Source organism: Tenrec ecaudatus, chromosome 13, assembly GCF_050624435.1.
Source record: "Tenrec ecaudatus isolate mTenEca1 chromosome 13, mTenEca1.hap1, whole genome shotgun sequence".
Taxonomy (NCBI): domain Eukaryota; kingdom Metazoa; phylum Chordata; class Mammalia; order Afrosoricida; family Tenrecidae; genus Tenrec; species Tenrec ecaudatus.
This window is the reverse complement of record NC_134542.1, coordinates 19543081-19684505: the sequence shown is the minus strand read 5'-3', so window position 1 is coordinate 19684505 and position 141425 is coordinate 19543081. Positions and strand designations below refer to the sequence as shown.

Genomic DNA, 141425 nt, shown 5'->3' with positions numbered 1-141425 from the left:
GAACCGAAGCTGAATTGTTATAAAAACCCACCACTGTATAGAAACAACCCCAAACCCCAATGATAGAGGAATGGATAGACAAACTCTGGTGTCATAAAATGGAAAGTTATGCATCAATATAAAACAATACAACTCTCTTGAACACCACAAGACATGGACAAAACTAGAGAACATTATGCTTAGCAAACAGTCAATTTTACAGAGGTAAATATTTATTTATTTAAAATCATTTTATTGGGGGCTCTTACAGCTCTTATAACATTCCATACATCAATTGTATCAAGCACATTTGTACATATATTGCCATCATCATTTTCTAAACATTTATTTTCTATTTGAGCCTTTGGTATCAGCTCCTCTTTTTTCCCCTCCTTCCCCTTTCCCCCCTCGTGACCCCCTTGATAAATTATAATTTTTATATCTTATACTAACCGCTGTCTCCCTTCACCCACGTTTCTGTTTTTGTCCCAGAGGTGGTGGTGATGGTGGAAAGGTTATACCCTTCCTCTCCTCCTCCCTCCACCTTTCCTCTACCCTCCTGGCAGCGCTATTTCCATTTCTGTTCCTGAGGGGTTTCTTTGACCTGGATTCTGTGTGTTGTGAGCTCCTACCTGTACCAGTGTACATGCACCGGTCTAGTCTGTGGTGAGAGGCAGGACTGGGGTCATGATAGCGGGGGATGAGGAAGCCTCAAAGAACAGGGGAATATTGTGTGTTTCATCGGTGCTATACTGCAGAGGTAAATATTTAATCACCTTGTTATTGTAAGAAAAAACAAAGACAAAGAAACGTGGTCTAGACACCAAAAAGGTAAGACTTTGATGACTAGGAGGAGGCCAGGGATGAAGGCAGGAGCAGGGAGAGTGGAGGGATGGGATGTCAAGGAAGGATGGGAGGATGGAGAAGAGAACCATTTCTATGGAGGGAAAAGGAGATTGTTGTTGGTGTCATTTCTTGAGATGGGTTGGGTAAATATATACAGCGTGCTTCCTTAAAAACAAAAGACTCCCTCCAGATTCCTTATCCCTCAAACCTGAATATTGGATTGAGTGTCTAAAAAAAAAGAAAAAGAGGAAAAGTTAAACTGACATGGACTATGAGGCTCTAGTGACAAATTCATTTCCAACAAACAAACACACACAAGCCAGTGCTGTAGGATCAAATGCGATTCAGAGCGGCTCTTAGCAGAAAGCGTTCCTTACAAGGGTCTTTAAATCTATATGCATATTCGGTATTCTTTTTTAAAATTTGAAATATTTAATTTTTTTATTCAGCATTCTTTATGAACATAATAACTGATTTGCCAATATGTTGCATGTGTCTAAAGATGCTTCCATGATTAACAATATCAAAATTTATTTTAAAAATGTTTAACACGTGGAGGGAGAGTGGAGTGAAAAGGGGGAACCGATTACAGGGATCTTCATATAACCTCCTCCCTGGGGGACAGATAACAGAAAAGTGGGTTGAGGTAGTTTATTGTGCCAACCTGGCCGGTAAACACATGTGGGGTTAATTGAAGGGCAGAGGGATAAATGGCTCAGTGAGCCTCACCTTTCTAGCTCCCCGGTCTCTTGCTTTCTGATGGTTGGACCAGGGTGCAGCTGCCTTAGCCAGTTCTCTGCTTTAGCGGGCAAGGCTCACTTCCTGCAAGACATCCCTGAGAAGCCACATGGACCTACCCTGATGCAGCCCTGGGTGTCGGAGACCCCGTGTGGAGACCTCTGCCAGGGCTGACATGTTTACACATTCACTGATTTGGCTTTCCTCCCGAAGTTGACATCATTGGGTCTGTTTTGTGAGATGGAAGAGGACTTTGTGGATTGGTGTCAGACATATGGGTTAATGTTGGACTTGTGGGCTTGGGCAGCACTGGGTTGGGATGTTTTCTTGATGTGCACTTATTCTTTATATAAAACTCTCTCTTATACATGAGTTTCTGTGGATTTGTTTTTCTAAATTACCCAGACTAACACATGGGTGAAGGGAGATGTTGGACAGTGTAAGACATGACAAAATAATAATTATTTATAAATTATCATAGGTTCATGAGGGGGAGGGGAGCGGGGAGGGAGGGTGAAAATGAGGAGCTGATGCCAGGGGCTTAGGTGGAGAGCAAATGTTTTGAGGATGATGAGGGCAACGAATGATGAGGGTACAAATGTGCTTTACACCATTGATGTATGTATGGATTGTGATGAGTTGTATGAGCCCCTAATAAAATGATTTTTTTTAAAAAGAGAGATGTAAGAGCCCTCAATAAAATTATTTAGTAAAAGAAGAAGAAGAAATCAATAAAAAGTTTAACACAACCATCATCCTCTTTGATCTCTTTGTAACACTGCGCAGGCTAGGCTGCTCTGCAGATGAACCGCGTATTCTGCTGGGGTACATTGCTGATGTGCTGTCTGGTCCTCCTCTCTTGCTCCACTGCCTCAAGGATTTCATTCACTTTCCTTGTCTTTGTCCAGTAATGCAGGGGAACAGAAACATTGCAAAGACAGTTTGGAGACCTTCCACCCTCTCTCATTTCCGAGTAACTTGTCGACAGGATGGCCCAGCACCCCTGGTCTTTGGTGCATGCTGCCTACAAAGAAAGACATTCTCTACCTGATCCAATAGGCGACCAAACTCAGGAGAGTAACATCGGGCATTGGTAGTATCTAACTCTTAGGCCCCTGTGACTTTCATTCATTGGCCCTACACAATCCTTGATAACAAAAGGGTCGAATCCAGAATTAATCATTGTATTTACAAATGTCCTTAATTGCACTGAGGAATTTCCCTTGCTTCTGGTTTGTCGAGAACTGTTATCACAGCGAGGAGCTTGATTTTGTCAAATGCCTTTTCTTCATTGCATTTGGTGACCTTGCCCTTCTGTCTGAGAAAGCTCCAAGTCCCTTTCCTGACTGTGGCAGTTTGGACCACAGACCAGCTATCTATCTTGTGGATGGTCCCTTACGTCCAGCTTACCTGCGGTCTCCTCGTGGTTTAGACTGAGGTCTAATCTTTGGCAGCAACATTCCAGATATGAGCGTTTGACTTACTGCCTCGTTTTTTATTTTGATGCTCACAATATCCCCGGTTTGGCTAACTCCTAAACTGGTTTCTGTCACCATCGTCCGTCCTTGCTGGCACAAGATAGTCCAGGCTCCTGGGGTACCTTCTCTGGCCCAGCTCTGAAACCAGCTATGCCTCCAGGGACCCTTGTATCTTTTAAGGAGAAAGAGTTAGAAGTCACGACCTGGAAGATAGGTGTGCTCACTGCTCTGGGGGTGTCACCGTTCCCAGGGCTCTCAGTGGATAGCATTAGGCAATTGTGTCTGTCTATACACACATTTATGTAGCTGTTAGTCCATCTACCTAGAAAACCAACCGTCCACACTGATACGTTCATTTCCAATTCAACACTGCATCTTCCTTCTCCCTTCTTACTGGATGAATCCTTTGGGAAGTAATGAATCTGCCATTAGGGTCCCCTGATGGCACAATAGTTAAATGCTCAGCAGCTAACCAGAAGGGCAGGGGCTTTACCCACCAGCGACTCTGCTGGAGAAACATCTGGCTGTCTGGTCCCACCAAGTTTGCAGCTTGGGAAGCACTGTGGGCCACTTCTGTTGTCATATACAGTCCCGATGAGCTGAAGTTGACTCAGTGCTACCTAGCAACCAGCTGCCAATCTCCCTGCTGCTCCACAGCGGTTCCGTGGCAGCCAGTGTCTTCTCCCCTCTTGGCCCCTGATCTCCTATGGTGGGTCCCCCTCAGCCCTGCATGGATACCTAATCTTGCCTGGGCCCGCTGCTTTATGGTATTTGAGATGAATTATTCAGGAAGGCAGGCAGACAGAATGGCTGAAAACCATTTCACTCACTCTGGAAGCTTTGCCTGTACCTCTCAAGCCGCTGCATCTCAGATGGCGACAGCTACTCTTCTAGCCATTCCGGTCCAAATCCCTGCAGCCATCCAACGATGTCACTTCTCTCACCCTCACACCAGTCCATCGGATCTGACCGAGTCCCCTTCTGTTTCTATCCAGAGTGTGAGGCCACGTTTCCCCACCTCCGCCGCTATCATCCTGGCCCCAGACCGGTTCCAAGCCACGTGCTACTCCTTAACTTGAGTGACTGCAATGGCCTCCTGGTGGGTCTCGCTGCTTCTCCCTCACACTGCCCCCTCCCCACCCACCGTGCTTCTATACCCAGCAGCCAGAGCGACCTTTCAAAGTGTATGTCAGTCTTAGAGTGTGCCTTCGACGCTCAAAAGCGCCCCACTGTCTCCAGGGCGCTGGGATCAACAGCTGCAGCATGTCCAGTGGCTGACAAGCCCTAAGAGACCGGCAGCCCAGCTCCTCCTCCACTTTGCTTCAGCCACTCTGGCATCCTTGCAGTTCTCCTAACCTACCCAACACAGGGCCTTTGTACCACCTACTCCCTCTACGTGACATAGGTTTCCCCAGGTAACCCGCCAGATGTTGTCTTTTGTCACCTGGGACTTTCATCAAGTATCACCCTTAAAGGAGGGGCCTCTGCAGCGAACCTAGAACAGCGGACCTCCTGTGGCCCTTACCTTGCTTCATCTGCGCATCCACATGCTGTATTTCAGCCACCTGCGTGTCTGTTCACTGTCTGCTGGTTCATACTACCTTCATGGACACTCCAAGTGGGCTGGGACTCTCGTTTGTTCTCTGCTTTGCCAATGCCAGGCCTAGTGCGGCATGCACAGGAAGTGGCAGTGATGCAGCGAGGGAATGACATGACGGCCGCTGGCAGTGACAGCTGTGCATCTTCAGACCGTGCCTCCCGCCCTCTAGTCTTTCTTGAAATTCTAGTTGCCAGTTCGACACGTTTTATAACGCAAACTCAAGCGAATAAAGCAGAACCTTTGTCTTAAGATTACTTAATTTGAAAACCAGAACTTTTATTCTCAGTGCCTACCACTTAAGACTTGTGGAATAAATGAATGGATAATTTCCCCTTCAACCAATTCCCCGACTTGCCTGTTTCTCCTGCGAACACCGTTGTCTTCTTCGTTGCTAAGGCTCCTCTCTTTTCTCATGCTCATATTCAATCAGTGGCTACAATCCGTCCATTTCCTCCACTCCATTCCCACGGATCCTACCTCACCACGCATGTCACCTTTTGCAATGGCCTTTCCACGGGCCTCTCCTTCCTGCTTCTCCCTCTTCAACCCGCCCCTGTCACATTTTCCTTTCGCTCCCATGAAATGCTCTAATCGTGTAATTCCTTCTGACCTCTGGCAGAAGCTTTCAATAGGTCTTTGTACCACTTAGGGTTCTTAATTGCAAGCAATGGAAATGGACGGACGCTGGTTCACTTAAGGAGAAGGGGAATTTACTGGAACCATACTGGGCAGCTCACTGAACTGACAGGAAGCCTCCAGAATCAGGCTCAGGAAATGGACAGGGACCAGGGAAAGTGGGCACCTGGAGCCTCACCCAAACCCTGCCCTAGGAGCAGACATCGCCACTGCCTGAGCACGGGTCATATGCTGAAGCTTCAGAGTCCTCAGTGAGTGAGAGCATCCATTTGGCTGAGTTGAGCTCACGGTTCCATGGCCTTCCTGCCAGGAGTCAGGGGAACAAGTATAAGTTTCCACTGAGATTCCCACTACAGGAGATTCTCCAACTCAGGAATGGGGCTCTGACACTGGGCTAGAGGCCTCAGGATGGGCCCACATATGGGTTCCTGAGTAAATCAGGACTCCACCACCCGGGGCAAGCTAGCAACTGCAGTTTTCCTGCCTGCACACATGTCTCTGCACATGCGTTAGGACTGCAGGCAGTTCCTGAGCTGGCCTTTGAGGTGACTGGTCTCCAAAGATGGCCCCTACTGAGCTATGCCCAGGTCCCCTTGGAGCTGCCTGCTAACAGCAGGCTGTGGAAGGGACCCTGTCTGACTCCAAGGCAAGGCCATGAGCACTCCTGGAGCTTCTGCCTTGTTCCCTGACATGTCCGTTCAGGGGAGACCCCGTATGCAGGCGGTCTACCTGCACCATGGTGCTGTGAGGAGAGCAGGGCCAGGCACAGGTAAGGTGGGAGTCGTTTGGCATTTCCACAGCCTCCCAACCAATTCAGCTACAGTGCCAGCGATGTGATCCATAGGCGCCATCTTGAATGTCCGGTCCCGTTGGACCTCCATCTGGCTTCATGGACGCCCACAGGAGGTGTGGGCCCCAGAGACCTGGGAAGTTACTGAAGGGTACACACGCTATTACTCTAGTAGTATATGGTTTCAAAGTATGCAAAACCAATGTATCATTAGAGGGCCTGTGGTCACAGATGCTGTCAATGCCAGCTTGTGACAAACAACCCTATGTGCTCCTGAGCACAGTTGACTTTTTTTTAAAGTGTAATCCTAATGAACTATACCACCAGGTCTTACTTCTGTGTGCCGCTGGTAGGTTCGACCTAGCAGACTTTAGTTCAACGCAAGCAGTCTGTGCCACTTAGGGACCTTGGTAGAAGGTAGGCTAGTGGGTACCCCCGCCAGTGTAGTGGCTGGAAGGAAAAGAGGAATTCTTGGGGGACAGGTCTTTGTTCACTTAGGGTTCTTAATGACAAACAACAGAAATGGACTCTGGTTCGCTTCAGAAAAAGCGGGATTTACTGGAACAATCCCCATTTCTTCAAACACACACACGTTTGGGGGCACGGAAGGCAAACGGCCATTTCCCACCTCAAGCCCCTTAGGCAGCACCTCATCAGGGAAGAGGGGCTCAAAACTGGTGGGCTGGAAGCAAGGACTGACTGGCACCTGGTCAGCTTATTTCATTTTCAGCTCCCTTTATTGATTTGTGGCTTATGAAACCTGTACACATGACTGAACACTGTACAGGTAAGGGAAGAGAAGGATTCTCCGCAGCACCTCTGGTGATGCTGTGGGTTACATGTGGGGCTGCTAACTGCACACTCAGCAGTTTCACTCCACCAGCTACACCGTGGGAGAAAGATGAGGCTGTCAGCTCCCGGAAACCCAGAGGGGCAAAATGACTCTGTCCTATAGGGTCACGATGACGGCAGTGGATGGCACTTTGGAGACCTCATACACATCTGACCCTCACAATAGAGAGCGATTGTTATCATCATTCACTGCCATTTAATTGATGCCAGCCCAAAGCAACTCTATAAGATTGGTTAGAATTGTCCCTGTGACTCTGAGGATGTCACTCTTTACAAGATTAGAAGCTATATCACCCCCTTCCCCGCAATCTTTCTCCTGTTAAAGCAGTTGGTGGTTTCAAACTGCTGACCTTGCAGATCATGGCCCAATGCATCATCACTATGCTACCATCTATCTGTTAAAGATGAGGAGTCTCAGGGCTGTCCAAGGTCACACAGTAAAGAAAGTATCCAGTTTTTCCTGGGACCGACTGTAAACCCCAAGCCTGGCACTTCTGTGAGGCACAGTCACGTCCAGGGACTGAAGGGCCTGTGGATAAACTGCTCGATCACCGTCGAGGTCTTGGACCTAGAAGAGTCAACCTGTCTGAGTGTGAGTTCTAGCCGCATCCTTTTCGGGACCGCTAGCAGGTTCCCCACCTGCCTAACCAGGGTACAAGCCTCCCTTTTCCCTTGAGGCTGCTGTGGGAATTAGCGTCTTCTGTGGAACCTGGTGTGCAGCACCCGGGGAGAGCCAGAGCAAGCCGATCGTTCGTATTTCTGAGCCCCTTTCACCTGGCACGTGCCCTAGTGGCGTGGTGGGTTACACCCAGGGCAGCTAACCCCCAGGTCCGCAGTTCGAAATGAGCAGCAGCTTTGCAGGAGACCGACGAGCGGTTTCTACTCCTGTAGGATGAACAGTCTCGGAAGCCCACGGGGGCAGTTCTGCCCTGCCCCGCAGGGTGGCTACGCGTGGGCCTCGTGCACTGAGTGAGTTTGGTTTGGTGATCACTCGGATCCACCGTCCGGGGCCGCGATGGGCGTGGTCACCGAGTGGAAGGCGGTTCCCCGCCCCTCGACGTCCGAGCTGAACGGCTGGGACCAAGTGGGCTTCAGTGAGCCTTCCGTGCTCCGCTGGTGCAGCGGGAAGCGGGTTGGGTGAGAGTCCGAGTCCCAGAAGCCCCTTACCAGGAGCCCGCCGGCTCCGCCCCCCGGGGCAGCTGCGGGGAACGAGAAGACGCAGATCTCGCGAGATCTTGAAGAACCAACGGGATTGCAGGCCGGAAGTGAGGGCGGGTCAAGGGAGCGCGCCTCTTTGGAACCCGCGATAGGCCTGCGGAGGCGCCCGGCTGGCTGGAGGTCGTTCGCTTCCTGGGGATTGATCGCGGGTCCCTGGAGGGGTGGCTTGGTCACGTTTGCGAGGCCAGGCCCTCGCTTCATTCATGAGCTAGCCTCCGAGTGCCCTCCATGCGCTGCAAACAAAATCGATCAAGGCTTCTTTCTCTCTGCCTCTGGGAAGCGCAATCTTAATGGCCGCACCTCTCACCAAACGTGAATTAATAATACCCACGTAAGGATTATCCTTCGGGCAAGGTCAGCAGTTTGAAACCACCAGCCACTCTGATGGAGAATGATGAGGCTTTCTACTCCCTGTTAACAGTTGTAGTCTCGGAAATGGGGACTGTCTTCTAGGGTCGCTGTTCTTAAAGGGTCACTTGCGCCACATGGATTTGGTGGCAGTGAGGTTGTAGTTTTAGTTTCGACCCTTTAAAGAGCCTTTTGGCCACATCGTTGATTTATTCCTATGATAGTCAACTTTCCACCCAAGTGCCCTCATTTGCCAAGCCTCTTCCATGGCCCTGGATGGGGTCTTAGCAACGTGCTTACATGATCAGGCTTTTGTGAAATTGGAAAACTAAGATACTGCTGGTACCAGAGGAAGAAGTCTAAATTGTACTGAAGGCATTGATGAAAATCAAGGCTCCAGGAATGGACAGAATACCATCTGACATGTTTTTCCATTTGATGGATGCAAGCCTGAAAGTGGCCACTCATCTACGCCCAGAAATTTGGAGGGCAGCTCCCTGGTCAACCAACTGGCCACATAGGTGCCTATTCCAAAGAAAGATCATCCAACGGCATGTGGAAACGGAGCGATATCATCCACATGACATGCAAATAAAAAGCATGCTGAAGGTAATTTATAAAATGGTTTCTAAAATCAGTATAGTATCAGGGAACAGCCAGAAGTTTTAAGCCAGATTTAGAAGAGGATATGGGACAATGTCAGACAATGACATTGAAGATTTAGAAGAGGATATGGGGCAAAGGATATGCTTGCTGATGTCAGATGGAGCTTGGCTGAAAGCAGAGAACCACAAGGATGTTTAACTGTCAACAAAGCTATTAACTCTGCAAAGACATTTGTATGCTTCAGAGCAAACTGATATTGTTGAAGAATGGAAATCCCGGAACTTTTGCTTTTGAGGAATTTGCACATAGATCAAGAGGCAATTGTTCCAATAAAATATAATTTACAATCAGGAAAGGTGTGTGTCAGAGTTATATCCTCTTACCATACTTATTTAATCTGTATGCAGAGCAAATAAGCCAAGAAACTGGGCCGTTTGAAGATTTCGATATGGTGGGTGAAATCTTGCTGAAAATGAAGTGGACTTGAAGCACTTGATGATTGAAGATCAAAGATAATAAACCAGTATAAACTCCGCCTCAGCATAAAGGACACAAAACGTCTCACAACTAGACCAATAAGCAATCTAATGATAAACAGACCCAATATTGAAGTTGCTAGGATTTCATTGTACATGGGTCCATAATCAATTCCCAGGGAAACAGCAGTCAAGAAATCAAAGCATCAAGCAAAGCTGCAAAAATACCCCCAAACCACACCCATTGCCACAGGCCATTCTGACTCATAGGGACTCTAGAAAAGTTTTCTGAGGCTGTAAATCTTTATGGGAGCAGACAGCCTCATCTCTCTCCTGAGGAGCAGGTGGTGGGATTGAACTGCTGACCTTGCAGTTAGTGCAATGTTTACTGAACAGAGCCACCAGCGCTCATTAAATGTGCAAATGTTTTTTTTTTCCCCAATTGTTAAAAAGCAAAAATGTCACTTTCAGGACTAAAGTGTCCCTGACTCAAACCATAGTATTTTCAATCGCCTCTGTAAGTGTGAAAGTCAATCAGAGAATAAGGAAAACCAAAAAGGCTGGACGCCTTAGAATTATGACATTGATGGAGAATACTGAATATACTTATCATGGACTGCCTGAAAAATGAACAAGTCTGCCTTGCAAGAAGTGCAGCTAGAATAAAAGCAAATGACCTGTGGTCACTGGGTGAAGGAGGAAGAGTATTTGCTGAGGGGCATTGAGTCTGTGTTAGTGCAGGGGGAATAATTTGGAAAAGGATATCAATGATCGTGCAACATGGAGTATAGTCAATGGTACTGAATGATACATGTAGAAGCTAGTGAATTGGAAAATGTTTTGTTGTGTATATTTTTGCCACAGTTAAAATAATAGCACAAATGATGAGTACAAGGAAGAAGAAAATATTCTAAAATTGATTGTGGTAATGATTGTACAACTCTTCCCGGTACGATTGAACTTTTGAATTGTATGACATGGATGAAGTGCCAATCAAGCTGTTCAAGAAAAAAAAAAAGAAATGAGGCTAGTGAGTGTGTTAGTCTGGGTGGACTAGAGAAATAAATCCAGGGAGACTCGTGTGTATAAGAAAGAGCTTTATGTACAAGAGCAATTGAATATTGAGACAACATCCCAGTCCAGATCAAGTCCATAAGTTCAATATTAGCCCATATGTCCAATACTAGTCTATAAATTCCTCTTCAGACTCATGCAACAAATGCAATGCTGCCGAATGCAGGGAGATCACAGGCCAGTGCGTGGAAAGTTTTGTGGATCCAGTAGTGGTAGAGGCATCTCAGCTCTGGCAGGGGTCTCCACGTGGCTCCTTCAGCTCCAGGGCTCTAGTTTAGCTCTGTGTGTCTTGTCAGCAAGCATGTCTCGCAGGGAGTGTGTGTGTGTCCCACATCCAGTGAGCTATTTCTATCTCCTTAGTGCCTCCAAATGAGGTCCTCAAACTGACCTGATTGACAGGCTAACTCCAGCCCTTCACTCTTAAATCTCAAATTGACAACATTATGTAACGACCACAGTGAGACTTTGGGCCCGTTATCAGAAGGGTCTAGTCCTGAGAGGAGATCATGCTGGATCAAGGAGCAGGCCGGTGAGAAAGAGGCAGACCCTCAATGAGACAGAGCGACTGATGCAGTGACAGCGGCAATGGGCTGTAAGGGCTGTGGGGGTGGTGCAGGACTGGGCAGTGTTTGGTTCTACTGTACAGAAAGTCCCTAAGAACTGAAACTGACTAGATGATACTTAGCAATAAGAAAGATACTTTAGCTAAAATCTGTTTGACCACTCTTTCTGTGAATTCCTCTCTCTGGTGGCACTGGAGTTGTGGGTATTTTATAGTAGGGAAGTCTTTTAAAAAAAATCATTTTATTGGGAGCTCTTACAGTTATTATAACAATCCATGATTCAGTTAGATCAAGCGTGTTTGTACAATTGCTGCCACCGTCAGTTTCTAAATATTTTTCTTCTTGAACTCTGATATCAGCTCCCCAGGAATGCTTATAATGAAGTTTGTTAAAAAGAACGAGAAAAGCCCAAGAAGTTTGTTAAAAAGAACGAGAAAAGCCGAAGCCAGTTACCACCGAGGGGATTGGGGGCCAAGTGTCTTGTCATCGAAGCAGATTGCCAGGCCTTTCTTCCCACAAGCACCTGGGTGGGCTCTAACCGGCACCTGCCGGTTAGTGGTGCCAGTTTAACAGTTTGGGCCACCTAGGGGAGAGGAAACGTTTGATGAGCACTTGTCATTTGGTGCCATTGCGTGGGTTCCGATTCGCAGCACCCCTGTGTACAGCAGGCAGCGTGGAATGCCGCCCCGTCCTGCGCCACCCTCACTGTGTCGTTATGGTGCAGCCCATGGTCGCAGCCACTGTGTCTGTCCGTCGTGTTGGGAGTCTTTCTTTCCCTGACCCTCCAGTTTACCAAGCATGATGGCCCTTTCCAGGGACTGTCCCTCCTGACAACGTGTCCAAGGGATATACATGAGATGCCATCCTCACGTCTAAGGAGCATCCTGGCTGCACCTCTTCCAAGACAGATTTACTTTGGCTTCTGCAAGCCCGTGGGTCAATCTTCTTCAATACCCGAATTCAAATGCATTGATTCTTCTCTGGCCTTCCTTGTTCATTGGCCAGTTTTCACCCCCATGGGAGACTTTACAGCAATAGCTTTCATGTACTGAGAGCGTACTTTGGAGTGAGCATTGCATGGACACCCAGCCCTCACAATCAACTCTGACATATTATTATCCCTATCTACCAGCCAAAGTATATGAGTCTCAAAAGGTTGAACAAGTTGCTCAAAGGCCACTTTGGACTGTTTGGGTTTTGCAAATGGTTTGATCCTGTACTATTAACGCAAAGGTTGGTGGTTCAAACCCAACCAGAGGCATCTCAGAAGTAAGATCTGAGAGTCTGTTTCTGGGAGGGCGCCGCCCTGAAAGCCCTGTGGGGTTCTACCCTGCCCCCATGGATCACCAGGGATCAGAATTCACTCGTCGGTCACTGTCAACAACAAGGACTCGTTTCAAGATTTTAGCGAGACCTGAGTAAATCTAGGTATTCCATATCTACTGGAGCCCTGGCGGCAGAGTGATTAGGAGTTGGGCTACATTTAAATGATTGTATAAGGAATGGCTTCTAGGAACACCCCAACTCCATTGTGCTAACTCATCAATGTGTTCAGCTGAAGATGCCCGAGAACCCTCGGCTCTAGGAGCTTCAGCACCAGAAGTGTACAGAAGTACAATAGATGAGCCACTGCACCAGAAAACAGGAAACTCCTTAAGGTCCTTCAGCTCATCAAGAACATACACTTGATAGAGCCGTCTCCAAATTGCATACCCCTCTTGAAATGGCGAGTCTTTCCTAAAACGACCACAATAAAGAACACATTTGATCATCACCCCTGAGAGAGCAAAGATGGGATGATCTTTCCAGTCTCTCTCTGGAAAATATTACAAACTTGGTATCATGCGAGGCAACGAAAGGATCTGCAGTCACAAAACAGTGCAAAACTGTGTAGCAGAATGCCAGGCAGTTAATTGTTTCTTTGTTTTTTAATTGTGAGAAATCTATATGTAGCCAAACAGGCAGCTAATTTTTTCACACGTGCCTTTTAAACGATTCCCTAATGCTGTGTTATCAGCTTTTAAAAATTTGTAATTTGCTATAGTTTTACTCATAAATGTGCTTTCACCTCTGGAACCCGTTTTGTACCTAGAATTTTAGATTCCCCGAAGAGTCCTCTGCAATCATCCACGTTTCAGTCCCAATCAAACCCTACACGGGCACTGTGCGGGGGTGACTTCTGACCACTCTGCTCCGGAAAGGCATTTATTCCCCACCCCCCACTTCACTTTAGAGATGAGCGACTGGAAACCCAGAGGAGGGAAGCTCTTCCCCAGAGCTTTGCTACTGCGACCGGCAGAACTAGAACCGAGCTCTGAGCTCCTCATTCGGGCAAACAGTTAACACCAGGCGGCTAGCGCCAGCGCCCCCACACAGCTTACCATCGTTAGTGAGTCGGTCTTGAGGCTGTCTACTTGACCTGTCTGGGCGTTCTGGATTCTGCACGGCCTGGATGAGAGCCCTGGTGAAGGGAACAGTGATGCTTCTCACGTGTCTCCAGATCTCAGGGGTGGGAGCTTTCTCTGTGTCCCCCCACAGATCCCTCCCCCAGAGACGCAGGAAGGCCAGCACGGCCCTCCCTCGGTGTCCGGATAAGGACTGTAGATTCCTTGAACAGAAGCTTTCTCAACTGGTGAACATGTTGTGTGAATATGCATGGAAACATGTCTTTTGTTATTTCTCAACTCAAGTGTATTTCTGGTCTGTTACCCTGGAGACTTGGAATAGTGAGAGGCTTTACCAAATATAGTATAATTTTGCCAGCTCTACTTCCTTTCCAATTCCCAAAATCTGTCACCTCATCTCTCCACCTGGACTGATTTTACCCCAGGTCACTAGCAAAATTATTTTTTGCTGCTAAATTCCATTTTTTCCAGGCAGTATCTTAATTAGCTCTCTTTGTTCTGCCGGTGAACTTTACAAATGTAAGTTTGATCTGCTCCCACTGAAAACTCTTCCAGGCTCCTTACTGCTCCAAATCTCTGCTCCTCTCCGGCAGCATCCCTGTCACTCTGACCTTCCCGCTGTCCAATGGGGTGTGCTTGGCGCTGCCACAGGGCTATTGCACATGTTCTTCAGGGTCTTTATAGCACTGACAACATGCCAGACATTGTTCTCGGGGCTGGGGATACAGCGCTGAACAAAACAGGAGTCTTGCCAGCATGCAGCTCTCATTCTGGTCATATCCCCCCCCTGCCCCCACCCTGCCGTTTATATTGCTGGAATGTTCTCCTTTCTCTCTCTCTCTCTTTAATGGTAATGAGATTGGATTTGTTTACTTATTTAAAAATTTTTTTTAAATAAAAGCTTTACTGATCTGTAATTTCCATGCCATGACATCTACCGATCCAAAGTGGTTCCTTTTGGGGTTTCCGTATTCAGCATTGTGCAAACACCACCACAATAGGTCTAGAACATTTTTGTCACCTCCTACAGAGACTCTATTCTCATAAGCAGTCACCTCCCCTTTTCTTCCCCACCCCCTAGCCTTAGGCACCCAATTGGTTTCTATCTCTATAGATTTTCCAGGTCTGTGCCTTTCATATAAATGGAATCATGCAGCTGGGCCCTGACTTTGGGGGTCTGGTTTCTTTCATGTAGCACCGTGCCAGTAAGGCCCACTCAGTCCTGTAGTGGCATGCACCCATCTCTCTCTCTCTCTCTCTCTCTCTCTCTCTCTCTCTCTCTCTGTTTTCTCCAACAGATTTATTATTTTGGGGGAAAGGACTGGATTGTGAGGAAAGAACAAAAACACAAGGCAGGGCAAAGTATGGAACAGAAAACAAATACAAACGTAAGCAGTTTTGCTAATTGCCTTATAACCACAACAAAGGAGTCCAGAAGAGGTCCGGTACCAAACAGCACAACCAAGGTTCAAAGATGGAGGTGTTCCTAGCAAGGCTGGAGTCCAGTCTCTGGTATTTGGAAGTTAGGCGGGAGCCCTTGGTTTGGATGGTTCGCTGCGTGTGTGGGCACAATCTAAGCTTTACCCAGAGTTGAATAGAAGGATGGCCACCTGGCCCAGGTAGACGTAGAGGGAGTGCTTAGTTTCATGTGTCACATAACTACCAACGTTTCTGCCCACCACGCAGCGCCAAGTGCGATTGTACGTCTCAAACTCCTCCTTGATGTGGGCGCAATGTCCTCCTCTGTTGAACTTCTCCAGCGCCTGAGTCGCGCACTCCACCGAGTCCTGTTGCATCTCCTCCGACAGGTCGGCATTTTGGATCACAGCCTTTTCGTCACACATGGTTACCATGAAGTGTGCTCCAGGTGACTGCGACGGTCCCCGGGGAGGGAGGGGGCTAGAGCGGCTCAAACAGCGAGAGGAGCCAAGTCACTCCAGAAGCTGTGGCACCTCGCGCTTCTGTTTTTAAATGAAATGAAATTTATTATTTTTTTGTTGTTGAGAACCTTCCCAGCGAAACACACATCAGCTCAACAGTTTCTACGTGTACAGTTTAGTGACACTGAGCCCTGGTGGGGGAGCGGTTATGCATGGGGCTGCGATCCCCAAGAGCAGCAGTTCAAGACCACCAGCTGCTCCATGGAAGAAAGACAGCGCTTTCTACTCCCATCCAGAGTGAGTCTTGGACACACACCTTACCTCTAGTTCTTTAATGTTCCTCCCACCCCGCTATCATGATCCCAATTCTACCTTACAAATCCAGCTAGACCAGAGCATGTACACTGGTACAGATCAGAGCTGGAAACACAGGAATCCAGGACAGATGAACCCCTCAGGATCAATAATGATCTACATATAACCCGCTTCCTGGGGAACGGGCAACAGAAAAGTGGGTGAAGGGAGACATCGGACAGTGTAAGAGATGAAAAAAATTTTTATAAATTATCAAGGGCTAGAGATAGGGTGGTGGAGGGAGAGGAAAATGAGAACCTGATACCAAGGGCTCACGTAGAAAGAAAGTGTTTTGAGAATGATGGTGGCAACAAATGTACAAGTGTGGTTGACACATGGATGGATGTATGGATTGTGATAGGAGTTGTATGAACCCCCAATAAAATGATTTTAAATAAACGAGTTAGTCTTGGAAACTCACAGGGGCAGTTCTGCCCTGTCCTGTGTGGTCACTGTGAGTCATCATCGCCTCGAAGGCAGTGAGTCCGGGTGCTCGATTCCATTCCATGAGGTGTGCAAGCCTCCTCACCTCCTCCTCCTTCTGGTATCTTTCAGTTGTTCTTCACTTGTGAACATAAACTCATGGTCCCCTAGAAGGTCTGTCTATTCTTCTAAAGTGCTGTTGTTAACTCGATCCCATGTAGACAGTTCTTAAAAGAAGATAACGCTCAAGGTAGACCTTTGTTACTAGTTAAGCTAAAATATTATTTTTTTTTAGAAGACTGCAGGGGAGATTTTAGCTTAAGGTGTGGAGAGGCTTTGAGGGCCACAGTGCCGGGAGTTCACCCACATTGCCTTGCTCCAGGAAGGCTGCAGAAGAATGGATGTTTTCAGATGAGGGTGTTGGCCAAGCACACGGAATGGCTCTTAGACTGCCCCAACGCTCAGACCTTGTCTGTCCTTGAGATGTTAGCCCAAGGGGCTTTCTCTCTTTCCCTCACCCCCTACCAAACAGATGGGACTGGTCCCTCCTGGTAAAGACCTTCAATGAGATACATTAACCCTGTGGTCCTCCAGGTTCATGGTCCTTTCTTTTTTTTTTCCCCTTCCCTCCTTCCTTCCCTTCCTATTCCCTGTCTTCTACAGTCTTCAAAATCTGTTTCTTTTGGTGTGAAAGACATTTTTCTTAGCTTTATTTTTTCTTCGCTTTTCTTTTTTAACAGTGGTGTCATGGAGTATTTTGTGGGATACTAGCACCAAGGGAAATAAAACTGGGACTTATTCCCTGACTTGAACGGAGGGAATCTGGAAGACTAGTATTCCACGGCTGGAAGACGGCCACTCTGGTAGTTGGAGATAGAGTCCAGGTACATGTTCCTGCAGTTGTCTAAGTTTTCCACAGTTTCTCCCTTAAAGTGTTATCACCTAATTCATACTCATTCTCAGACACTTTAGCTTGCTTTTCTAAATTTAAGTAGCTCGCACTAGACTGATAATCCTCATTCTCTTCCTCCTGCAAAAGTTTTAAAACCATCTTAACTTGAACCCACAGAGACCACGTCTCCATAGGGATACTCTCCCCAGCATCTGACCTCCTCCCACACTATTTGTCTTTATGAAGCAGGCTAACTTTGGCTGTGTCTAATGTCTTCCAGATTCATCTGTGTCATGAAGTGTTTGACAGCCACGTTATCGGGATTGAGAGATGCATGCTATTCTGTTGTATGTATGTACCAGAGTTTATTGATTCATTCCTCTACAGACAGGCTTTGGGCTGTTTCGGTCTTTTTGTTATTAGGAAATAATGAACCACCACCACAGCAACAAACAAACTCACTACCATCAAGTCAATGCTGATTTATAGGGACCCTCTAGGACAGGGTAGGATCGCCCTGGTGGGTTTCTGAGACTAAAACTCTTTATGGGAGTTGAGAGCCATGTCTTTCTCCCTTGGGGTGGTTGATGGTTTGGAGCGGCTGATCTTGCAGTTAGCAGCCCCATGCGTAACCCCTGTGCCACCAGGACTCTCTGGAGATAGCGATGTGATAAACATGGGTGTGCACAGCCATGTGCAAATTTCACACGAACGTATATGTTCATTGTCTAGTGCACCTCCCTAGGAGTGGAGTTTCTGGGTCATATGGTACTTGCATGTTTAACTTTCTGAGAAACTGCTTAACTGTTGTGACAGCAGTGGTACCATTTTCTATTCCCCAAGCCATGCCCTTCATCTTCAGGCCTGAGGATTCCAGTTTCTCTGACTCTTCAGCAACATTTGTTATTATGTATTTATATACTCATTCGCTTGTTTGCTTTGGGCATTCTGTGCACCCCCCTGGTAATACAGTGGGCTCTGCACTGGGGCGCCCATCGCAAGCTCAGCAGAAAGAAACCACCAGCTGCTCTGTGGGGAAAAGACGGGCTTTCTACTCCCGTAAAGAGTCAGTCTCAGGAACCCACACAGGCAGTTCCACCCTGTCCTACGGGGCCCCTCTGAGTTGGAATTGGCTCAGTGGCAGTCATGCTGGTAAAGGGGAAGTGGAATCTCATGGTGGTTTCGATTCGAATTTCCCTAACGACTTCTGAGGGTGACATCTCTCCATTTGTGTAGTGGCTGTCTGCCCATCTAGCTCCCTTTGCTAAATGTCTGTTCCAGTTCCCCTCCCGTTTTTAAAATTGGCTTATTTGTTGCTCTTTTGCGAATCACTAAGTTATAGTTCTTTACTCTCTGAGATACCAGCCTCTCCGCAGATCCACGATGCGTGAGCATTTCCCCCCAGCCTTCCTGGTGTCTCCATGATGCCCTTTGAGCCACAGTCACGTTCACCTGAGACCATGTCCAGTCTCGCTCGCTCCTTTTCTTTTGTCGCTGTGGTGTCGGCCCTTTCCCTCTTGATTTCGCTTGAATGTCATGTCCTCCGTGATGCTGGCGGTCCTTTGTTATGTGCCCTCCCCCAGCCGTCTTGGTAGTTATGAGTTCCTTGGTAAGATTTCATTGGTTGCCTTTTCCTCTGGACAGTACATTTCTAGGAGACCAAGGCTCCAGTTTACCTTTTCTTTCCCCGAGCCCTTAGCAGCGTCTGTCACGTGACTACATGCCAGTCTGACTGTGAGACTGAGCATGATCTCCTCTTAGTAGAGCCTGCCCGCCCTGCACTCTCCTAGCCCCGACCCCCCCCCCCCCATGTCCAATGCCCGCCTGCTGGGTTAGTTCCTCTTCTTTGTGCTGGTTGGCCCAGGGCCTTCTCTCTTCCCTCTCCGCCTCCATTCCATACTCTTCCCTCTTTCCTACCTCAATGACTCGCATAAGTGGTCCACTGCATACTCAATGGCCTACAGAGCATCCAGTAGAATGTGCTACCCAATGGAGGCGGGCTGTCATTGAGTAGATTCTGACTCACAGAGACCTGGCATCAGGTTTCAGGGGCTGTAACTCTGTGGGAACACATAGCCTCCTTTCTCCTGTAAAGCCACTGATGGGTTCGAACCACCGACCTTGCTGCTCCCAGTCCAATGCTTACCTGACAGTACCACTTGACACCTAAAATGCAGCATGGCCGGAGCTAGCCTCATTTTACCCCATCCTTTACCCTTCTCCGCCTCAAGCCATTGGCCCACACTTGAAACCCGATCACTGCCTGTCTGAACCGGTGCTCCCCTAAAGCAGACTCTGAGAGGAAGACTGGTGTGCAAGTGACAGATGAAGAAAGTACTCCTAGGGGTCAGGAAGAGAGGGGGGGGAATCAGGGTGGTGCGGGTGGGTTGGAGCAGGAAGATAAGGGTGCAGTTTTAGGTAAAGTCCCCTGGAGGTACTGCTGCCTGATCCCTCAGAGGAATTCCTGGGCTTACTTATCCTGACTGGTTCTCAAGCCTGACCTGCTGCGGCACCAATCAAACGAAAGCCCACCCTTTGGGTGGTATCCTCCCAGGCACTTCACTGGGCCTCGTGGCCAACAGGCGACTCGAGGGTGTAGGCCTTTGGAGGGCGTCACGGGTGCAGACCTTTGGAAGCCCCGATGCGGAGAAGTATCTGCTCACGGCACGCAGCAGGGGTAGAAAGAATCTGCGCAGAGCCGCCATCACCCCAGTGCTCACGGCTCTCCCCCACATTTCAAACCCAACAACCAACCGAGTTCCTGTGCCTGCTCCTTGGAGGTCCAACAACATCCCTTCTCTCTATCCTATCTGTGCCAGAAGCCCCACCGTCGGTCATCTACACTGAGGCTCTCAGTTCACTGCTGCCTGGCCTCCTGGGTGGCCCTCTGCTCTGCTCCGGGTGATGCTCCGCGCCATCAGCCAGTTCTGCCTCACCACGACCCTGCGTGCCGCACGGTGAAACCCTGCCCTGTCCTGTGCCATCCAAACCACGGTTGAGGCTCATTAGTTGTACAGTAGGCAGACTTGGAGTCTTTCATGGCAAACAAGTTCATCTAAAAATAAAAAAAAACTCACAGGGCAGCACTTGCTCCCGTGACGAGTGAGCGGATGCACTATCATGATAGGAGAAAAAACCAAAAAATTCTTGGAGCAAATTTCCTGCCCTTTTCCTCACCAGTGCATTCTTAAGACTTCCTAATAATCTCCCATTATTGTCCGACAAGAAAAAAATGTCAGGATCACGCCTTTGGGAGGTTGCGGGGAAATGGGGAGTGAATATGATGAGTGAGTAGGAGGAAGAACATGGCTCTAAAATGACTGTACGACTCTTCTTGAGGCCGCCGACCCATTCGAGTGCACGCTAAGTGAATTTGATGCCAATAAAACGGTCGAAAGAAAGATTAGCCCTAGGGAGTCCCCCCAAACAGTCATCATAACTTTCCGAGCTCGAACTTCTTGTCCCAGCAGAGCCCCTCAGAAGCCATTGCTTTGATGGGGCCCTTTGTAAAATCACACAACCGAATGAGACTAAGACGAGGGTATTGTGGAGAGAAGATGTCTGCAGCCATCCGCCCGTTTAAACATGTTTTGTTTATAGTCGCAATACCTTTTTTTAACTTACTCTGGTACTTTATGATCATATGACTGTGTTAGACAGGGTTCTCTAGAGAGACAAAACCAAATTGCTAGTAATTATATATATAACACAAAAAAGGAACCATTAAATTATATACAGATAGATAGATAATACAAGAAATGAACAGTTAAATTATAAAGTAGTCAGACACTAGCAGTCCTTTAAGTCTTGGGGGCCGCCAGTTCCTCTTCTGTAGGAAGAGGAACTGTATATATCCAGGCAGCAAACAGCAAGGCAGGTCACCAACTGTCACCAACTGTCGGTCCCCAGCTCCAGACATGAACATTCCAATCGTGTGGGTTTAAAGGGACCTTACCTTACAGCAACACAGTCCACAGGCTAGGCGTCCCACAGGTAGAGTACCCTTTAAATTGAGGCACAGAACAAGCAAGGCAGCCGCACGCTGGTCCGATGATTAAAGACCGAGAGACAAGCAAGGCGAGGCTCACTGAGCCATTTATCTCTCCGCCCTTCAATTACTCCTACTTGTGTATATCGGCCAGGATGGCACAATAAACTATCGCATGATATAACTATGTGAACCAAGTGAGTAGAGGAATAATTATATTTGTGGCCGCCTCATAGTCACCTATCTATTTATGTATTTAACAAATATGCACAGGCCACTGGCCCTTCTTGATCTAGGAGACGGGTGCCCAGTCCCGGTTTCATAGCTGTGGGCAGGAAGTGGTGTGGTGGTTGGTATCTAGCGGTAACGTAGTGGAGATACACGTGTGCACTGAGGAAATGGCCAGAGGGAGTGGTTGCCAGGCCATGCACCCTCAGCCTTGGCTAAACCGGGAGAAAAGAGGCTTTGTTTCAACAAGGCATTTGGCAGGAATGGGTAGGAAATAACTGGAAATAGAGAGCCAGCCCTGGGGCAGAGGGAGTCAGACTTTGTGTTACCGGTCAACAGGAGTGTCTTTGGGCTGGCAGCATGAGTCTGGAAGGTGGTGGCGTGAATTTGAAGGCGAAGTTCGAAGAGTTGACTTGTGGACCAGATGACGTGTCGTTGCCTTGCTTCTGCTGCAGGAGCCTGACACGCAGGACCAAGAATCCCCAGGAAATTCTCTCCCCTGGAATTATTAGGTGGTTCACCTTGATCTGGAAGATCTTCTCAGGAGCGAAGCTTAGCATGTTCGGTGTTGACATGAAGTAAGTGTGCAGTTCATAAGTAAGCGGATTCCCTGAGGAGATGCTGACATTATTCCCTGGGCTGCTGAGTAAAGTCAGCCACAAATGGGGATCTGGCATTGATAAATCCTCTCTGGTCAGCAGGTTCCATTGTCTTTCTTGGTTTCTGTTGTTGTTTTGTGCGTTCTGCACATCTAAGTGTACTACATGTGTATGTGCGGTGTAAAGATCCTTGTTCAACAAACTTCCACGCACTCCTACTCACGTCGTGGCTTGCTGCAGCCAGCCAGGCTCTGCACACAACAGTAGGAAACACCACTTGGTCCTGCGCCACCCTCACGGTTTTTCTGATGGCTAAGCCCGTTGTTGTAGCCACCGTGTCGATCCACCTTGTCAAGGGCCTCTCCTTTTTTCACTGCCCCTCTACTTTACCAAGCACGACGCCCTTTTCCAGGGACTGGTCTCTTCTCATAACGTGTCCAAGGCACGTGAGATGTCTCTCCACTCTTGCGTTGCAGACGCATCCTGGCTGTGCTTTCTCCAAGACAGATTGGGTTGTCCTTTGGGCAACCCATGGTTCATTCCATCTTCTATGCCAGCACCGCGATTCAAACCCATCAATTCTTCCCCGGTCTTCCTTACTCAATGCCCAGTTTCACATGCATAGGAGGTGACTGAAGATACCATGGCGTGGGTTGGGCACACCTTAGTCCTCAAAGTGGCATCCTTGCTCGTCAACGTCTTGAAGAGGTCTTGTGCAGCAGGTGTACCCAATGCGATGCATGCCTGCTGCTTTCACGAGCATTGGCTTTGGACGCCAAGACAAAATCCTTGACCACTTCTCCCCTTCCTCCATTTATCATGCTGTGACCTATTGGTCCCCTTGTTAAGGATTTGGGTTTCCTTTACTGTGAGCCGCCATCCGTATCGAAGGGCGCAATCCTGGATCTTCATCAGCAAGGGCTTCAAGTCCTTCTTATTTCAACAAGCAAGGTTGTGTCATTTTGCATCTCAGGGTTGTGCGTAAGCCTTCCTCCAGTCCTGATGCTGCCTTCTCCTCATGCAGTCCAATCCCTCAGATGATTCGCTCAGCACCCAGATTGAGGACACAACCCTGACATGCCCCGCTAGTGATTCTAAACCACACAGTGTTCCCTTGTTCTGGTCACACAGCTGCCTCTTGATCCATGTCCAAGTTCTGCATGAGCACGACCAAGTGTTCAGGAATCCCCATTCTTCTCAAGGGTACCTGTAGTTTGTGATGGTCCACTCTCAGGTTAGGGAACAGGTGAGATGTAGTTAATTAATATGGTCCTTCCTGTCAGACTTCCTATGCGAGGTCTTATAATCCTAGACTCTGTGTCTGTGGCTCTGTTCCCATGTTAGAGGGGGTTTTCTGCGACGCTGGTGGACTGCCGTCGAGTCGATTCTCACTCAGAGCGACTCGGTAGGACAGGGTAGCACTGCCTCTGTGGGTTTCAGAGACTGGAACTCCTGCCAAGTGTGGGAGAGGCCTCCTCTTTCTCCCGAAGAGCAGCTGGGGGGTTTGAGCTGCTGAACCTTGTGCTCATCAGCCAAGTAACCCACTGCTCCATGACGGCTCATCTGAGGAGGGATTAGGCCTTCACTTTAGTCCTGGTTGTGAACCTAGTCCCACTCTTTGCTTCCTTGAGAGTGAGGTCCGCTGGAAGAAGACAAAGCCACACCTGAGAGCCAACCCTCCGTGTCTAAGAGCCATCTCAGAAGCAGAGAGCAACCCAAGGATTTTCAGAAGAGGGGTTTTCTGTCTGCCATGGTGGAGGCTGAGACTGGAGGCACCAGAGACGGTGGCAAAGGAGCCTTGTTATGACTAGAGGCAGCGGCACAGAAACCACGGGACAGAACAGAGAACATCACCGGGACCGGGCGATTGTGAGGCCAAGCCGTGGGCGGGCTCCCTGGCCCATGGAGGCACAGACAAGGGACCCTGTGGTTGAGAGGTTGAGGACAAGAGACACGTGGCTGCTGGCTGAGGAGAGGAGGTGCTGTGTCCTGTGACTGCATCCTGACTGTTGACTGAGCCTGACTGTGGAAACCGATCGGCTTCCCCAAGAAAGCGCCTAACTCTAAGTTTTGTTTGCAAGGCCTGTGTGGTCCCTGAAACCAATTATGGAACCCAGCAGAGAAGTCGAGTGTCCTGAGAGGAATGGTTGGTGTCAGAGCCGATAAAGAAGGATGGAGGCATGTCTGACCTCTGCCTCGTGACAACAGGGAAGTCGAAGAAGGTCAGATGGTATCCCCTCACCATACCGCCTCTCTCCTTCCCCAGGGGGACCCTCCAGCCTGTCTTCCTGTTAGTCCACCCTAGTCATCGGTGAAGCAGGGCGGCGGGGAGTAGAGCCGACTCAACGGCAGTGAGTTTGGAGTTTTGGCATTGAGTTAGTCTGGGTGGACTAAAGAAATAAATTCATAAGTGTGCAAAAGAGAACTTTATATCAAAGAGCAATTTTACATTAAGAAAACATCCCAGCCCAGTGCAGGTGAAGGCCATAAATCCAATGTTAGCCCATATGCCCGTTACAAGCCTATAAATTCTTCAGATGCAACAATCTCAATCTCTCTCTCTCTCTCTCTCTCTTTCCTCAGATCACCACGTGTGGAGGTGCAGTCCTTTGTTCACTTAATTGTAAAGTCTGAAACTTCTCTCTTTTATAAAAACTCATTTGGATCCCCCCCCACCAAAAAAAAACAAACAAAAAACCAGAACTTCAGACTCATGCAGCACATGCAATGACGCAGGAAGAAAGGTCACAGGCCAGCGGGTAGAAAGTCTTTGGATCCAGGGGCATTGTAAGCATCTCAGTGCTGGCAGGGGTCTCCACGTGGCTTCTCAGTTGCCAGGGCATGGGGTCTATCAGCATAGTGCCATGTGTCTTGCCAGTAGAGCGTCTCTCAGGGAGTGAGCCTTGTCTTATTAAAAAAATGTTTTATTAAGGGCTTATACAATCCATACATACATCAATTGTGTAAAGCACATTGGTACATTCATTGCCCTCATCATTTTCAAAGCATTTGCTCTCCACTTAAGCCCTTGGCATCAGGTCCTCTTTTTTCCCCCTCCCTCCCTGCTCCCTCCTCCCTCATGAGCCCTTGATAATTTATAAATTATTATTTTGTCATATCTTGCACTGTCCGACTTCTTCCTTCACCCACTTTTCTATTGTCCAGCCCCCAGGGAGGAGGTCACATGTAGATCCTTGTAATTAGTTCCCTTTTTCCAACTCACTCTTCCTCTACTCTCCCAGTATTGCCCCTCATAGCCCTGGTCCTGAAGGTATCATCCATCCTGGATTCCCTGTGCTTCCAGTTCCTATCTGTACTAGTGTACATCCTCTGCTCTATCCAGACTTGCAAGGTAGAATGCGGATCATGATGGGGGGTGGGGAGGTGTGGGGGAAGAAGCATTTAGGAACTACAGGAAAGCTGTATTCTTCATGGGTGCTACATCGCACCCTGACTGACTCATCTCTTCCCCTAGAACCCTCTGCAAGGGGATCTCCAGTGACCGACAAATGGGCTTTGGGTCTCCACGCTGCACTTCCCCCTTCATTCACTATGGTAAGAGTTTTTTTTTGTTCTTTGATGCCTGATACCTGATCCCTTCGAAACCTCATTATTGCACAGGCTGGTGTGCTTTTTTCCATGTGGGCTTTGTTGCTTCTGAACTAGATAACCTCTTGTTTACCTTCAAGCCTTTAAGATCCCAGACGCTATACCTTTTGATAGCCAAGCACCATCATCTTCCTTCACCACATTTTCTTATTCACCATATTTGTCTTCAGCAGTTGTGTCAGGAGGGTGAGCATCATAGAATGCCAATTTAATAGAAGAAAATATTCTTGCATTGAGGGAGTTCTTGAGTGGAGGCCCAATGTCCTTCTGCCACCTTAATTCTAAATCTATAAATATAGGCACATATATCTATTTCCCCATCCTCATATATATTTGCATATGTACATGTCTTTGTCTAGACCTCTAGAAATGCCCTTTGCCTCCCAGCTCTTTCCTCTATTTCCCTTGACTTTCCTCCTGTTCCACTATCATGCTCAGTCCCCACCCGGGTTTCAGCAATACCTCTTCATTACATTACCCTTGATCATGCCCTACCAGGCCTCCCACACCCATCTCACCACCAATTTGGATCACTTGTTGTTCCCTTGTCCCTGGGTTTGTTAACACCACTTCCTTAACCCCCACCTCCTCCCAGAACTGTCAGTCCTGTTGTTTTTCCTCCAAATTGTTCATCCAGCCTATCTTATTTAGACAGACCTGCGGAGATAATAACATGCACAAAAACAAGACAGAGCAAAACCAAGCAACAATATACAACAAAACAACAACAAACCACTGACAAAGAAAAAAACGAACTACAACAAGAAAGAAAAGCTTGTAGTTAGTTCAAGGATCTTTGTTGGCCTTTAAGAGTGTTTTCCAGTCCAGTCTGTTGGGGCACCATGCCCTTGCCCCAAAGTCCACCTTAAGCATTTCCTGGGGACCTTGCAGCTCCATTCCATTGCTGTTCCGTTGCACCCCCCCAGTGCTTTTCCTTGATGTGGTGAGATCAGGTCGGGCACAGTTCCCACACTGTGTCTCTGGTGCTGTCCCCCGCAGGGCCATGGGTCAGTGAGGGACATCATGTCATAGTGGGGCTGGCCACGTGGTCCTCTCTGTGGACTGGCTGCTCTTAATTGGGGTCATCGTCCTCGAACCTTGAGTCTTCTAAGGGAGTGAGCAGAGAGAGTCTGTCTCCTGCCTCCAAGCAGGAAATACAGGAGTTCCCAGAATTCTCAGGAGACCATGCCCACACAGAGGCCTCATTGGTTATATCTTGACTGATAGGCCAGACTCCAGTCCTTCACTCGTAATCCTCTCAAATTGACACCAGAGGATGTAACTACCACAGTGCTCAAAGTCTAGGAGGTGAAGTCTCACCATCCTTGCCTCTAAGGAGCATCCTGGGCGTGCTTCCTCCAAGACAAGATCTGTTTGCCTCTTAGGCATCCAAAAGCTAGACAGATCCAAGGTGTAGGGATGTCCCTGGTTTGGGTCCTAGAATAGTGCAGACGAGAGCGTGAAATCATTGACTTGCAAAATCTTCCCAGTTTCCCCCCGTTCTGACTCTAGTGGGCATTCCCAAGTGTTTCCCTTGGCAAGCGTCCTGCACTCTGGATGCCAGCCATCTCTGCCATGGAGCCGTGGGGTTTTCTGTGCAGAGCTGCCATCTGGCAGGATCTGACCTGCCTGACTTCTCTGTTTATGTCTCTAAATCCTCCTCAGAGCAACAAGCTGAAAGCCTGGCACCATCTATTTGCAATCAGGAAGTAAGAGGGCAATGTAACGGATGCTAGAATCGAGCCTTGGCTAATCCAGCATTGCTATCGTGATGCTAAAGCCGAGAGCCCTCTGGATTAAGGTCTGGGAAAGAATCCGCACGGCTGCAATTGTCAGTAGCAATGGGACCATTTTTAAGATTCACAGTGACTCACTTGCCCTTTCATCTAAAACAACAACAGTTTGTCCCTGGTACTCTGTTTTACTTAAACTGTCCCAGACCAAAAGAGGCTAGGAAGAAAGACCTGGTAATCTACTTCTTCTTTTAAAACTGGCCATCGAAGACCTTATGAATAGCCCAGACCACGCAGAGAGCACCTGATGGTAAGCCTGCCAGGCTGGAAGACACTCAAACAGAAGGAGAAGCGCTGCCTCCTGAGAGCCAACCTTCCTGAAGGAGATGGGGGAAAGCTTTCCGGATCTGCCTTTGCTGATGCGGCAGGACTCAAAACAAGCAGCAGCAGCAGCTGCCAGCATCCATTGAGAATCCAAACATGAACTGTACAAAGCACGAGTTCAGAAAGATGGGAAACTGTCAAAAGTGGAATGGAGCACATCAAGATCAGCATCCCAGGTGTTACCGAACTGAAATGGACCGACGGGCCGTTTTGAATTGAACGCTCATCTGTGTTATAATTTTCCAGCAGTGACCAATTGAAGAGGACTGGTATCACATTCATTGTCAGAAGGGGTACCTTAAGCTCTATCCTGAAGTCCGATGCTGGCATTGATAGGAGCATATCAAGATGCCTACAAGGACAACCAGCTAAGATGGCCATTTTTCAGCCCAAACAGCAATGGAGGTGGTCACGTCTGACTTTCTCTGATACACAAAGCTCCTCCGCGTCTTCGGCACTGGCTTCCATAATTCATCGCAATGACCACAGAGAACTCACAGACAACACTCCTAATTATAAGGCTTTATTAGGAAAGTCGAGGAGCCCTCGTGGCATCGTGGGCTGCAAACTGCAAGTTCCTGAGTTTGAAACCACCACTTGGGAGAAAGAAGGGGCTTTCTACTCCTGTAAAGAATCACGGTCAGGGGCACTTCTACCCTGTCCTATAGGGTCTCTATGAGTCAGAATCGATGAGGTGGCAGTGAGTTTGTGTTTTTGTTAGGAAGTCAACCGGTTCCGCTAGTCAGGATCAGTAAACAGGAAGGACAGGCATGGGTCAAGAGAAACAGTTCTTCTCTGGCAGCAGCCAGACTCTCTGGTCCTCACTTCTCAACCACCTGATCCCTTGCCTCTGCCACCATGGGGCAGGGAGCCTGCACGAAGCTTTGCCTCCCCGTCTGAGTGCTACTCCTCTGTTCCGTCTCACGGTTTCCTTACTTCTGCTGCTGGTGCCTTTGGTCCCGGCCTCCACCACTTCAGACAGCAGAGATCTTGAAGGTGCTCCACTTCCTGGGGTTTCTGTGTCGGAGATGGCTCTTACACACAGAGGAATGGCTTTCAGCAGACCACACCCCCATGGAAACACAGGGTGTGACGTGGTTCACACCTCTCCTGAGGTGGAGACCCACTCCCACCTTAATCCTCTTCCTTAGCGAAGCAGAGAGCACCCTCCACAGTGGGACGATGGTCACAGGCAGGTTGTTGTTGTTGTTAGGTGCCGTTGAGTGGGTTCCAATTCACAGCGACGCTTACGTACAACAATCGTTGTGATGTGGGAGCTCATGAAACATATTCTTCTTTTTCATTGTCCCTCTGCTTTATCAAGCATGATGCCCTTTTCCAGGGACTGGTTTCTCCCGATAACATGTCCAGAGTACAAGAGAAGTCTCCCCTATCCTTGCTTCTAAAGAACATTCTGACTATACTTAAAAAAAAAATCACTTTGTTAGGGGCTCATACAACTCTTATCACAATCCTTATACATCAATTGTATAATGCTCTTATACATCAATTGTGTAAATCACATTTGTACATTCATTGCCCTCATCATTCTCAAAACATTTGCTCTCCACTTAAGTTCCTGGCATCAGCTCCTCATTTCCTCCCTTCCCCGCTCCCCTCTCCCTCATGAACCCTAGATAATTTATAAGTTCTTGTTTTGTCATATATTGTATTGTCTGACGTCTACCTTCGCCCATTTTTATGTTGTCTGTCCCCCAGGGAGGAGGTCACATGTAGATCCTTGTAATTGGTCACCCCTTTCCACCCCACCCTCCCTCCATCCTTTTGGTAGCACCACTCTCACCACTGGTCCTCAAGGGATCATCTGCTCTGGATTCCCTGTGTTTCCAGTTCCTATCTGTACCAGTGTACATCCTCTGGTCTAGCCGGATTTGTAAGGTAGAATTGGGATCATGATAGTCGGGGGGGTGGGGTAGGGAGGGGAAGGAAGAATTTAGGAACTAGAGGAAAGTTGTATGTTTCATTGTTGCTGCACTGCACCCTGACTGGCTTGCCTCCTCCCCACAACCCTTCCGTGAGGGGATGTCCAATTGCCTACAGATGGGCTTTGGGTCTCCACTCCGCACTCCCCCTCATTCACAATGACATGAGTTTTTGTTCTGATGTTGCCTGATACCTGATCCCTTCAACAACTTGTGATCACACAGACTGGTGTGCTTCCTCCATCTGGCTACACTTCTTCTGAGACAGATTTGTTTGTCCTTTTGGCAGTCCACCATTCACTTAATATTATTTGCCAGCACCATAATTCAAATGCATTGATTCTCTTTAGGTCTTCCTTATTCAATGCCCAATTTCACGTGCATATGAGATGACTTAAAATATCACGGGTTGGTTGGTCAGACACACCTTAGTCCTCATAGTGACATCCAGCTCTTCAACACTTTAAAGAGATCTCGTGCAGCAGATTTACCCAGTGCAATGCATTGCTTGATCTCTTGACTGCTGCTTCCAGAAGCATTGATTGTGGATACTGATAAATTCCTTGACAATTTCAAGCTTCTCTCCGTTGATCATGATGTTACTTATGGTTCCATTGTGAGGATTTGGGTTGTCTTTACTTTGAGTGGTGTGTTAGACAGCATTCTCTAGATAAACAAGACCAGGACACTTATGATTTTAGCTAGATAGCTACATAGATACAATATAAAAAATAAACAGCTAATTAATCTATAGAGCAGTACAAATGGCTCAGTGTAACTCACTTCCCTGAGACAGGTAATACATTGGCAGTCCTTCAAGTCATGAGGGTCACCAGGCGCAAGTCAAGGAAGCAGACAGCTGAGTCCTCTGTAGGCCAATTCAGGCAATCGGGCCACAGACAGCAAACAGCAAGGCAGGTCACTACCAATCTACCAGATGACATGGTCTGACAGTCCCCAGATCACGTGATGTATACACAAGCAGTGTGGCAAAGCAGGTCTTGAAGGAACCTCAAACTACAGCAACACAGTCCACGGGTTGGGTGTCCCACAGATAGTGTAGCTAGAAAGTTGAGACCGAGAACCAGCTAAGGCAGCCGCACACTGGATCATCAAAGGGCAAGAGACAAGAAAGCAAGGCTCACCCTTTGATTAAATTGCCCTTCAATTAATCCCACATGTGGTCATTGGACAGGTTGGCACAATAAACCTACCTATCACAAGAGGCAATCCACATTGAAGGGTGCAATCCTGGATCTTCATCAGAAAATGTTGCAAGATCTCACTTTCAACAAGCAAAGTTGTGTCATCTGCATATCTATGGTTGTTAATAAACCTTCCAACCCTGATAGCATATTCTGCTTCATTAATTCAATTTCTCAGAATATTTGCTCAACATACAGGTTGAATAAATACACCTTTCTTGATTTTTAATCATGCCTTTGACTGCCTCTTGATACATGTCAGGTTCCAAATGAGCAAAGTGAAGTACTCTGGAATCCCCATTCTTCTCAATGCTATCAGTGGTTGGTTATGATCCATACAGAATACCTTTGCATTATCAGTAAACACAAGGAAATATTTTTCTTGTATTCCCTGCCTTGAGCCAAGACACATATTAACTCAGCAATGCCATTCCTTGTTCCATGTTCTCTTCTGAATCCAGGTTGAATTTCTGGAAGTTCCCTGTCAATGTACTGCTGCCACCATTGTTGAGTGATCTCCAGCAAAATTTTACTTGCATGTGATATTGATATTGTTAGATATTTTCTGCATTCTATGGAGTCACCTTTCTTTTGAATGAGTATAAATACAGATCTCTTCCTGACGAATGGCCAGGTAGCTGTCTTCCAAATTTCTTGGCATAGGCAAGTGAGTGCTTCCATTGATTCATCAGCTCATTGAAACATTTCCATAGGTGTGGTAGTTACATAATCTAGTGTCAATTTGGGACTTGAGAGGATTAAGAGTGAAGGGGGGGAGGCTAGTCTGTCAATTGGGTCATAGTCAATGAGGCCTCTGTGTGGGTGTGGCTTTATCCTGAGAATTCTGGGAAATCTGTTTTTTTTTTTTTACTTCTTGGAGACGGGAGACACTATCTGTCTATAACCTGACTCCCTGCAATGACGCTCTACTGACAAGACACATGGTTCCATGCTGATAGACCCTGTGCCCTGGGGACTGAAGGAGCCACATGGAGGCCCCTGCCAGTGCTGAGATGCTTACAATGCCACTGGATCCAAAGACTTTCTACCCACTGGCCTGTGATCATCCTGCATTCAGCATCATTGCATGTGTTTTGTGAGTCTGAAGAGGACTTTATAGATTGGTATCAGGCATATGGGCTAATATTGGACTTATGGGCTTGGACTGCACTGGGTTGGGAATCTTTCTTAATGTACAATTACCCTTTATATAAAACTCTGTCTTATACACGTAGGAGTTTCTATGGATTTGTTTCTCTAGTCTACCCAGACTAACAAAATAGGTATTCCATAGGGTCTTGGAGCCTTGTTTTCTTACTGATGCCTTCAGTGCAGCTTGGACTTCTTTCTTCAGAACTATCAGTTCTTGATCATAGAGGGGTTACCCCCCTGAAACAGAAAAAAGCTCCACTGGGTGGAGCTTTCATAGTGTGCATTTTTCCCGCTGGCGAGCATCCAGCAACTCACCCTGAGTTAGTGCACCCAGTGGTGTCCCCTGGGAAGGTTCTCTTTTTGTCACAGTACATTTTTTCATAAAAGCAATTTCGCTTGAACCTCGTTTTTTGGTGATGGCCACTTTAAGAGAACAGCATGCGGCTGCTTCATGCTCAGGAAACATGCCGGAGAAACTTGTGACGTTGAACACAGCTTACAAGGATAGCGCTATGGGAAAAACTCAAGTGTCCGAGTGGCTTCCTCATTTCCCAAAAGGTGAAATGTCGACTGATGACAAACCTTGTTCTGGATGTCCATCAACTTCCCGAACGGATGAAAATGTTGACAAATTTCATGCACTTGTGCTTGAAGACGGACGATGGAACATGGAAGAGACAGGGAAGTTATCTGGGCTATTTTGGAGCTCGGTAAAGTGGATTTTAGATTTGGGAATCAGAAGGCTCACTGAGAAATGTGTGCCTCGGTTCTGATTGACTAGGAAAAAGAGCCTCAAGTGGAAACATGCCATGCTTTGAAGGAACAGCTCTGAAGCCACTCAGACTTTTTCCCTAAGGTTACTACTGGTGATGAGACATAGTGCTATTCTTACGAACCTGAAAGCAAACGTCAATCAAGCCAATGGAAGATGCCATCATCACCTCGCCATCCCCCACACCCACCCAAAGCTCATCAAGTGAAATCAAAGTTCAAGATGATGCTCATTTGTATTTTTGATGTGTGGGGGGGTAGTCTATTTGAAGTCCATTCTACAAAGTCAGTCTGTTAATTAAACTTTCTATTTAGAGGTTCTGAAAAGATTGTGTAACAGTGTGTGACAAAAACGGCCTGACTTGTGGCAGATGAGGAACTGGCTTTGCCACTACGACAATGCACCTGCTCATGCAGCCATCTCAGGGAGCTAGTTTTTGGCAAAAAACAGCAAACCTCTCTTGCGCCACACACCTTTCTCACCTGACCTCACTGTGAGCAACTTCGTTTTGTTTCTGTGAATGAAGAGAGACTTGAAAAGACAGCCATTTGACAAGTAGAAGGGATGAAGAAAAAAAAACCAAGGGAGGTGCGGTCAGCCATCCAAATAGATGAGTTTGAAACTGTTTCCAAGAATGGAATTTCAGATTTAACAAATGTATTAGTGTAATGGAGAGTACTTTGAAGGTGATAAGGTTGTGAGGTAGTTAGTTTATTGTGCCAACCTGGCTGATAAACATATGTGAGGTTAATAGAATGTTGGAGGGATAAATGGCTCAGTGAGCCTCACCTTTCTAGTTCTCAGGTCTCTTGCTTTCTGATGGTTGCACCAGGTTGCAGCTGCCTTAGCCAGTTCCCTGCTTTAGCTGGCAAGGCTCACTCCTGCAAGACATCCCTGAGGAGAAGCCACATGGACCTATCCTGATGCAGCCCTGGGTGCTAGAGCACCTGTGTGGAGACCCCTGCCAGCGCTGAGATGTTTTACCTCTTCACTGACTCGGCTTTCCTCCTGCAGTCAGCGTCATTGGTTCTGTTTTGTGAGATGGAGGAGGACTTTGTGGATTGGTGTTGGACATATGGGTTAATGGATTAATGTTGAACTGTGGTCTTGGGCAGCACTAGGTTGGGATGTTTTCTTGATGTGCACTTAAACTTGATATAAAACTCTCTCTTACACATGTATTTCTGTGGATTTGTTTCTCTAAAGACTAACACAGGTTGCTTTGTTAAAAAAATTAAATACATAACTTTGAAAAAAAACACAACTCCAGTTTTTCCTTCTATTTTACCCATAGAATCTTTTGACATAACATTGCAACTTGAAGCTTGACATTTTTCTTCAGTTCTCTCAGATGGATATATGTTGAGTGTGTCCTTACTTTGTAGTTTTCTAACTCCATATCTTTGCACATTTCCTTATAATTCTTTATTTTATCTTCACGAGCTGTCTTTGATGTTTTCTTCTCTGCCCCCTTGTTTCATCATTACTTTGATTTGCCACAATTAAGAGTAAGTTTCAGAGTAGTTTCTGATATACACCTTAATTTTTTCTTTCTCTCTGTCTTAAAGCTCTTTCGCTTTCTTCATATATATGTTCTTGATGTCCCCCCACAGCTCATCAGGTCTTCCATCATTAGTACTCAATGGATCAAACCCATTCTTGAGATGTTCTCAGAATTCAGGTGAGATAGACTCAAGGTCATCTTTGGGCCTTCATGGACTTTTAATTTTCTTCAGTTTCAACCTGAACTTAACATGAATAAATGATTGTCTATTCCACATTCAGACCCTGCCCTCATTTTAGCTGCTGATCTTGAGCTTCTCCATTGTCTTGTCCCACGGCCATAGTCAATTTGATTTCTAGGTATTTCATCTGAAGAAGTCGCCTTTTGTGTTGTTGAAAAAAGGGGTGAAGGGAGATGTCGGACAGCGTAAGATATGACAAAATAGTAATTTATAAATTATCAAGGGTTCATGAGAGAGGGGGCAGCGGGGAGGGAAGAGAAAAATGAGGAACTGACGCCAGGGGCATGAGTGGAGAGCAAATGCTTTGAGAATGCTGAGCGTAATGAATGTACAGATGTGCTTGACACCATTGATGTATGTATGGATCGTGATAAGAGTTGTATGAGCCCCCAATAAAATGATTTAAAAAAGAAAAAAAAGATATTTGTGACGAATATTTGTCATGCCACCTCCAGTTTCGTTTCTGTTACCAAGGCCATATTTTCCAACCACCGTTACTCCCTCTTTGTTTCCAACTTTTGCATTCCAATAAACAATAATTATCAATGCATCTTGATTGTATGCTCAATCAATTTCAGACAGAAGATATTGGTAGAATTATTCAATTTCTTCATCACTAGTTTTGCTGGTTGATGCATAAATTTGAATGATGGATGTATTGAATGGATTTTCTTGTACGTGTAGAGGTATTGTCCTATCACAGCCAGCATTGTCCTTCAAGAAAGATCTTGAAATGTCCACTTCGATGATGAATATAAAGCCATTCCTTTAGATTTGTCATTCCTGCTATGGTCAACCATATGATTGTCTGATCTAGGCCACTGTAGTTCACAAATGCCCAGGGTATCGGTCTTTATGTGTCCCTAGCGTCGGCTCTAATTTGAGAAGGCAGTTCTTCCCTAGCCCTATTCAGTGTCTTCCAACCTGAGGGCTCACCTTTTGGCACTGTATCGTGGCAGTTATATAAAAATGCAGGGGTGGTGTTCAACCTGCCAGTCAGGTCACAGCCTGTTGGTGCCTCCTTGTGGGCGTGGAACCTCCCTCTCCTTCTCTGCCTTCTTCCTTCTGGCAGAGCCACTCTGGAAGCTGCCACAGCCACCACCATTGGATCCACGTGACTTGGCACCCACCGGCCTGTGATGTTCCTACATTCTGTTTTTTAAAATCATTTTATTAGGGGCTCATACAACTCTTTTCACAATCCATACATACATACATTGTGTAAAGCACATTTGTACATTCATTGCCCTTATCATTCTCAAAACATTTGCTCTCCACCTAAGCTCCTGGCATCAGCTCCTCATTTTCCCCCTCTCTCCCTACTCCCCTCACCTTCATGAACCCTAGATAATATATACATTATTATTTTGTCATATCTTGCACTGTCCGATGTCTCCCTTCACTCATTTTTCTGTTGTCCGTTCCCCAGAGAGGTCACATGTAGATCCTTGTAATCAGTTCCCCCTTTCCAACCCAGCCTCCCTCTACCCTCCCAGTATCACCACTCACACCCCTGGTCCTGAAGGGATCATCTGCCCTGGATTCCCTGCACTTCCAGTTCCTATTTGTACCAGTGTACATCCTCTGGTCTAGTCAGATTTGTAAGGTAGAATTGGGATGATGATAGTGGGGGAGGAGGAAGCATTTAGGAACTAGAGGAAAGTTGTATGTTTGATTGTTGCTACATTGCACCCTGACTGGCTCACCTCCTCCCCTTCTGTAAGGGGATATTCCTGAATCCTGCATCATTGCATGTGGCTGTGTGAGTCCAAAGAGGGACTTATGGACCAGTATTGGACTTGTGGACTTGAGGTGGACCGGGCTGGGATTATTCCTTGATATACAATTACTTCTTGATATAGAGCTCTTTCTTATACAAATATGAGTGTCTCTGGATTTGTGTCTCTAGTCAATCCAGCCTAACACCATATCTAAAGTATTCTTCTGCTTTTCTTGATGTTTTCGGTGCCTGACAATGTTCCACGGCTAGTCATAAGGTTTCCAGTGGTTACAACTTCTTCCTAGTCTGTTCTTCGTCCAAAAGTTCTGCTGAGACCTGTTAACCTTGGGTGACTAGGCTGGAATTGGACATAGCTTTCAGCATCACAGCAACATGACAGCCACCACAGGATGACACATGGTGGGGGAAGAGATGATAGGAAAGCTCAATATCATCAGTCTGAACATGGCCAGGGTCGGCCACAGAACAATCCATTGCTCATATGCTTCAAGTTCAAATTGAAGTTGAAGAAAATTACAACAGACCCACACAAGTGTAGCTTGAATAGAGAAGACCATAGGGCCAGTCCCACCACAAGACATGGCATTCCCTTACTGACCCATTGTGCTCTTGGGACAGCTCTGGAGATACTGTGTAGAAAGTGTGCCTGGTCTACCTAAGCACAGTGGGGTGAAATGCAAAGAGAGTGCATCAGGGCAGCAAGGGGAGCAAAGTAACCAAGTCCCCAGTGAACCCTGAAAATAGACTTCTGACTTGGGGGACAGGGTTTGGCACCTTATCAGAACCAATTGGAAAACACTCATAAGGGTCAGCAGACAGACCTGGAACTATCAATCGTTTTGTTTTTGGTTTTTACTTTCGCTCTATGTCTATCTATATAAGATAGGCAGGACAAGGAGAAAACAATGGGACTGGCAGTCCTGGGGGCACTTGGGAGAAGACAAGACAGGTAAGGGGAGAGGGGAGCCAACAAATCCAGGGATGAAGGAACAACAAGAGATCTAAAATCGATGGTGAGGAGGCCTGGTAGGCTTTGATCAAGTTCAATATATCCAAGAAGAATTACTGAGAGCTGAGTGGAGGGTGAGCATGACAATAGGACAGGAGGAAGGTGAAAGGAAATGAGGAAAGAAGTAGGAAGCAAAAACTATTTATAGAGGTATATCTACATGCAAGTATATATGTAAATATATGATTTTATAATGAAAGGGATAGAGTCCAATGTACATATATTTATAAGTTAAAGTATTAAAATAGCAGATGGACTCTGGGCCTCTACTCAAGCCCTGCCTAAACACAAGAACACTTTGTTTTAATAACCTGGCACTTTTTGATACTCAACTTCCTGACATGATCACTGAACACAAAATGGGCGCATAAGCAAATCTGAAGAAGAAAGTGGATGGAAGGGGGGCAGACTCCAGATAGGGCAAGATATGACAAAATAACGATGTATAAATTACCAAGGGCACATGAGGGAGGGGGGAGTGGGGAGGGAGGGGAAAAAAAAAGAGGACCTGATGCAAAGGGCTTAAGTGGAGAGCAAATGCTTTGAGAATGATTGGGGCAGGGAATGTATGGATGTGCTTTATACAATTGATGTATGTATATGTATGGATTGTGATAAGAGTTGTATGAGTCCCTAATAAAATGTAAAAAAAGAAAAAAAAGTGGATGGTGTCTGGCTATAAAAAGGTATAGTGTCTGGGGTCTTAAAGGCTTGAAGTTAAACAATCAGCAGGGAACTCCACATGGAAGAAGCGCACCAGCCTCTCTGATCATGAGGTGTTGATGGGATCTGGTATCAAGTATCAAGTTCTATCTGTACCAATGTGTGTACTCTACTCTAGCTGTAGAAGTGGGTTATGGTTGGAAGCATTCAGGAACTAGAGGAATGATGTGTGTTTCATCGGTGCTATACTGCACCCTGGTTTAATTGACCCTTCCTTGGAACCCTTCTGTGGGGGGGGGGTGTCCAATTGTCTACAGATGGGCTTTGGGTCTCCACTCCAACTCCCCTCATTCGCATCTATATAATTGTTTGTTTTGGATCTATGGATCTATGGACCAGGATCAACTCGATGGCAGTGAGTTTGTTTATTTATTGTTATTTGTGTAAGCCTGGAGGAACTGCCAAAACTCTGACCCCAAGGTAAACTTTACACCTTCAAACTATCCTCTGGAGTCATCTTTAAAGCAAACTACCGCTTCGTTCGATGAGTGAAGAATGTTTGCCTTGAGAAGTGCACTCTTTTCAAGAGTTATTCACAGGAGGTCACCTCAAAGCACAGAGGAGAATTTCTTGGGAGCTGTGAATCTAAGCTAACGATAGTGAAATGATTCAGCAGGAGAGAGCAAGGATGATGGTGTCACGTTATACAGCCAATGTCCATGCATCACACAGGTACACATTTTTGAATGGGTATGTTTTTTGGTTGTGTATATGTTCAATGAAATCATGGAAACCACTGTTAAACAAAAATATCAAAATATGCATCTACTGCTTCTTGACATAGCCTCTATTGAATCTGTACACTTCTGAAGGTGGCGTTTACACTCTCTAAGCCCTTCCTGAAGAATTGTACAGTCTGTGAACTATATCCCAATAAAAGTGGCTGCTTTGGCATCCTACAGGGACTCATATCATGCTCCTTTTAATAATTCTTTGAGTTTTAGCAACAAAAAGAAATCTGAAAGGGCAAGGCCAGGGTCGTATGGTAAATAGGGAAAGTTTGCTAATGACATTGCCATAGGACAGCCTTTGCTACCCTAGGAGAATGAGCAGGTACGTTGCTGTGAATGGGGGTGGGGGGATTCCTTGCTGCAACTTTCCCGGTCTTTCCTCACCAATGTAGTTTTGAATTGTCTTAGAACATCTTCCAAATAAACCAATGATCATTCTGTATTCTTTGAGAAAATCCACTGCGATTACCCTTTAGAATCCAATAACACAGATGCCAGAACCTTCTGGGCTGATGATCTCTCTGGCCTGAAGTCATTTATTTACGAATCACAATACATGAATGGTTGCCTTGTACAGATTAAACTCTTAAATGGCTGGACACTATTTATACAAACAGTGAGAGTTGGTAATAGGGCAGAATTTCCAATAATATTCATTGATGATGGCAGAACCATGCCTACCAGATTAATGCATGTCATAATAAAGGAAGGAGTCGGCCTTGAATGTAATGGGTCCAGCAGATCTCATTGGAAGCCACTGTTTTCATTGGGCCTCACTCTGCATTGTGTTGGTAAATCCAAGAGTCCTCCCATTATGGTTGATACTGTCGAACTGAGGTCGTTAGTTTGGAGCTTGTTTAGAAGACTGACGGAGAGAGAGTGTCCTTGAGCTAGCTCACCTTCCTGCACAACTTTGGCATGCATCTCACTGTAGAGTTGCTGAGGTCAAGATGTTTGCTTAAAACAGAGAATGGTGGCCCTTGTTTGAGCACAACTGTTGGTATCAATGGTAATTCCACAGTCTTCTTCCAGCAGAAAGCTTTTCCTGGCTTCTCACTGCACTAGAAGGCAGAGACGTTCCAAATGTGAAAAGGATTTGGCTTCGAGATGGAGGAGGCCACGTGGCAAAGAATGTGACCAGCCTCCAGGAGCTGAGTGAGGTCCCAGAGGAAAACTAAATCCTGCAACACAGGAGCGGAATTCTGCCAACCACCTGGATGAACCTCGACGGAGATTCTTCTTCAGAGGCTTGAGATAAGGGCCCAGTCCTTGACTGGGGCATTTAAAGATCCTGAACAAAGAATTTAGTCAAGCCCACCAGACTTTAGTTTACAAAACTAGGAGCAAGGGAATCCTGGACAGATGACTCCTCCAGGACCAGTGGTGAGAGTGGCGCTGCCTGGAGGGTGGAGAGTATGTGGGGTAGAAAGGGCGAACTGATTACAAGAATCTATGTATAGCCTCCTCCCTGGGGGAGGGGCAGCAGAGAAGAAGGCGGGGGGGGGGGGGCATCGGACAGTGTAATATATGACAAAATAATAACTTATGAATGATGAAGGGTTCATGAGGTAGGGGGAGTGGGGAGGGAGGGGGAAAATGAGCAGCAGATATTAAGGGCTCAAACAGAAGGCAAATGTTTTGAGAATGATGATGACAACAAATGTACATATGTTCTTGACACAGTAGATGTATGTATGGATTGTGATAAGAATGTATGAGCCCCCAATAAAATTATTTTAAAAAATAAAAGACATCTACACATAAAAAAAACCCTAGGAGCAAACAAGCAGGGTTGTTGTTTTTTACCACAAGTTTTGTAAGTTCGTGGGACAGTAATAAACATGCTGACATGTGTACATATAGGTTATTATTTAGACAGAATGTCTATATTCATGGTAAGAGAATAAATAAGTATGTGGAGAGGTAAACCCTCCATTTAGAATATTGGTGTGAGTGATAGTTTATGTCAACTTGCATTTGTGTAGGGTGGAGTCCAACCTGTCAATCAGGGTGATGCTTCCAGGGAAGTGTAACCTTTTTATAAGAGAGGCTGTAGGGACTCTCTCTCTCTCTCTCTCTCTCTCTCTCTCTCTCTCTCTCTCTCTCTCTCTCCACCTTCACCTTCCTGCTGGGACTCTGTACCTGCCTCCAGGTGCCTCTACTCCTTGAACGGTCACCATCCTGCTAGGTTTCCATTAATGCTGCACTCTTCCTGCATCCTGCCTCACCATTCTGCATCATCAGCCGATGGCCAGTGAGTCTGATGAGGACCCAGCGAGCGTCAGACTAATGGACTTGAATCAAACTGGGCTGGGATGCCTCTTTAATATAAAATTTACTTCTTTAATATAGTTACTTTTTAACATGAAGTTTTTATTATACATATACGAAACTCACTGATTTTGTTTCTCCAGACAACCGGGCCTAACACAATTAGGTATTCTGAGTTAGGGCTAAATTAGAGTTAGGGAGCTGGAGGTGGGGGGAGGAGTTAAGGAAGGAAATAGGGCTTTGAACTAGTTCATCCCAGTTTGACCCCCTGCTGATAATCATCCCCCCACCCCCCACCCCCGCCAACTCAGATGATGCCTGGCTCATAAAAGTCACTCAGAAGCTCGAATCATTCAGGAGAGGTGGCAGTAGTCCCTGGGCGGTGCCCAGTTAACAAGCTTGGCTGCTAGCAGAAAAGGTGGCAGTTTAAGTCCACCCAGAGGTGCCTCGGAAGAAAGACCTGATGATTTATTTTGAATAATCAGCTATCGCAAAGTCAATGGGGGCACAGTTTGATTGGGACACAGGTGGGTTGCTATGAGTTGTAATCAGCCCCGTGGTGAACCACAAGTGGTAATGGGACAAGAGCAGGTGATGCCGGTCATGGCATCCTGACTTCAGAATCAAGTTGAACAGCTCCTGAGGAGCGGTCAGAGAAACAGTGGCTGTCCCCAAGCTAAAAAGAAAGGACAATTTTAAATTTGGTTCTCGAAATTTACATGGAAAGAAATGGTAATGCCATCCTAGGCCCTTTAGTGAAGAACACTCTAATGAGGGGAGAAAAAAAAACCCCTGCTCATTGGGAAGTTAAGCAACTCTAGCTATTAAGCAAAAAAAAAAAAAAAAAAAAAGAATGACAATGTAATTTGCAACGAGTAACATTAATTTGCAACAAATAACAATAAACTGGATTATATGAAGAAGAATTAGGTTTGGTGACAGCATTTGATATTCAGATGACACAACCTTGCGTTCTGAAAGTGAGGAGGACTTGAAGTATTTGCTGGTGAAGAAGAGGATGGCAGCCTTCGTTAGAGAGCACAGCTCTATTAAAGCAGACCCAAACCCTCACAACTGGACCCAGAACTGGAGACAAGACTGAAGTCGTCAAGGATTTTGTCTTACTTGGATCCAGTCAGTGCTCATGGAAGCAGAAGTCACAAGGACTAGTGATGCAGTGCATTGGCTGAGTCTGCTACAAGACCTCTTTGACGTGTTAAAAAGTAAGGGTGTGACTTAGAAGCCTGGGACACGCCTGACCAAGCCATGGGATTTTCGACGTCTCATGTGCATGTGAAAGTTGGACACTGATTAAGGACGACTGATGAAGAATCGATGCATTTGAACTACGGTGCTGGCAATATGTATACATATATTGAAAAGTACCATGAACTGCTAAAAAGATACACAAATCTGCCTTGGAAGCTGTACGGCCAGAGCGCTCCTTAGAGGCAAGGCTAGAGAGGCTTCATCCCACACACTTTGGATGAGTTGTTAGGAGAGACCAGTCCCTGGAGAAGGACATCGCGCTTGGCAAAGCAGAAGGACGTGAAGGAGAAGAAGGCCTTCAATGAGCTGGATTGACTCCAGGGTCGCGACAACAGGCTCGGACATGGGAACGATGGTAGGATGGCACCAGACCAGCCAGTGCTCGACCTGTTGTACATGGGGTCGCCATGAGTCGGAACCGCCTTGATGGTACCTCACAACAACAACAACATTTTTGGACCGTAAACACCAGGTACAAGTAATACATGGAAATCGGTAGCGTTGTCAGATTAAAGACAATTTTGCAGCAGTCTCACAATGGTCCACTATTTTTGTTTTCAATCATTTTATTAGGGATCCTACAACTCTTATCACAATCTATACATACATCAATGGTGTAAAGCACATCTGTACACTCATTGCCCTCAGCATTCTCAAAACATTTGCTCTCCTCCTAAGCCCCTGGCCTCAGGTCCTCATTTTCCTCCTCCCTCCCCACTCCCCCCTCCTTCATGAACCCTTGATAATTTATAAATTATTATTTTGTCATATCTTGGCCTGTCTCCCTTCATCGACTTTTCTGTTGTCCATCCCCCAGGGAGGAGGTCATATGTAGATCCTTGTAATCAATTCCCCCTTTCCAACCCACCCTCCTTCTACCCTCTCAGTATCGCCACTCACATCACTGGTCCTGAAGGGATCATTCGCTCTGGCTTCCCTGTGTTTCCAGTTCCTATCTGTACCAGTGTCCATCCTCTGGTCTAGCCAGACTTTCAAGGGAGAATTGGGATCATGATAGTGGAGGGGGGAGGCAGGGGACGGGGAGGAAGCATTTAGGAACTAGAGGAAAGTTGTACTTTTCATCATTGCTACATCACACCCTGCGTGGTTCATCTCCTCCCATTATTATTGGACTTATGGACTTGATCTGGACTGGGCTGGGATGTCTTCTCAATATACATCTACTCTTTATATAAAGCTCCTTCTTATATACATATGAGATAGTTAAGGTTTATTGTGCCAACCTGGCCGATAAACACATGTGGGGTTAATCGAAGGGCAGAGAGATAAATGGCTCTGTGAGCCTCACCTTTCTAGTTCTTGGGTCTCTTGCTTTCTGATGGTCAGACCAGGGTGCAGCTGCCTTAGCCAGTTCTCTGCTTCAGCTGGCAAGGCTCACTTCCTGCAATACATCCCTGAGGAGAAGTCACATGGACCTACCCCGATGCAGTCATGGATGCTGGAGCAGCTGTGTGGAGACCCCTGTCAGCGCGGTGATGCTTACACGCTCACTGATTCAGCTTTCCTCCTCCAGTCGGCATCACTGGGTATGTTTTGTGTGATTGAGGTGTCAGACATATGGGCTAATGTTGGACTTATGGACTTGGACAGCACTGGGTTGGGATTCTTTCTTAATGTATACTTAATATATATATATATATATATATATATATATATATATATATATATATATATATATATATATATATATATATATATATGTATATGAGTTTCTGTGGATTTGTTTCCCTAGTTTACCCAGACAAATACAACATAAGAGTGTTTTTGGATTTGTTTCTCTAGTCAACCCGAACTAACACACTGGGCCCAAGGCCTCAGGTTTATAAGTGGCTCAAACTTGAACTCCAGAGCTCACATAGAAACCCCTATCAGATGACAAAATATTCTGTGCTATTTATGAGTGAGTCTGATTGTATCTTGGCCCTCCTTCTGCTAAAAGGACTCTGGGCCAGTGAGTCCTTAGCTTGGTCCCAAATGAGAGCTGGACCCCAGGGCTCAGCTTCTGCAGGAGGCCACTCCCAGGAGATCCCATAAATCAAATGGCTGTGGCGAGAGTCTAGTGACCCAATACCAGGTGTGGGCATGGCTCAGGGAGGAGCAGGGCCCATCTGGGCTACTGTTATCACAGGTCCTTTCTCTTCTAGAATCTTCCGGAGGGGGTTTCAGACCTCAAAGTGGCTTGACCAGGGGTAGAGGGGACCCCCAGCCCCAGGGCAGTGGGATGGGAAGGCAGGACTCACAGAGGGAGGGTCTGTGCTGGGAGTGTGCCGGAGACAGAGAGGAGGGCAGGATGGGCAAGGGCAGGGGGGAGATGGAAAGGCAGCCACTGCAGCAGCTTCTCTGCAGCCACCTGCCTGGTTGAGATGGAAACGCGATTCCAGCTCCAGCCCCCAGACAGGCTAAGAATAGTCCACAGAAGCAACAGCCACCACCCCCGCCCTTCTTGATCCGGGCCTGCATCTGGAGTGCTATGCTGGGCGCCTGTGGGGGCAAGGTGGAGAGGGGTGGGGCTGAGGGCAAGAGGGAGGAGGTACCCCAGGGGCTTGGTAAGGGCAGAAGCAGGTGACCCCCAATAAAAAAAGCTACTGGAGGGAGCCTAGAGGACTTGCCAGGGAGGACTGCTCTTAGGGAGCAACGCTGCGAAGTAGAGGCAGGAGTTGGGGGGCATGCAGGTGAGAAGACCCAGGGATGTGGATGAGCATCAGCAGAGCAGGTGGGGATGAGGGAAGCAGAGCTTAGTGCCAGGGAAAGGAACCCCCCTGCCCTCATCCTGGGTCTTCCCCTTCTCTCTTTCTGACCCAGAGGACCACCATGCCCCTCTGTGTCCTCAGCCCCATTCTCTGCTCCAAGGAACTTATCTGGGCCGCCTAGTGAAGCCCCTCCTAGCAAGGCACCTGCTGGGGGTGGGGGGGATGACATGAGAGTGCAGAGTGTCCCTTCACGCAGCCAGCAGCACCTCGTTCAGGTTCATCTCTTCTCTCTGCTCACCCCCCTCTTGCCCCACTCTGCCATTACTGCCTCCCTCAGGCCTCACCTCACTCCAGCCCCTTCATTTCCGGGAGTAATGCCTTCAGGAAAAGGAGAGAGGACTGGTCATGCCCCTCCCTCTTTGCATACCTCAGGAGTTGAGGCCCTGGGGAGGGGACTGGATGGCTGACGGCTCCTGGGGTAGGAGGACCCAGACATGTGAGGGCTGATGGAGACCCAGATGTTCAAGGATACCCATCAGGCACATGCATTATCTTCAGCCTCCTTGGGCCCATGGGATAACAAGGACCTTAGGCATGTGGGACCTCCAGCCCTGATGGCTGCTGGGGAGAGACCAGTCCGTGGAGGACTTTATGTTAGGGTGGGATGACTAGAGAAACAGATCCAAGGACACTCACATATGTGTAAGAAGGAACTTTATATCAAGAGGCCATTATATATCAAGAAAACATCCCAGCCCAGTTCAAATCAAGTCCATGAGGCTGATACTAGACCATAAGTCCCTCTTTAGACTCACAAAGCCACATGCAATGATGCAGAATGCAGGAAGATCACTGGCCAGTGGGTGTAAAGTCTTGTGGATCCAACTGCAGTGGACGCATCTATAGGGCTCACTCAGGTTTCCACGTGGCATCAGCTGGAAGGTGAAGGAAGAGAGAGAGAGATCCAAGGACCCTCCTTATGAGAGGGTCATGCCCACAAGAAGGAATCATCCCCTCAGAAGAATTTACTTCAGAGGACAGCACTGAAAGCTACCGCTCAGGGAGAGGGACATGCCTGATCAGAGCACACGGGAGCAAATGGAGGAGGAGGAAGAGAGAGTGAAGCACATCCTGGCCCACCAAGCCTTGAGGACAATATCCCTTCTCAGAGCAGCCAATGCATGAAGAGGACCATATGGCCAGCCCTACTATGAGACATGACATCCTTCACTGACCCATAGCCCTACGGGGGACAACACTGGAGACACAGTGTGGGAATTGCATCTAATCTGATCCTACCACACCAAGGCAAAACACTAAGGGTGTGCAACAGAACAGCAAGGGGAACATTGCTAGGAAGTCTCCAGGGAATACAAAAAAATAGACTTTGGGACCAGGGCATGGCATCCTATCAGACTCAACCAGAAAACACTCCTAAAGGTCAACGAACAGACCTTGAACTATTTACAGGCTTTGCTTTCTTTCTTTTTTTTTGTTGTCATTGATTTTGTTGTTGTTTTCTTTTCTTTTGTTGCTTTATTTTTGCTCTGTCTTGTTTTTGTGCATGTTATTATCTCCACGGGTCTATCTAGATAAGATAGGTGGGCAAGCAATCTGGAAGAGAAAACAACAGGACCCACAGTTCCTGGTGGGACATGGGAGAGGGGTGGGGTGGGCCTTTTAACAATGTTGATATTAAATATGTGTCATTTTAAGATTGACTGAGTTTGTCAGAACCAACTTGACAACTGGCTGTTTGTTTCTTTGTTTACTTTACCGTCTTTAAGGAAGCCAGTCACTGGGTCCTTTGCTCCTTGGAGACACTGGGTGGGCTTGAACCTCGGTCCCTCAGTTAGTAGTTGAATGGGAACAGTTTGCATCACCCAGGGACCTCCTAGACTCAGAGAGGGAGAGAGGGAGAACGTAAGCAGCATAGATTAGAGATGGCTCCCTTGGAGTTGGGTGCATCTCCCAGGTGGGTTCATAAGGGTCCATCTCTGAATCACTTCAGACATGTTACAACCTTGACTAGGTCCTCCAGTCCTTGGTCCAGCGCTACAACTCTTGCCTTAAAGATCTCTCAGGAAGAAGCATCTGCTTCCACAAAGCACTGCTCTGAGAACATGACAGATGACAGAGACAGACAAGGAGACATCTTTGACCTTAGGGAGCTCCCCATAGAAGGGAATCTAATTGAACCAGCCTCCTGAGCATGTGAAAATTGGATGCTGAATAAGGAAAACTGAAGACAAATCAATGCATTTGAATTATCGTGTTGGCAGAGAATCTTGAAAATACCATGGACTGCCAAAAACAAAACAAAAACCCAACAGATCTGTCTTGGAAGAAGTATGGCCAGAATGCTCCTTAGAGGCAAGGAGAGTGAGACTTTGTCTCACATACTTTGGATATATTGTCAGGTGAGACCAGTCTCTAGAGAAGGACATCATGTTTGGTAAAACAGCAGGGGTAGCGACAAAGAGGAAGATCCATGATGAGATGAACTGACACAGTGGCTGCAACAATGGGTTCAAACATAAGAACAATTGTGAGGATGACACAGGACCCTACAGTCTTTCGTTCTGTTGTACACAGGGTTGACATGACTCTAAATCAACTCAATGAGCCCAACAACAATAGAGCCAGCACTGTCCCAGTGAAGCATATGGAAAATGGACAGAGAAGCAGCAACATGCAGACAGGGACACAGATGAATCAGTCATGTCATACAGGCTCTAAGCATCCCCAACCAGAAGAGTAACTGCAAGATGCGGCCATCAAGTCCCTACCCTCTGTCAAGCCCACCTCCTTCAGACCATCTTTTTGGTATCACTGTGGTTGTCCCACTTGGCCTTCACCCTGAAGAAAACCTAGCATGCCTCTACCTCATTCTAATGTCTCTTCCATGTATTTACCAGAAATGCTGTCACTCTTGAAGGATGTTTGGATTATTTCGTCTAGCCTTGAAAATTCTATCCTTATCCATCTTGGCCGTCTTAGGCTGGGGCCCCAGAGGCCAGCATTAACCAAATTATGCAGCAGCCAAGGCTCAGAAACATCAATCCCCAAATCCTCTTGGAGGGGATAGATTTCAGAGGCCTTGACAAAAGACCTTGGTGGAGGTCTGAGGGATGGGAGTTAGAGATTTAGGGAGGATAACAGAGCAGCAGGGAGGGGTGCACTAGAAGGGTGGGGGAGTGAGGAGGGGATGTTCTTCATTCTGAATAAGAGGACCCCAGGCAGTCATCATTGGGCCTGGAGGGGGCACCGCACACAGAAGGAGGTGATGTCTGTGGGCGTGGCAAAGAAGATCCTGCCTTACATGACAGAAGCAATAGGCCTTACGTCAATGAGGGACTCCTGGGAGCAGAGCTGGGAGGGCCCACGTGCTACTCAGATTCACGTGCCTGGCGTTTCTGCCAGCACAACTCAGTCGCCTTGGGGCTTGTCCTTAACTACCGGTGAGCCAGCTGTTTCTTGGGTGTCAGATAAAGGCTGACTCAGAAGGCCTTGTAGGAGGAAGTGGGGCAATTACAGGAGTTGAAAAGAGGGAACATTTTCTGCAACTGTGGGAGAATGGGAGGCTGGCGGGGTCAGTTAGGATTGTGAAGAAATAAAGATCAGATGCCTGCTGGGCGACAGGAGAGACCCTGGTGAGGAAGGGTACATTAGGTGCTGAGCCAGGGTGGGGGTCTGAGTGCGTGGTGGGAAAGCACTAGGGAACCAAGACAAAGCCAGAAGGCTGGCCTTCAGGAGGTGGGCAGGGAGTGGGCTGCAAGGCAGCTAAGAAAAGCTTTTGTCTCCAGTGGCTAGAGCTGCAGCCCAAGGGGATTCTGGGATGCCTGTCTGGGATGAAAGCTAACATACCAGCTCTAGCCCTGGCCCTGGGGCCTCCTCCAAGGGTTGCCTATGGGTCTGAGGAGCCAGGAGAAGACTCCAGGGTGATTCTCAGTCTTATGCTAACTCAGTAGGCAGGGGTTTCCCTCCTCTTTAGAGCCATCCTGGCCTTCCAAGCTCCCGGTTAAGAAGCCAGAAGACCCCCTGCTCTGGAGGAGCCACAGAGAGCAGACCCTAAGGGGGTGCGGGGTTGAGGGGACACAGTTCTACATAGCAGATGGAACAGGCCCAAAGCAGGCAAGGCTGGGGATCTTTGGGTGGGGCTGAGTGGCCCAAATCCAGGGCAAAAGGCTGTAGAGGAAACAGAAGCACAGAGAAGAGGGCAGACCCAGGCTAAACGCTTGCAGCTGGGTGAGAGCACGTCTAGCTGCAGGTTAGGCCAAGCCGGTCTGACCCTGGGGAGATTGACCAATTGCACTCACAGTTTCCCCAAGGGACAGCCAGGCATCACTAAACCCAAGTATGGGAGCAGGGTGCTGGCTGCTGCTGACCAGAACCCAGGCACCTCAGCTGTGAGGAGTCAGGCCACCAAACGGGCGGGTTCGGGCACGTGTGAGGGTCTTGCTGCTCTCAGAGCCAGGGCCGGGGTGCTGAGAATGACCTGAAGGAAGGTCCTCCCCGTCCCGCCTACACAAGCAGGCGTCTGCCACACAGTGGCCTTGTGGGGAAGGCGAGGCCCGGCAGCTCAAGCAGTTCGGCCCCGGCGCCTGAGGGCAGTCGCTGTCCACGCTGCCCCTCACTCACCAACACACAGAAACGGGAGGGGGGGAGAGGGTGTCCCCAGAGCGTCTGGGTCTTCGTATCCCAGGGCATCAAAACAAGATGACCCAGTGCCTTACGAGCTTCATGAGGGGAAAGGGAACAGCCGTCCCTTCCCCGCGCTGACTTGAGGGGGCGCCCCTGCGACCACCGCCGCCTTCTCCCCCTTTCCTTAGGACCCGAAACCAAGGGTGGGAGCCGGGGCGGGACCTGAGTTGGCAGGAGGGATGCGATTGGTGGGAGGAGCTGCCCGTCGGGAGGGCAGCTCGGGCGCGGATTGGTTGCGCGCGGCGGGCGCGGCGCGGCGCGGCGAGGGCAGGGCCGCGGGGTGGGGCGGGCGCTGCAGCTGGCGCAGCTCAGACTCCGGCCGCCGCCGCCGCCGCCGCGCAGCCGAGCACCGCCTTCGCGCCAGTCCCCGCGCCCCGGCCGGGCCAGGCCCCCCACCGCCGGGTCCCCGCGGGCTGCAGCAGCGGCGGTTCCCGCCGGGGCCCGGGGCCGGCCCGCTCTGCACGATGGGCACGGTGCTGTCCCTGTCCCCCGCCTCCTCGGCCAAGGGCCGGAGGCCCGGCGGGCTGCCAGAGGAGAAGAAGAAGGCGCCGCCCGCGGGCGACGAGGCGCTGGGGGGCTACGGCGCGCCGCCCGCCGGCAAGGGCGGCAAAGGCGAGAGCCGGCTCAAGCGGCCGTCCGTGCTCATCTCGGCGCTCACCTGGAAGCGCCTGGTGGCCGCGTCCGCCAAGAAGAAAAAAGGCAGCAAAAAGGTGACGCCCAAGCCGGCGACCACGGGCCCCGACCCCCTGGTCCAGCAGCGCAACCGCGAGAACCTCCTGCGCAAGGGCCGGGAACTCCCCGACGGCGGCGCCGCCAAGCCTCTGGCCGTCCCCGTGCCCACGGTGCCCGCGGCCGCCGCAGCCGCCTGCGAGCCGTCGTCGGGCGGCAGTGCCGCCGCCGCGCCGCCGGGCTCGGGCTCGGGCTCGGGCCAGCCGCCGCCGCCCCCGCCGCCCCCAGCCCTGCAGGCCGCGCCGCCGGTGCCTGGGGGCTCGCCGCGGCGGATCGTGGTGCAGGCATCCACCGGCGAGCTGCTGCGCTGCCTGGGCGACTTCGTGTGCCGCCGCTGCTACCGCCTCAAGGAGCTGAGCCCGGGCGAGCTGGTGGGCTGGTTCCGCGGCGTGGACCGCTCGCTGCTGCTGCAGGGCTGGCAAGACCAGGCCTTCATTACGCCCGCCAACCTGGTGTTCGTGTACCTGCTGTGCCGCGAGTCGCTGCGCGGGGACGAGCTAGCGTCGGCCGCCGAGCTGCAGGCCGCCTTCCTCACCTGCCTCTACCTCGCCTACTCCTACATGGGCAACGAGATCTCCTACCCGCTCAAGCCCTTCCTGGTGGAGCCCGACAAGGAGCGCTTCTGGCAGCGCTGCCTGCGCCTCATCCAGCGGCTCAGCCCGCAGATGCTGCGGCTCAACGCCGACCCCCACTTCTTCACGCAGGTCTTCCAGGACCTCAAGAACGAGGGCGAGGCCGCTGCCGCCGGCGCCGGGGGCCCCCCGAGCGGGGCCGCCCCCTCCTCCGCCGCCAGGGACAGCTGTGCGGCCGGAGCCAAGCACTGGACTATGAACCTGGACCGCTAGGGACGCCCGGGGCCGCGCCCGTCCCCCGCCCCGGCCCCGACACACTCCCGAGCCCCCGGGACTGCCACGCCGCCGCTGTCGCTGCGCCCCGCGCGGGGCAGAGAACAGCCAGTCTGGACCTGCAAGGGAAGCTGGAGGCCTGGACGCCGGTGGGGAGAGGGGAGATGAGCGAGGGGATGGACCCTAGCCTCATCTTTTCTGTCTGTGTCCCCATCACCCCATCTTTGTCGAGGGGTGGGGGACTTCCTTGCTGTGCGTGTCTGTAGACCCTTCTCCCTGGGTTTTGTCCCCTTTCTCGCCTCCTCCAGTTCTTCCAGCTCCAGTCTCCCTCCCACTCCTTGCCTTTCTCCCTGTCCGCACCCTCCTCGCCCTCCCTGGGCCCCGTTTCTCCTCCTGCACCTTCCTGGGCATCTCCCCTTTGGGGTCGTTTCTCCTCCTCCCCTGTCCAGTGTCACCATTTTCTCTCCTGTCTGCCTCCCCACCCCACCGGTGTCCCTCTCCATTTCTTCCCCACCCCCCAAGACGAAAGGGGACCGTTAGTTTTACATTTGGATCCACTGAGGTGGGGCTGGGGGCGGGCAGACACCCACCAGGAGGGTCCCTTACCCCATCCCTACCGCGTCTATTTTCTACGTGTTGCATGCCGGGAGTTGGGGGGGAAGGCGGGTGCCGGCTTCCGAAGGCTAAGGTTTGGGGCTGAATCAACCTGGAAGAGCTCCTGGAGGCGGCGGCGGCGGCTCCCCTGCAGACGAGTGGGAGTAAGACATCTCTGGGGGAGGGGCGCCTCTCTTCCTTATCCCTAGTGTCCCCCGCCTTTTTAATTTATTTGATTGTTTCAGGGGGGAGGGGGGAGGGGTGGGGTTGAGAGCTGTTCGAGGTGCTGAGCCCGGGTCAGGCCGGATTCCTCTCGGGAGGGGACCAGGGTATGGGTTGGGCCTGGGGCCGTGTCCAAGGTGCCAATGATGCGGGCTGACGGCGTGGGCCGTACTGTCTGTCCGTCTGTCCCAGAGAGAACTATAAAGCGCTAGAAGCGCCTGCAGATGGTTCTGCACCGGCCTTTCTTTGGGTCCTGGGAGGGCAGGAGGGAGCAAGCGAGCGGGCATGAAAATTGGCATGGATTGGTCAGGAGTATGAGAGCTGGGGTGGGGGTGGAGGGCAAGTGGGGAAGGGCAGATCCCTGAGCACTGTTACACTCCCCGCTGCCCCGTGGGCTTCCATTTCTCAAAGTGAGGGCACCCAAGGTGGAGGCTTGACGATGAAGCGAAATCCCTCCCTTCCATTTTGTCTGACCCAGCCACTCATTAATGCCCAAGCCACTTAGTGGCGGAGGGATGAGGACAGCGGAGGTGGTTGCCCCCCCCCCCCCGCGATGGGCCTACTGAGGCAACACTAGCCAGTCATCATTGGTGCCTGTCACTTCCCTCCCTCCCTCCCCACAGCCCAGCCATCCGGTCAAGAGTCCACTCGGGTTTGACGAAGCCTGTGTATCACTCAGGTGGGGCTTGTCAGCCACATTCAGCCTCACGCCCCCACCCCCCCACCCCCGCTGAGCTTTGCAGGTGCTTGAGCTACACGTCCACCTCTGCCCCTGCTACCCCGCATCCCAGGGTCGAAAGAGAAACAGGCTGCCTAGCCTGAGATCCTTGCTCCGTCCCCACTGCCTTCGCCACATGCCTGAGCACCCCTTTTCACTGTCATTGGCCCAGGGTGGCGGCGTTTCCACCGCGGGCCGCTGCCAGGGCTCGGAGTAGCCGGGGAGAGCCGGGCGCGGCCGAGCCCGGGATCTCTGTCCGTGGTGCTGACGGGCGCGCTCCAGCAGGGTGGGGGGCTGCGGCCGCCACCGCCACAGCCACAGCCACCGCCACCGCCACGAGGGCTTCGGGATAATCTGGCAACGAGGACCCAAGAATGTCAGCTCCCACTTGCCCGCTTAAGAGGACAGGATCACCTCTCCCCATGCCAGGGTTCAGCGTCCTTGCACCCGGCACGACGCCGGAAATCCCTGTCCAGATTTGTGAATTGAGTTCCGGGGGGTGGGGGTGGGGGGGAGGTGGGGCGGGGGCAGAGGGGTGGCGGAAGGGAAGGCGGGAGCAACCGCCCATTGGCTGAAATTTGGCGCAGTCAGCGGTGCCGTCATCTCTAGGCTTGGGAGGGGGGAGGTAAGGAGCACTCAGGTCACTCCGCGGCTGTCGCCATAGTAACCAGACTGAGCTAAGGGGGCGGGGCCCCCTCTCCACTCTCCCACCTGGTCTGCCTTATGTAGAGTTAGTTAGCAAGACTACCTGATTAGGATTTCTGGGTTAGGGGAACCCAATGGGGATGGGAAAAAGCCTATAGAGACCCCTTCCAAATGTCCTGCCGCTTGGAGAACTCACCCCAGCCCATAGGCACAGCCTTCTCCGTTACACATACACACACACACACCCTCCAGCAGCCTGTGGCTAGCACTTAGAGACCTAGAATAAGACAAGTCTCAGTTAGTGGTGTCAAATGAAATCTCACTTTCCTTGCACGCCCCAAGGCAGGAGCCAGGGCCCTGATCCGATTAGCGTGAGCATTGGAGGAGGTTCTTCGAGAAGCATTAGCCTCTTGAGTCAAACTTGGTCCGATTCCGGGGGAGAGTGGGGTGAAGGAGAAAGGCTGTCGTCTGAGAAAGGAGGGGTGAAGGGAGAAACAGAATAAGGTGCCCAGCAGTGAATCCGGGAAAGTGAGTGGCGCTGAGGGCGGCGACCACTCAGGCCCAGAGTGCTGGAGGAAGCCCAGCTGAGGTGAAAGGTGCCCTGGGAAAAGGATGTCGCTGGGGGATGGGAGATAAAAACCCAGCAGGAGCCATGACTCAGCACTGCCCAGGAAAGGGGCTGGGGCGAATCTCCCTGCACAGGGCAGGGGTGAGGAAAACAAGTGGGTGGGCAGACAGATAGTAGGCACTCCGACACTCACACTGACACACAACCAAATGCACACGTATTAACCCAAATACAAGCACATACAGAGGCTGTTGGATAGATGAAGGTCTGATTAATCACAGCAGACACCCAATTCCACTTCTCGCTTCCCTGTTCCCTTTCCTGGAGCAGAGGACAAGCTGTCCTGAAAGCATGCTTGCCTGTCCCTGGAATACCTCAGTACCTACTGGGAAAGGAGAAATGGGAAAGGAAAAAAAAAAATCACGGACATGTGGGTTGAGGAGTTGTCATGGCAACTGCTTTGCCTGCCAGGCAGGATGCCCAGCAACCAGAGCATCTGGCAGGATCCAGGAGGATGTCCTATGGCCTCTCCCCACTGGGACCCTGTCTCTGGTGGCCCCAAGGGCATCTCCAGAAGGCTTCTACTCCAGAGACGTGGAAGTGGCCCCTCCAGCCACACTGCCAGCACATTGCCAGTCTGAGGACCTCACTTTCTTTCTGTGCCCCATTTTGTGTGGTATTCCTAAGCCCTTTATAAATTGTTACTGGGTGCTTTCTCCTGAAGAGCCGAAGGGTAGGCTTGAACTGCCAGTCTTTCAGGTAGCCAATATTATGTCCCCAAGGCTCCTTTTACACACCACCCCCGAGTCCCCCACCCTGCCCCCTGCTAAAGAAACCTCACTGCCATCTCGGGTTGATGATCCGCCATTGATTATACACCAGTTTTACAACGTTTTCTGCCAGTGGCCTCAAGACAGCAGGAACGGCCATTTTAAAGACCTATTTCAGACCGTTAAATTCCTGTTCAGCACTTGCCACCTGCCCTGCAAACAAGGTCATCTGTCCCGGCACAGAGTAGCTGGGTGGGTGAGATGTAGAACAATGGTTTGGGTTTAGCGTGGTGCATGGCTGGGTGCATGAGAGTAACTGCAGGATGGCCTCTGACTCAGCTCCCCCTTGACTTTGGTTCATTCCATTGGCCAGGCTGTTAGAGGTGAGAGTGAGAACTGCACGTGTAGGCTGGCCCTGGCTTCTCACCCCACTCCTTATTTCTCACTATTCAGATGGAATGATCTAAGTTTCTGATGTAACACTCCCCACACCCATCCAGTCTGAAGGCTTTATTTATTTATTTTCCCGGATTCTTCTGCCTCTAGCCATGAGCTGTTCCAAGAATCTGCCCACAGCAGTTCATTCCCTCTCTTAAGATGAGGTAGTTAGTTTATCATGCCAACCTGGCTGATAAATACATGTTGTATTAATTGAAGGGCAGAGAGATACGTGGCTTGGTGAGCTTCGTCTTTCTAGTTCTCGGGTCTCTTGCTTTCTGATAGTTGGACCAGTTCCCTGCTGGCAAGGCTCACTTCCTGCAAGACATCCCTGAGGAGAAGCCACATGAACCTACCCTGATGCAGCCCTGGGTGCTGGAGCAGCCGCCTGGAGAGCCCTGCCAGCGCTGAGATGCTTACACGCTCACTGACTCAGCTTTCCTCCTGAAATGGGCATCATTGTGTCTGTTTTGTGAGATGGAGGAGGACTTTGTGGATTGATGTTGAAGATATGGGTTAATGTTGGACTTGTGGGCTTGGGCAGCACTGGGTTGGGATGTTTTCTTGATGTGCACTTACCCTTTATATAAAACTCTCTCTTATCCATGAGTTTCTGTGGATTTGTTTCTCGAAAGCACCCAGACTAACATACGAGATGCCCCTCTTTTCTCCACACTCCCCTCAGCCGCAGCTTCCAGAAACCACAAAAGGCATGTCTCTGTGTGCGTTTTTATAGGTGCTCACCTAAAAGGAAGGGGAGGGACTAAGACACGATTAAACAGGAAATAAAACACGGAAGCACTTCCCTCTGGTGAAAGCCGACTCATAAAGCTAAGTAACCCACACTCACCACCGTCAGATTGGTTCCAACTTATAAGTCAAGCTATCAACTCACGGCCACCGAGTTGAGTCTGACCCACAGCAACCCTGTGGGACAGGGCAGAACTGCCTCTGTGAGTGTCATGATCGCAACTCTTTACGGTAGTGGAAAGCCCTGTCTTTCTCCCAAGGAGCAGCTAGTGGTTTTGAACTGTTGACTTTTCGGATCACAGCCTAATGCAGAACCACTATGCCACCAAAGCTCCTCTCCAATGTACAGCAACCCAATCAATAGAGAGCATATCAATAAAGAGGTCTTTCTTTCGATGACAACCTTTACACATGTTACTTCTTTAAGGATATATTTTACATATTATCCCAGAGAAACCAAACACGAAGAACAGCCTAGGAAAGAAGAGTAACGATGAAGGGCTTGTCGTGCCAGATATTAAAATGTTCTCGTAGTGCTAAAGTGGCTACCATCTACCACACCAATACAGGAACAGACACATCACTAAAATGGGATCGGTTCACACATGGGGGGGGCATTAATATATGATAAAGGCCCCATTACAAATGTACTGGGAAAAGACAAATTGACCAGTAAACGCTTAAGAGACAACTGAATAGACATTAATAAACAAAATGACAAAACAAATTAAAAAGCCCACTCCCCCATGGAGTTGATTTCCAGTGCTAGTGACCGGATAGGGTTTCTGAGACTGTAAATCTGCCGGCGCAGACAGACTCATCTTCTTCCGGAGCAGCTGGTGGGTCTGACCTGCCGATCTTTCGGTGAGCAGCCATATTTCTAGCCCGCTGCACCACCAGGGAACCTCAGTCATGCATAAACCAGAAGCTAACCCACTGCCCTCAGGCTGATTCCCACTCAGGGGCCCTGTAGGATACGATGGAACTGCCCCCTGTGGGTTTCTGAGGCTGTGACTCTGCGGGCATGGAAAGCCTCATCTTTCTCCCGAGGAGCCACTGGTGCTTTCGAACTGCTGAACTTGGCAGTTAGCAGATCAATGTGCAGCCCACTAGGCCACCAGGGCTCCTCCTAGTCATTCACAGGAAGAGAGAGAGAAAAAAAAAATCAATCCTCCCTCATTCTTTACTCCAGCATAAGTTCTAACTTAAATCAACGATTTAAACAAAACAAGGGAAAACAAGAACTCCAAGAGTCTTAGAAATGAGGACAATTTGAATGTATCTACTAAAAATTTAAATGATGTACCTGACTTTCTACTCATGAAGTTCAATCTCTGGTATTGACTCTAAATAAATGCCTGAACATATCCACAGATGTCAGACAGGGATTTCTTAATTGTCTCCTGCTTGAGAGAAAAAATTAGGAATCAACTAAATTACCCATGGTAGGTTAGGGGTTAAATAAATTTTGACTCATTCAAATTCCTTAGTACTGCGGTATTTGTATGTAGTCACAAAGAATGAGCTGGGTTATATGTACTGACAGTAAAAGCTCTCCAAAGCATGTGAATTAAAAGTTGAATAACAACAGATAAAGTACAATGTCGCTTATGCAAAAGCAAAACAAACCAAGCTAAACTATGTCTTCGTGTGTATGAAAAGCAGAAGACTGGCAAAGATACATGTTACTCTTTACAAGTAACTTCTAGAAACGTGGGATCCCAGGGCTGTTATCTAAGGGGATTTAATTTTATCTGTGGGGTTTCATCTTATACGATGTAAATGTATATGGTTTTTATAAATAAAAAACCATCACTAATAAACAAACTCAGAAAACTCACTGCCATTGCATCAGTGCCAATACACGCAACCCTAGAGGACAGGGTATGATTGCCCCTGTGAGTTTCTCAGACGGCAACTCTTTACTGAAGTAGAAAGCCCCATCTTTCTCCCCAGGAGCAGCTGGTGGTTTCGAGTTGCTGACCACGACGTTAGCAGCCCAACATATAACCAATACACCACCAGGGCTTCTCTGTTTAGTTAAAGTTTTTGACAGACTGTGTGTCATTTGCTAATATCATTTGCATCTTTGGGTGGGTAGAGAGCATGTTTTCAGGACAGAGCAACCTTTAAAGACAAAGGCTGACTTATCTGCTTCATAAATGTTGAAGTTTCTAAATGTCAGAGAAATAGAGAGGAAAGACTCTCCTACTTACGCTTGAAAGATACGTTAAAGAGAAAATATATTTGTCACACGATATATTTTTCAATGGAAAAATAGCTAAAAATATGATGAGGTAGTTGACAAAAAGAAATGCAAATGATCACTAAGCCCAGAGAAAAAGGTACTTAGTTTTACTACTGATCAATACTTTGAGCATGGGATCGGGAAGAACCAGTCCTTGGAGAAAGACACCATGCTTGGGAAAGCAGAGGGTCACCGGAAAAGAGGTAGACCCTCAGGGGCATGGACTGACAAGGTGGCCGCAGCAACACAGTGGCCATCGTGAAGATGGCGCGGGACCGGCCAGTGTTTCATCCCATTGAACTCAAGGACATTCTGCTTCGCACCAACTCAGCGGCGCTTAGCAGCAACATGAACCACGTAGCTAATTCAAAGCAACAGTGAGCTGTTGCATCGCTTCTGATGACAAAGAGGGTCCCACTGGCGGCTTCCAACCTTGGCGACAAGAAGCAAAGCACCTCTCTCACATAGTTCACAGAGAGGCACATCGGGGACTCCTCTTTGGAGCATTGTTTGGATCAAGATCAAAACATGCTCTTCGATCCAGTGTCCCAACTTCCAGAAATTTACCCTAAGGAGCTACTTGAGCAGACAACAAATGTAAGAAAGCTTATGACATTGTCTGTAATGATGGGAAGTTGGATACAGCTTAAACGAACACTAGTGTGGACGAAGTATAACAACTTAATACTCGTTGGGGCATTTTAGATCAACAAAAATGACACGTGGCTCTAGGTGTAGTGACATGAAGAAATGACCATGGCATTGGGAAGATAGGGAGTTAAAACAGTATCGTTTAGTCCCATCTTCATAAGAGGGAGAAAGAGAAATGGTTCCTATGGTAGTTACATGATTTCATGTCAACTTGAAGATATAGAAAAGTAGAGGGGTGGTATTCAACCTGTCAATCAGGTCACAGCCTGAGCGCGCCTCCTTATGGGTGTGGCCTTCTCAAAGGAGGGCCCTGGGAACCTCCCCTTCTCATTCTGCCTTCCCCTTCCTGCCGGCTGACCCCAGTTGCTGCCAGAGCCCTGGGGTGTACCACCGCTCTTGGATCCACATGACTTTGAACCTTCAGGCCTGTGAGCCTCCAGCATGCTGCACCATTGCATGTGACTGCGTGAGACTGAAGAGGGACTTGTGGGCCAGTATCAGACTTATGGTACTTGAGTTGGACTGGGCTGGGGCGTTTCCTTGATATGTACCTACTTCTTGGCATAAAGCGTTTTCTTAAACACACGTGAGTGTCCCTGGATTTGTTTCTCTAGTCAACTGGGCCTAACACCGTTACCTCTGAGCAACTGACCCCTTCTTGTCCTTCAGATCTTGGCTTAATATCCACCTCCTCCCTGACCACATCATCTCAGCCTGCCTTGCGGCCCCCCTCCACCACAAAGCCCTCGTTTCTTTTCTTCACAGCATTCATTTCTGTCTAACAAGGTGCTTGTTATTGACTTCGTGGCCTTTCAATCAAATGTCTGCTTTTTTTCATGCTCCATTTCCCAGTCTCAGGCACAGGGCTGGGTACGCAGTCCCTCCAAAATAAACAAGACCTGTTCCTGTCGATTCCATTCTGACTCAGAGTGGTCCCGGGTGTTGCAGAATAAAGCTGCTCCTTAGGCTTTTCTTGGCTACAATTGTTAAAGAAGGAAATCACCAGGCCTTTCTTTTGCTGCTCATGGGCTTACAACAGCCAACCTTGACATGAGGGGGTGAGCGCAAACCCTTTGTTCTACTCAGGGACCCGGCCACATAGGGAGCAGTCAGTAAATAGGAGTGTATACTAAATAAGTGTGTGTGTGTGTGTGCGTGTGTGCAAACCTGCATGCATGTACATGCATGTAAGAGTCAAGATTGCCAAAGAGCAGAAAGTGTGCATGGCTGCTCTAGTGGTGGGATTTCAATGATCACTTTCACTCTCCTCTTACAATATTTTCTAGCTGGTTATATAATGAATTCTATTTTTTTTCTTCCAAAACAAGAGAGAAAAAATGATCCAGGAAAGTAGGGAAGGACTGCAGGGGCAGGGGCAGTTTAAGACGTGAAAAAAGATATATATTGTCAAGGGCTCATGGGGAAGGGATGGAGGGGAAAAATGAGGAGCTGATACCAAGGGTTCAAGTAGAAAGAAAAGGTTTTGAGAATGATGAGGGCAACACATGTACAAATGTGCTTGACACAATGGATGGATGCATGGATTGTGCTAAGATCTGTACAAGCCCCCAATACAATGATTTAAAAAGAAAGAAAGGACGTAGGGAAGCAGGGAGGAAGGAAGGAGAGGCGAGGACAGAGGTGAGGCGGAGCTGTGTCTGTTCATCTGTCTGGAGTGAAGAGACTCAGGCCCGTCCTCTCCCCACTCATGCCTCTCCAACGACTCATTGCCCTTTCACCCTCCTCCACTGTTTCTAAGCCCCTGGGGAGCAGTCTGGGGGGAGGGAGGGGGTGGCTTCTCCCCTCCCTCCCCGGGCTCCTTCCTCACATGGGACACTTAAAGGCTGAATGATAGGAAGCACAGAGTCAGCGGTTTGCATCCTAGCTGTTGATCTCAGACACCCTCTCTGAACTTAGGTTTTCTCCCCTAGCAGATGAAAGCAGCGATCTCCATCTCACTCCGATCTCTGCTGTAACAACACGGAGACCGCGGTTGAGGTGACAATATGGCGATGGCAGCCACACTATTAATAAGTACTGACGGGGATTCAGAGATAGAGCTCAGAAGGGGGCCCTGGGTTGCTCTGGCCACCTCTCCTGGCCCTAGCGACAGCAGGAAGCCCTGGAGACCTGGGCTTCCCATGGGCTATTCTGTGACCTGGGTGACACGTGTTTACTCTTTGCTGCCAGATCTTGGCCCCAGCGAGGCCCACGTGTCTCTCTCTGGAATGCCAGCCAGGGGACTTGCTTCAGCATCGGGCATGTAGATACTGCGCCAGCCTGACCCAGCAGAGCAGCATTCCTGACTCCCTCTCGGGGGCTGAGCCCACCTCTAGGTCTTCCCCCTCTAGGGACAAGCCCCCCCCCCCCCACGCACACTCACATACAGCCAGCAGGGACAAATAAATGAACCCTGCCTCTACAGCTCATCTCCTCTGTGACAGGGGGTGGGGAGAGGTTAATCTTGGGCCTCTTGGGACACTAGGTCCTAAGAACCATCATGCCCAGCTTGTGAGGAAATATGCCAGCATATTCAAGTTGGCAGAAAATCCGGGCACAGCCGTTTCCTCACTGTGGGACCTTGGGCCTTTCCTCCCACGTCTTGGGCCTTTTCTACTGGAACCACCGTGACAGCCCCATGGTTAGAGCACATTGCAAAGATTCGGTGACACTGTCTAGGATGCGCTCAGGAAGGGCATGGCAGACATGTGAGGTGGCTCTGCGTCAGGCCCTTCTCTACACGACCGCAGAGATCAGGCTTACACAGATGTCTAGAACCCGTCTCTGCTCCTCTGCCTGTCAAAGGGAGGAATAGCCAAGGGGAAGGGCCGTGGGGAGCAGGAAGGTAGATGATCAAGGTGATCACAGGAAAAGGCGGTGTTGCCCAGCGTCCAGGATCTTCTCCACTTCCCCACCCACCTCTCCATTTAGAATCAGGTCTCTGCAATGCAGGATACAAAAGCTCCCTTACAACAGCCCCCCCCCCCCAGCTGTGTTGCTAAGTAACTTGGCCTCCTCCTCTGGAGAAAAAGCCCCATGGCCTTCCAGTCTCATTGAGCCCCCATCCCCTTGGCCCTGTCACCATCCCAGCAAGGAACTCCAGGAAGGTGCTTCTCTGACTCACGGAGGGAGAACTGGGGTGAGGAATGGGAGGACTAGACTGGCAGGAAATGGTGTGAATTTGCAGGCCAAGGCTCTGCTTCTGGGCTGGCCCATGTTGGGGGCAATCATGCTCATGGGACAGCCCTGCCCGGGCTCTTTGTGTACATGCTCTGTGCCCCCAGCACACGGAGGAGGTGGGTGTAGCCATGGGTACCATCTTGTAGAAGAGGTCACTCACTAATGCTCAGAGAAGTAGCCTCAAAGCCCTAGGAGTAGGCGGAGGTGAGGTATGAATGATGTCCCACTGAGCTCATTGTACTCTTATCATGCTGTTTGAGAAAAGTGTGTGTGTGTGTGTGTGTGTGCGCGCGCGTGCGTGTGTGCGTGTGTGTTGGGGGGTGAGGGGCACACTTGGCCACAAGATTTTTGAATTGCATTTCCTACTCGGTTGTTAGTGTAGTGATGAATGCATTTTGACATAATTCATACCTTGGGAGCCCCCAGAGAGGACTGGAAGTAGAAACCTGTGCTGGGATGGGGCTGGGAATCTCAGAACCTGCTCACTCCGCATGGGAGGTGCGCAAAGGACTAAAGGTGGGGACGAGCAGGGAAGCTGGGCTACCAGGGTGTGAACCACATTTCTACCATGTAGGGCCTCTGCGATCCTGGGAGAGTACTTTCGCATTTTTGTGCCTCTATGTTTTCATCTGTAGAATGAGCATAATCTTAGGACCAACCTTCAGGTTGAGGATTCAATAATTTTCATTCTCTGAAGAGTGGGGCCACAGAAGTGTCCTTCTTTGTTTTTACTTTTAGGAGGCTTTAGGAGTCTTGGTGGTCATGGTTACACGTTTGGTTACCCGCTCCACGGGAGCACAGGAGGATGGTGAGGTTTGGGGGAGGATGGTGAGGTTTTGGTGGAGGATGGTGAGGTTTGGTGGAAGATGGTGAGGTTTGGTGGAGGGTGGTGAGGTTTTGGTGGAGGATGGTGAGGTTTGGTGGAAGATGGTGAAGTTTTGGTGGAGGATGGTGAGGTTTTGGTGGAGGATGGTGAGGTTTGGTGGAGGGTGGTGAGGTTTGGGGGAGGGTGGTGAGGTTTGGGGGAGGATGGTGAGGTTTGGTGGAGGATGGTGAGGTTTGGTGGAAGATGGTGAGGTTTGGGGGAGGATGGTGAGGTTTGGGGAGGATGGTGAGGTTTGGGGGTGGATGGTGAGGTTTGGGGGAGGATGGTGAGGTTTGGTGGAGGATGGTGAGGTTTTGGTGGAAGATGGTGAGGTTTTGGTGGAGGATGGTGAGGTTTTGTACTCTGGTAAAGAGTTTCAGTCTCAGAAAACCCATAAGTGCAGTTCTTACACAGCCGGTATCAACTCAAATATAGAGTTTGGTTTTGGAGGAGGCTTTAGTGTGTAAGGCTCTGTTGCACTCTTAGTGGTTAAGAAAACTCACTACCTATGAAACCAGATGGCCTTGGTTCATATCCTGCTCTGCCCTTTCTCTCTGGATGACTTTGGGCAAGTTAATTGCCCTCTCTGTGCCCCAGGATTAGTTGTGATTCTATTAGTTGCTGAAACAAGGAAACACCCAGTTTCACCTAACAGCCCGAGTCATGTTGATGGGCAATGTCTTTGCTATATAGCAGTTTTTACCAACAGAAATGTACGTTCTCAGAGTTAGGGCAGCTAGAGGTCCCAATTCCGGATGCCAGCTCTAGGGCAGGCTTCTGTTCTCTGTTGCTCTGGAGGAAGGCCCTGGTCTCTTTTGGGCATCTAAGGGTCTGGTGTTCTTAGCACCAGTGTCTTAGCACCAGTCTTCCCGGGGGTCTAAGAGATACTTAGCACAGGGGCCCCAGAATGCACTCCACTTTCGGGTCTTCTTTCTTGGTGGCAGTTAGGTCCTTCCTTCTCTGCTAAGTTCTCTCTCCTTTTCTCTCTTGTAAGAAACACCCCTTCCATCAGATCAGGGCTGTGATCCAAGTAAGGCTGCTGCATCCCACCCTACTCCCTTTAAGGCCATTGGCTGATCACATCGGACCTCATCGTGGGGGAATGATCACATTGTTACATACACCAGACTCTTGGGAATCATGGCCCAGCCAAGTTGATACTTATTTGAGGTGGGGGTGGGGAGTTGGGGAGCGAGGGCACACACACCATCGAAAACATGACTTTCCGCCTTTTGCCCCACCAAAATTCCTGTCCTTGCCACATGCAAAAGACTGTCTCACCCCACCCTATCACCCTCGGACTCTTAAATCACCTCCAAGGTCAAATTCCATCCTAGGGCAGCACTCTTCACCTGTGGGCCTGTGATCCAGACTACAAATGATCTGCCTCCAATGTTCAGTGATGAAATCGGCACGGGAGACATTGCCATCGCGAATGGGACACACTGGCTGGGATGAAGGGGTGGCAGACTTCAACCCAGTCTGATGTGGCAGCAGAGCCATTGCCATCCCTCTGAGGACGTACAAAGAATCGCTGTTCTCTGAGGCCATCAAGGCAGGGGCCCTGCCCTCCACACTCTGGATGTTGGCCAAGCTCTTGAAATTCTAGGTTTACATCCCTCAGCCCCGGGCTTCCAACCTGCATTCGAGGGACGCTGGCCTGGCAACTCTACTCCCTCAGCTCTGGATATCCCCATTCTTCCAGTTGCTGTGAGTGAATGGCAGCCCTGTGCTCTGGAGCCACGCTGGTGAAGCCTTGATGCATTCAAACCCAGGAGGCCTTGCCCCCCCCACCTCCCCAAGATCTAGCAGCCGGTGCGCCTTTCCTGTGATTCTCAGAGGGGACGGCTTTACCCTGTGAGACCGAGCCAACGCTGCCCCTCTAGCTTGTTTCTCAGTTCCCTATCTTACAAAACTCTTTAGCTCTACCAATAAGTGCCCAGAGGGGCCACACTCTGCCAGGAAGCCTCTTGACTGAAGGCATTCCACTCTCTCAACCTGTGGGTTGGTTCCCATGCCACCTTGTGCCAGCCTCCGGATTCTGCTGCTGCAAGATTTCTGCCCCTGCTTCTTGTTATCAGTGTCATCTCTGGTGTTCCGGCTCTTCTCATTTCCTTCTGAACCCTCATCAGAGTTGCCTCTGACAGCCATCATCCCACAACAGGCTAAAAATAAAGAAATGCAACCATGCTGTCCAGTGGATTCCCATACACAGTGACCTTATAGGACAGAGGAGAGCTTCCAGTGGGGTTTCTAACACTGCAAGTCTTCATGGAAGCAGGCAGATTCACCTTTCCCCTGCGGAGTGGCTGATGGGCTGACCTTTAGATTAGCAGCCCAATCCTTAACCCACCAGGCTCCTCACTTTCACTAGTAACCACCTGCTGCCAAGTCCATTCTGACCACAAAGGCCTTGCAGGACAGATGAGATCTGCTCTTGCACATCTCTGAGACTGTCCATCTTTATGAGGCTACCTCGCTAGCCTCATTGCTCTCCCTCAGAGAAAGTGGCTGGTGGGTTCAAACTGCTGACCTTGTGGTTAGCTGAATATGTCATCTTAGAGTCTCCTTCCAGACTTCTGTCTATCTATTACCCGACCCCAGAGTTGTTTCCAAATGTTAGATATCTGCTGGAGCAGCACCCCACTCTCCTGGCTCTAAATTCTGTCATCATTCTCTAGTGCTGAAATGACAGAATTACCACAGGTGAACGGTCTGAACCATTCTCTCTCTGTGTAGATGGCTAGAACTTGGAATTTAGGGTGCTTGCTCTACAGGAAGGGTTTCTCTCACTGTTAACTCATTGTTCTCTCTCTTTCGATTAACTCTCGAGGAAGTCCCTTTCAACATTTCTGGGTCCAGCATTCCTTGGGGATCCTCCTGTGTCTTGGTGTCAGTCTTCTGGGTCCAGGAGTTTTCAGTGCAGGAACCCTGGGTCCAAAGGATGTGCTCTACTCCTGCCTCTTCTTTCCTGGTGATACTGCTTCCCTGCTCATCCCTCCCCTTTGATGTCTCTTGGCAGATTAGAGATGATGCAGGGAACCTCCCCTTGGGGCTGTGGCCTGAATAAGCATGTTGCATCCCACAACAAGCCCTTCCCAACTGATTGGCTGACCACATCACATCACATCACATCACATCTTGGGGGAATGATCTCGTCCCTGCACAACTGCCGAACCACTGAGAACATGACCCAGCCAAATTAGCATGACTGTTGAGGGAACACAGGTCAATCCAGGACAGGGGACTTCTTTCCTGCACCAAAGTGAAATTATTCAGAAGATGCTTCTATCCAAGTTCTTTGTAACTCCCAACAAATGGTGGGCGCATGCAAACAGGGTGTGTGAAACACTAATAGAGGAGATGGGCCATTCCCTTGGGAATATACGAGTGAATCATCTTAGAAACCGGGAGGGGAATCCCAAGGACTACCGAGAAAGAAGAGCCACCAGCACTGACCTGAGACAGCAAAGGAGCCCCAATGAGACCATGAAACAGCAGAGGGACCGCACCAAGAAGACCAAGAGGCAGAGCCATGGGCTTCAATGCCAAAGGAACATGGCAGAGGTCAAGGGATCACCGGGCTGAGAGGCCAAGGCCCAGCGCAAGACGTGCCTGCAAGCATGGCGGAGAAGAGGCATTGTGGACCCAAGAACTGTATCCTCAACAAATATTTTATAACCTGTTGACTTTCTTAATAAACTCCATCATCACAAGTTTTGTCTGTGAGTTCTACGTGGCCATTGCAATGAATTAACGAAGCCAGCAGGGAAGAATGTCCTGGGAGGGTTGGTGCCACGGTGGAGGGAAAAGAAAGATGGCGGGTGGGGACCTGTGTGGTCTCTGCTTTGTGGTGATTAGTCTTGGGTTGGTGTGGAGATGGCTGCTCCTCTCTACAGAAGCCATAGGCAGTCAGATGAGGCTCCTATGCCATTTTGTCACCTCCCCACAGTGTTTTAAGGCCAGGGCCCTTCCATAGTGTCACTCTGCCATCTCGGAGGCTTTCTGAGTCTAAGAAAGGGCTTAAGAGATGATGGAGAAAGCAAACCCACTTCTAAATGCCTTGATGGGCACCCACACACAGTTCCATTCATTCATAGTCCGTTGGCAGAACCCAAGCTTCGAGAGGAGGGTGGAAAGTTACCCCCTGGTTGGGTGCTTACATCTGACTGAGGAACTGGAAGGCACAAGTCTTAGAAAAAGCCCGAACTGTGGCCCGGATATCACGTAACATCTCAGGTCTCCGTTTACTTGTCCTCCAAGCAGACAAAGCAGTGCATGCCCTGCGTTCTTCCTCTAGCAGGGAGGGGCTTTAGACAACAGCAGCATGGAAGCAGTTGGCGGTCCTACGGGGCAAACATGTGGAGAGAGGAACCCCCTTTGCAACAGTGACAGAAGGAGGAAAGACAGGGAGAGGTCAGAACACTCGGGAACAGGGCCGGACCCTGGATTGAGAGCGTGGAACCACGGTGGATTGACACCTTGGAAGGCCAAGGACCAAGGGGTTAAGGGCCAAGGAAAGGAAGGCTAGATCATCAGGAAGCTGAACGTGGGTAAGCGTGTGTTCCACTAGTGTCCCGTCCTGCGGGACATCAACAACGTGGATACCTGAAAGAGGGACTGGGAATGAAGATGGGTAAGGGCGCGAGAAATGGAGGCAAGACAGGAATCTGATCAAGCCTCATTTGAGTTGAGAGCAGAGGCTTAAATAGCCAACGAAGGGTGGGCATCATTATGTCACATGGAAATAAGGTACAGCTGAGGTAGCCAATAGTCGTGCATCTCCAAATAAGGCAAACAGGTAAGTATGCTAACGAAGCATACCTGGTGCCTGGAAGGGGGGGGGGAGATGCCATCAGTCATGTATTGACCAATGAGCATAGCAGCTGCTAGTGAAAGAGCACCAATCCTAGCAAGGGTCAAGGCAGCCACCCTCTGGCGGGAAAGGAACAAAGAGCAGTAAAACCTCAGGGCAGTTTGTATGGCAGAAACTGAGAGTAAATTCATAAAGGTCGTACATGGCTTAAACCCAGGGTGGGGGGACACGCAGTTCCCTACACACTAGGACCCGAGTGGAGGCTGAGTCATCCTAAGACAACAGTAACCCAAGGCTTTGTGACACCTTAGAGACAGGAATCGGTCAGAACCAAGCTGGCAAAGCAGTCAAATGCTAGAATTGAACTCTGCCTTAAAGACCATCTGAGAGCAAATGTTTTCTAACTCTTAATTTTTGGAACAGAGAGAACCAGAGGAACCACTGGAGTTCCAAAGGACAGAGTTTACCAGCCCCTGGAGGAGCCCTGGCGTGGGAGGGGCTATACATTGGGTTGCTAACTGCAAGGTCGGTGGTTCAAAGCTACCAGCCGCTTCACTAGAGAAAGATGGAGCCTTCTACTCCCATAAAGAGCTACAGTACTTGAGGATAAACCGATGGTTCTGGGGCACATGGGAGAGGAGGAGATGGGGGAAAGGGAGCTTTGTTCTATTAACCTGGCATTCTGTGATTCTCACCTTCCCTACACAATCGCTGAAGACAAAATGGGTGCATAAACTAACGTGGTGAAGAAAGCTGATGGTGCCCGGCTATTACAAAATATAGCACCTGATGTCTTAAAGGCTTGAAGATAAACAAGTGGCCTTCTAGCAGGGAAGCAACAAAGGCCACATGGAAGAAGCACAGCAACCTGTGTGATCACAAGATGTTGATGGGATCAGGTATCAGGAGATCAGAAACAAATAATTATATTGATGTGGAGGAGAGGGGTCAGAGAGGAGACCCAAAGCCTGCTGTAGACAACTGTAGACAAGTTCCTTACAGAAGGGGTGATTCAGCCAGGGTGCAGTTTAGTACCAAGGAAACACACAACATTCCTCTGATTCTTTAATGCTTCCTCCCTCCCACTGTCATGACCCCAGTTCTACCTCACAAATTCGGCTACACTGGTGTGTGTAATTGGTATAGGTCAGAGCTTTGGACATACGGAAGCCAGGACATATAACCCCTAGAAACAGTCATGGGGATAGCGAAACCATGAGGGAGGGGGGAGGGAGCACTGGTAACAATGATGGATGTATAATCCCCCCCCCAACAGAAACCTGGGTGAAGGGGTACAGCGGACGGTGTAAGATATGAATATATATATACATATATAAGTTATCAAGGGTTCATGAGTGGGGGAGGGTGGGGAAGGGAGGGAAAAAAGAGGAGCTGATTATAAGGACTCAAGTAGATGGATAATGTTTTGAAAATGATGATGGCACTCTCTGTACAAGTTTACTTCATATAATGGATTTATGGATTGTTGTAATATCTATGAGTCCCCAGTAAAATGATTTAATTTTAAAAAAGAGCTACAGATGAGGACAACGAATGTATAAGTGTGCTTTACACAATTGATGTATGTATGGATTGTGATAAGAGTTGTATGAGCCCCAATAAAATGATTTTTTTTTAAAAAAAGATCATCTTGGAGACTCTTACAACTCTTGTTGCAATCCATACATTGACTGCATCAGGCATTTTTGTACATGTGTTGCCTTCATTCATTTCTAGACATTGACTTTCTATTGAGTCCCTTTCTCCCTTCCTCTTCCCCCTTATCCCTATCCTGGTAACGCGAGTCCCACTCCTGTTCCTGGATTCCGTGTGTCGTGATCCCCCCTCTCTTTTCTTTACCTGTGTACATGCTCCTGTCTAATCTGAATTGAGATGTACTGGGGTCATGATGGTGGTGGTGGTGGGGAAGGCTCAAGGAACCAGAGGACTATTGTGTGTTTCATGGATGCTTGACCGCACCCTGGAGACTCATCCCTTCCATGTGGCCCCTCTGTGGGGGCATTTTTCTTTGATCACTTAAGGGCATGCTCACATTGATTCATTTGATAAATACAAGCCTAAGAAACGAATAGGATTATAGAAAGCCAGTAGATGCTTGGGGGGGAAATTGCTTTTTATTTCTGCTAAATCACTTTTCCTGATTTATCAATTTGCAGGATTTCTTATAAACCTGGCTTCCTCATTACTGTTTTTTTTTATTTTATTTATTATCATGATATGTGAAACCTCACGATTTTCCTACTTTCGTGGAGATAGTGGCTAAAATCTGAGTGATCATCTTATATTCTGGCAAAACATTTCTGCTGTCTCTCCACTGTTGACAGCAACACTGTATTCCTCTTTGGTCTAGAATCTCAGCCACTTCTGATTTTCTTTATTCAGTTTTATTTTGGAGCCAGTCAAGCATGTATCTTTCCACCCACTGTGAAATGTCCCTTCTCCTCTTCATGTATACATATGATGTACATTTTCTAACACCCTTTGAAAGACTCTGCCTATGATGCCTTTTTTTTTTAACTTTACCTGATTTAACCTTGTTCACTGATAAATTCTAAAGAATTAAAAAAAAAAAGAGCTACGGTATCTGAAACCTACAAGGGCAATTCTGCCCTGCCCTATAAGGTCGCTGTGAGGGGCATCACCTGGGCGGCAGTGAGGTTTGCATTTTGGCTCAGCCTCCTGATGATTACAATGGACTCCCAGAGAAGAGAGGTGATTATCTGAAGGGCCAGGAACAGATTAGCTAATTGTCCCAGGGCGGGCAGAAATTCAGGTTTTCCTGATTCAGAGTTCTGCACCCAGGGGCCCACTTTGGCCAGGTCAGCCACCTTGCCCAATTGACAAGGACCACATTGAAGCAGCACTCGGGCTCTCAGCCGTAGAAGTGCAGCGAGTCCTGGCAGCCGCTATACGTGCAGCAGTTGTCAGGGCTGAAGAGGATGCTCCTGACAGGCCCTGGCTCCCGTTTGATGAAGCTCCTCATCTGGAATTTCTCCAGATCCCAGAAGCAGATGATGCGGTCGGAGCTGCTGGACATCAGCAAGTACTCCATGGGGTGGAACTCCACCACGTCGACGGGCCGTGTGGCCAGGAAACTCTGACATCATCTTGCCAGCTGTTGGATCCGCGGCTGATGCCAGCCACTTCCCATCCCATCGGGGCTGAACCAGAGACAGTACATGGCCTGGCTGTATCCCTTGTACCGTAAGACACAGCCTTTCCTCCTGATGTCCCAGAGCTTAATGTTCCTGTCCTGGGACCCGGAGGCCACAAACTCACCATATGGGTGGAAGTCCAGGCTGCAGATGTTGACTTTGTGGCCCATGAATGTGCGAAGAATTTTGGCAGCTTGTAGTGGCTACCAGTTGAGTTGCTAGCTTCATGGTTGGCAGTTCAAAACCACCAGCAGCTCTAAGGGAGAAAGGACTGTCTAGTAACATAAACAGTTACAGTCTCAGAAACCCACAGGGCTTGCTATGAGTTAGTATTGATCCAAAGGCAATGAGTTTGGAGGTGTTTTGTTGTTGTTTCTGAGTTCTATATCTCAGGAGCCTTGATGGCATGGTGGTAATGTGATGGACTGCTAATTAGGAGGTTAGCAGTTCGAAACCACCTATCACTCGAAGGGGGAAGATGTTACAGCTTCCAAAACTCACAGGGCAGTTCTACCCTGCCCTCTAGGGTCACTCTGAGTCGGTATCCACTCGGGGGCAGTGAGCTTGATTGGGTTTTGAGTTCTGCATCTTAGTTTCTCAAATGGACTATACCAAGGGGCCAGTGCCCCTTACGGATCTGATTCTATACATCAGAAGACTCTGACAACACCTCCCTCTGCCACCCTCCACCCAAGTCTTCATGTCAAAGAAGTCACCTTGTCCCCTCCCATTTCCCTTCCCCAGGGAGCACCTGCTGAGCACCCTGATGACAGAGAACTGGCCACTGAATTGTTCCATATCCGAACGTGTTGCTTTAAGACAGCTTCCCACCATTCATCCTAGCATTGCCCTGACTCGCCCCCGCCCGCTCCTCAGCCCTGCACAGTCCTCTAACAATGGAAGACGGCTCCGAGGCTCCTTTCCTCGGTGGCATCTTCCAGATGATATCCCCGTGGTTGTTGGGCTCCCTGCCAACAGTTTTCCCCCTTCACCTCCTGGGTGCATGGCTCTGTATGTTCTCCGTGTGGTCTCCTGAGAGTGTATCGTGGTCTGGGGGTGAGATGCAAGTGGACCCCTGACTGTTCTAGGTGCCATAGCCTCAGCAACATGGCCCTAACCCAGGAGGACTTCTCAGCCTTTGTGCCCCACAGGCTGAAATGGAACACAGTGGATTAACACACCAGCAAGCTACACAACCCCAGAGAAAGACAAAGCTTTCTACTCCCGCAAGGAGCTACCTCTGGGAAGAGGGTGCGTTCTGCCCTCTCCTATAAGTTTTTGAAGTGACCCCGAGGCTCTGCTGAGCCCCATCCACACTCGGGCTTTCTGTCTGTCCTTTAAAGAGTGATCGGAGGGCAGGCCTCCCAGTCCTTGCCAGGACTCTTGCCGTATTACTTCCGACCATCATTCCCAATAGCCCAGCTCCTCCTTGACCTTGGTCCTGAGGTCCCCTTAGTGTCCTTCCCCCACCCCCAATCTTCGGGCCTACCCTCTGTCCTCTGCCCTCCTTTCATTTCACAGACTCCACTCCCTCCACTCACGGAGGGAGCACCTGAGCCCTCCCACTCGCGGAGGTCTGCAGGGAGGTCAGAATGGCAAGGAGCAGGCTGATGTAGCCAGAGGACCAAAGCAGGGCACCAGGGACAGAAAGGCCTGAGGGGGCGAGAGGCGTGGTCAGCAATGACCTTGGTGGAATGTGATTGCCAGGCAGCTAGCTTTTCTCCTCGGCCGGCTGCATTCTACTCTTCATCCATCACCTGCTTGCGGGCTGTCCGAATGTTCTAATGTTCTATGCCAAGTCAATGCTGTTTGGAATGCCGGGGGCACAAAGAAAACAAACAGGAAAGGAGACCTTTCCCTGGATGACTTCATCAGCCCCCTTGGAAGGGGCACTCAGGCCCTCTCCGTGTGACAAGATGTGACAAATAAGTGTCCTGGTTCATTCCCACAGGGCCAGGGCAGCCTCCCACCTACCAGTCAGAAACCCTTGGGTTCAAGAGACACCTCCCCCAGGCGATGAGGGAAAGAATCGAGCCTGGAGAAGCCCCCTCTCAACCCACCTCCCATCCTTCCCGAGATCAGACTTGAAAGGGGGCCCTATGTGGTCGTCGCGATGAGGGGAGATGCTCCCACGCACCGCGCAGAGCTGGCCGGGTCCGGCCTGGCTTATCTCCCTCTGGACAGCAGAGGGCGCGCGCCACCCGCGAGAAGCAGCGCGCAGCCTCAAAGCGCGGCGCGCGGAGCAGTCGCTTGGGGGCGGGGGGGTTCCCCTTCTGAAAGTGAGGCAGATGCAATGCGAAAATAGGGATCAGGACACTAAAGAGTGGGAGGTGGATTGGGTGTGGGGGTGACAGAGAGAGTGAGAGTGGGATGGCGAGGGAATGGTGGGCAGAGAGGGCTGTGAAGATGGGGAGGAGGGATGAAGGTTGGGATGGGGAGAGGGGCAGGGGGTCTGTGCATGCACATTGGAGCGACTTTGAGATTGGTGGGGTGAGAGGCCTGGTGAAGAGGGTCGGTGGGCTGCAGAAGGCAGGGCCAAGCCACCCACCAGGGACGCCTCTTTCCTGCCCAGCAGCACCCAAGCCTGCCCCTTTGGCAGGTCATCCTTCCTCAGACGGCTCCCCTTCCTAACACCCTACCTCCCCGCCCCGTCACCACCACCCCCACCAAAAAAATGAGAAAAGTTCTGGTGCTACAGAGACTGGAGAAGAGGCAGAGGAGCGCTTTAATGGGGGTGGGACAGGGATAGAAGGCTATTCAGTGGCTCGCCCTGTGACAGTAGGCCCCCTGGAGCTACCTAGCCTTGTGGTTGGGGCCAGGGTGGGCAGAAGCCCTAATCAAGGCCCAGCAGAGAGGGGCCAGGGGGGTTAGAACTGTGACCCTCCATGTGATGGGGTGGGGCAGCGCCTTGGGGGGAGAGAAAAGATGAGCACATAGTTGGGATTTAAAAGAGAGGGGGCCAACCTGGAGGAGTCTTTCAGGACCCAGGCCAAAGTGTGGGTGGGAGGGAGGAAGAGAAAGTGGGACCTCCTGAGGCCCTGGAAGAAAGCTTGGGAAGCCACGGCGCCTTCTCTCCGGTTTTGGGGTGTTGTTGTTAGTGCCAGCGGCAGGTCGTGTACCCCCCCCCCCATTCCTCCCCAGACTCCTGGCAACAGACGCCTGTGTTACAGAGTAGAACTGCCCCACTGCGTTCTGTTGCCTGTTATCTTGACCCAGCAGGTCGCCAGGCCTTCTCTTCCGCTGAGCCGCTGGTAGGTCCCAGAGACTAGCAGCGGATGGCAAACCTCTGGTGCCACCCAAAATGTGCCAAGCCTGTGGCTACAAGACCTTCTGATTCCTGCGGCCCCCATGCGAAGCTGGGGTGCAAATCTCAAGTTTCAGGAAGGCCTTCTCAGGGCCTGGGGGCAATGGGTGGAGTAAAATGCAGGATAACAGGTGCGCGCTCCCCAACCTCCGGGGGGCGTGGGAAGGGCTGAGTGAGGCCCTGGGCAAGCTGGCACAGGCTAGTGGTAATGGCCCCCCAAGTGCGAGGCGGCAGCCACAGCGCCAAAGGGCCCGGGCGGGGGCTGTAACCCTGGGCTTGGGTAGAGCGCAGCGGTGGCGGCAGCGGCGGCGGTAGCGGCTGGGCCGGGGCCCGGCCAGTAGGAGAAGCCAGCGGGCGCGACGCCGGCCGAGGCGGCCATGAGGTTGAGTTTGGAGAGGCCAGGGAAGGGCAGCGGGGCCAGGCCTGCGGGCAGCTTGTAGAGCGCCCCGTCCTGGGCGGCAGCGGCCGCGGCGGCCGCGGCGGCGGCGGCATGGGCGTGCGCGGGCGGCGGCTGGCAAGCCTGCGCCAGGCCCTGGAAGTCGAAGCGGTAGGCGTAGCGCTTGCCGTGCACCTTGCTCATGATGTTCTTGTCGTAGTAGTAGCGCAGCGCGCGGCTCAGCTTGTCGTAGTTCATGTTGGGCTTGCTCTTGCGCTCGCCCCAGCGCCGCGCCACCTCGTCCGGGTCCGTGAGCTTGAACTCGCCGTGGCCGCCCTCCCACGCGATGCAGCCGGCGTTCGCGCGGTCAGCTAGCAGCTCCAACAGGAACTGCCACAGCTGGATCTGCCCACTGCCTGCCGGGGGGAAAGGGCGGTCAGTGGGGAGCGGCGGGGTGCGGGGGACCTGGGACCTGGAACCTGGGATCCGCGTTGGGGAGGGAGCAGCTGGCCCGGAGGGCTCTCTGCGCCACGATCTCCTGCTCCTATAGCGCTTCGGCACCCGCCAGCGCGGCTCCAGCTTAGAAAGACTGGGCGGAGCGCGTTCGACGGGGACGGACGTACGTCTCCTCGCAGAGGCAGGGGCGCACTGAAGCGCAGGGCTTTCGAAAGCGGCGTGTGAGGGGACGGATCGCCTCCTCGGCGGATGCTCTCACGCCGGGCAAGGCCTGCTGGACCACAGGGACAGTCCTGGGCGGGGAACTGGCTGCGCCAACCCATCAGGACCACGGCCACGAGGCCCACAATGGACCAGGCGGCGGCGACCGGAGGGTTCAGCCTCAGTCCCTGCCTGAGTTGGGCGAGGGGTGCTGCCTGGTTTTCTGGATCAATCAGGGGACAGTGGTCTCCATACAGAAGAGGAGGGTGAGGTCTCGCCAGGCGCCCACCCCCGCCGCTGTGGGGGTCTGCGGGCCTGGCGCTTCTCGAGTCTGGCCCTATTTCGGAACAGGCGGGATTCGCGCGGGGGGGGGGGTGTTGGGGTGGGGGGAGGCGCCGTTGTTCCCTGCGGAGCGGGGCGCTCTGGGAAACAGCAGGGCCCGACAGGGGTTCCTGGCAACCCAGAAGTTCTCTCTGCTCGTGAGGATCCCGCGGTTGCTGAATAAGGTGGGGTGGAAGAAGGTGGGCTCCAGGCATTCCCCTTTCCCTTCTCAGTCAGACAGACGGGGTGGGGGGGGGATCTTGGTACAATTCCACCCTCCTATTAGGAATAAAGCAGATTTCCCTGGGAGCTGTGTGATTACCGCTTCAAATGGAGATTGGTGATGCCCCTTCTTTCTTCAACATCTGCTTAGGACCCAGACAATGCCCCCCACCCCACTAACCTAACCCTAACCCCCCCCCCCAAGAAGGGGCCTCTGGCTGCTGACTAAGACGACCTAGGGTCAGAAGCAGAGCCGTTTGGGGGGGGGGGAACCGGGTACCACGGGGTATATGCTATCAGAAGCACAGGAAAGGGCTCCATTTGGGTACGCGAATTGCCAGCCTGTTTGTGGTGTCACCGGATGGATCGCGGTACTCACTAGAGAGGCAAAGCGGACACAATGTATCTACGGGCTAGGATTCCACTGCAAACACCCGAGCGACTTGGTCCACAGAGCCCTGCCTGTGTGGCTGCGGGACCGTCGTCTCCTGTGCGCATGGGGCGGGAGAGGGGGAGCAATTCTTGCGGGCTTGCTGCAGCAGCTAAAGGACCTGAAGCCCCCAACCCAGGCCCCCAGGCCCAGAAAATCCTGCCCAGCTGAGGAAGGGTCCGCCGGCCCTTGCCTAAGCATCAGGTGAAGCCAGACTGACAATGGACAGCGTCCCAGTCTTTCCTTAGCTAAGCTGGGATCCTGGGGCGCCCAGCACCTCTTGCTCTGGGTTCCCAGCCATTGCCTTGGTGCGGTCTTTCTGCACGGCTGGGCTGCTCACCTTTCTGCACTGCGGGGCTCAGCGGGCCCCAGCCTGGGCTCTTCCCATCCTTGAAGAGACCGTCGGCGACCGGATCTGCAGCAGCGAGACAAAGCAGTCAGTCACGGGGGGCCGACTGGGGCAGAGGTCTTGGGGCTGGGCCGCAAGGGCTTCGGGCCAAGGCTCCAGGGGGTGCCCTGGTTCCCCAAGAGCAAGGCTGGGGGTGGGGGGGTCCAGGCTTCCCAGCTCCTCCTCCCTGAGTCCTGCCCCAGAGCGCAGCGCGTGGCACGGAGCCCCTCCATAGCGCCCAAGTCAGGAAACGCGTCCAGGAAAAAGGAAATCCGCTTTCCCCACGGGCCGGCGGGAGCCTTATAAAGCGGAGCAGGGGTGCGCCGGCCCAGCGGGAGCGCGGGGAGCCCAGCGGAGAGGAGAAGAGATCCTTTGGAGAGCCGGGCTTGCCGGGACGCTGGGAGTGCGGAGGTGAGGAGAGGCGAAGGGGTGGCGCTCCGCGGAGACCCCGACTACCCTGACGCCGCTGGCGGCCTGAGACCAGGCTCCGCCCGACCCCTAGAAAGGCACCCTCGAACTCCCAGCTCCCATCTGTCCTCACAGAGGGACCCCCGCACCCCCCAGCCCCACTTCCCCACGTCTGCCCTTCAGCTCCCTCCTTCTTTGCTCGCAGCCAGAGTCTCCAGGCTGCCTCCCAGCTTCCCCTTCCCGTGGAGGGCCGAGCCCACACGGCCGCCCAGTCGGGGTCCCGGTGACTTCAGCCTCCCGCTGGCACCCCGTACCTGGCAGGTACATGTTGATCAGCAGGGGCTGGGAGGCGCCGCTCTGTCTCATCGCCGCCGGGCACTGGGCGGTGGCGGGAGGTGGGGGTGGGGGGACACTGGCCGGGTAGCTCGTCGAGCTCCCTGTTCCGGGGCACCGATCCCCGCCCGAGGCGCCCTTGGGTGACAGGGAGCGGAAGGCAGCGCCGGGTCCGGCGGGGCCTGGCGGGAGGGGGCGCCCGGGGTGTGGCGGGGGTGGGGTTCCTGGAGTGATGCTCCCAGCTACAGGGCTGCTGCGAACCCTGGGCCCCCAGCGCTGGCAGGGGCTGCAATTTCCGTTTTAATTAAAGCGCCGCCGCCTGGGCCCCCCGGACCCGCCCCCGCCCCCCTTATCAGCCCATCGCAATAAAGTCTCCGGCGCGCGCGTCGCAGCCCAGCGCACCCGGCAGGCCCCCAGCCCCGCAGCTGGGAGACCGCGGGGGATGGGTTGGGCGAGCGCGCAACCAGGGGCCAGGAGCCTCGGCCTCTCCGCCTCCCGGACTGTCGACCAACAGCGACGGGGCGGGGTGCCCAGCTCCACCCCGGCTCCCAGGCCATAGCCCGCGCCCTACTCCCCAGCCTCCTCCCCCAGCAGCCCCTAACCCGCCCGCTTCACCCCCCTCTCTCCTCCCTCCAGCCCGCTCCTGTCTCCGGGCTACCTTATCTGCATCTTCACTTTTAAATTTCCGCTTCCCTCGGAGCCGCTTGCCTGTCGCTGAGCTCCCGGGCCCGCAGCCACGGCTGGGCTGCCTTTATCTCTGTCTCCCCTTGGCCCCTTCTCTCCCCCTCCACTCCCAGCCTCTACTCTTCCCCAGAGACGAGGTCCCCTTCCCTCCCTCTCTTTCACCTGCTTCCTGCCTTCCAAGTCTGGAGCCAGGTCCTATGCCCACTTCCCCTCCAGGCCCCCCTTATTCTGTCCACGGCCTGCCCCCACAACTACAGGGGTGCCCCACCTTTCTCATCCGCTGTCACCCCAGCCTACCAGCCAGCCTTAGGTCTACCTGTCCTGGTACACCGCGGCTGCATGACACCTTGCTCTGGAGACGGTAGGGCAAACACATGGCTGCTCCAGCCAGTTGTGCAGGTTGTGAACTTGACAAGGGCCTGAGCCCAGGCACAGTGAAGACTGAAATCTGTTTATTCAAGGATGTGAATTGTGTTATTAGCGATGCTGAGGGGCGGTGTAGTGGTTGGGCAGTGGCCTGCAATCCACAAGGTCGGCAGTTTGAAACCCACCAAGTCGCTCCTCCAGAGAAAGATGAGGGTTTCTGCTCCTATAAAACCCACAAGGGCAGTTCTTTCTACCCTGTCCTATAGGGTTGCTATGAGTCAGCATTGACTCAATGGCAATGAGTTGAGGTGACTCCCAAGTGACCCAGACTCTCTGAGTACCTGTGGGGCTTCTGGGTTCCAGACAGGCCAGCAAAGGAGGCTGCGGCTGCAGAAGGGGCTCTGTGTGGTATCACAGCCCACCTCTGCTGATGCAGCAGCGCCCTTGGGGACTGTCAGTATCAGGTGACTCCAGGCCTTTTCTCCCACTGCTTATACCCAGGAGGCGAGGAGAGCTAGGGCTATCATCCCACAGGCCTTCCAAGGAGTGTAGGAAGCCTGGCGCCAAGTGGGACCCCAGGGTTCCAGAAGATCGCAGAGAGATGGGGTGAGCTGGGTAGTTGAAAGGCTGAGTAGCTGAGATGCTCTCTGGGGACCAAACTCAAAGCTCTGAGGGAGACCTACTCCTTGAGGGTGGGTGGAGCCCTCTGTGCCTCTTTCAGGTGCTGGTATCCTTGTGCCTCTTCCCCTAGTGGCTGAGCAGGAGGTATGAGCCCACAGAGTGGGTGGTCTGGGGCACCACTTGCTGTGCCCCACTAGAGACCGAAGCAGGAAGGAGAGACACTCAGAGGGCTCCACTCAGACATGGTAGGCTGGGGAGACACTCAGAGGGCTCCACTCAGACATGGTAGGCTGGGGAAAGGATGGCCAGCACAGGTAGTTGTCCTGGCACAGCCTGCTCACCTCACCTCAAGGCTGAAAGAGTGGGCACAAGGCACCTTTGCACTGGGGTGCTCCCACCTCACCTGGGTTTGGCCCTCCAGAAGCCAAGCAGCATCAAACTGTGAGTGCCCTGCCTGGGAGAGGCTGCTGGGGAGAGGCCAGAGCAGCTTTCCCATCCCCTCCTGTCTCACTTCTCTCATCCTGCAGTGACAGACACGCCACCGGGAGTGGCTTTCTGGCAGTTGGTGCTGCAGGATGGATCTCTGCTCCCTGAGCTTCTGTTCCTGAGTGATCCCCTTGTGGTGTGGTGTTCCCCTCCCACCCCTGAGGTGGCTTTGTTCATCCCTTTTTCTGCCTCACATGATGTAGATTTTTAAAAAATACCCCCACAGCAATCCTGCTTCCTGAGCAGAAAAGAGACAACCCATTCCCAAAGGGGATAGCACTTTTTATGCTAACTGGACCAGGGTCGCCCAGGGGATTAGCACAGGGACGAAAATGCTGGAGGTGGGCTTGACCCCCTCCACCAAGAGGAGTGAGAAGCCAAGTCTGAAAAACGTGGAGGAACCCAGGGTCCAAGGCTATTGTAGGGATCAGCTCCCCTCCCCCTCCTTGTACAGGTACAGACTCAGAGTCCCAGAGAGGAAGCCTTGCTCAGGATCACATGCCAGACTCTGAAGTCATCTTGACAGCCCACCCCAGGGGCCACATCACTTGCAGGTTGCAGAGCAGCCCAGCCAAGATCCTACCACTCCTTTATCCTCTGCCTGGTCCCCAAAGACAGCAGTGGGAGATAGGCTGAAGTCAGTTTGTCTGGGTTCTGGCTTCCTTTTTCCAAGTTGTAATACTTTGAGGGAAGTTACCTAACCTCAGTGTTCTCATCTGTGTATGGGGATCAGACTATGGGGCTCATAGTACAAATACCATAGCAGATTATGAGGTTTGCATAAGACAACGCAGGTAGAATACTCAGAACAGGCTCTATACATGTGTTAAATATCCCAGTGTACTGTAAAGTATTATAATGTAATGTGCAGAGACCAAGAGTTAGAAAACGAAAAGGGGGAACACTTCTCAAGATGAACGAACTAGAGAGAAAAAAATTCAAGCCTAGAGTTGCAATACTGAAGGATTCTATGGGTAAAATACTGAATGAAACAGTATACATCAAAAGCAAAAGGACTACAGAGTACCAAGGAATACAAAAGGAATACAGTACCAAGCATTTCAGGATGGTCAAGAACCGACACCATGTTGCCCTGAAGGCACTGGGAAAAAAGAATGCCCCAGGAATTGAAGAACACCAATTGCAATGATTCAGCAATAGGATGCAATGCTGGAAACCATCAGTGGCTATACTAAAAATGTGGGAGGCAGGGACATGGTCAGCAGACTGGAAGAGATCCATGTATGAGTCTATTCCAAAGACAGATGATCCAACAGGGTATTGAAATTATTGAGCAATAGCATTAATACTGGATGAAAATACAATTTTATTGAACAAAAAAATTCAAGCAATATTGAGACAAAACAAATGGACAAAGAGCAACTGCCATTGAACTGATTCTCAACATGACCTGTAGGACAGAGTAGAAGAGTGACTTAGCCTAAGGCTATAAATATTTCTTTTAATTAAAGTTTTATTTCCATATAATTCACAAATCATACAATTCAATAGTTCAATCATCTCAAGAGAGTTGCTGAGGCTGTGAATCCTTATGGGAACAGAAAGCCTCCTCGTCCTCCCAAGGAGTGGCTGGTGGATTTGAACTGCTGATCTTGTGGTTAGCAGCCCAACTCATAAGCCACTAGATTCAGAAGAAGAATATCATTGCTGATCAGATGGATCTTGGCTAAAGGCAGAGAACACCAGAAAGATGTTGACGTGCATTTCAGTGACTGTGCAAAGGCCTTCGACTGTGTGGACCAGAACAAACTATGGACGCCATTATGAAGAATGGAGATTCCAGAACATTTCATTGTGCTTACGAGGAACCTATACATAAACCAAGGGGCAGTCATTTGAACTTCATGGTTTAAAATTAGGAAAGGTGCATGCCAGGATTGTATTCTTTCGTCCTCCTTATTCACTCCCTGCTAAACAAACAATAGGAGAAACTGAACCATATGACGAAGACAGCACTAGGGTCAGAGGATGACTCATTAAGCACCTGTGCTGTGCAGAGAGCATAACTTTGCTTGCTGCAAGTGAAGAGGACTGGGAGTACTTAGTATTGAAGATAGAAGGCTACAACCTTCACTATGGATCACACCTCAACATAGAGGGGGAAAAAAACCCAAACTGGACCGATAAGCAACATCATGATCAACAAAAAAAGGATCAAAGTTGTAAAGGATTTCATTTACCTGGGTCCACAATCAATGCCCCGGAAGCAGCGGTCCAGAAATTAAAAAGATAAATTGCACTGGGAAAATCTGCTGCAAATGACCTCTTTCAAGTGTTCAAAAGCAAAGAGAGCACTTGGAGGATCTTGGTGTGCCTCGCCCAAGCTGTGACAGTTTTCATTGCCTCCTGTGCTCGCAAACGTTGGGTTTAAGGGAGCCCAAAGAAGAACTGATGGGTTTGAATTATAGCCTTGGTGATGAGTATTAAATATACCATGGACTGCCGGAAGAATAGACAGATCTGTCTTGGAAGAAGTACAGCCAGGTTGCTTCTGAGAAATGAGGATAGTCGAACTTTGTCTCACGTGCTTAGGGCATGGTATAAAAGGGGCCAGTTCTTGGAGAAGGACATCATGCTTGATAAAGTAGAAGGCCAGAGGCAAAAAAGGAAGGCCCTCAATGAGAAGGATTGACAAGTGGCTGGGACGCTGGCCTCAAACAATGGGCCTCAATGATTGTGCAGATGGTATAGGACTAGGTACTGTAAACATTGTTCTATGCCTGTTGCATCACTGTGAGTCTGAACTGACTCAAAGGCACCTAACCACAACCTTGTTATTATTACCACCCCCTCAGGAGGGTAGGGAAGAGCCTGAAACCATTCAGGCTCCTTGGGGACCACAGAGATTTGGGGCTCTGCTGTAGCCAGGAGCTTTCAGCCTCCACTGGGCTTGGATTGAGGGGTCAGGAGCCCAGGGTTTGAGTCCTGGCTTTATCATCAACCAAGTGAGTAATCTGGTTAAAAAAAAAATTTTCTTCTCAGTTTCTTCATTGATGAGATGGAGAATGGAGTGCTAGAGGGGTCAAATGCAATAGGGGTGTTACAGGAGCTACAGGGTCCATCCAGGTATAAAGCAGAATTCCTAAACTGCCAAACAATCCTGATACCCACAGAGGGAGGCAAGAAAGCAAGATGCTGCCTTTGTGCTTTTTCATGCCCAGCAGCAAGCATTTTTGGGAATTTCTCATGGAGTCTTGCAAGGAATGAATCACCATGTTTAGTGGTCAGGGGATTGGAGCTCAAGGCTGCTATGTGTTTGGGGCTCTGGAGACCGCCCTGCTTCCCCTTGGCGGGGGTAGTGATGGGGTCACCACTTTCCATTGATAGCTCTACAGGGTGGGGAGGAAACCCTTGAAAAAGCAAGTACCTCTGGAAGATGGGATGACAAAGTCCAAAAGATCTGGGTGGGGCTCTTCCTTAGTGGGCGGGGGTGTCACTCACTGGGCCAAAAAGAAGACAGAGAAGAAATCACAGTGATGGCAGGGACTCCGATGGCTGCTTCCAATCAGCCCCACCTGGCCCAGAACCCAGGCTCCCTGTGAATGGCCCAAGGTGGCCTCCTCTAGCTCACAAGCCTTCTGACAAGCGGGGAGGGACCGGAAGAGATGAGAGAGAATTGTTTGGATTAGTTGAGTTTGGGGGTACAAAAATTCATTTTATTTTATTTTACTTATTTATTTTTGCATAATTTTTTGAACTTACAGAACAATTTTGTTGGCACTGCATCCACATATAATACCATTCAATAGTTCAAGCAAACCAAGAAGAGTTGTACAATCATTGCCACAATGAATTCTAGAACATCTTTTACTCATGTTATTAGTGTTGTTATCATTATTATTTTAATTGTAGCAAAAAGATATACAACAAAACATTCTCCAGTTCAACAGCTTTTACATGTATAACTCAGGGCCACTGATTATACTCTTCTTGTTGTACAGCCATGATTGATATCTTTTTTTCCAAATGATTCCACCACTGTTAGGTAAACTCAAGCAGGAGCTCAATGCCTTGTAAAGGGCTGTTATTCAGGTGAGGTGGGAGGGAGCCTCCCCACCAGAGGGCCCTGGGACCTCCTGTTTGCTTCTCTCCTCCACCTTGTTCCTGGGTCCAGGCTGAGAGCCTGTGACCTGAGATGAGAGGGAAAAGACATAGGCTTCCCCTGACCCACGGGGTGGGGAACCAGAGGAAGATGAAGGCTGGAAATCATCTAGCGGTTAGAGGGGAACTCCAGCAGTTTCTACATAGGGTGAAGGGGTTCCATCATGCATACCAGTCCCTCGCCCAGAGAATATGTAGAACTTGAAACTCTTGCCTTCAGGACTGTGTTCACCCCACCTGGAGGATGGCAAAATTGCCATCTGGGCTAGTTGTTTTCCTGACCCAAGTTGATGGACCTTACCCGGGAGAGGTGTGAGATTGGCTGTCTTTACCAGGGTGCCAGGATTCTTACCAGTAGTTCTCTCAGCCTCATCAGAGGCTGCTCACCTTTGCCCATGTACAACCTAAGGCGTTCCTGCACCAGTCTAGGGTCCTGGAGCCCCAGGGGAAGGCAGCATTGGCAGGGAGGAGGCCTGAGACCACAAAGCAGGGTGCCAAGAAAGAGGCAGGAGAGGCAGGCAGATTGGAGAGGCTTTATTGTGTATTCAGCAGAGGTGTTTGGGGTCAAAGAGCCTAGTGCTGGATTCTTCTAATGGACTGCAGCTGTCTGGTGTGGGCCTGGGTGCAAAACTTGCTGTAGGCCCGGAACTCCCCTCCGTGCCCATCTGCTCCAAGAAATACTGGTAGCCCTCACCCTCCACCCCCACCCCGCTATAACCTGGGTACTGGTAAGCCACCCACCTAGGTGTGACAGCACAGGGGTAGGGAGTGGGTCCTGTTCTCCCCTGGCATCTCCCCACCTCCATTTAGATCCATACTTCCTGGTCTTCCTCTGTCCCACCCTATGTCTGGCCACACCATTGCTTTCTGAGTGTGGATGTCTCTCTGTTTTGCCTCCTGCTCACAGCTTTCCTGTCACCTGCTTTGACTGGTCTCCTGTCTTCCTTCATGTTCCCAAGCCCTTCCTCCTCTGCCCCACTCTCCTAACCAACCCGTTTCGCCCCCCACCCTGCCTCCAAGCCCCCATGTCTCTCCTAAGACTTCCACCCACCCCCTTTATCACCCCCTCCTCCCTGGTCCCCATTGCCACCCTGCTCTTTCCCCCATATCCCTCCTCCAGCTGGACTCACACTCCAGTAGGGACTTTGATGGCTCCCATGTCCTTGCTGGCGCAGCTCATGGCAGACAGGGATGGGCAGTCATTCCTGAGTTCAAACCTGCAGCCCTGGAAGTTCTTTCCCACCAACAAGGTCCCACAAACAAGACAGGCTGTCTGTCTGTCTGTCCCTGTGGCTCTGAAGCACAGGAAAGTGGGAGGGGTCAGGAGCCAGGAGGTGCTAATGGCTTTATCCTCAGCCTCACTCGCTCCAGCCTGCTGCCCAAGAGAAGCTGAGCAGCCCTGCTTGGATCCCCACCAATACTTTTTGAGCTCATTCTACTAGCTCCCTGGCAAACTGAATGCTCAGAGGCCCCTCGCCCAGCCCCTGCAGGAGATTTGGGCTATGATGGAGTCTAAGGGTGGAGGGCGTTCTAGAGGCTCTTCCAGGTCTGGAGCAGAGGACTTCTGTTTTGCAGGAGGGAATAAGAGCTCCTGAGAGAATCTGACCCATTAACACAACAGGTCCCCTGCATGGCCAACAGGACTGGGTCCAGCTAAGGGGGCCAGATGGCAGGATTACAACATACGGGCCAGCCAGGCTGTCTGCATCAGGTCTTGTTTGATTTTCCCACCTCCAGGTCCTTCCCTCTGCAAGGCTGGCTGGGTGGGCGCCTGCTCCCTGCCTCCACCTTCACCTTTCATTCCAAGACCTCACCTTACCACTGTACCCATCTGGGAAGTGCTGCCCACCTCTCCTGTGTATCAACTGCATTCTCTCTCTCTCTCTCTCTCTCTCTCTCACACACACACACACACACACACACACACACACTTTGAACCTTGATCCCTGGTGTGATTCTAGTTTCACTCTCATATTGTATCAAATTCTCTCTCTCTCTCTCTCTCTCTCTCTCTCTCTCTCTCTCTCTCTCTCTCTCTCTCTCTCTCTCTCTCTCTCTCTCTCTCTTCTCTCTCTCTCCACCTTTGGTCTGATGGTCTGAGTTGAGTTCTAGTTTCATCTTCCTGTTAGCCCTTGCGTCTCTGGGCAAGTCACTTTACCCCTCTGAGTCCGGGATTCACACCTGTCTATGGGCTAACAGCAGCCACCTGGGCTTCCCAGGATACAGTGAGGAAGCCTGCGAGGCGGAGTCCGCGCCTCTGACAGCAGGACTGGCCTTAGCGCTGTCCGCGGTGCTGATTCGGGACCGCTGGCCGACTCCCATCATCCTTCCCAACCTCTCGTGTCCGCGCTAGCTGTGAGTGTGGCGCCTCTCCCACCAGTCTACAAGCTGCGCGCACACCTCCGCGCGCCGCGGCGAGAACTGGGCTGGGAGCTAGGGAGCAACCAAGAAAGGGGAGCCGACGCGCGCAGCGCTCACCGCACAGAGAACCGGCCTGAAGACAGCAGCAGGTCACTGTGGAGGCCGCTATGGGATCTCAGCGGGGACAGTCGCCCTTCTCCAGGATGAACTGCTGTCCTTGGAAGTCGGGGTACTCAAAACCCACCCAGCTGGGGAAGGAGAAGAGGAACTGGAGGCACCTGCCTCAGCTCCATCTCCCCTCCCCCTTGCTCGCTGCGATTGAAAAGGCCCAGAAACTGGGCCCTTCCCTTTACCACGCCCACCAGGTAGCCAAGACAGGAGCCCACTGCTCTCGGGAGGCCCAGGGCCCGGTTTCCAATCCCTGCTTTAAGTTGGAAGCAATTCTCAGGTCCGAAGTGCAAACAAAGAAGCCCTTTAAGGACTCTGCGGCAGACTTTTGGGGTTCCCTACTTGTAGTGGCGGGGCGTGGGGGCTATGCGGACAGGCTCTCCTGGAACCCAAAGGGGCCTCTACAAGCCTGGGGGATGGGCCAGTCTGAGGGGGTTAGCTTTTGTTACACACACCCCCCCCTCCTGGCTGGTATAGTGCTCAGAGAAAAGCTTTAGGGAATGGCGTGCCTACTCAGAACCCCACCCTGGGGTGAACCCAGTGGAGCTCTGCTGGAGGCGTACACCCCTTTTGAGCCCTGGAGGTACAGTGGTTAGGCTTTGGACGGCTGTCCAAAAGGTCAGGAGTCAGATGTCACCAGCCGATCTTTGATCTTCGGGGGGAAAAAGAAGGGGCTTTTTGCCCCTCTAAAGAATTACCATCTCAAAAGCTCACAGGGGCCAGTTCTACCCTTTCTATCGCATCGCTGTGCGTCGGAATCGACTCGACGGCTGGGCTGTGGATTTTGATCCCTTGGGTTTTGCACGCTTCGCAGAACGGGCCCCAGAGAGCCTTAGACCATGGGGTTTGCCCCATGGCCGGGTCTTTCTCAGGGTTTAAGGCTGAGGACACGGGCCGAGGGCAGGAAGGCCGAGGACCCAGGCCCCCAACTTTTGTCCGAGGAACTGAGTGATCGCTTCCCCTGCCCCTTCGTGCAGCCCAGCTCGCCAGACCAGCACGCTGCCTTCCACCTTGACAGAACACATCCAGCTCAGGCCGTCGCTGGCACCGTCGCTCAGCAGCTGGCAGCAGAGACCCTGAAAATCCTCGCCGTCCCAGAACGTGAGGCAGGCGGGCGTGGGGCCCATGCCGCTGTGAGCAGAGGGGATGGACGCCCAGGCCCAGGCCAGGGCGCGGGCGGCTCTCCCCGGGTGGCAGCCGGAGTCCAAGGCAAGGAGCGCGGCTCCCACCGCCTAAGGAAGGGTGCGCGCCGGATAGGCACCGGGGCTTTAAACCCAGAACTCGCCTGAGCCCCCTCACTGACCAGCCGGGGCTGAACTGACTGAGTCCGATGCCTGGAGCAGCCGGCGCAGCCCCACCCCCACCCCCACCCCCACTGCAGGGATCACAAAGGAAAGTGAGGAGGCTCCGCCCACAGGGCTGACTGTACTTTGCTCTGGGCCGACTCCGTGGCACGCACCCCCTCCGGGCCTTCCGGGCTCCACCCTGGGGTCCGAGGAGGCCGCTGCTCCTGGCTCCCATGCACTTCAACTCCACCTCTTCCCAGGTGGCAGCTCTGCTCCTTTGTATAAGAGCCTGCTGCCTTCATTCACCAAGTGCAATTCACTCACGTCGAGGGCCCTCTAGGTCCTGTCCCCGGCGTCTGGGACACAGGCTCATCGTGTGAGGATAGGGAGAGCCCGCGTCCAGAGGACGCGCGGAGCAAAGGTCCTGGCCTGCGAGTGCTGGAGGATCTGCTGCCAGCGCTCTGGAGGGCGTCGTCGGGGTGGGGCCCCAAATCTCCCGAACTCGTTGAGGGCCTTGGAGCAGGCCAGATCAGGCTGCCTTAAGGCGCAAGGACCTTCCCAACTCTCCTAGGGAGCTTGGTGATGATGATTACCGAGCGTTTTGCAGCCCAGAGCCCCAACGTTGCTGGCGCCCCGCGCCGCCTTGCGGCAAATCCTGGTCACTGCTCCCTCCCTGCCCCGGGCTCCCGCCCCTGCCCCGCCGCACCGCGGAGCAGCCCCGGGCTGAGAAACGAACTCACGAACTCACGGTTACCACAAGAAAGGACCCTCTGTGGCCGGATCCTCGGGACAAAGAGTAAAGAAGGGCGAGCGGAGAGTCCCCTGCCCAGCGCCTCCCGTCCCTCCACTGTCACGTCGCCCAGAAGAGTGGCCTCCACTTAGTGCGGGTGCCTCCTTAGTACAGGGGACCCGACATTCAAGGGCCAGGGCTGCGTCGGTTGTGTCCTCGGCTGCTGTCCTCAAAGCAAGAGCAGGGCTGGCCATGTAGCAGGCGCTCAACGAACCACACAGTGGTCAAGTGTAGGTCCACTGTCCAGAGGGAAGGCGACTGTAGAGAAAATTCTCTGATGGCGGTGTGTGTGTGTGTGTGTGTGTGTGTGTGTGTGTGTGTGTGTGTGTGTGTGTGTGTGTGTGATGGATTGCTCTTCCTCCCCTGGAGCCTTGGGGCGGAGCGCTTACACATTGGGCTGCTAACCTAAAAGTCAGCAGTTCGAAACCACCAGCCGATCCGGAGGGAAAGACCGGGCTTTCTATTCCCATTAAGAGTGACAGTCTTGGAAACTCACAGGGGCAGTTCCAGTGTCCTATAGGGTCGCTATGAGGCCAGGCGTTGATCCATAGTAGTGAGTTTTTTGAGACCAACACCCCGCCTTTCAAAGCAAGCGTAGCAGCCTGAGCTCCGCCAGAGCCCTGCCCACCCCCCACCCGTCCTGTCCGTGGGCCTCCCCTTCACGGTAAGGAACTGTGTGTCTCCGCAGGTGAGGGTTAGCATCACAACTCTTGGAACTGACTGTGGGGCGTGGGGAGAGCTGTGGGCAGGAGGGTTTGCATCACAGCAGGGTCCTATGGGAGTGGGGCGGGATTGAACAATAAGGTTTAATTTCCCCCATCACTCACAAAGCAAGTGTCCAAATTACAGAATAAGAGCCAGCCCTAGCACCCTGGGGTCCTGGGCCTTCTGTGGCCTCAGTTTCACCTATGAGGTCCGGTCTGAGACAGGGTCACAAGAAGGCGGGGGGGGGGGGGCACGGAGGGGGGGAGACTGAGGAGTGGGATCTCCGGCCGCTCCAGTTATCCCGGATCTAGCCACCAGGAGGCGGGGGAGAGCCGCTCTGGCCGGAAACCGGGAGCGGCGGGGCGGGGCGGGGCGGGGCGGGGAGAGGGAGCCGGGGTGGGAGGCTGAGGTCATGCTGGCGCGTGACGCGGCGCGGTGTGCTGGTCCACAGGGCACGCGAGGGTGTCTGTCTGCGGCTGGACGCTCTATTTGCCTCCAGGCTGGGGCCTGGGGGTGCCATGGGTCCTTTCTAGCGCAGCTGTTGGTTAGAGGACTGGATTCCGCAGCAGTGTGTGTGGTTTTTAGGGGTGAGCGACTGAGCTCCAGGTTAGATAATGAGAGGAACTGGCCCTGCCTGAGATGGGAGGCGGCTGGCAGCGCTGATCTTAGCTTGACATTAAGTAGCTGTGGGCACTGGCCAACTTCTCACCTCCTCGAGCGCCTCAGTGTCCCCAGGGGAAGACCTGTAGGCTCTAGTGTAGGCTCTACCCCTGTAGGCGCTACTGCGCACCCCCGTGCTGTGTAGTTCATGGGTCTACCGTCGCAGCGGTCTGCCCCCCCCTCTCAGGAGTGGGCATGCTCAACCACCCTGCCCAGGGGCCCTCTAGCCCCAAAACCTGCTTTCTCAGAGAAGAAAGGACCTTTCTGGCTTTGGACAGGTCCCTGGCTGAGGAGGAAAGAAGTCAGGAAGGCTGGGGATGGGGTGAGGGCTGGCTGGTGTGCTGGGGTGAGACTCAATGGCTCTTACGCTCAGTACCTTACCATGAACCTGGGCCCCTTCTCCCCCACTCCCCACCTGGCCTCTGGCTGACCTAGCACCGACCCCCAGTCTCCCAACCCCCTCTGAGCCCACTCCCACTCCCAGCAGCTGCTGCTGTTTGCTTTGCTGGATCCGTGGTTCACACAGCTTCCTGAAGGATGGATGCACAGGTGGCTTTGTTTGCCAGCTCAGCACCCTCACCCCTGCCCCCTCCACACCCACAGCTCAGCCTTGAGAACAGAGGAGGGAGTTAGGGAGACAAACACTCCCCCCCCCCCCAGGATGCCCAGATCTGCACCTCAAAGAGACCTGGGAACCACACAGCGTTCTCATTACTCTCCTAAAGCCCACCTAAGGCAGACCCCTCCACCCTCCATCTCATAGATGGATCTTTGACCCCACCCCGGGAAATCCTGGGGGTCCCCGCTCACCCATTTCCCTAGCCTGCCAGCGCAGAGAGCTCCCGTCAGGTCCCACAGCGGAGCCCCAGGCTCAATCCTGAGTGCCCTCAGTGAAGCCTTCAGAGCCCCCACATGGGGGCATATTGATCCCCATCAAGAAGCCCTCAAGCTCAATCCTCAGCCCCCTGGTCTCTATCCTCTGTGAAGGCCCTGATAAACACCTCCCCCCACACACACACACAGGCTCCCTCCTATGGAGTCCCAGTTAGCTGTACTTGTAAGCAGTAGTGGACAGCTCCGAGGACCAACGGTCTCTACCCGAGTTAGCCCCACCTCGCCCCTCATTTCACTGGGAAATCACTCAGGGCTTTGGAGACTGAAGATGCAAATGGAGAGCCTGTTGCCCTCCCCCACTGTCCTCTCAGCTCTCAACCCTGGGCCATCATCTGCCCCTCCTTCCCAGGGCTGCTCCTCTGTACTCCACCCCCACCCAGGTCTGGAGGTTGAAGCTGGGGACAGAGCACCTTCCCTGAGGCTGTGCACGTCCGGTCTCCTGGGAGACAGAGATAAGGAAAGTGCAGAGACCCACTCAGGGCTGGTTGTCAGGGTACATCAGCTGGGTCCAAAGAGATGGATCCTGGGGGCCCCTACCCCCCCTCACCATGCAGGTGCATTGTCCTCTCACCATAAACAAAATCCCTCTCCCATGGCCCCACCCCCTAGTGGAGATGGAAAGCTGGCCCCCATCCAAGGGGCTGGGAGGCAGCTTTCCCCACTGCCCACTCATCCAGCCAGTGAACCAGGGGCCTCGCATTCATCTTCCTCTTCATCACTCCAGGTGAGATGGAGACAGCCATCCATCCAGCATCCGCACAGGTGCAAGCCCACATGTCCCACGTGAGCAGGCTCGTCCTAGGGTTGCTCCACGGCACACTAACAGCCACACTATGTCAGGGCAGGCGTGTGGCCATTTATGATCGGCCCAAGTTATCGTCGATAATATTCCATGCTGGCTGCATCAATGGGTGCAACCTATTAGCCACCCTGAGGGCGGCATGGCGCAGGGTCAGGCAGTGATGCGCTCCCTTCTCTCTGGGGTCATTATGAGTCCATCAGAGCTGACTCGACTGCCCTTAACAACAATTCTATGTCAGGCGACTCACTGCGTGTTGTGCACATGCACTGTCATGCGTGATCACCTGGAGGAGCCCAACCCTGTCCCCCACCCGTTGTGGTGCAGAAACCAAAGGGTTAAAGTGTGGGCATTGGAACTGACCTGTGTGGCTTCACATCTTAGTGTTCCTGCTTATGAGCCAGATAAACTTGCACTTGACTCTGTTTCCCCTCTGTAAAGTGGGGGCCAGGACGGTCATGATAGAGGCAAACCCAAACCAAACTCACTGCCATAGAGGGGGTTCTGACGCATAGGGACCCTAAAGGGCCGCCCCTGTGGGTTTCCAAGACTAAAACGCTTTATAGGCGTAGAAGGTGCCATAATTCTCCCACAGAGCAGCTGGTGGCTTTGAACTGCTGACCCTGTGGTTAGAAGCCCACCACGAGTAACCATAGTAACCCACTGTGCCATCCAAGCTCCTTATGATGATAGAGCAGTCAGTCATGAAGATGTAAATGCATGTCAGGCACAGAGCTAGGCTGCAGCGGGAAGACAATAAACAAGAGGATTCATAGTTACCGAGGTTGTGGTTATACTTGGCTTTGTTGGATGTTTCTCTCTCATCTTTTATGGAGTGGGGGGAGGTCTGGACCTGGTGGGGCAGGGGGAGGTCTTCAAGACATCAAATTGGGCCCCTGCACTCCCTTCCCACACCTGGCCCTGGGAAGCCAGCCTCAAAGTCAAAATAGGGCCCCTTCCTGCCTCTCCCCATGCAAGACACAAGATCTTGCTTTGTGGGGGCCAAGGGAGGGGAGGGGGAGCCCTGCTTTCCTCTGTTCTTGCCCAGGCGCCTTGGGAGTGGAGCCCAAGGAAGTACCAGAGGTTATTGGAGTTCCTTCTGCCCTAGGTGAGGTCTTGGGCCAGTCCCTCCCCATCTGGGAACCTCTGTTCCTATAGGGAACACTAAATTGACTGGTGATCCTGAGAGAACTCCCAGCCCTGCGTCCTGTGAGGCCTCCAGAAGCTTCTCTCCTTACCCCACCCCAACCTCTGCCTCCCCCAACCTGGCCCTGCCAGAGCCAGGGGCGAGTTGGCCCAGTCACCATGGGGACTAATCTCCAAGAAGGTCAATGAGGCCTGGGGACTGCCGTGGTTGGATGGGGATTAGCACCTGAGTATGAGCCCCCACCTGTGTCACCCACCGCTCCCTGTGCCCCCACCCAGACCAGGCCTTGGGCAGCCGCCAAGCCAGGGAAGTCCTCAGGTGGGACCAATGGGAGGCAGGGCAGGTGGTGTCACAGCTAGCAGTGTGACCAAGAGAGAAAGGAGGAGGGATGGCTCAGATCCAAGGCCCTTCCTACTCACAGACCCCAGTGCCTGGCCAGGGCCATGGGAACTCCAGGCCTTACTTTCTCCCCTCCTCATATTGTGCCCTTTAATTTAGGGGGTGGGTGGGTGGGTGTGATGGCCCTCTCAAATCACCCGCCCTGCAGCCCCGGCTGTCCCCATTTCCAGTCTACATAGAAGTCACTTATTTCTCCTCTTGTGGGTGGGGTCCCTCGGTGGCACAAACAGTTACGTGCCAGGCTACTAATCCAAAGGTTGATGATCTGAGGGACCTTGGAAGAAAGGCCTGGTGATTGACTTCAGAAAGGTCCTAGCCATGAAAACCGTATGGGACAATTCTGTTCTGCACAACACACGTGTCCCCTTGAGTTGGAATCAGCCAGGAGGGAGCTGGTTGGATGTGGGGTGGGATAGGGGCTGATTTCATGTAGTTGCCCCCCCACCCCAAACTGTACCCAACCCCTCTCCACACCTTCCAATCCCTCCACCTATCTCACATTGTGTGTGTGTGTGTGTGTGTGTGTGTCCTCTTTGGTGTCACTCTGGTCTTCAGTCCCTCTGTGTCTCTTGCTCTCTCTGTTTGGGGGCCTGTAGCCTCCCTGAAACCTCCTAAGTGTCTCTCCCACCTCTCCAGACTGAGCTGTTTGTCCATCAGTCCTCTGTTCCTTCCCCCATCTCTGTTGCTCTCTGGTGGTGTCCCAGAGCCACCTGTCCCCTCCCCCACCAGGGCATTGACAGGGATGACAGGAAGCAGGCTCGGGCTTTGAGCAGGAGGGGGAGGGGTGTACCTCGTACACCAGCTGCTGAACACCCCCCCCTCCAAGCTCGCACCTGCAGGCCTGCCAGGCGCCTGGAGACTCCACCCCAGCCAGGCAGGGAAGGAGGGGCCTGGATGGGGCCAGATCCCTGGTTACAGGCAGGAAATGCGGGCCTTGAGGTGGGGGTGCAGCTCCTGGGGGAGGACTGGGGCTGTCAGTGAGCAGGGCAGACCCCAGCCCACTGAGTGGTTTCACTTTTTGGCTTGTGGTGGTGGTGGTGGCAGCAGCGGTGGTGGGAGACCTCTTTACTATGTAGCCCTGGGGTCTAGAATCCTAGCCAGGGAGCTTCCCCCTAACCCCCTCTTGATGAGGGGAGCAGAGAAAAGGACCCCTGACCCACAGACCACCCATCTTCAGACTCAGCTGGTCAGAGGACCCAGGCTCCACCCACCCCTCCGCATAGGACCCAGCTGCAGCACCCTCCCCTGACAACCGGGCCTGAGAACACTACTCCTCCCCCTCCTTTCTCTCAGCCAAGCATTCAGCTGAGCCTGCGGGCCTGCGGGTAGGGGTGAGGGGTTTCAGTGTGGAGTGGGTGATGATGGAGGGGACAAGCCAGTGACTCCAGGAGCAGGAAGGGACTGAATCCTAGCTCTGGCTCCCCTCTTCAGTGCAGGTGGGGAGTGTCTCTGCAGGAGTGTGGGATGCAGTCCCCACTCCCTGTGTCCTCCCTCAGGGAGGAGAGGGTGGAGGGTGGAAGGTGGGAAGAGAGGGTGGGGGGACACCTGGAGGCACAGGCCAGGCACTCAGCAATCTAAGCAAGAGGTTGGGAGTCTGAGTCCTCCGGGTCCTCCCCCACCCCTCAGACCTAGCACTTGGGGTCACTGGAAAGGCTCGGTGGTCTGTCCCAAGTTTGGGTTGTGGCTAATGACCTGGGCCTCTGAGACCGGTCCGGACTCCTCCTAAGGAGAGGGTGGAGCTGTGGGGCTTCCAGACTGTCTTGCACTGCTGGGCCCTGTCAGGCAAGAGCTGTTTCCCCTGTATTTCTCCATTGAGTCTGCCTGTCTGTCTGTAGAAACAGACTCGGTCCATCTTGCTCCTTGACTCCCCTCACCTTCCCCCATCTAGTGCTTCCACACCAACCAGCTTCCCTGGGCCCCTAGCCAGGCGTCCATCTTCTCAGGGTCAGGAGCCCAGAGGAATTGCTAGGAGCCCACGACTTGTCCAAGGCCACCGAAGTCGCAGGGGATAGAGCCACAGCGCGACCCCTCCGCCCATTGGAGCCTGCTGGCCTGGGTTACCCGGAACAGGACTGGCAGCCCAGGCCCAGGGCCCGGCAGCCGGGTGGGGCCGGATGGGAGCCGGATCTCCTTGGGGAGCGGCGCCCGGGCCTGGGCGACTTGTCTGGCGGCAGCGGCGGCGACAACAGGTGCCTGCGTGGCCCCGGGCGGGTGCTGAAAAGCCGCCCCTGCCTCACGCGAGCCGAACGAACAAAACGCTCAGGTCCGGTTTGTGCGAGGGGCTCGTCGCGGGGCGGGAGCGGAGGGCCCGGGGCCGCGCCGGGGTCCCTCGTGGGCGATCTCCTGGTCCTCGGCGTCCTCCAGCGCAGGTGTTGCCCGGCGCTCCTCCGGCCGCTATCCACACCGGCACGCATCTGCACGCGTCGGCAGTGACACGTCGGTGGCCGCGCGGGCCAGCCCAGGGGCGCGCCCGTCCCTCCCTCCGTCCCTGCTCCCTCGGCCGGCCCGACCTGGCCCGGCCCAGCAGGGCTGCGTGCCCAGTCCGGGTCCCCGCCCCGAGCTTGTGCGGCGACCCAGCTCAGCGCCCTCTTATAAGGCCCGCAGCTCCCGCCCCTGGACGCTCTCGCTCACTCACACCTGTCGGGGCGCGCGTTTGCTCTCGGCAAATATTGACTCAGAGGAGGCGGAGCCCCCCCACCCCCCTCCTCCGAGGCCTTGGCGGGAGGGGGGCGGTGTGTGAGGGGGGCCTGAGACCTGGGCTCCGCTGGAACAACACCAGATGTCGCTTTTCCATCTACCTGCGGGGGCGGTGGCGGTGGTGGCAGGGAGGAGCCGAGCAGCGGAGGACAGAGGCTGCCCGGGAGGGAGGTTTGGGGGTGGGGTGGGCACCCCAGGTCTGGGGACACCTTGGGAGTCGCTTGCAGGGTTAGTGGCCTGCTATTGGGCGGTGGTCTCCAGGCCCTCCGCCGTTGCCTGCCCCCTCCCCGCCCCTGTCCGATCTCTTGGCAGGGACCAAGAGAACAGGCTGGCACCGCCCCATCTCGCGACCACCTCCTCTGCAGGCCAGCCTGGCCCTCTGTGCGTGCCCACGGGGCAAGACTAGCCAAGCGCGCGCCCGAGCGCCCTCCACTGACCAGCCGGAGTCCGCACCCGGCCGCCAGCCCGGAGGGCCTTGCCAGTTGCGGGACGGATCTGGGAGGCGCATCTCGGGTTCCCTAGGCCCGCAGGGTCGTGAGGGCCATCCCGCCCGCCACGACGCATCCCTGTCTGAGCAGCGCTGGGAAATAAAGTCAGGGAGGCCGAAGCAGAAAGCTTAGATGCTTTATTGGAAGGGGCTGGGAAGAGGGGGCGGCGGCGGGGCTAGGGTGGTGGGCCGACGGGCCTGGCGGGTGTCCTCTGCTTGCTGCCGCTGCGCCGCCGAAGGGGTCCTCGGCAGCGGGTCTGGGGTCGTTGCCCTGGGAGACAGGAAGCCCCGCGGAGGGGTGAAGACTCGGTTGTGGCTAGAGCCTGCCGCCGCCCCCTTGCTGCCCCAAGAGCCGCTGGCCCGGGCGCCCCCACCTGGTCACGCCGAAGGGCGGCAGGGCGATGACGCGAGGTCGCGAGGTGAGCACCACCTCCCCACGGCTCGCTTCCACCAGGATGTTCTGGATGATATTCTCCAGCAGCACCTCCTGCAGGTTGGTGAAGGCCGGGAGCCTGCGGGGCCCAGAGCCAGGCAGGGCCTTTTAACTTGGACGCTCAGTTCGGTTCACCCTCCCCTCCACTCCCCACCGCCACGGGCATCTTCGCTCTAAATTCACACACTCAAAGTGTGGCTTGCTGCTGGCTGAAGTGGCAAGGTTCAGACTCGGGCCACCCTACTCTGCATCCCTGGTCCAGGTCTGGGGAAAGAGTGCCTGACTTGAAGGGGCCAAAGGGACTGCTGGGGGGGGGGTGCGGTGGAGTGGGTGGGTGGGTGGGGGGGTGCAGGGATCCCAACCAAAACAGAAAGTATCCACAGAACAGGCCTGGGGGGAGGTGGAGCAAGAAGCCACCCATATTTCTCTCCTGGCTGTCGAAGTCCATTTAAAAGATGCTGGCCACCCTGACTAGAGATTGCTAGTGGTGCAGTAGGTTAAGCAGTGGGCTGCTGACCACAAGGTTGTGGGTTCAAACCCACCAGCGTCTGCGTGAGAAAAATTAAGCTGGCTGCACCAGGGAAATGACCAGTCTCAGAAACCCAGAGGGGCAGTGCTATCGCCCCAGATGGGGTCGCTGTGAGGCCGCACAGTCTTAGGACAGTGGTTAAACCGCACTGCTGATCAATGGTGGACAGTGGGCTTTCTGGTGTGGGGGGAACCCTCACCAAACCTAAAAGCTCAGGCTTTAATCGTCCTCACCGAGGCCTTAAACAGCCAACCTGGGGTCACTGAAGACTGAGTTGGGAAGTGATTCATGCCTCCCAGGCACCCACCCAGCTTCCTAGTGTGTCCTGGGCCCTGGTGCAGCTAGGCTTTCCCCAGCCCTGACCTGGGCCCTGCCGCTCACCGGCTGACGGCCTCCTTCTCGTCCTGCTCCTGCTCCTCCTTCATGATGGCCTTCAGCTGCTGCTGCCACAGCCTCTGCAGGGACTCCTGGGACCCAGGATGCAGCGAGGGCTCCATCCCTATCCAGGGCTTCTCCTCCTCCTCCTTCACCTCCAGCTGTTCCTCCACCAGCTCCTCTCTGGCCAGCTCCTCCTCCTCTTGCACCTCCTCTTCCTCCTCCTCTTGCTCCTCCTCCTCTTCCTCCTCCTCTTGCTCCTCCTCCTCTTCCTCTTGGCGCTCCTCTGCCTCCCTGAGATCTTTCCTCCTCAGCCTTAGCTTGAAATCCTCAGGCTCCTTGCCTTTCTGTTCCTCCCAGGTTTCGGGAGGTAGAGACAGGAACGGGACTAAGTGCAGGCTGCTCTTCTTGGCCATGAACTTGGCCGACTGCTCGCTCCAGAACTGGCAGAAGTAAGGCACCTGCTCCACCAGGCATTGGTCCACAGCCTCATGGAAGTTCTTATCCTCTAACAGACCCCTGGGGGGTAGGGAGACAATAAAGAGTCCCAAAGCTTCCCCTCCCCCACTACCACACACACACTGGGAAGGCTTCAGGGTTCCCCAAGGGGCAGCTCTTCCCTAAGGTGTCAGTCCACAAGCAGGTGCTAGGTGGAGAAGCCCCACCCACCCTTCTGCAGAGGAATGCGTCTTTGGCTCCCGTAGATACTTGGAAGTAAACATTATGTGGTGGAGAGGGAGTCAGGACAGGATTACCTGAATGAAGGTCGAAAGCCCTGGGGAGATGGTGAAGCCCAGACTCATCGGCTATGGATGGGGTAGACTGAGGACTCAACCCTCAGGGTCCCTCTGGGCACCACCCCAGGGGGCCTGGGGTCACCAGTGAAGGGAGGGATCCTCTGAGGAAGTGCTACTCAGGAAAAGAAGGCTGGACCTCAGGAGCTGCAGGTAGACCCAGGATTCGAACCGGAGAGATGGGAGGGTTTGGACAAGGGTCTGGGCGATGTGTGGTTACCTGATGATGATGGTAAGGCAATCTATGAGAAGCACCTTCTCCTGCTTGGACACAGAGACCCAGTTGTCCTCAGTGAATTCTTCCCCAGGGGGCTTCTTCGTCAGCAGTTCCCTAGGGGCGGGCCAGGGCATTTTGAGTGTTCTGAGGGAGCCACCCTGTTGGAGTTAGGGGCACAGCACTGGCGGTAGCTGCCTTGGCATGAGGACCTGGATGAGTTTGGGGCCGCCTTAACCCACAGGTGATGGTCCTGCAGGAGGAACCATGCCCAAGGCTCAGGGAAGTGCAGGCCCCAGAGAGGCTTCAAATTGGAAAGGAAATGAATAAAGGGCACCCTGGGGCGCTAAGGTGCTAAGGAGGTTTCCCAGGGGTCACTAGCTTCTTTGTGCCTCTCCTTGGGAGAATCTCATGAAACATCCTGAGCCCAGCACTGCCCGATGAGTCCCACTGTCTGTGCCCTTGCTCCAACCCCTCCCCAAGGGCTGGGGCTGGGTAGCCCTAGTTACGGGTGGTGCAGGCGGGGTGAAAAGGAGTGGAAAGAGGAGAATCCTGCCCCCTCCCCCAACCTGGGTGTTTACCTGTGCAGGAAGTGGCAGGGGAACTCAGAGAAGAAGTTGGCCAGGAAGGAGTCAATGGCATGGGTGCGGGCAGTGAGGCTCAGCCTAAGCATGCCTGGCACAGGCGGCTCGGGACACGGCCAAGAGGACTCCTCCCTTGGGATCCGCAGGTGCCAGCTGGCAGGCCGGGTGAACGGCTGCTGGATCTTGATGGGGGGCAGTGTCTTTGGGAAGGGGAGGCATGGAAGACAAGGGTTTGAGGCTGCATTCTCTCACCCAAGGTCACCTTGACCTAGCCTCTCCCTCAATCAGGCCTCTTGAATCACATAGGGAGCTGGCTACACCCCACTGTTGCACTTGTCCCTCCCTTTTAGGGGACCACTCTGGGAGTGACCAAGGACCCTTCCAAGTGACCACAAGGAGGTGATCCCGGGGCTCTTAGCCTCACCTTGTACTTTCTCGCTGGTGCACAGGCTGTGCAGTACACTCTTCTCTGTGGAAGCAGATAGATCCCCTGCTTAGGATGGCGAGCACCCCCAAAGAGACAGCCCCTCTCCCCCACTTCCTACCCAACTTGCTGACCCATGGAGGACACAGTATGGGCGGGTGATAGCTGCCTAAGTGTGAGGCAGATGCCTGAACCTATTGTGTCCTCTTGATCCTGCCCCACTTTCAATTATAACCCCACTCCAGACCCTTCCCCAAGGGCTATATTGGACTGGAAGGTGGCCCTTGACATTTTGTCTGCAGACACGGATGATCTGGCTACCCCAAAGAAGGAATAACAAGGAGCCGCTACCCAACAACTGGCGGCAGCCCTAGGGATACTGGTTCTGGTGCCTGATGCTCTGCAGGGAGATGAGTCGAGGAAACATCTTCCATTATTCACCTTCATGTGGAAATCCTTGCTCCCATGCCCCAAAGGAACACCTTGCATTCCTGGTTAAGCCAGAGCTTCTGAGGGGAGCAGTGTCCTGCCGCTCCCCCCCCCCGCCCCCTTGCAGGATTCGGTGTGGTGATCTCAGAGATGATCAGAGTGAAGATGTTCAGGGAAGGAGGAGGAAACGGTCTCATGGTTATATTGCTCCCTCCAACTCCAATATACAGAGCCCATGTTTCAGAAAAGCTCCCTGGGGGTCAAGCCACTTTACCCATTTTACATGTGGGAATGTTAACTCAATTTGTCCTCACTACGCTACTTTGTAATATAGTTCTTATTACAAAGTTCCCATTGTAAGTATGCTCGAGACAAAGGTTTATTTGTACCCTGTGTCATGGGGAAACCTTTAAACATACAAACAAGTGGCGAGAAGGCTACAATAAATCCTTGTTAGCCGCCACTGGCTTGGAGAGTCAGCGGCAAGCCCATGGCCAAGGCTCCATCTATATCCCCGCTTGGGGTTGTCTTGCAACCGACCCCAGGTATCATAGCGCCTCTGTTTCACAGCTCAAGGAACAAAGAAGTGAAATGAAATGGCTTGACCAAGATCACAGAGCTTGAAATTGTCCAAGCCAGGAACCCAAACTAGGCTGCTTCTAGAACTTGCCCCCCAAACCACTGCCCCATGCTCTTCTGTCAGAGGGAGAGCTTTGTCCTGCTCTCCCTGGGTCCCAGGTGGTTGAATATTGTCCAATCAAACTCACTGCCATCGAGTCAAGGCAGACTTATAGCAACCCTATAGAGCAGGGTGGAGCTGCCCCCATGGATTTCCCAGACTGTAACTGTTCGTGGGAGTAGAAATCCTTGTCTTCCTCCCGAGGAGTGGCTGGCGGTTTCGAACTGCTGACCTTGTGGTTAGCAGTCCAACGCGTAACCCACTATGCCACCAGAGCACTCATGCCATACGGGCTATGTCAGGGGGCCTTCTGTACCCAGAGCCTTTCATGTGACAGCTGTGAGCACGTTATGTTTAGACTCATGAATTGAGACTGGTCCCTTAGGATGGCTGAGCGAGTTTTGCATGCAATGCCACCTGGCACATTCCTCTCTCCTGTCTGGGAAGGCTCGTCAGGAAGATCTGTGGTGGCCTGGGCCTGCTCACCTCCACTTTCCTGTCTGTGATGGTGAACTCCACTGCCTGCCGGCCCTTCTCTTCCTTCCACTCCTGCAGTTCCTTGTGGTGCTGCCTCAGGAGCTGCTGCCGGTACACCTGTGACCCGGGACAAGGAGACACAGGACCGAGGTCTGGAGGGCCCGAAGTCAGGTCTTGCCCTGGGTCTGTGCTATGGACACCCACTCCCCACCCCTTGCAGTGGCTGGCCACTGCCTGTCTCTGGGGTGGGGATTTGAAGATCCCAGAACCCACCCAACCTTCTAGTACAGAAAGCCCAGGAATAGGTCCTTACCTTGCACACCAGGTCCACACTGTAGAAGCTGGCATGTACTGAGGTCTTCAGGGTCACCACGAAGGGGACCGACTCCTCAGGAGGGATCACCCCCACACTGGGACTCACAGACACCTATTGATTGGGGTGGGGACAAAACAGAACCAGACTCACTGCCACTGTGTCAATGCCGACTGTGCTGCCCGATAGCACAGGGTAGAACTTCCCCTGTGGGTTTCTGAGCCTGTAACTCTTTACAGGAGTAGAAAATCCCATCTTTCTCTCATGGAGCCACTGGTGGTTTGGAACCACTGACCTTGTGGTTTGCAACCCAACACATAATCACTAATACACCCCTAGGGCTCCTGATTTGGGGAAATTGTGAAATTGCCTAGATGGGGTGGGGCAAATGGTATGTCATTAGACAGGATGGGGCACGGGGTCTCGACTGAGGGCTCTGATTCTGTGGGCATGGGGATGCTCACCTCCCCGAAGTCTAGCGGCTCCAGCTCCCAGGCAAAGACGATGGTCTCCTTCTTGGACATGTTGTTGAGGAAGAGCAAGCGGCTGCACTTGCTCTGCACAGGGACATTGCCCAGGGAGATGGAAGACTGGGACAGTAAGATCATCTGTTGGTGGAGCCAGCACAGTAGCAATGTTGGGAGAGGAGGAAACAAGGACCCTAGCAGCCACTGATAGGTACCTAGTTGTTGGACAGGCCAGGTGCGGTGTTAAAGTGCTCTCTGGGCATTTGATCTTCACAATGGCCTTAGGATGCAGGTGTGACTACTGCCCCCATTGGACAGAAGGGCTACCAGAGCTGAGAAAGCATACGTCATTTCCAGAGATCACTCATGCCCACACCGTCTCTCTCGAGAACCTGTGCATCTAACCATTAAAATAGGCTTGGCAGGGCTAAGAGAATCTGAGTTAGCTTAGGGACGATAGGACTAACGCAGGATCAGTTAAGTACCAGTTAATCCACTGCCATCAGATCAATTTTGACTCAGAATGACTCCCAAGGACAGAGGAGGACTGCTCCTTAGGTTCCCCAGGGGATAAATCGTGGGGACAGACAGCCTCGTTTTTCTCCCACGGAGTGGCTGGTGAGTGTGAACCACCAACTTTGCAGTTAGCAGCAGCCCAATGCTTAGCCCACAGTATACTCCACCTCTAATGGAGGGCGACCAAAGACTAGGCCAAGCTCTGGAAGGCTTTGGCTTCTTCACGGGCCCAGAAGACGAGCTGTTGTGGGGTGTTGTCTGGAAAGACTGAGACCACACTGAGGGCCCCCTCCATTGCCCTGACGATTGAGCTCCAAGGAGGGCCTGTCCCCAGGACCTGCACACAGCAGGAGCCCAGCTGGCATCCGAGTGGATGGATGGCTAAGTGCATGCAGGGATGGGAAGACAATAATTGGATGGAGGGGCACATAGATGGGTAGAGGGGTATATGGATTGATGGGCAGAAACATATGTGGGCACTAGGTGGCAGGGTAAGCCTCCTCTGGAGCCAGGGCTGCCTATGATAGCTGGAGGCCAGTTGCAGGTCACCCCCACATCCGTCTCCTCTCAACTACATCTTCCAGTCCCCCAGCCCTGGGTCCCCACAATCCTCCTTGGGGCCTCAGACTCTCCCCCAAGGCCTCAGCCCTTCCCACCTCCCTTCCCCACACCTGTCCAGGAACCGTCAGCCTAAAGTGGGTGGAGCCGTTTTCCAACGAGGAGATGTTGTGGAAAGGGGCCGTGGCCCCCATGACATGGGGGTCGTAGCCCACTCCGTGAAAGCGGATGAGGGCTGAGTTCCATCCCAGGATGTGGATGGGCACGTCCACCTAGGAAGTCAGGAGGGTGGGGGTGAGGGTTGGTCAGAGATGGCCTCCGAGGAGCCTATGCCCATGCTCCACCTACGATCACCCCCGGCTGCCGCCGCTCACTCACCGTGTAGGTCTTGGCCTCGATGGGGGAGAAGATCCAGAGGACAGGGGTCGTCGTGCCTGGCTGGATCTCCCCCTGGGGGTTCAGGCAGCAGAAGATAGGGTGGTCGAAGTTTTGTTCCTGAATCTGCGACAGGATGTGGGTCTGGATCTCGTATGTCACGGGCACTGAGCCCCCATTGTAGAGTTCGTAAATCTGCAGGGGGCAGGGAGGGGCGACCTTTGACCCTGGCTCAAGACAGCAGCGCCTAGGGTTCTGTGCCCCTTCCAGGAGGGTGAAATGACCGCCACGATGCTGCCTTAATCTCAGAGCTCTCCCACCCTGCCCCCGAATATTGCCCTTGTGTGACCCAGTCCTTCCAGAAGAACGTGGAAGTTTCTGGAAACTGCATTCAACCTATGACATTTTAGGGCAATCTGTGATCCTATTTGTAAAGGAGTGGTCTGTTGACGCCTACAAGCTTGCCTTTTCCAAGCCATGCAGGGACTTTAGTGCCTGTGTCCTTCTTGTTGGGATCAGGGAAACACCCATGACAGTCCACCCCCTTCCTCATCTGATCATCACCCATCAGGCTGCCATTTGCATGGCTGCCACGAGAGGTCAGAAGAACAAAACCAAATTCGCGACCAAGGAGTCAATGCTGACTCACGGCGACCTCCCCCGTGGATTTCGGAGACGGTAAATGCTTACAGGGCCAGACAGCCCAGCCTTTTGCCCTCAGAGCTGCTGGTGGTTTCCAACTGCCAACCGTGTGGATTTCAGCCCAACGCCTAACCACTGCTTCACCAGGACTCTTTGCCACAAGAGGCAGTCCTGTTTACAGGCAGGTAAAGGGACAGACGGATGATCTGATGTTCCCGAGAACTAAGCCCAAAGGTTGGGAACGACAGAATGTCCTAGAAGGAACCAGAGGTCTTCTGGCACAGCCCCTCATTTTATAAATGAGACAACTGAAGTCGGGGAGCCAAAAGAACTGATCAAGACTGAGTCCCGATGGTCTCCTCCCCTCTCTCACCAGTCAACCCTGGGGCACGCTGATTGTATGTGTCTGCCTGGGCCATCCTGCCAAGCAAAAGGCATTGTATCCAAGTCTACTTGCCCCAAGCCCTGGTGGCATGGGGGGTAATGCTTTGGGCTGCTAACCGCAGGGTCAGCAGTTTGGAACCACCAGTTGCTCCGTGGGAGAAAGATGAGGTTTCCTCGTCCCATAAAGAGATACAGTGTCAGGAACCCATGAGGGCAGTTCTGGTCTGGCCTCTTGAGTTGCTCGATGGCAGTGGTTTGGCTTTTGAGTCTTCTTGCCATCCCTCCTTGGTTCACCCGCAGGTGTTCCAACCTTGGCCCGAAAGAGTCTCCCCTCTAAAGCTCTGCCCGCCAACAAATGGGACCAAGGATCCTCAGGAGCATAGACTAGAATTAAATATGCGGCCTTCCTTTAAACAAATCATTTTATTGGGGCTCTTACGGCTCCATCGCAATCCATGCCTTAATTGTATCGGGTACATGTGTACCTCTGCTGCCATCATCATTTTCTAAACATTTACTTTCTATTTGAGCCCTTGGTATCAGCTCCTCTTTGCCCTCCCCCTCCTTGTGACCCCTTGATAAATGATAAATTATTGTTTTCATATCTCACACCAACCGCCGTCTCCCTTAACTCACGTTTCTGTTGATCTTCCCCTTTAGGGGTGGGTGGTAGGTGGGTTCTACGTCAGTCATTGTGATCGGTTCCCTCTTTTTTCCCCTTCTCCCTCCACCTTCCTCCTACCCTCTTGGTACCACTACTCCCATTTCTGTCCCTCAGGGGCTTATCTGTCGTGGATTCCGTGTGTTGAGCGGGTACCAGGGTACCCGCTCCTGTCTTCCTTTCCCACCCCCATAGTCACTCTGCAGACAGTCCCCGGGGTTCTGTCTCAAATCTGGCCCCTGCTCTGCCTCCCCTGCCCACTCACAGGCCCAGGCCAGCAGGTTCTTTCATCATCTCCTGAATGAAAGAGGAGGCTGGGTCGCCATTATGGAGCTGGGGTGGGAGCACAGTTGGGTCTGTTGACTCCACATTGGGGGTACATCCCTCGGCCTCAACACATGGCCTAAAGGAAGCAGTCTGGTCTCTCCGGAAAGCTCGATGAGGCCCCACCAGAGTCTGGACTTTCCTTTTCCGGAGCCTGGGCCTCTGTGGGCCTCAGGGACTCACAGCCTCAGAGGAGGCCAGCTGCTGGGGCGCCGGTAGGGTGGAGGGTGATGTTGGGAAGTGAGTCAAGTTGAGGACTGGGGCCTCTGTCCCTCGTGGGATATGAAAACCCATCTCTCTGCTTCCATGCTGAATGGATCGAGGCCAAGTCCAGAAACGGCTGTTACAAAGGGCCCACGCCGGGCTCCCTGGGTACGACACAGGCCCCTGCCAGCTGCTGGAGGGTAGCACTTCCACACGGGTGCAAAAGCCGGGACCTGACCCAGTCCCTCTCCTGGAGGTCCCTGGAGCACGTATGCCAAGTTCCTACCCGATCCCCTCCAGCTTGCGTTAGCAGTTGAGCTCAAAGCTTGGGTGCGACCAACTGACCAATCAGGGGATGTCAGACTTAGTCTATAATGCAAAGCACTCAGATCTTTTCTGTTTAGACATTTTATCCTGTTCCATTTTAGGAAAGGCCGGGCGGGATCCACTGCCTTGCTCTCGCTCTGGAGAGACATCCTTCCCGGAGCAATGGTTTCCACTCACAGAGCCATGTCCTGGCCAGCGAGTGAAACAGGAAAAGAAAACATCAGACAAATTCGCAGAGAGTAGCTTAAGTCTAAATGAAACCCCGAGGTCGGACAAATGGGTTGAGCTCGCCTGCTCCCCTCAAGTGGACTGGCTGGAGGCCGCCAGCAGAGCCATGTGGAAACCTGCATCTGCTCAGATGGCAGCTGAGCTCGGGAGCCGCCTCCTCTCAGTCGGGGAGGCACCTGGGTTGGAGTGGACTCATGGCCACTGACAACCATGGCTTACGGGCGGACTTGGGATGCTTTCGCTTTGGCTGGATTTAGGGCCGGAATGGAAAATGTATTTGTGTAGTTCGTGGTCAGAGACGTTTGAAGAACCCTGATCTAGAGGAAGGAGTCCCTTCCATTCCCATGGAAATGAAACGAAACAACAACAGAAGACTCACTGCTCAGAGTCAATTCTGACTCACAGCGGCCCTGCAGGACAGAACAGAACTGCCCCTCTGGGTTTCTGAGACTTCATAGAAAACCCCTTCTGGTGGCTGGTGGTTTCAAACTGCTGACCTTGTGGTGATCAGCCCGGTGCATAGCTGTCACCTCACGGAACTAGGCCTGGCTAAATAGGGCTTAGTACCAGGCATCAGCAACTAAGATCTGCTCTGGGGTCTAATCCGCCAGCCCCGCCTCTCAGCCACGGTGTCAAAGGCTGACCCAGATACATAGACATCAAGATGCAGGCTTTTTTGTTGAGCGGATCGACGCAGGCTACTGACCTGCCGTGGGGGCAACGTGTCCCCGATGGAGACAGGAACAAACTGGTGGCTAGTGGAGGTGAAGTGCACGTACTTCTGTCCCAGCTCCACTGTCACGCCTATGAAGCTGAGCTGGAAACACAAGGTCCCCATGTCAAATCCTGGCCTGGGAGGAGGTGATGCTCCCACATGGGGAAGCGAGACCTTAGTTCCCGGGGGGACACTGCTTCCTGGTCCCCTCTGGCTGCCCAGAGGGCCCACTCTCCTACAGCCCGAGACCAGGTCAGGAGCAGGTGCTGGGGCCTCACCAGGATCTCCCGGCCATGAGACACCTTGAAGAGCACTGGGAGGCGGTCCGTGCCGATGAACAGGTGGCTGGAAGTGGGGAGACAAGTGCAGGACTCAGTATGGAGACAAGACAACGCCTGGGGCAGGTACAAGGGTGGTGGTGGGGGGGCGAGGAAGGGCATGGAGATGGCATGCCCATGGCTTTGACATCCTGAGCTGGGGGCCAGAGGGCCAGGGGCCTAAACTAGGCCTAGAGCTTTCCCTGCATGGGAGAAGGGTGGGGGTCCCTCCAGGGTGCTGGTGCTGGGATCCCGCTGTCCTGCAGGAGCCTGAGCACAGGCCGCCTCCAGAAGCTCACTTGTATCTGAGCTCCACCACCTGCACCTGCCCGGGACTCAGACTGCAGGCCTTGGGGCAGATGGAGAACAGACAGTTGTCGAGCGCGCGCATCTGGTGAAGCTCTGTGTCGCTAAACTCGGCTTGATCTGCCCACAGCTCCAGGTCGATCTGCTGGTCATTTGGGAAGAGGAAGGCCCTGCGAGAGGAGTGGGGACAGGGCAGTGACATCATGCAGAGGAGCTCGAACTTGGTCTGGAGGAGCAGAGCTCCCCCTACCCCTGGGCCCCACAGCAAGCCAAGCAATGTGGCTTTGTGGGTTCTCCTTTCATGTGGACCCCCCACACCAGTGGACAGGAACAGGGCCACCGATATGGGTGAGAGGTGTGTGGCCCACAGGATCTTCCTGGGCTAATGGTCAGAAGTGGATCACCAGGCTTTTCTTCCTCCCTAGTCCATCTTAGACTGGAAGTTCCAGCAAAACCTGGCCCCCATCACAATGGGCCACCGACCGGCAGGTGGCAGCTGTGCCGGAAGGACGAGGGACGCTGGCAAGTCCCCCGTGTGGTGTGGAAGGTTGGCTGTTACAAAGGGACCGCCCCTGCCAGCCCTGCCAGCCCTCCCGCCGCAGATACTGCACTCCACCTAGTGGACAAGGCGAGGCACAAAGAGATCCAAGGGCACAGTCTGCACCCCTCCCTCTTGAGAGGGCCCCTGAACTGGCCCTCAAAGCAACTTGGCAAGGATAGGAGCAGCCGGCATCCAGAAAAGGGAACCAGCGTGGCCGACAGGCCCTGCAAAGCCTCTACAGGAGTCGGGGCAACACACACTGGAAACCTCTCAGGGGACTCCATCTGGCCACGTTCTCCCCACCTCCAAAATGTGAGAAGGCGCTTCTCCCCAGTGCTAGTGAGCTTAGCGAGAAGGGAAGCCGTCACACGTGGTGAGGGAGCCAGGGGCTGCGGAGACCTTTGGGAAGGCACTTTGGCAGTATCCGTCCAAAGAAAGGATGTCTCTGAAGTGCCCCTCGGGGGAGCTGGCTTCGGGAGAAAAAGTGCGCACACGCACGCGCGTGTGTGAGTGTGTATGTGTGTGTGTGTGCCTGTGTCCATCCACACAAGATGTTCATCGTGGCTTTCTTTTTAGTGGCAAAACCAAACCACTGGAAACAAATCCTGTCCCCTTGATTGTTCAGTGGGTTGATAACTTCAGGCCCACCCGTGTTAGGTGCTGCGGAGCCACTGCCCCACAGGGTTTCCTACGCTGTCATCGCTGAGGAAGGGGGTTGCCAGATGTTGCACCCTGGCTGCCCTGCCTCTCACCTTGGTGTCACTGTGCACCTCCCAGGTCATCTGCCTGCAAGGGTCCTCTTGGGGCCTCACTGCCCCCTCCCCAGGCTGTAACCTTCTCAGGGGGGCCCCTCCCCAGACACGTCCACGACAGGAGGCACATATCCCCACAGCGGGCCCTTGACCTGGAAGGGGACTGAGTGCCTGGCCCAGAGTGGGCACCTGGGGAGCACCCAGGAGAGGTCCGTGCAGTGAATGAGTGAGTGAACAAAAGAGGTTTACTTAGTGGAAGCCCACCCCGCCCCCCTGGAATCTCTCCAGGCTCTGGCAGGAGGCAGCCAGGAGGGAGTGGGGCAACGATGGGGCTTGCTACACCCCCTCGAGTCCCCTGACCCTGGGATCCCTGCTCTGTCCTTCCTGCTGGCCGGTTCCCCGCCTTTCTTTGTGGCCTTGGCAGGAACCAAACCCTCTGTCTGTTCTTCATGGGCTTGGCAGAGGCAGCTAGGACTTTTAGAAATAGCCTTCTAAGAAATGGAAAGAAAACACAAATGCAGAAAGCCTGGGAGGAGCCAACTTCCAAGGAAGGCTCTGTATGCTCAGAACCCTGGAAGCGGCATGAGTCCGCCTTCCTGAGCCTCAAACCAGCCACTGACTGGTGGGCCAGCTCTGCAGGCACACTGCCTAGCCCTCCCCCTCAGTGTCCAGTGCCTGGAATCTCTCCACAGGGCTAGCAGAGCCTCGTCCACCAGCACACACTGCTCTGAGCCAGGACACAGGCCAGTGGTGATGTGCCCACCCCCATCTCCACCCCCAGGCCTCAGGGCCTGGCTCCTGGTCCACACCCCCAGAGTGCCAGGAGGACCCATGTCTTCCCCAGCCAGGCCAGAGCCCTGCCAAGCTCCTCAGTTACTTCGGGCAGGAACCCTCATTACTTCAGGCCCTGCCCTTTGCAGACAAAAGCCACCAAATGAGCCAGATGCCCCATGTCCCCAAGAGGCTCCAGCCCCTGTCCCACCGTCACCCCTCGTTCCGGAGCCTCCCCTTAGGCAGGAAGGCTTCTGAGATGCCAGCAGTCCTCCCATTCTGCATATCCTCACCCCCAGCCACTCCCTGCTAGGCTCTGCCAGGCTGCCTGACCCAGACAGGAACCCCTCTTTTTCACCTCCGCTGGGTCCAGCAAAGCTAGAAATCACCAAAAGGAAGTTTACTAGGAAATCCGGGCGCAGGCAGGGCAGGGAGGAAGGGCAGGAAAAGGCCCTGGCTTTGAGCAGGGTGTTTGCTGGGCACCAATGGGAGGAGAGCCTTGCACAGACCAGGCCAGCTGGCAGCTCAGATTTCCAGACTGGGCTCAGGGCTGGAGAGGTGGAGCCCGCCTGGCAGCCTGGCAGCAGCCCTGCCCCTCTGGCAGCCTCACCGGGCTTTGCTCGGCGATGGCTCCTCAGTGGCAGTCCCACTGAAGCTGGCTTCTGGGCTCTCCCTCCTGCCCCAGCCCTGTGCCCCTGGTAGGACTCTGGGTCCCAGCACCCAGTGCAGAGCCTGGCATGCAGGAGCAGCCTGACACTTCCCTGCTGGCTGGCTGACTTCGAGACTCAAACAAACAAAAACAAAGGAACCCCACCTCCACTAGTCAAGTCCATCCGACTCAGCGACCCAATCAGACAGAGGGCATCCAAGGGCGTCCCTCTTTCTCCTGAGGGGCAGCTGGGGGGTTTGAACCATGGGTCTTTTGGTTAGCAACCAAGCACCACACCCCTAGGAATCTGGGAGGAGCTCCCAAGTGGGACACTCTGGCCTTGAACCTGGGCCAGTCCCTGGGTGGGGCAAGCCGTCAACTAACCAAGAGGCAGGAGTCCACCCGAGGAAGCAAGGTCTGGCAATCTCCTGAAAAAAAAAAACCAGCCCTTGGAAACAGACCGGGGAGCACCATTGAGCTGGGACACGCCCGGAGTCACCACACATCAACACTGCCTTGGTGGCGGCAGCTGGTGTTTGCCCGTTTCTCGCTCTGGGACCTTAGCTGAGTTCTCAGCCCTACTGACCCTCACAGGGTCTCATTTGGGGAGAGGGTCAGGGGAGGGAGGAGCACTGTCTCCCTGGGATGGCCGTGAGGGAGGCTCCGAAGAGCACAGGCTTGTGAAGCACCAGACCAGGCCTGCTGCTGATGCTCAAGGCATCCCTCTTGTCCACCGAGTTATGAAGGTGGCCGTGGCCGTAGGAGGAGGAGTCCTGGGCTGTAACCACAGGCACAGCAGTTTGAAGCCATCGGCTTCTCTGAAGCAGAAAGAGACTTTCTACACCTGGTCATCACGCGTCGTCGATGTGAACTCAGTGGCAGTGAGTCATGAACAGATCTGGCCTCGGGGATGGATGGTTCCCACACTGAGCAAGCAGCTTCCCTACTGGACGACCCCTGTACCACCACTGGCCTCCCGATCTTATCCGTGGGCGACACCAGGCAACCAAGTAGCCAGCAGAAGGCAGCTAGCTTCCCGGCCTATCTCCCCAGCGGCTTCCCACCCCCCTCCGGGGCAGCCGTACCAGTCCAGGGGCACCAGCCCGCAGTTCTTCAGGGCGAGCAGCACCACAGAGGGTGGGGCTTCGAGGGGTGCGGCCCCAAAATTGAAGTCCAGCTTCAGAGGGGTGAAGATGGGGGGGATCTGGCTCATGCTGTTGAAACGGAACAGAGAAACTAGGCTCAGAGCAGCTAGTTGGCAGGGATGGGGGGCAGGGTGAGGCTGGCTTGGGTACCCACCCACAAGAGTGGGAAGTGGCATCTTTGAGCCTTGGGCGTGGGGTGGGCCAGAGGCAAGGGGTAGGGTACGTCAGATCGCAAGCCAAGACCTTCAGTGGCCCCCTCCTCTCTACTTGGACAGCGTGGAGGCTGCGAGTGGGGGTTAAGGAGAACAAAAGTGGCAAGAACATGTGCAGGCTGGAGCTGCCGGCCCCTGGGCCCAGCTCACCTGTGCCGGACGGGCACCTTGTAGGTGAGCTCCAAGGGTGTAGGGTCACGCTCCAAGTAGCTGTTGAAGGTGTTCAGGGAGAAGAGGCTCCACAGGTGCTTCCGGGTGATGCCCTCGGCACTGCCCATGGTGCAGACATCCAGGACGGAGAGTAGGGGGTACACGGCCATCAGGGTGACCCGACACAGCTCCTGCCTCTTCCCAGCCTTCTTATCTGGGGGAAGGGATGGGACAGAAGGCGGGGGCCTCGTCACCTGGTCAATCTGTCCCCAGGCCCCAGCCAGGAGCAGCAGATTTCTTGGGGATCCTGGGGCATTTCCAACAGCAACCAGCCCAGGTGTGGGAGGAGCTTCGCAGTGGCAGGCACCATTCTCAGGGCTTTGTTCACATGTTTCCGGTGCACCGCCATCGTCCTCAGACAGGCCTCCCTTCTTGCATCATTTACAGCATCATTTACACACACACACACACACACACACACACACACACCGGGGGGCAGGTCATCTAGTGGCCTTTCATGCCCCCCCCCCATCTAACAGGGTTGTGCAGCCTCTCCTGGGGTCTCCTCTGAGAGCACTTTCATCATCCAAGAAAGAAATGTCCAGCACAGATAACCCTCTGAACCAGTAATGAGATTAGCGACACCAAGAGGGTAGAGGCAAGGTGGGAAGGAGGAAGGGGGAAATCGATCACAACGATTGACATATAACCCCCTCTCAGGGGGATGGACAACAGAAAAGTGGGTGAAGGGAGACAGCAGTGAGTGTTAAGACATGAAAAAATACTAATAATTTATAAATTATCAAGGGTTCATGAGGGAGGGGGGGGAAAGGACCGATACCAAGGGCTCAAGTAGAAAGAAAATGTTTTGAAAATGATGATGGCAACAGATGTACAAAGGTACTTGACACAATGATGGATAGATGGATTGTGGTAAGAGCCATAAAAGCCCCCAATAAAATTATTTTAAAAAACATTTTATTAGGGGCTCATACAACTCTTATCACAATTCATACATATATCAATTGTGTAAAGCCCATCTGTACATTCTTTGCCCTCATTATTTTCAAAGCATTTGCTCTCCACTCAAGCCCTTTGCATCAGGTCCTCTTTTTTCCCCTCCCTCCCCGTTCCCCCCTTCCTCTTGAGCCCTTGATAATTTATTTATTATTTTGCCATATCTTGCCCTGTATAACATCTCCCTTCACCCCCTTTTCTGTTGTCCATCCCCCAGGGAGGAGGTCACATGTAGATCCTTGTAATCGGTTCCCTCTTTCCAACCCCCTCTCCCTCTACCCTTCCAGTATCACCACTCACACCCCTGGTCCTGAAGGTATCATCCGCCCTGGATTCCCTGTGCCTCCAGCTCCTATCTGCACCAGTGTACATCCTCTGCTCTATCCAGACCTGCAAGGTAGGATTTCAATCATGATAGTTGGGGTAGGGGTGGGGGGGGGGGAGGAAGCATTTAGGAACTAGAGGAAAGCTGTATTCTTCATCGGTGCTACATTGCACCCTGACTGACTCATCTCCTCCCCTAGAGCCTTCTGCAAGGGGATCTCCAGTGGTTGACAAATAGGCTTTGGGTCTCCACTCTACACTTCCCCTTTCATTCACTATGGTAAGTTTTGTTGTTGTTGTTGTTGTTCTGATGATGCCTTATACGTGATCCCTTCGACACCTCATGATCGCACAGGCTGGTGTGCTCCTTCCATGTGGGCTTTGTTGCTTCTGAGCTACATGGCCGCTTGTTTACCTTCAAGCCTTTAAGACCACAGACACTATCTCTTTTGATAGCCAGGCATCATCAGCTTTCTTTGCCACATTTGCTTATGCACCCGTTTGTCCTCAGCGATCGTATCATGGAGGTGTGCACCCAATGATATGATTTTTTTGTTCTTCGATGCCTGATCACTGATCCCTTTGGAACCACGTGATCACACAGGCTGGTGTGTTCTTCCATGTGGGCTTTGTTGCTTCTGAGCTAGATGGCCACTTGTTTCTCTTCAAGCCTTTAAGACCCCAGACGCTATATCTTTTGATAGCTGGGCACCATCAGCTTTCTTCACCAATTTGCTTGTTCACCAGCTTTGTCTTCAGCGGTTGTGTCAGGAAGGTAAGCATCATAGAATGCCAATTTAATAGAAGAAAGTATTCTTGCATGTTCCCAGACCCACTGTCATGCCTGCCCTCCAAGTCCCCCATGCTCACTGCCATCCAGCAGATTTCCACTTTCAGCCACCGTGTGCATTTGAGGCTGTCAATCTCTGCAGGAGTGGTGCACCTGGGTCTGAACCTCTGACCTTGTGGCTACCAGTCCTTTGGGGAACCACCAGGGCTCCACCCATCCACCCCCCAGTCTCTATGTTCTGGCTACACATTTGCCTTCTCTGGACATTTCATAGGAGCAGAATCACCAAGTAGTGGCCTTTTGTCTGGCTTCTCACTTGGCACACTGTCTCCGAGGCCTGTGGGTGTCAACACTGTCGCCTGTTTGGTTGCCTCTGGGCTGTGACTCTCCCCACCTGGCAGATAAGGAAACTGAGGCATGGAGAAGTGACCCCGCTCGCCGGCATCACATGGAGAATAAGCTCCGGAGCCAGGAACCCATCGCACGTGCACAGTGGGGCCCTGAGTCCACACCGTGACCCTGTCTGTGCTGCCACCCACGGACCAGATGCAGCATGATGCCCTTTTGCAGAGAGGAAGGCTGAGGCCCAGGGCTCACACCGTAAGCCAGAGGAAAATCCCCTCCCCACCCTCTGAAGCTCAGGCACACGCAGACTCCCCACACCCACGCCCCACTGCCTCCTGCAGAAAGGTGAGATGTGTACAGGCACCAGGCACGCACCACACGGCGGACCCTTGACTGCCTGCCCTGTAGTGCCACCACCCCACCTCTGAGAGTGGGCCTGCCCTCCCCAGACCTCAGACCGCTGCGTGAGGTGGGCCAGCTACCTCGGGGCGAGAGGAGCGAGTAGCGGATGGTCCAGGCATACTGGGCCCGGCACGTGGGGCAGGCAATCAGGCCGACGCTGTCCTGAGAGCGGGGTGGCAGGGTCCCCTCTGTGCGTTCCAGATGCAGAGCTGCTTGGGGATGACTCAGGGTTGGGTGTGGTCAGGGGCAGAGGAGGTCCCCAGCACATGGGATGCCCGGCCTCTCCTCCTGCGGTGTCCTCCACACCCTCCCCGGACTGTCAGAGGAGCGGCTGGAGCCGGGACAAGCGGCAGAGTTCGGAGCGGAGACTTGGGAGAGAGAGTCCCTGGCCCAGTGGCAACCATCTGGGGAGCTGTAGCACTGGGCTTTTGAACCCTCCTACACAAGCCCCGCTGTCTTCACAGGTGCCCACCCGCCTCTTCCTCCTGGCCCTGCCTCAGTACCAGGGGGCTGGTGGGCGGCGAGCTCCGGGCTCCTCTGCTCTAGGGAGAGGCGGTAGTGGAGCGTACACTTGCTCTGGTTCAGGAGCACCAGCTCCCGGCATGACCTGCTGTTGACCAGTATGTTCCCGAAGTCCAGCTCCTGCTCCTGGGTCTGGGGGCCAGAGTCAGCCAGCCGTTGCTAGCACCTACCCCCACTCCACCTCACCCCTCCCCGCCCCCATCAGGGTTCTCCCACTCACAGAGAGACTGGTGGTGACGCCCATGCCCACAAGCTGCAGCAGATAGTGGGTGGTGGTGGTAGGCTTGGTGTTGGGGGGCAGGCCTGCTTCCCAGACCCACATTCCCACCCGGAACAGGTACTTGAAATCCTCCAGAGGGCTGAAGATCCACATCAGGGTCTAGGGTGGCAGATGCACTCCTTGGGGGAAGGCCTCCTGGAAGCCCATCCCAAGGTGCTGGGCCTCAGTGGGCCCCTGCAGAGCATTCACCCTGTTCCCTGCTCGGTGTTGTGCATTATGCTCTCTCTCAAGGGCAGAGCTAAGCTTCTCATGCCTTCCTCCCTGGTGAGACACTGGGGACTCAGAGGAGCGGGGTGATTTTCCCAAGGTCACAGAGTGGGTGAGGGCCGGAGCCGGGCCGGGGACTCTCAGTGCCGCCTCTCGCCAGCCCAGTGTCTGTTCTCTGGGCTCATAGACACCCCATGCTGGTGATTCCTGTCCCAAGGTGGGCCCTTGGCCAGGAATGATCCGGATATATTGTGGCCCAAACTCCTGTCCTTTTGGGTCAGGAAGCCTCGGGCCTCACCCCGTGGCCACCCTCTGCATCCAAACCAAGCTAGCTCGGGGACAGAAGTGATACTTCAGAAAGGGCACTCCCAGGGGCCCTGGGGCCACAAGCCCAGCTCTGCACCTCTGTACTCTCGGGGTCTCCATGCTGCTCAGTAAGGTGGGAGTGATGATGAAGGTCATACGATTAGGGGGAAGGGACTGCGGTTGACAGTGCACACTCATGCCTGGCCCATGTTCCGCAGCCACCCCACCCCCACCCCCTACCCCGCTTGGGGTGGGGGCACTCACAATGGTCTCGTTGGCCTGGATGAGACCCCGGGTGGGCTGGACGGCCAGTATCTTGCAGTGTTCCTCAGACACCCTCCACTCAAACTCCAGGGGCAGCCGGGTAGGGTTGTGCAGGGTTAAGGGGCTGGTGGAGGAGCAGCCCACCGAGGTGGGCTTGAAGAAGATGTTCTTACAGGTGTCCAGCTGCAGCGGCTCCTCTCGGCTCTGCATGTGCACCTCCTGGGACCAGAGGAGGGAGGGGAGGCCTCTGCCCGCACGCTGCAGCTCTGACACACACACACACACACACACACACACACACACACACACACCTGCCCCTGGCACCCAGGAAGCCACAGTGGGCATCAGCTGGTCCTCCTCTAGCTTGGGCCCAGACAGTTCAGGGAATGAGGAGGACCCAGAGATGGAGAGAGGACCAGGTGACACAGGCTCTTTAAGGAGAGCTGTCGAGCTAGCTACAGAAGGTGGCTTGGAAAATGGGGCCTACGCCAGCCACCTACCTGGAGATACTGGGAGCAGGCGTTGAACAGCATGTGGAAGATGTGCTCTGTCCAGAAGTTGCCCTTGGGGTAGGTGCAGACGAGGATGATCTGGTGGCCTCCGGGGGCCACGAGGCCAGAGGTGGGTCGAAGCATGATGTCTGGGCTGCGCTTGGACTCCAGGTTGAAGGTCAGCAGCATGGAGCCTTTGTTGACCAGCAGCAGGCTGCGGCAGGAGGGCTCCCCGGCAGGCACAGCGGGGAAGAGCTGGGGGAGGGGGGAGAGGGGTTCAGAGGGCTCCCTGCTCATGTCTCCACTCCCCCCCAACTCCCCCAGGAAGTGTGTGGGGACTCGGGCAGGGCCATCTCCAAAGTCGGCTTCCATTCATCCTGCTCAGCACCGGGAATCCCTCTCCAGAAACCTTCAGCAAGGCAGATGGGTGACCACAGAAACAGGAGCCCCGGGAAACACCAACGTCCAGGAGGCGGAAGGAGAGACTTTCTCCTTTGAAGGCGCACCCTTTAGGGAGTGTCCCTGGAACCCACCCCCCTTGGAGATCCGAGTCTAGAATTTCCAGGGCAAGCAAGCTCTTCTCAATGATTCTGGAGCAGGCAGCTGAAGGGAGCTCCGCTTTGAGGAAGGAAAGTCCCTTTAACCCCAGCTCCCAAGCCCTCGTTTCACTCAGGAAGGGTGGGCCAGCCTCGGTGAGGGTTGAGCGGCTGCAGAGGGCAAGCCCACATGCCATGCCCCACGTCCCATGCAGCTGGCGCAGTAGTCTGCACCCCCCACCCCTTAGAAGCTGCAGGAAGGACCCAGAAGGGTAGAGGGGCAGGACCTCAAAGCTGGGAGGTAGGGGTGGGATGGTTCGGGGGTGGGGGTGCTGCAGGGCAGAAGCACGGCTGGTGTGGGGAGCAGCATCACCCCTCAGCCGCTGCCCAACACTGTGAGGCAGGAGGGCAGAGAGCATGGAGGAGGGAAAATTTGACACCACTGGATGGGAGGTGCCCTGAAGCCAGAACAGGACACCAGGTGGCTTGAACTGGGACACTGGCCAGCCTGTGCCCTGTATTCTCCTGCCTCTTGAGACAGAGGGGGCCCTCCCGAGCCCCTTGGCAGAGGTCTGGGGGTTAAGACTTCCTGAGGAAGGGATCTGGGGCCCCTGATGGTGAAGGGAGTTACAAGCCATCCAGCAGTCTGAGCCTCAGGAAAAAAGATGACCCTCCACTCCCATCCAGACATCCAGACTCGGCGGAAACCCACTGGGGCAGTTCTACCCAGCCCTGTAGGGTCCTTATGAGTCAGAGTTGACTCGATGGCAGTGATCTTGCTTTGGTTTGAGGAAGGGACCTAAGCTGAGGACTGGTGCTGGCTCCCCACTGGTCTGGGTGCCTCTGAGTCTAGGGCACGGCCGTCCAGGTGCTCAGTAGCCCGCACAGGCCCATGGAAGTGCGGCCAAGTCTTTACCCCGAGAAGTGCGGGCTGACCATGTGAGCGCTTCAGAAGGCAGAGCCAAGTGTCCAGTCCTCGGCTGCTGGGCTATCCACGCAGTCTCCAAGGTCTGCCCCAGGAAGGACCCTGTGGCTGGCCCAGAGCCCAGGGCTGGCCAGGGAGCTTATGGGTGGGAGGGAGGAGGAACTGCAGACCAAGGTGGAAATCGGGGGTGCCCTGCCACCTCCCTCTGCTGCCTCGGGGCCACACTCACCTTGGGGGCATCCAGGGAGTACTGGGGGATGTGGTGCTCAGAAGCCTCTGAGTAGCTATGGCCTTGCACCGGCAGCGTCAGGCACCAGGAGGGGCACACGGTGCATTCCTCCTCAATGTTATTGTAGCTCCGCAGCACCTGAGGCCGGAGCGGGCAGCCAGCTCAGAGCCTGGGGCATCCGCTCAGACCCCAGGCTGCACGAGTCCCACCCTGCTCAGCCCCTACCCACCCCAGGAAGAGGAGGGTGGGCCCAGGTCAGACGTGAGGCCGTGAAAGTGGCATTCATTCTTTGCTGGGAAGGTTCCGGAGAAGTTCAGTCCAACAGCAATAGAACTAGGCCCCGGGGCAGCCACCGGAGTAATTAATTGTAGAGCTGCCCATGGCCACGTCAAAAGAGTAACACCCATAAGCCTCCTTTTAGCAAGGTGCTTACTGGACCCAACAGAACCAAAGCTCTCAGCACATTCACGGGGCAAGCACTAAGTCAAAATTAGGGAGACGATGCTTCGCATTCTGTTTATCCCTGGGTTTCCAACTCACGGACGCCTCTTGGACCAGCCACTCCAGGGCTCTGGAACTGGACGCTGCAGCTGCCCGTGGGGGCAGTGCAGGTCTGAAATCCAAGACTGACCCACTCGGCCTCATTCCCCCAAAGCGCCAGCTGCTGAGATGTTAGAATGGAGGCGACCAAAGGAGGTGATGAGCCCTCCCCCACCTACCCCACCAAGTTTTGTGGGAAAAATATGGGGTCCACTAACCACAAGTTTCATAGATCAAACCCACCAGCCTCTCCTGGAGAGAACTGCGGGCTCCCTGTGCCCACAAAGGTTTTCCGCCTCGGAACCCCTAAATGGGGTTACCATGAGTCTGAATCAACTTGATGGCAGTGAGCTTGGGTGTGGTTTTAGGAGGGGCTCTCAACATTCTGTCTGTGATCCCAAATTCATAGGGCGCTCAGAGATGCTGAGCAACTTGCCCAGGGCTACAGAGCTGGGCCAAGGCTCTGGGTCCTGTCTGCATGGCTGCCATTCTTCTCTTGGCCCTGGCCCCCCTGCCCTGCCCTTGGGGAGGAGCAGCAGCAGGTGGGCTGAGCCAAGAAGGAAGGCGAAAGAGTCAGGCAACTGGCGCTGTAGGAGCGGGCACCAAGGTCAGCTCAGAGGCTGCTAACAGAGGCGGTGGCAATTTCTGCCCACCGGTGGTGAAGGCTGGTGATTCCGTTCTGTAAAGATGACAGCCCCGCACACTCGAGGGGCAGTTCTACTCTGTCCTCTTGGCAGGGCACAACACCATGGGGTGAGGCAGGCAGAGACTGCCGCACATGGCTCCAACCCAGCGGACCCCAGCGCCTGGCTCATGCCCAGTGAGGGGGCCACACTCCTTTTGGAGGGTCCACTCTAGCGGGGGATAACTCTGCCCAGTTGGGTCCCAGATGAGTTCTCCCTTAATAAGGGGTGGGAGGGCACCCATGATCAAGGAAGGCCATAAGTCGAAGAAAAAAGGGGGGAGGCCCCCCTCTGAATGCACACACCTTGTAGACAGCAAAGACCTCCAGCTCCGCCTTGCACAGGCAGTTGGGGTAAGGCGGCTGGAAATGGAGGCGCAGGGCGGTGGACTTGAGGGGGGGCACGTCACAGGTGACTGGGCTCACCCAGAAGGGACAGTCAGGCCTACGTGTCCAGACCACAGTGACCTTGCCCTTGGTGTGGTTCATCAGGCACAGGGAGACAGGGGTGGGGGCCTCTGGCCCTGGACAGGACCCAAAGTCCACCTCCACGGGCTCTATGCTGACGGGCGGGGGGAAGATGGTCGTGTCGCCAGTGCCGTCGTAAAGGTACTCCATCATGGGGGGGATGTCAGGGTACTCTGGGGGCGGCTTGTCCTCAAGGTCCTGATCCTGGAGACAAGTCCAAGAGGGGGTCACTGCCCGGGCCTAGACCACCCATCAGGAGCTAGGGAAGGGGCACAGGCCTGCGGGAAAGGGGGAGGCAGCCTGTTCCCCAGCACCCCTACCCTCACCCCCCAAGGGCACTGTGGAGGGCCTGCCCACACCGCACCTCGTTAGGGATCATGAGGGCCCCGTTCTCATCCTGCTCCAACTTATCCTCCCTCAGCATGGCGCCCAAGATGTCAGGCGGGTACAGCGTCAGGCCCCGGACCAGGTGGGTGCGATACCAAGTGAGGTGCTGGGGATGCAGGATGGCTGGCTTGATGCTGTCTGAGTGGCAGGTTCCCAGCAGGTCCAAGAACATGGGGTCCTGCAGTGTAGTAAGAGATGGAATGAGTGTGGGAGGGGTGGGGGAGCACTCGGGGTGCTGGTGGTAGAAGGAGGGGCGCACAGGCAGCAGGGCAGACCCTACAGCATGGCCCCTGTGAGCACCGGGAGCTGGGGACGGAGGTGGCCTAGAGCAGCCCCCAGCCCTCTGGGGGCCTCAAGCGGGGTGCTCTCCCCTTGGACTCCAGGGCTCCAGTGTGCATCCACGGCCAATCACCAGGCATCTTTCCTGTGCGCCCGGCATGGACAACTTCCTCGGGGCCTCCTTCTGCTAAGTCCTTTCCTGGGGGCCACACTGTGCCTCATGAGCACTGGGGAAAGTCCCCCACCCCCAGCCCCCAGCCCAGACGGATGCTACCCAGAGCCTGCTGCGGCAGGGCTAGGTGGCAGCCTTCACTGGGGTTGTGGGTGGCCCGGTTCCAGTCAGGCACAGCCATGCAACCTCTCCCAGGGATCCTAACACTCCGGCCCCTGCCTTCGGGTCACATGCTTGAGGGGTGGGAGATGAAGGCCTGCCTGATAGCAGCGACAGAAGGGTCCCATGGCAGCATCAGGAGACCAGCACCCCCCACCTCTCAGAGCCGTCCGGCGCCCCTGGAGGAGGACACGTACCAGGCAGACAGCCCCAGAAGCCTCGAATACAGGGGCTTCCTCCCTGGCCTCTGCTTGGCACATCCTGTACCCCTAACCTGATTCCGCTTGGGGAGCCCCACTCCCCCTGACTATCCCCTCCCAACGCTGCCCACCTGGTGGTGGATGAGGCAGGCCACCCTCCGGAAGTAGATGATGGGGTGGGTGGGTCGGAAGATGCAGCGCAGGGCCAAGCGGGCCTTGCCTGCCAGCGTCCCGAAGGCGGGTCTGATGTTGAAGACGCTCTCCCGGCAGTCGATGTCAAACTGGAAGTAGGCCGGGCAGTCGGCCTGGTTCTCCAACCACAGGAACTTCTCGGCGCTGGACCCGAGGGCGACATAGCTGAAGTTGACGTAGCCGTGCTTCAGGGCCACCGCTGGACCTGGCGTGGGAGACCAGGCCTTGTGGGTGACTCTGACCCCTGGGGAGCGGGTGGGGGACCCTGATTCGCTGCCCAAGGGTGTCTCAGAAAGGGCGCCGTCTGGCTGAAGATGGGCGGCCTGACGGAGAAGGCCATAAGGCCGGCCACAGCAGCATCCCTGGCTGCTGGCCGCTGCAGAACCTCAGGGGTCCACGGCGATTCCGCATGGAGCACGCCAGGGGGCAGCAGATACCCAGACTTCGGAGCCAGGAAGCGCAGGCTCCTTGGAAGGGGACAAGGGGGAGGGCGGGTACCAGTGGGCTGCTCCTGTCCCCTCAGTGAGTGGCAGGGGGAGGGGGCCAGGGGCGGACACGTCAGTACCTATGCAGCAACCAACGACTTTGAGCAGAATGTGGGAGGCACAGCCAGCAGGCACGATGGAGACGTACTCCACGTTTCTGCCGTCCAGGGTCTTGGGGTGGAAGAACAGGGACACGCATTTCTTCTCTCCCGGGGGCACGATGCCGTGCATTATGTGACAGGAGAAGGCCTGGTCTTTGATCAGCATGTCTGGGATCACTTCGATCCGGAAGGGGGCACTCACCTGTGGGGCCCGGGTCAGGCAGGGAAGTCAGGGCCCAGGACCCTGACCCTGGCTTGTGCCCCCTCCTCAGGCCATGAGCATGTGGTGAGGCCTGGCTGAAGGAAGGTCCCATGCCCCAGGCCTGAGCAGGAACCGAAACACCAACCCAGTTGCCCAGTTGGAGCAGAATGAAGTCCCAGCGTCTTTTTTTTTTTTTTTTAATCGCAGGGTCTTTTTGGAAGAAGACACCAGGGCGGCCTTTTGCATTGCCACTGAGTGAGTTTTAACTGCCAACCTGTAGGTGAGTGGCGGAATGCAGGCTCTTTGAGCCCTCAGGGACCCGGCCACCCAGAGGGCCCGTTTTCTCCTCATTGAGTAGGTCCAGTCCCAGCTGCCAGGAGAGGGGCATTCACAGACATGGACTCCATCCAGGAGGCCTGGGGCTGCAGGGTCTTCTGTACCGGGGATGGGGAGGAGGGTGCCCTACCCTGCGGTGCAGCGGCACCAGGGCGCCTACCATGGAAGGGTTGAACAGCTTGATCTGCCTCTCGGCGGTGCAGCCCACAGGGACAGAGCCAAAGTGCAGCACCTTCTGGCAGCCCTCGGTGTCCTGGTCCTCAGGTCGCTTCTGCTTTAGGGTCACCACCAGCTGGGCACACTTGGCTGGGGAAAGAGGGGCTGACAGGCTCTTTGGGACCCCAGCCAGACAGTTCTATGCAGAAGGCAAATGTTGCCTGGGAAAGCCCTGCCTGTAACCCCAAAGCAGGCAGTAACAGCAGGGCTAAGGGGAGGACAGGCCCCCTAGGGGCCAAGGCAGGAGGTGGGGCCCGCTGAAGCTTTGGGATCCAGGGGGCTGTGACTGACAGGGATGGGCGAGGGTGGGGCCTCACCCACAGCCTCCAGCTGGATACCAGTCTTCTGCTCGCCTTTGTCCCCGAACCAGCATACAGCCAGCATCTCGTGGGTGGCAGTCTTGAGTGGATGGAAGGTCACCTTCGCCTGACAGGTCTGCCCTGGCTCTAGGAGCCCTGTGGTGGGCTGTATCTGGAATGGGTTGGAGACCTCCCAGTTGAAGAAGGTGGGCAGGTCCCTGGGGGAGGGGGAGGTTGGAGACAGTCAGAGCTCCTGTGCTCCACTGGCCACTTCCCTGATTTAGGATAGCCAACCACCACCCCCCAACCCAACTGTCCTCTCCAGATACCCCTTGCTTTGAGGGAGAATGAGGCTCAGCCTCTGCCCTCACCCCACATTGTCCAGGCAGAACCAGGCCTCCACCGTGCCCCCCACAGCACACATGGGCAGCTTCAGGAATTCGGGGCAGATCAGTTTGTGACAGGGCAGTATGGCCCTCAGGTCCACGCAGAACCTGTCATCAGCTTTCTCAAACCACAGCTGGTCCATGTACTCCTTCTGCAGGGTCCGGAGGAGGGAGGGGTGGAGGTAGGCACTGAACAGGGAGCAGCGCCCCCCACCCCAACCCCACCCCCACCAGCCTCAGCCACTCCAACACGATGATCATGATCAAGGGGCCGGGCGGGTGTGTTGCTCTCAGAGATGCGGATCCTCCTCTGCAGGCCTCCTGCATTAGTCGGGGAGGCTTTGGGGGATCAGGAAGAGGCCTAGGCATCTAGGGCTAGCTCAGTACCACAGCCTTGATGCTGTCCCTATCTCAGTGAGATTCGCGTCTGAGGCCCTTTCCGGGTGGGTGATGGGATGCGGGGCTGCATGGAAACCCTGCTACGCTGCTCAGTGTCTTGTCCTCGTGTCCCTCTCATCTCTTCCTGCTGTGGCGGATGCCTTACCTCCTCCAGAGGTCGAAAGAAGATGGGGAGGTGGAAAGTGATGCCTGGACTCAGTAAGATGGGCTGAGGGATAACGGTGTAGAAGAACTTCGTCTTGGGGGGCCTGTGGGAGACAGCCAGGGAGAAGCGGTTCAGGAGCAGGGCAGAGGCAGCCAGAGGGGGAAGGAAGACGGGGGGCAGCCTTTCTCATGGAGGAAGAGACCCTGACCATGGCTCCATGGAGGGGGGCACCACAGGGGACCTCTCATCAGAACCTCTCTCCCTCCTCCTGGCTCAGGCCCCCTCTGTTATTGGTGGGTTCTGCTGTGCTGTTCAATCAGGGCCAACTCTGGATGACCCCGTGCGTGAGAGTAGAACCGCCCCAATTGGGTTTTCTCCACTGTGATCTTGAAGGAAGCAGGCCGGCTCTTTCTCCTGAGGAACTGTTAGGTGGCTTTGAACCACCAACCTTTCGATTAACAGCTGAGTAACTATTGCACCTTCAGGACTCATCGGGCCCCCTTCTGGCCACTGCTCCTCTCAGACTTCTCAGAGCACCGAACCAATGGATTGAGGGCAAAGCAGCAGCACTGACCCCTCTGCTCCGCGTGGTGGGCAGTAGGGAGAGTGGTGGGGAGGGATGGCCTTAATTTAACAGAATCCCTGAGCTGGGGGAAACCAATGCTGAGAATGGAGGTGCCAGGATGCCTCTGCAGCGATCTCAGCAGAGCGAGAATCTCAGGGTGGGTCACCACTTTAGATGCTCTGACTTTAAAACTGACCCCAATCAAAGGACCGTTCCCACGACTCCATACCAGTAAGAGTTAACATTTCAATGAAATAGTCATGTACAATTACCCTCAACTGCCATTGAGTCCATGCTGACTCACAGAGACCCTATAGGGCAGGGTGGGGTGTTCCAAGACTGTGAATCTTTATGGGAATAGAAAACCTTATATTTCTCCTGAGGAGTGGCTAGTGGTTTCGAACAGCTGACTTTGTGGCGAGCAGCCCTATGTGTAGCTCACTGCACCAGCAGGGCTCCTTTGAAATATGCATAGCCCTGGGGAAATAGCACTGACTAAGACTGACTCAAGAATCATAGTTAAGTTTGGGGGCCGTTGTTGTGTGTTGTTGAATCGATGCCAACTCATCGTGAGCTCATACGATGGGGTGGAAGCGCCCCATGGGCAGTTTCTATTTCCAGGCTAGGACTTTTATGAGGGCAGATTGCCTGGTCTTTCCCCCACTGCATAGCCGCCGCTGCTGTTGTTGGATGCCGTCAAGTTGGTGCTAACTCACAGTGACCCAGTGCACCAAGCGCAAACCCTGCCCAGTCCTGACCCACCCTAACCACAGCTGCTGTGTGTGCCCCCATGGCCGGAGCCAAGGTGCCAGTCCAGCTTCTCGCTGGTCTTCTTTGTTGCTGATTGACCACTTTATCAAACACGAGGTCCTCTCCCAGGAGCTGCTCTGTCAGAATAACACATCCAAAGTACTCGACATGAAGTCTCGCTACCCTCGCCTCTCAGCATGGTACGTCTTCCGAGGCGGACGTGTGTGTTCTGCCAGCAGTCACAAGAGTTTCCAAGTTCTTCACCAATGCCGTCATTCCAATGCACCCATTCCTCTGCCATCTTCTCTGTTCATCGCCCAGCGTTCACATGTGGACGAGGTGATGGACACTACCTGACAACGTGTCCAAAGTACAGTGGACCAAGTCTCGCCATCCTGGCCTCTAAGGAGCCTCTGGCTGTACTTCTTCCAAGACAGATGTTGGTTCTTTTGGCGGTCGTGACGTCTTCAGTAGTCTTCACCAGCCCCGTCGCCCAGTGACGTGGTTCGCCAAGACAATTTCAAAGGAGAGCAAAGTTGGGGAACCATGCTGCCTACGGTCACCGTTTACTCTCAGCTTTCCTAGTTAATTCAGGTAGCAGCTGTCCGGACTCAACCGCTGCATCCTGAGCATGAATCCTGAGCGTGAATTGTCATCTGTTACCTTCAGGTATTAACCTCACAGCCATGGGCTTTGCTGGCGACATCCACTTCAATAAATGACAGCATCCGGTTGAAAAGCAGAGAGTGTTGTGGGAGGGGCAGGTGGTGTCAGGATGGGTGAGGGAAGTGGGAGGGCGGAAGCCTGTCTGACCTTCGCCGTACCTGTAATTGATCTTCTGGATTTTCAAGGAGAGGTTTTTCAGAGCCAGGTTCCGAGTCATCTCCTTCCCTAGCTCCCAGCCCTTCCACTGCAGTTCCTCCACGACCTCGATGCCCCAGACCACCATCCTCCGCACTCTGTCCTGCTTCGCTGGCAAGCACTTCTGAACTCTCTGGGATTTGGGAGACGGCTTCAGCTGGCAGGGAGGAGGGAGAGGAAAGACCATATTAGTGGGGTGGGATTCAAAGACGAAGAGAAGGTGAGGCATGTGCAGGCCCCAGAGCCGGAGAGTCTGTTCTAAGCCCCGTGGAATACCCTTCCAACGGAAGTCCCTTCCCGACGCCGCTCCCTCCAGCAATCCCATCCGGCACACAGATGCAGGCCTGGCTGGCCTCTCCTGTTGTTCAGTACATTCTCAGATTCCTCGTCTTCCCGGGCCTCCCTGTCTTTGGCCTGGCTTCTCCCGGCTGGACCAGTGTATCCTAGACGCTTATCCAGACTGCAAGGATGTTCCACCACTCCCTCACCCTCTCTGGCTGGCAGGAAAGTAGGAAAAGCCCATTTGCCTGGGCCGGAGCCCTGCCCCATGCTGTCCTCCAGGGCCTCGGAGCGCTGGCCCTGTCCATCCTGACCGATGGCTTCATAGGCTGACCCATAAGCTCTCTGGGTCTGCAGAGAGGAGGGAGGAGCACAGAGACCCTGGGGGCAGTCAGGTGGCAGGAGTCAGGTGGCAGGAGGACTGAAGCAGGTGCTCTGCCCCTTTCAGGAGAGCTGGCACAAGGCAGGTTCACTTCCTTTGCTGCCGTAGCTTCCCCTGGACCAGCTGTTGCCTTTATAGCATTATATCACGCGAGTGTATACTCATTCACTCAATGAACACTTATTGACCGCCCTTCTTCTAGCTGCTGAGATTACAGTGGCGGACAAAACCAGCACGCCCTTCTCTCTTGGAGCCCACACCCCCAGCGTCCCGATCCACAGAGAGCTTTCAAGTGGCCGGCCCGGTGCTTCCTCTCATGACATGCCCAGAAAGCACGAGGCCGAGGGGGACCTGACCGTTGGAAAAGACAACCTCACTTCTAGGAAGCAGACAGAGACAGGAAACCCGCAGGTGGCCAGGAGTTGGGAAAGGAAGTTTTGCTTAGGTAGGGGCATCGGGTTGGACGTCCCTGGTGGCAGAACAACTTGGGCAGTGGCACCCCATGTAGCAAGCAATCGCTATCACGACATTGTCAGTGTGGAGGCTGCGGGGCTGACAGTTCTGTCTGGTATCTTTTCGCCACACTTTAAAAAGAAGCATGCTTAGCGTGACTTGAACGTAAAAGGCAAAACTATAAGGTCCCACCAAGAGAACAGACACCCTTACACGAGGGCATTCCATGTCGGGAATGACGTTCGCAACAGGGGCTAGTGAGGGAAGCCAGAAGTGAAGGCTTTCCAGAACCTGCCACCACCCCTAGGCTCAAGAGGGGCAGGGACGAGGCGGGCTCTTTAGGGCCAGAAAGCTGCAGCCACATCGTGTGGCGCCTGAGAAGACACTGCCCAGAGTAGGGAGGGCGGGGAAGGGCTACCGTCTTTCTCTCTTCTTTCCAGGTCCCACTCTGCAACGAACCCACAACAGAGGCAAGGCAGGACAAGGCATGGGCCTGAGGGCTATTGGGCCCAGGGTGGCACCGCTGGAGGAATGAGATGCCTTCCCAAACATGATTCCCAGTCCACAGGGAGGCCAACATGCCCACTATCACATCAATACCAACATACAAAGCTGTACCCTATAGTCCACCTATACACCACCCCACCCCCCTTAGAGGTCCAAAAGGGAAGCAGCCATACAAGGGCCCTCCAGGGCCCAGGACGAAAGGAGCTTTCCAGAAAAGGGAGAAGTACCTGCGACCCTCACAGCCGCTGACTCGCTCCTCGCTAGAGTCCCACCGCCCCCAGAGTTGTCTCGCTGTGCTCCTCTTGCCACCGGTGTCTAATCTATGCCGGGGCCAGTGCAGGGCCTAGGCAGGGGGCGTGGGGGGAGGCAAGCCCTCTCAGATTCCTACCCCGTTGCCCGGCTGCAGCCGCCCTGGAGGTGACCTCACACAAAGGTTGCAACAGCTGCTGCTGTTGCGTCTGTTGTTGGTGGTGCTATTTTTGCTGTTGCTGCTACTGCTGCTGCGGCTGCTGCTGAGAACCATACTGTTGTTATTGACCGTGGTGGTGGTCATGGTACAGGCGCTCAGGCAGGAAGTGGAGGTCATGGCACGTCTCCTGCTCTCCCTGAACATCAGGCCGCCTGTAAGACACGTTCAAGGGGACTGCTGCGCCAGTCATGCCAGGAGTTCCTCCCAGATCCTGGCCCAGGTTTGGATCTGGGAATAAACTGGAGTGAGCTGGGAAGGGCATGGAAAAGGAGAGACCAGTGGAGCAGACACACCAGGACCATCCCTGCCGTGAAGGAGAGTGCCTGTTCCCAGCTCTGGCACCACGTGTGAGGTGACACCGTGAGGTATGAGGTGGCAGACAAGGTCCAGGGCTTTGCCTGGGAGCTGGAGACTCACCTCTTGGGAAAGGCATTTGGAAAAAGGGACTTGGGGTCCCCCCCCCAACCATGCTCCTCTACGCTTATGACCAGAGCTGGCGTCATGCAGCTAGGGCCCAGGAGCACTGTTGGAACATGCGTCACCTCTGCCTGGGGATTACTCCCCATCTGTTCCTCCCCACGTGTTCCTCGCGTCCCGTGAGGATATTAAGGAGGGATGAAGACGAGGTAAATGGACTTCCCGGACTTCTGGGTCTCTTCCAGACAACCCAACCTGTCACCCAGGTTCTCAGTACAGACTCACGGAGACGATGAATCAGTCGGCCCAAGGGCGTGTTTTGCAGCTGGAAGAAGATAACAGTGTTCACATTTAGACACGGGAACCGTGCTCAGGACCTTCCGCAGGGGGTTTGCAGACCACGTCGACAAGCCGCCTTGACATATTCACCTCGAATTTCCCTTTCAGCGCCACGTGGAAGCGTCTCCCACGGAACCACACAGCAGAGCACCGCCCCCGCCCCGAGGTAGCACAAAGCCCCATCTGTAATCTGCAATGTTCATGTAAGCGCATTACAAAGGCAAAAATCAATGGGTGAAATGAATGGTCCTAGTATATTTCATTCAACCCAACAGACTAAAATATGACCATCTGAACATGTAATAAATATGAGGGGGAATTTCCCCCCTCAAAGCTGTGTATGTATGTATTTATTTATTTCACAAAACAACCTTATCACCTTCAAAGTACTCTCCATTACACTTATACATTTGTCAAATCTGCGATTCCATTCTTGCTTGCCTAGAAGGAAAAATACGTACTACCAAAGCTCTGCCCAGCAGAACTTTGCTCCAGTTTTCAGGGGTACGCCCGCCTATGTAAATTCCTAATGAGGTACTTCGTACCAAGCCCTGGAAATCCTGTATGTATTCCACACATCTCACCCTGACCACCACCTTTGAGGAGCTTGGCCGACACGTGTGTCCAGTGGCTACCAAACTGGACAACACAGATTGAATACCTCGGTGAACTATCTGTGTATTTTTCAGACCCGCATTCTCTTCTCCCCCTGCTAGGAACATCGATCTCAAAAGCAGCAACAATTTCTACAGACATGGCCTGGGAATTTGTCTTCTGCCAGGTGCCAGGGCGAGGCCGTCATGTTCATCCTGGCGATTATTTATGAATTGATGTGCACTGCCTTTTGCTAGGTCTGAAATGATCTTTCAAGTTTGGGATGCACCTCCTGCTGATGACACGCTCAGATGGTCCTACCCAGGACGCTGAGTAGTCTGACAAGTCGACACATGTCAACCGTTTCATGTCCACCCCTTAGAAATTTGCACTTCTATCAGTCACTCGCCCAGACCCTTCCCGTCCCCCATGCAGAGCTGATACACTTTTCCTAATCGTCAACACCTCCAAAGTCTCTGCAGGGGGTTTGTCTTAGAGTCAAGCATTCATTCAGTCATTCAGTCACCGAGTGCCTACTGTGCACCAGGCACTGTGCTAGACACTGGACAGGACAATCAAGTCCTCTACCTTTCATTAGGTAGCGGCCGTCCAGATGCAATAAAGAAATGCCAGCTGGAGAGACAGAGAGGAGGGTCTCTTTACTTTAGTGCCTCTGGAAGACACAGCAGCCCTGCCCTGCTTCAGGAATGCTCGGTCGTCAGAGGGTTTGACAGGCAGCCCCTCCCTCAGGGCTCTGAAAAGTCTCCAGTTAACACAGGGCACTATAGACAAGATGGCACAGAAGAGATAAGAGACCGGGGAATAGAGAGCTGGTCCAGATCAAGTCTAGGCCTGCATCTAGATGCATCTAGCGCCTGCTCACGGCTGAGATAGCCAAGTTCCTCTGCCTCCCCAAGTCTCAGTCTACTGGCAAAATGAGGTCGTAGCCTGACTACTTCATAAGTTGATACATCGCTGGAATGGAGCACGAATTTGAAAAGCAATGGACAAGCTTTGCCACTATAATCAAGAATCAGAGTCTCCACACTAGCCTGCGTCTTCTTCCAATGACTTGGATGTCTGCGACCATTGTGCAAAGACTGGGCAAATGGAATTTTTAAATTCCAGTGTATATTTATTTATATATCATTAGCTTTCTTTACTGGCTTAATTTCATGTCTAAAAAATTCCTGAGACGACCGGGGAAAAAGTGGAGGGTCGAAGTGAAGGAGAAATAAACAGGCAACATGAAGCGGGACATAACATATATTCAGGGCTCGTTTTAGACTCTCTCTTCGGGATCCCATCTGATTCCCCTCAGCCCCACGTCTCAGCCCCACAAGGCTCCCGAAAGACATAGAGGGAACCCCCTGGCCACAGCTTCCCTGAGAAGTCAGCTTCCCATACCTTCCAGGGTCAATCACGCAGCTCTCCAGGGATCAATTCACACGGCGACCATGTTGTCGTTTCCATAGGAACAAGACGCTCAGACTACTGCGTTTCCTGGTATCCCGGGGCAACGACGGTAGCCCGAATGAGTCAAGACACTGAGAAAGCAAATGCTCCTTCCAACTTCAAGCCATACTTTTACTTTGGGTTGTGGATTGGTTTACAGAGCAGATCCATGTTCCGTTCAATAATTCATACACATTTTGTTTCAGGCTGTTGATTACAATGTAGCCTCACTTCCCTGCGTATCCTATTTCCTGACTTCCTTCTTTCCTGACCCTTCTGAACTTGGCCGTGCAGCAAATGCTGCCCTTATCCTCTGAAGCAGTTGGTTCTTCAAAGGCGTGCTTCCCTCTCAGATGGGTTCTCTCCTTGGCCTGCCTATGGGTTGGCTGAAAGCGGAGCCTGGGTAGGGATGAGCTCATCTTCAGACCTGAAGGGTGACTAAGGACCACCACAAAAATGAGTGTGGTGGGGTGTGCAGAGGACAGGGTTATGGAAACGCCTGGGCCTGGGGGCTCAAGACCATAGTCTCAGAGGACAATAAAGCCTCGGAGCACAACACAGCCCACAAAGACAGTGCTTTACACCCTCCTGTAGGGAGGTCTTGGCAGTTGGTATACGGCCTTCTAGGTGCAACTGTTGGCTTCTCCCTGCTCAGGGGAAAGACTCGGAAAGGGAACTGGAGACCAACCAGGTCAATAATTAGTCCAGTGCCCTGGTGGAGCACTTGAACCTGAGCCTCCATGACCCTGAGACCAAGAGAACTAGGTGGTGCCTGGTTACCACTCCCACCTGCTCTGAAAGGGATCACATTAGACGGTCCTTGATACAGTGGGAGAAAATGTGGGTCGGAACTCAACACCATGCCTACTTTAAGTTTGTATCCCCTGCCTTTCCTGGCTGCTTGTTACTGTGGGCTTCAATCACATCCCTTGGACCCACCCACCATCAGCACGCAAGGAAGCAGCAGTCAAGCAATCACGAGGCCTGCTGCATCGGGCACGTCTCCTGAAGGACTCTTTGAAGTGTTCATGAGCAAAGTTGTGGCTTTGTGGACGAAGTTCCAGCAGGAGTCTTTTCCGTCAACCCACGTACATGTGCAAGGTGGGCAAAGAATAAGGAAGCCCACAGAAGAACTGATGCGTTTGCATCACGGGGTTGGCAAAGAACGTGAAAAGCACCGTGGACTGCCAGCATCTGTCCTGGAGGAAATACAGCAGGGTGAGCCTGAGAAGCGAGGGTGGTGAGACATGCCATCAGTCCCTGGAAAAGGACATCCTGCCGAGTAAAGCAAAGGGTCAGAGGGAAAGAGAGCCATCTTCAATAAGATGGAAGGGCACCGTGGCGGCAACAATGAGCTCAACCTTAACTACAATGGTCAGGACGGCCTTTCTGTTAGACACAGGCTTGGGATGAGCTGGAGCCAACCCCGTGGCTCCTAGCAGCGACCGCCATGGTGTCATCATGACAGTCCGAGCTGTTCCCCACCTGCCATGTGACCCAGTGAGAGCCATTCTTGTTCCTTCCCTCCATGCACTGGTGACAAAGGACCAGAAACCCAACAAACACCTCATTCCCTCCGATTTAAAAGAGGTGATTAGGTATTTTTAAATGTTTTAATTTGCATATTGGTCTTCAAATGGGTTTTTTATTTCTGCTAAGAGAACATATGTCTTTGCTGTTTACCCCCACTTTTTCCTCCTGTCCAGCTTGCTCTTTTAGATAAATCTGAAGGTTAATGTATGTAGACATAATTGTTATACATAATGTGGTTTGAGGATGCTCCATTGTTCACTTGTGGGGATGTCCCCTGGGGGTGGGGGTGGTCTCCTTAAGTCAGTGAAGTTTACAGTCTCAATGTTCATTGAGATGTAGTCAATTAATTTCACCCTTCTAGCCGCAATCCCTCATGTAACGTATTATAAAACCTAGCTTCTACGCTTGGTTACAATTTCATTTTAGAGGGAATTCTCTGGTATAGGATTAAAGTGAGATGTGTTATGAGTTTTCACCTAATAGAAGGTGTGACTCAGTCACCATCTTTTGTTTTCTTGGGGGCATGGTGTGTTGAAAGACTAAAACCACACCTCCTGTAAGAGTGAGCCGTCTCAGAAGCAGGAACACACAGACAAAAATCCCTGGACCATAGAGGAAGGAGAGTCCACTTGAACATGGATCATGTTTGAGGTCTCTGTCTGAAGTAGTGGAGGCCGAGACCAGAGCATCAGAGGATGCAGCAAGACCATGGGACAGAGCAGAGGAACCAGGCCAAGACCAGAGACTGAGGCATGGAGACCATGAGACAGAGATGAGGAAAACTGCTGAGATGATGGGACTGAGAGGCAGAGTAGTGGGCTGGCTGGCTTCTTGGCCCACAGAGGCAGAGACCAAGGACTGAAGGCTGAAGACTAAAGAGAGACTTGGCTTCTGGATGAGGAAAGATATTGCTTTGGACCAATGACCATGTTTTTAATACTTTTTGATCCTGGCTTTTGGTAACTGGTTAACTTGTCTAATACCGCCCCCCCCCCAACCCCAATAACTGTGAACATTGTCTGTCACTTCCATGTGGTCATTGCAACAAATTATCAAACTCAGCCTAGAAATAGAGTGCTATCGGAGGCATGATTGGTATTCGGATAGGTCAAGAAGGATGGAGGGTGGAGGCAAGTGTGACCTGTGCCACAAGGCACTGGGGAAACTGTGACCCCTTGCCATCTGTGCATTTGTTCGTGCGTCCCCATCCGAGAACAAGGCAGTGAGCCCGTTCCCTTTCAGATGGGAGGGAGAGGGGTGTGGTGAGGGAGAGATCTAGGAGGTTGTGGTAGTTACACCATTTCATGTCAACTTGATAAAAAGAATGAAGGGGTGGAGTCTAGCCTGTCAAGCAGGTCACACAGCCTGATGATCCCTCTTTGTGGGTGCGACCTCTTCATGAGGATTCTGAGAACTTCCTCTCTCTTGATTCTGCCATCAGAAAAGGTGGATATCTCTCTCTCTCTCTCTTTCTCTCTCTCTCTCTCTCTCTCTCTCTCTCTCTCTCTCTCTCTCTCTCTCTCTCTCTCTCTCTCTCTCTCCTTCATAGCCCTGTTGACAAGCCACATGGAGCCACACTGGTGGCAGCCAAAGCTCACTGCCGTTGGACCCACAGGACTTTCCGTCCACCGACCTGTGATCTTCCTCCATTTGGCTTCATCGCATGGGCTACATGAGTCTGAGGGGGAGTTCATGGGCTAATATCACTCTTATGGACTTGACCTGGACTGGGCTGGGGTGTTTTATTGATGCATAATTAGTTTGATATAAAGCTCTCTCTTATGCAGCTATGAGAGTCTCTGGATTTGTTTCTCTAGTCAACCCGGTCTAACACACAGATACACCCAGAAATAAAACTGACATTTTGGGGAGGGTTGGAATTTACTTGTGGAAAGTGGAAGATGGGTGAAATGACAAAGTCACTCAGCTGCCCAGGAGATCACATGACAAGCCTTTGACTGGGATTTTCTTGGGACCCAGGAAAGTGGAATTCAGAGAAGCTCCCACCGGCTTTACTGAGGGTCTCAATGCCCAAAGCCTGCTCTTGGGGCATGCCAACTTTTCTTCCGTTTTTAGTTTCTTGAAAGATATCCTTTTAGTTTTCCCTCAAGTTTATCAAGATTTTTGTGTGTTTTTTTTAAAGGGCTTGCCTGACTCAGCTGGACCTTGGGGACAAGGAAATGGACCTGTTCTTTCACTCTTTGGCCAAAAAGAAAGCTGGAGCAGTCGCCCCTGTGATCGAGGTTTTGTGGTGGCCCCAAACCTGTGAGAAAACCCCCATGGGGGAGGAAAAGCTCCTGCTGGGAGATTTGTTCCTTCCCCTTCCTCCCGAGGAAGCTGCCCCCACCCGCTGGTGTCGGCGCTGACTGGTGGGCTGTGGGCTTGGGGCGTGGGAAGACATGCTCCTCTAAGCAGGGCTGAGGTGGGCTCTGGCTGGTGACTCACACTGACTGGCATGGGTTCACCCAGGGGGGCGCACAGCATGGAAAGAAACAGGCCAAGTGAGTGAGTGGAAGAGGGGAAAGAAAGCTCCGGGTTTGGTTTAGAACTCGCTTTTCAAGAGCCCGGAACCCATGAGAGAGAACCAGTGTGGGATTCTGGTGACTCCGGCCCCCATTGCCTAAGACAAAAGGAGTGGGTGATGTTTAGTTCAAAGCTGTGAACAAGAGTGAGCGATGATTAGGGAATTGATTAGGACCAAGATGCGGGAGAAAGGGAAAAGGAGGATTGGGTTGAGACGACTTCAGATTCTCTGGGATGGGAGGTGGGGCGGGAGTAGTAAAGATACAGCACATTTGATGATTTGGGTTTCATGGCATGAGCTCAAGCGTGTGGGTGCCCGTGCATGGCCTCCCCACCCCCACACTTTTATAGACTTTTCCCCACAAGGTCAGTGGTTCGAACCCACCAGCCACTCCTCGGGAGAAAGATGAGACTATCTACTTCCATAAAGAGTTACAAACTCAGAAACCCACAAAACTGGTTCTACTCTGTCCTCTAGGGTCACTGTGTCGTGAAGTTCAAAGTAATGAAAGTTTGTGTTGTTGTTGTTGGTATTTTCCTATGCTCCCATGAAATAACGAGTGAAAATTTTGGACTGGGAACCAGGACAGACCCAGGATCCATCCAGCTTCTGCCACTTCCTGGCTTTGTGACTATGGGCCAGTCACCTGACCCTCTGAATCTCTCAGCTGTCTCATCTGTTACCAGGGGACAATGACCAAAGGTGGGTGTGAAGATCAAGTGATCCTGAATGTGGCAAGTGCCTGGCATTTGATAGGCAATTAATAAAGGCTGGACACACACACACACACGTGTGCACACACACACGCAGATCACTCCCTAAAAGGAAAGGCCCGGTAAATGAACCCCTCAGCCTTCGGCTCATTTTCCCTCCTTCTCCCTCCCTGCCTCTCTGCTGCACACTGGAGATGGGGAAGTTTCTCTCACAGTCCCGTCCTTTGTTTTCCCCGGTAAAGAGGTTGCCTTGTTACTCTGAGGTGGAGAAAAACAAAAGAAGATGCTGCGGTGATCTGATGTCCCCCCGGCAAGTCATCCCATCTCTAATACTTGGGATGCCCTTTCCACCTTCCTTCATCTTGTCTCCACTTGGAATGCTGGTTTTGGAGTTGGGTCTGTATCCAAGATGTACTGGGGAGCGGGGAAGGCTTAAGAAGGTGATAAGAACCCACAGAAGCTCCTGATCTCAGAGATGAGTCGGGTAGGTCTGCTAAACCCAGCCTCCTGAGGTGGGGCCGGGGACTGAGATCACTGCAGTGAAGTAGTTCAGAGCAGGCCTGGGGAACTCTGAGCCGGTGCCTCATAGCTTCCTGGAACATCAAGGAATGGATGGCTCTTCCACTCTGAAAGGTCTTGCCATCTGGCAAGAGAATTCCTGTGCCAGCCCAGACTCCCTCAATCACGTTTCCTCTTTAACCAGTGTCTCCAACGCACGAAGGAAAGACGCACAGCCATCAGCAGGAGAATGGAGACGCACAGCCATCAGCAGGAGAATGGAGGGGATAGGTAATGGAGTTTGACCTCATAAGACAGTTTTATTATGGATCAAACCATGACCTATAAAACCAATACATTGAAATCCTATCCTCTTGTATTTTCAACGTGACCTTGTGTGGAAAGCGGATCTCTTGAGATGCTACCACTTAGGTTAACAAGAGGTCTTATCAGAATAGGGTGGGTCCTAACTCCATGGAAGTGGTGCATTCTGAAAGAAGAATTCAGCCACAGAGACACACGGGAGGCAGGTGTCACGTAAAGATGCACTTACACATTTTCAGGAGCCACCAGAAGTTGGAAGAGAGATGTTGAGACTCTCAGAGGCCCCCAGAATGAGTCAGCACGGGCGGCATGGTGCCTGAGACTTTCAGACTCCAGAAATGTAAACCAATACAGTTCTGTTCCCATCAACCACCGCGTTGTGGTATTTTGTTCTGGCCATTCTAGGACAGCAAGATGTGGTTCTCACATTTATTAGCTGAGCAACCAGCATCAATGTGTTCAGTCTCCCAGAATCTCACTTTCCTCACCTAGGAAATGGGGGAAACTAGGAGGAGCATTCAAACTACTGAGTCACTGGGGAGGTATGGCGATTGATCAATAAGAATGGATATTATCTGATCTGTAAACCAGAGAAGAGTCTGGAATCCCACAGTTGCTGGGTCTTGAGGAAGCCTGAGGTGCAGGGCAGGAAAAGCAGATTGAGAGCCCAGTCAGTGATTATCTGCAAACTTTCCCCAGTTTTCCCACCCCCCACCCCCATGGTAGCATGCTCACCTCATCCCCTCTGGGTGGTATATATGGAGGTGGGAGACAGGAGGGCAGCAGCAAGCAAGAGAGAGTGATTTGTTACTAACCAAGGCTTATCTATCTTTGGGGCGTGCATGCCCCCTAATTACAGGTAAAAACATACATCACAAGAAGGGGCTGTATAATAGGCCCTATCCCCAGGTTTTAACAACTCCAAAAACCAAAACCAGACTCACTACCATCGAGTCAATTCTGACTCATAGGACCCTATAGGGCAGGGTAGAACTAATCCCAGTAAGTTTCCGAGACTGTAATTCTTTATGGGAGTAGAAAGCCTTGTCTTTTACCCATGGAGCAGCTGGTGATTTTGAATTGCTGACCTTGACCTTGAAGCTAGCAGCCCAGCATATGACCACTCTGCCACCAGGCTCTATTGGGAATACTAGTTAAGTCAGACATGAGGACAAATGCCTGCCTCATTGGCTATGAACACACGCACATTTATTTCATACCAGGACTTGCAGTCTCGCTTCATCTTGCTCCGACCTCATTGGCGGGGAGCTGTCGCCTCATCTAACTGCTTGCTGGCTTCTAATCTGAGCAGTGCTCCTTCTTTGTGTTGGCTTTCTCCGCTGTCTGCCCTACACCTTTGTTGTAGGCGCTTCAATTCCACGCCTCTGTGACCAGCACCACGGACAGCTCCCACTGAGCAACCTATCCTAAGCTACTCCTCTTCCTCCTGCATTCTGCATTCTCTTTCTCACCTGCTCAGTCCAGCAATATGAACTCAACGAGGCTGTTGTGGGCTGAACTGTGACCCCCCCAAAAAATAAAACAACAACTATGTGTTATAAATCCTTTTATACCTGTGCTAATAATTCCATTTGGGAATAGGGTTTTCTTTGTTATGTTAATGAGGCAGCACGAGTATTTGGTGTGTCTTAAATTCAGCCCTTTTGAGATACAACATATTAAGCCAACAAGAGAGAAGCAGAGGTGGGGAATACAGATCTCGTGCCATATGAGATCACCAAAACATCAAAACACAGAAGCTGAAAAGAGACAGGAAGCTTTCCCCAGAGACAAAAAAGAGACAGCCTTCCCCTAGAACCGTGCTCTGAATTCGGGCTGCTAGTTTCCTACACAGTGAAAAACTAAATTTCTATTCGTTACAACCATCCACTCCTGGCATTTCTGTTATATTAGCAGTGGATCACTAAGTGGGCATCTCCAAAATGAGTGGAGTGGAGTGGTTATGGAAGACCTCTGGAGGCCAGCAGACTGGATTTATTGTTATTTTTGAATAATCATTCTGTTGGGAGCTCATACAGCTCTTATCACAATCCACCCATCCATCCATCCATTGTGTCAAGCACATTTGTACATATGTTGCCTTCATCATTTCCAAAACATTTTTTTCTAATTGAGCCCTTGATATCAGGATCTCCTAGTTTTTCCCACTCCCTCCCTCACCCTTTTCCCCTCATGAACACTTGATAATTTAAATATTATTGTTATTTTTTGTCTTACACTGACTGCTGTCTCCTTTAACCTACTTTTCTGTTGTGTTTCCCCCCTGGTGGTGGTGGTACTGAATACGTTAATCAATGTGATCGGTGCCCTCTTCCCCACCCCCCCACTTTTCCATACCCTCCTAGTATCACTACTCTCATTATTGTTCCTGAGGGATTTATCTGTCCTGGATTCCCTGTGTTGCAAGCTCTTGTCTGTACCAGTGTACATGCTCTGGTCTAGCCAGATTTGTAAGGTAGAATTGGGGTCATGATAGTGGGGAGAGGAAGCATTAAAGAACTAGAGGAAAGTTGTATGTTTCATTGATGCTACACTGCACCCTGATTGGCTTGTCTCTTCCTTGTAACCCTTCTTGTGAAGGTATGTCCATTTGCCTACAGATGGGTTTGGGGTCTCCACTCTGCCCTTCCCCTTGTTCACATCGATATGATTGCTTGTTCTGGGTCTTTGATGCCTGGTAACTGATCCCATTGACACCTCATGATCAAACAGTCTGTGGGCTTTGTTGCTTCCCAGCTAGATTGGCTTCAAGCCTTTAAGATTCCAGATGCTATATCTTTTGATAGCTGGGCACCATCAGCTTTTTTCACCATCTTGCTTATGCACCCATTTTGACTTCAGCAATCACGTTGGGAAGGTGAGCATCACAGAATGCCAGGTTATTAGGACAAAGTGTTCTTGCATTGAGGAAGTAATTGAGTAGAGTACTCCCAATGTCCGTCTGCTACCTTAATACTTAACATGTACATAGATCTATTTCCCTTCCATCATATGTAAATACATTTATATATGTACATGCTTGTATTTAAACCTCCATAAATGTCCTTTGCCTCCTAGTTCTTTCCTCTATTTCCTTTGACTTTCCTCTTGTCCCGCTATCATGTTCAGCCTTCACTCAGCCTTATTAATTCCTCTTGCCTACATTGCACTTGATCAAGCCCCATCAGGCATTTTACTCCCTCCTTGTATCGATTTTAGATCACTTGTTGTTCCCTTGTCCCTAGGTTTGTTGGCATCCCCTTTCTTTCCCCCACCTCCCCCTCTCCTATGTCCCGACCCCGGAACTGTCATTCCAATTGTTTTCTCCTCAGCATTGTTTATCCCACCTAGCTTATCTAGATAGACATGAAAAAACAATAAAAAAGAAAAACAACAACAAAGAAAAGCCTAGAAACAGTTTCAGGTTTGTCTGTTGACCTTTAAGCATGTTTTCTGGTCGGGTCTGATGAGGTGCCATGCCCTGCCCTGGAAGTCTATTTTGGGAATTCCTCTGGGACTTCATTGCTTTGCCCCCCCTACCCCCTCAGCAGACTGGATTTAAATCCCAACCCCTCCACCTATTAGCTGTCTGGTTTTGTTCCTTTACTTCTGTAAGACCCAACCTCCGCACCTGGGAACACAACTGTCTTAAAGATTTAAGTGCGATAACAGATGTAAAGAATTTAGCACAGTGTCTGGCCCACTACATGCTTGAAATGAACGAAGAGCATCACTATCCTATGACTTTCCATCCTCTTTCCTGCTTCAAATCTGTTCCCCACTTATTTCCATTTCAGACCAGGGCCCGTTCTCAGGCCCACATGCCGTAACATGACCGCCAGCTCACTCTAGCTGGCCTCTTTTAGGTGTGGAAGTCAGCTTGGGATCCAGCTGTGCTAAAGGAAGCCACCACGGACTCATCTATGGAATTTCTCTCCGCTTGACCATTCTTGCTGCCATGAGTTCAGATTCATGCTCTTCCTTCTTCACACTCGCAGGAAGAGTGGTAGCATTAGAGATCTTACCACCAGGGCAGATCCATAACGTGTTTGTTTTTTTTTCAGTCAGTTGAGTGTGGTAAGCTGTGCTCATCCGCCATCCCTTGTCTCCATCACTAGCTATACCTAACAGTTTCTGCCATGTCAGCTCCACCTGACGGGAGCCTGTGTGTGCCAGAGTACAACTGTGCTCCATAGGGTTGTCAGTGAATGATTTGGGGGGAGTAGAGCTCCAGGCCTTTCTTCCTAGATGTCTCTGGGTGGGCTTGAACCTCCAACCTGCTTGGTTAGCAGCTGAACCCAGTAACTCTTCATACCACTGCTCTGTCTCCTAGTGCATCCTCTACTTTTCAGCTAGGTTCTAGAATTCACAGCGATGACTACACAGACCCCACGGACAACGCTCATGGTGTGGGGTCTGTGACAGAATCAACAGGTTACGATTCAGGGGAGAAATGCTCAGAATACATTTGCTCGGTGATAACCAATAAATGTCTAAAGGGCACGCCCCTCTCCCTCCTTCCCTTAATCCTCTTGGTACCTCTATTCCCATTGCTGGCCCTTGGGGGCGGGTATCTATCCTGGATTCTCTGTGTTGCAGGCTCTTATCTGTGGCAATGTGCATGTTCTGGTCTAATCTGATTTGTAAGGTAGAATCGAGGTCATGATAGTGGGGGGAGGAAGTATTAAAGAACTAGAGGAAAGTTGTGTATTTCATTGGTGCTATACTGCACCCTGACTGGCTCATCTCTTCCTTGTGGCCCTTCTGTGAGGGGATGTCTAATTCTCTACAGATGGGCTTTCAGTCTCCGCTCCCCACCCACCCTGCCCCATTCACGTTGGGTGTGATTTTGTTCTGGGTCTTCGATCCCTGATACCTGATCCCGTTGACACCTCATGACCACACAGGCTGGTCTTCTTCCTCCATGTGGGCTCTGTTGCTTCTCAGCTAGCTAGCCGCTTGTTTATCTTCAAGCCTTTA

General features: G+C 52.5%; 3 protein-coding genes and 1 pseudogene across 3 annotated transcripts; 1 reads left to right on the top strand and 3 right to left on the bottom strand.

Moving 5' to 3' along the window:
* Nucleotides 1–15189: 15189 nt before the first annotated feature.
* LOC142424960 (dynein light chain 1, cytoplasmic pseudogene) lies at nt 15190–15453 on the bottom strand (annotated as a pseudogene).
* A 34686-nt stretch (nt 15454–50139) lies between these two features.
* CDK5R2 (cyclin dependent kinase 5 regulatory subunit 2) lies at nt 50140–51249 on the top strand. Its single transcript, XM_075530077.1, has one exon. The coding sequence runs from the start codon at nt 50140–50142 to the stop codon at nt 51247–51249; it is 1110 nt and encodes a 369-aa protein (XP_075386192.1).
* A 23144-nt stretch (nt 51250–74393) lies between these two features.
* On the bottom strand, nt 74394–77362 carry FEV (FEV transcription factor, ETS family member). Its single transcript, XM_075529811.1, has 3 exons — nt 77311–77362; nt 76541–76615; nt 74394–74986 (listed from the first exon to the last, which is right to left on the bottom strand). Exons 1-3 carry the CDS (start codon nt 77360–77362, stop codon nt 74394–74396), a joined length of 720 nt encoding a protein of 239 aa, XP_075385926.1.
* An 18777-nt stretch (nt 77363–96139) lies between these two features.
* CFAP65 (cilia and flagella associated protein 65) lies at nt 96140–128165 on the bottom strand. The gene is made up of 32 exons (XM_075530215.1): nt 127968–128165; nt 125922–126115; nt 123783–123885; nt 123224–123390; nt 122871–123070; nt 122498–122643; nt 121779–122001; nt 121153–121418; nt 120189–120389; nt 119663–120022; nt 118135–118272; nt 116454–116699; nt 115954–116172; nt 115117–115275; nt 114878–115028; nt 114455–114583; nt 111497–111710; nt 111075–111203; nt 107270–107446; nt 106932–106998; nt 106645–106755; nt 103172–103363; nt 102907–103065; nt 101717–101860; nt 101253–101366; nt 100949–101056; nt 99355–99399; nt 98928–99130; nt 98353–98463; nt 97345–97857; nt 96376–96513; nt 96140–96272 (listed from the first exon to the last, which is right to left on the bottom strand). The coding sequence occupies exons 1-32, from the start codon at nt 128163–128165 to the stop codon at nt 96140–96142; spliced, it is 5658 nt and encodes a 1885-aa protein (XP_075386330.1).
* Between the last annotated feature and the right edge of the window lie 13260 nt (nt 128166–141425).

Bases quoted from the DNA above. Each gene is read 5' to 3' on its own strand.
- CDK5R2 (XM_075530077.1), top strand. From the start codon at position 50,140: ATGGGCACGGTGCTGTCCCTGTCCCCCGCCTCCTCGGCCAAGGGCCGG.
- FEV (XM_075529811.1), bottom strand. From the start codon at position 77,362: ATGAGACAGAGCGGCGCCTCCCAGCCCCTGCTGATCAACATGTACCTG. The intron at 76,616-77,310 runs GTACGGGGTGCC...TCGCTGCTGCAG, and splicing joins GATCAACATGTACCTGCCAG to ATCCGGTCGCCGACGGTCTC. The intron at 74,987-76,540 runs GTGAGCAGCCCA...TCCCCCCGGCAG, and splicing joins GAGCCCCGCAGTGCAGAAAG to GCAGTGGGCAGATCCAGCTG.
- CFAP65 (XM_075530215.1), bottom strand. From the start codon at position 128,165: ATGACCTCCACTTCCTGCCTGAGCGCCTGTACCATGACCACCACCACG. The intron at 115,029-115,116 runs GTGAGTGGGAGA...TCTGGCCCCCAG, and splicing joins GCGTCACCACCAGTCTCTCT to ACCCAGGAGCAGGAGCTGGA. The intron at 96,514-97,344 runs GTGAGCGGCAGG...TGGGCCCCGCAG, and splicing joins GAGAAGGAGGCCGTCAGCCG to GCTCCCGGCCTTCACCAACC.